The sequence below is a fragment of the Salvelinus alpinus genome, chromosome 6 (genome assembly GCF_045679555.1).
Source record: "Salvelinus alpinus chromosome 6, SLU_Salpinus.1, whole genome shotgun sequence".
Lineage (NCBI taxonomy): Eukaryota > Metazoa > Chordata > Actinopteri > Salmoniformes > Salmonidae > Salvelinus > Salvelinus alpinus.
Window position 1 is genome coordinate 39,693,686 of NC_092091.1, and position 136,067 is coordinate 39,829,752.

General features: G+C 43.4%; 3 protein-coding genes across 7 annotated transcripts; 1 reads left to right on the forward strand and 2 right to left on the reverse strand.

Moving 5' to 3' along the window:
• Positions 1 to 7,755: 7,755 nt before the first annotated feature.
• On the forward strand, positions 7,756 to 103,020 carry LOC139578671 (exocyst complex component 2-like). 3 transcript variants are annotated; one of them, XM_071406595.1, is made up of 30 exons: positions 7,756 to 7,882; positions 30,523 to 30,698; positions 47,225 to 47,401; positions 47,713 to 47,839; positions 54,685 to 54,798; positions 57,084 to 57,208; positions 66,015 to 66,095; positions 67,224 to 67,369; positions 68,094 to 68,175; positions 68,271 to 68,373; positions 70,021 to 70,139; positions 75,819 to 75,938; positions 76,175 to 76,299; positions 76,389 to 76,457; positions 76,632 to 76,789; positions 78,887 to 79,008; positions 79,634 to 79,695; positions 83,094 to 83,174; positions 83,738 to 83,791; positions 84,167 to 84,205; positions 84,330 to 84,371; positions 84,571 to 84,632; positions 84,719 to 84,785; positions 92,247 to 92,363; positions 92,880 to 93,021; positions 97,281 to 97,336; positions 97,911 to 98,033; positions 101,750 to 101,811; positions 102,186 to 102,245; positions 102,440 to 103,020. In XM_071406595.1, the coding sequence occupies exons 2-30, from the start codon at positions 30,581 to 30,583 to the stop codon at positions 102,531 to 102,533; spliced, it is 2,847 nt and encodes a 948-aa protein (XP_071262696.1). In that variant the 5' UTR covers positions 7,756 to 7,882; positions 30,523 to 30,580; the 3' UTR covers positions 102,534 to 103,020. The 3 variants fall into 3 exon arrangements, with proteins under 3 accessions (XP_071262696.1, XP_071262695.1, XP_071262698.1); XM_071406594.1 differs by having other exon boundaries at positions 7,813 to 7,915; XM_071406597.1 differs by lacking the exons at positions 84,167 to 84,205; positions 84,330 to 84,371 and having other exon boundaries at positions 7,813 to 7,915.
• A 1,768-nt stretch (positions 103,021 to 104,788) lies between these two features.
• On the reverse strand, positions 104,789 to 110,341 carry LOC139578672 (interferon regulatory factor 4-like). 3 transcript variants are annotated; one of them, XM_071406600.1, is made up of 9 exons: positions 110,203 to 110,341; positions 109,683 to 109,885; positions 108,615 to 108,801; positions 108,026 to 108,108; positions 107,557 to 107,701; positions 107,189 to 107,290; positions 106,634 to 107,014; positions 105,944 to 106,053; positions 104,789 to 105,678 (listed from the first exon to the last, which is right to left on the reverse strand). In XM_071406600.1, the coding sequence occupies exons 2-9, from the start codon at positions 109,881 to 109,883 to the stop codon at positions 105,496 to 105,498; spliced, it is 1,392 nt and encodes a 463-aa protein (XP_071262701.1). In that variant the 5' UTR covers positions 109,884 to 109,885; positions 110,203 to 110,341; the 3' UTR covers positions 104,789 to 105,495. The 3 variants fall into 3 exon arrangements, with proteins under 3 accessions (XP_071262701.1, XP_071262699.1, XP_071262700.1); XM_071406598.1 differs by having other exon boundaries at positions 108,026 to 108,123; XM_071406599.1 differs by having other exon boundaries at positions 108,026 to 108,123; positions 110,127 to 110,247.
• A 307-nt stretch (positions 110,342 to 110,648) lies between these two features.
• Positions 110,649 to 118,898, reverse strand: LOC139578673 (dual specificity protein phosphatase 22-B-like). Its single transcript, XM_071406601.1, has 7 exons — positions 118,580 to 118,898; positions 118,296 to 118,329; positions 116,466 to 116,548; positions 112,245 to 112,294; positions 112,033 to 112,107; positions 111,775 to 111,946; positions 110,649 to 111,535 (listed from the first exon to the last, which is right to left on the reverse strand). Exons 1-7 carry the CDS (start codon positions 118,598 to 118,600, stop codon positions 111,383 to 111,385), a joined length of 588 nt encoding a protein of 195 aa, XP_071262702.1. The 5' UTR covers positions 118,601 to 118,898; the 3' UTR covers positions 110,649 to 111,382.
• Between the last annotated feature and the right edge of the window lie 17,169 nt (positions 118,899 to 136,067).

Consider the following 136,067-nt stretch of genomic DNA (forward strand, 5'->3'; position numbering starts at 1 on the left):
TTTCTGATGTATCAAATACTTATGTCATGCAATAAAATGCTAATTAATTACTTAAAAATCATACAATGTGATTTTCGGGATTTTTGTTTTAGATTCCGTCTCTCACAGTTGAAGTGTACCTATGATAAAAATTACAGACCTCTACATGCTTTGTAAGTAGGAAAACCTGCAAAATCGGCAGTGTATCAAATACTTGTTCTCCCCACTGTATATAGATATAAACTCAGCAAAAAAAGAAACAGACCTTTTTCAGGACCCTGTCTTTCTAAGATAATTTGTAAAAATACAAATAACTTCACAGATCTTCATTGCAAAGGGTTTAAACACTGTTTCCCATGCTTGTTCAATGAACCATAAACAATTAATGAGCATGCACCTGTGGAACGGTCATTAAGACACTAACAGCTAACAGACGGTAGGCAATTAAGGTCACAGTTATGAAAACTTAGGACACTGAAGAGGCCTTTCTACTGACTCTGAAAAACACCAAAAGAAAGATGCCCAGGGTCCCTGCTCATCTGCGTGAACATGCCTTAGGCATGCTGCAAGGAGGCATGAGGACTGCAGATGTGGACAGGGCAATAAATTGCAATGTCCGTACTGTGAGAAGCCTAAGACAGCGCTACAGGGAGATAGGACGGACAGCTGATCGTCCTCGCAGTGGCAGACCACGTGTAACAACACCTGCACAGGATCGGTACATCTGAACAGCACACCTGTGGGACAGGTACAGGATGGCAACAACAACTGCCCGAGTTACACCAGAAACGCACAATCCCATCATCAGTGCTCAGACTGTCTGCAATAGGCTGAGAGAGGCTGGACTGAGGGCTTGTAGGCCTGTCGTAAGGCAGGTCCTCACCAGACATCACCGGCAACAACGTTGCCTATGGGCACAAACCCACCGTCGCTGGACCAGACAGGACTGGCAAAAAGTGCTCTTCACTGACGAGTCGCGGTTTTGTCTCACGAGGGGTGATGGTCGGATTCGCGTTTATCGTCGAAGGCCTGTACTCTGGAGCGGGATCGATTTGGAGGTGGAGGGTGCGTCATGGTCTGGGGCGGTGTGTCACAGCATTATCGGACTGAGCTTGTTGTCATTGCAGGCAATCTCAACGCTGTGCGTTACAGGGAAGACATCCTCCTCCCTCATGTGGTACCCTTCCTGCAGGCTCATCCTGACATGACCTTCCAGCATGACAATGCCACCAGCCATACTGCTCGTTCTGTACATGATTTCCTGCAAGGCAGGAATGTCAGTGTTCTGCCATGGCCAGCGAAGAGCCCGGATCTCAATCCCATTGAGCACGTCTGGGACCTGTTGGATCGGAGGGTGAGGGCTAAGGCCATTCACCCGAGAAATGTCCAGGTACTTGCTGGTGCCTTGGTGGAAGAGTGGGGTAGCATCTCACAGCAAGAACTGGCAAATCTGGTGCAGTCCATGAGGAGGAGATGCACTGCAGTACTTAATGCAGCTGGTGGCCACACCAGATACTGACTGTTACTTTTGATTTTGACCCCACCTTTGTTCAGGGACACATTATTCCATTTCTGTTGGTCACATGTCTGTTGAACTTGTTCGGTTTATGTCCCAGTTGTTGAATCTTATGTTCATACAAATATTTACACATGTTAAGTTTGCTTAGAATAAATGCAGTTGACAGTGAGAGGACGTTTCTTTTTTTGCTGAGTTTATATATACACACACATACACAGTACCAGTCAAACATTTGGACACACCTACTCATTCCAGTGTTTTTCTTTTTTTAAACTATTTTCTACATTGTAGAATAATAGTGAAGACATTAAAAATATGAAATAATACAAATGGAATCATGTAGTAACCAAAAAAGTGTTTAACAAATCAAAATATATTTTATATTTGAGATTCTTCAAAGTAGCCACCATTTGCCTTGATGACACTCTTGGCATTCTCTCAAGCTTCATGAGGAATGCTTTTCCAACAGTCTTGAAGGAGGTGATTAAAGCTAACCATAATGAGGTTGGAGAACACATGGCAAGGGATCTGAGACCATTCCTCCATACAAAATCTCTCCAGATCCTTCAGATACTGAGCTCGGCTCATCCCACGTGTTCTATGGGGTTGGTCAGGGGACTGGGATGGCCATGGCAAAACCTTGATTCTGTGGTCAGTGAACTATTTTTGTGTTGATTTTGAGGTGTGCTTTGGATTTTTGTCCTGCTGGAAGATCCAAACACGGCCCAGCTTAAGCTTCGTAGCAGAGGCAGTCAGGTTTTGATTTAATATCTGCTGATGAAGTCCATGATACCATATATCCTAACAAGTTGTCCTGGGCCTTTGGAAGAAAAACAGCCCCACAACATCAAAGATCCACCGCCATACTTCACCGTGGGGATGAGCTACTTTTCTGCATGGCTATCTTTCTGTCTACGCCAAACCCACCCCTGGTGGGTGCTTCAGTTTGTTGTTTGATGACAACAAAATGTATTTTATGGCAACCCTGCCAAACAACTTGTGGTTATGTAGGTGGTGTCTGATTGTAGTTTTGGAGACTTTCTGACCCCAAGACCCAACTATCGTCTGCAATTCTCCAGCTGTGATCCTTTTCGCCCACTCTAACCATCCTCCCTCACTGTGCGTGGGGTCAATATAGACACACGTCCTCTTGCAGGCTGATTGTTAACATCTCCAGTTGCTTTAAACTTCTTAATTATTGCCCTGATAGTGGAAAATGTGCATTTTCAACCGTTGAGCTATTTCCTTATAGCCATTTCCTGATTTGTACAGCTCAACAACCTTTTCTCACACATCCTTACTGTAGTCTCAGGTCTTTCCCATAGTGATGGATGACTATGGGAACTTGGCCTATGTGTCATCTCATATTTATACCCCAGTGAAACAGGAAGTCATGGCTTAACACTTAAGTGTTCCTAATCACTCAGGTGAACTTAAAGATGTAAAATATGAATGGGAATATACTTCAGTTAGATTGTACTCATAGGAATTTCTTGGGGTGCCAATAATTGTGGCACACATGTTTCGGGGGAAAATATTTATTTAAAATGTATTTCTTTCAATAATTTTGCTTCAATTAAAAGGTCAGATATTTGTAAATATTTTGAATGAAAGATGAAGAGGATAAACAGCAAAAAAATTTCACAACCTGTTTTGCTCATATTTACCAAGGGTGCCAATATTAGCGGAGGGCAATGTTGACAGGCGTGTGCCTTTCCAAATCATGTCCAATCAATTGAATTTACCACAGGTGGATTCCAATAAAATTGTAGAAACATCTCAATGATGATCAATGGAAACAGGATGCACCTGAGCTCAATTTTGAGTCTCATAGCAAAGGGTCTGAATACTTATGTAAATAAGGTATTTCTGTTATTTTAATACATTTGAAATAAATTCAAAAAAAACTGTTTTGGCTTTGTCATTCTGGGGTATTGTGTGTAGATTTCTGAGGAAAATGTTTTATTTAATCAATTTTAGAATAAGGCTGTAATGTAACAAAATGTGGAAATTGTCAAGGGGTCTGAATACTTTTCCGAAAACACTTTATATATATATTATTTATTTTAAAATGTATTAAAAGTTGTTTTACCCCTCATCAATCTACACACAATACCTCATAATGACAAAGCTAAAACAGTTTAGACGTTTATCCTAATAAAAAATTATAAAAAATAGAAATATCACATTTACAAAAGTATTCAGACCATTTACTCAGTACATTGTTGAAGGACCTTTAGCAGCGATTACAGACTCAAGTCTTCTTAGGTATGACGCTACAAGCGCGGCACTCCTGTATTTGGGGAGTTTCTCCCATTCTTCTCTGCAGATCCTTCCAAGCTCTGATAGGTTGGATGGGGAGCGTCGCTGCACAGATAGTTTCAGGTCTCTCCAGAGATGTTCGATCGGGTTCAAGTCCGGGCTCTGGCTGGGCCGCTCAAGGACATTCAGACACTTTTCCTGAAGCCACTCCTGCGTTGTCTTGGCTGTGTACTTAGGGTCATTGTCCTGTTGGAAGGTGAACCTTTGCCCCCATTCTGAGGTCCCGAGCGCTCTGGAGAATGTTTTCATCAAGGATCTCTCTCTACTTTGCTCCGTTCATCTTTGCCTCAATCCTGACCAGTCTCCCAGTCTCTGCCGCTGACCAACATCCCCACAGCATGATCCTGCCACCACCATGATTCACCGTAGGGATGGTGTCGGGTTTCTTCCAGACGTGACGCTTGGCATTCAGGCCAAAGAGTTCAATCTTGGTTTCATCAGACCTGAGAATCTTGTTTCTCATGTCTGAGAGTCTTTAGGTGCCTTTTGGCAAACTCCAAGCAGGCTGTCATGTGCCTTTTACTGAGGAGTGGCATCTGTCTGGCTATTCTACCATAAAGGCCTGATTGGTGGAGTGTTGCAGAGATGGTTGTCCTTCTGGAAGTTTCTCCCATCTCCACAGAGGAACTCTAGAGCTCTGTCAGAGTTACTATCGGGTTCTTGGTCACCTCCCTGACCAAGGCCCTTCTCCACGGATTGCTCAGTTCGGTGGTTTCAAACGTCTTTCATTTAAGAATGATGAAGGCCACTGTGTTTTGGGGACCTTCAATGCTGCAGACATTTTTGAGCACCCTTCCCCAGATCTGTGCCTCGACACAATCCTGTCTCAGAGCTATATGGACAATTCCTTCGACCTTATGTCTTGGTTTTTGCTCTGACGTGCACTGTCAACTGTGGGACCTTATGTAGACAGGTGTATGCCTTTCCAAATCATGTCCAATCAATTGAATTTACCACAGGTGGACTCAACATCTGAAGGATGATCAATGGAAACAGGATGCACCTGAGCTCAATTTCGAATGGGGTGTAATTGTGTGTAGATAGATTTATTCCAATTTAGAATAAGTCTGTAACATAACAAAATATGGAAAAAGTCAAGGGGTCTGAACACTTTCCAAATGCACTATATATTAGTACCAGTCAAAAGTTTGGACACACCTTCTCATTCAAGTGTTTTTCTTCATTTTTACTATTTTATACATTGTAGAATAATAGTGAAGACATTACAACTATGAAATAACACATATGGAATCATTTAGAAAACAAAAAAAGTGTTAAAAAATCTTCAAAGTAGCCACCATTTGCCTTGATGACAGCTTTGCACACACTCTCTCAACCAGCACACATTCTCTCAACCAGCTTCATGAGGTAGTCACCGGGAATGCAAGTCCATATTATGGCAAGAACAGCTCAAATAAGCAAAAAGAAACGACAGTCCATCATTACTTTAAGACATGAAGGTCAGCCAATATGGAACATTTCAAGAACTTTGAACGTTTCTTCAAGTGCAGTCGCAATAACCATCAAGCACTATGATGAAACTGGCTCTCATGAGGACCGCCACAGGAAAGGAAGACCCAGAGTTACCTCTGCTGCAGAGGCTAAGTTCATTAGAGTTACCAGCCTCAGAAATTGCAGCCTAAATAAATGCTTCACAGAGTTCAAGTAACAGACACATCAACATCAACTGTTAAGAGGAGACTGCGTGAATCAGGCCTTCATGGTCGAATTGCTGCAAAGAAACCACTACTAAAGGACACCAATAATATTAAGAGACTTGCTTGGGCCGAGAAACACGAGCAATGGACATTAGACCGGTGGAAATCTGTCCTTTGGTCTGGAATCCAAATGTGAGATTTTTGGTTCCAACCGCTGTGTCTTTCTGACAAGCAGAGTAGGTGAACGGATGATCTCCGCATGTTTGGTTCCCACTGTGAAGCACGGAGAGGAGGTGTTATGGTGCTTTGCTAGTGACACTGTCAGTTATTTATTTAGAATTCAAGGCACACATAACCAGCATGGCTACCAAAGCATTCTGCAGCGATACGCCATCCCATCTGGGTTGCGCTTAGTGGGACTATCATTTGTTTTTCAACAGGACAATGACCCAACACACCTCCAGGCTGTGTAAGGGCTATTTGGCCAAGAAGGAGAGTGATGGAGTGCTGCATCAGATGATCTAGCCTCCACAATCACCTGACCTCAACTCAATTGAGATAGTTTGGGATGAGTTGGACCGCAGAGTGAAGGAAAAGCAGCCAACAAGTGCTCAGCATATGTGGGAACTCCTTCAAGACTGTTGGAAAAACATTCCAGGTGAAGCTGGTTGAGAGAATGCCAAGCATGTGCAAAGCTGTCATCGAGGCAAAGGGTGGCTACTTTGAAGAATCTCAAATATAAAATATATTTTGATTTGTTTAACACTTTTTTGATTACTACATGATTCCATATGTGTTATTTCATAGTTTATGTCTTCACTATTATTCTACAATGTCGAAAATAGTAAAAATAAAGAACCCTTGAATCAGTAGGTGTGTGCAAACTTTTGACTGGTACTGTATATAGTGAACAAAAATATAAATGCAACATGTAAAGTGCTGGTCCCATTGTTTCATGAGCTGAAATAAAATATTCCAGAAAATGCCCATACGTACAAAAGCTTATTCCTCTAAAATGTGGAGCACAAATTTGTTACATCCCTGTTAGTAAGAATTTATAATTTTCCAAGATAAACCATACACGTGTGGCATATCAAGGAGCTGATTCGACAGCATGATCATTACACAGGTGCGCCTTGTGCTGGGGACAATAAAAGGCCACTCTAAAATGTGCAGTTTTGTCACACAACACAATCCCACAGATGTTTCAAGTTTTGAGGGAGCGTACAATTGCCTGCTGACTGCAGGAATGTCCACCAGAGCTGTTGCCAGAACATTTTATGTTTGTTTCTCTACCATAAGATACCACAATGTCATTTTAGAGAATTTTGCAGTACCTCCAACCGGCCTCACAACCGCAGACCATGTATAACTACTACAGCCCAGGAACTCCACATCCGGCTTCTTCACCTGTGGGACCGTCTGAGGGGGTGCTGAGACGTATTTCTGTCTGTAATAAAGCCCTTTTGTGGGGAAAAAACACATTCTGATTGGCTGGGTCTGGCTCCCCAGTGGGTGGGCCTGGCTCCCAAGTGGACCGTGGGCTTATACCCTCCCAGGCTCACCCATGTCTGCGCCCATGCCCAGTCATGTGACATCAATCGAATAGGGCCTAATGAATTTATTGATATTGGACTGATTCCCTTATAGGAACTGTAACTCTGTAAAATATTTGAAATGGTTGCGTTTATATTTTTGTTCAGTACACACACACACGAGTGTACAAAATATTAGGAACACCTTACTAATATTGATTTGCACCCCCTTTTGCCCTCAGAACAGCCTCAATTCGTCAGGGCATGGTCGTACAAGCTGTCAAAAGCTTTCCATAGGGATTCTGGACTAAGTTGACTCCAATGCTTCCCACAGTTGTGTTAAGTTCTTGATACACATGGGAAACTGTTGAGCGTGAAAAACCCAGCAGCGTTGCGGGGTTGACACGCTCAATCTTGACACACTCAAACCGGTGCGCCTGGCACCTACTACCATCCCCTGTTCAAAGACACAAATATTTTGTCTTGCCCATTCTCCCTCTGAACGGAACACATACACAATCCATGTCTCAAGGCTTAAAAATCCTCTTTAACCTATCTTCTCCCTTTTATCTACTCTGATTGAAGTTGATTTAACAGGTGACATCAATTAGGGATCATAGCATTCACCTGGTCAGTCTACATCATGGATAGAGCAGGTGTTTCTAATGTTTTGTACGCTCAGCAGTACAATGCATTTTAGCTACAGTGTTTTGAGTAACTATCCACACCATACCAAATTGTACTCACTCAACCCAGCTCCTGAGCTGATGGCTCTGATGCTCCGAGGGGGATGCAAAATAGAGTGCGTGATGACATCATCACCGACTGGGCGTTGCAGGAAGTGGCAAACAAAGTTGATTTCTGAAAAGGTTAGCTGGAATTTTTCATTCAACAGCTGCATTGTAAGTTACCCTATGTTATCTATTTATTTGACAAAATGTTGTGACTCAAATATGAAAGCTTTATTTTACCATTGGATTGGAGTCACGGTCTTAGTTCGTCTCACTTTGCACAGATCTCCGATGATTGTTTACATTTCCGTTATCAACGGTTATCAAAGCCCGCTGGCTTGCATGCTACTAACGTTAGTCAGCTAACACAGTTTACAACTTCCAATTTACTGTTCATATCGTTACTATGTATGTTTGTCTGATGGTCTAAGTATGTGTATAAGTAATTATATTGGTCTGGCAGCGAACGCACTTGAGAATTTTTTTTTGTATTAGTTGCGCTAGCTAACTAATGCTAGCGCTGTCTGTGTCAACTGACATGTCCCCCAAAAACAACCTCGCTTGCTCACCTTTCTTGACATGCTCACAGGTATCGCATCAAGGGGTCATTGACCACACAGAATCTACATGCCTACCTGGGACGGTCTTGCCAAAGATAATTACAAATGTAAAAACGATGTGGTCTTGCTTACTGCTTCCCTTGGTTTATTGGATACTACTGTACTGTAGCGCAGGGCTAGGCCTGTGTAAGGCCAGTCTCATGAAATATATACGGTGTTTATATGTGTAAATTTGATTACGCAAATGTATAGGAGTTCTGTAGGATATAATGGAAACCATGGCCTGTCAAACTAATAGCCTTTGTCTCTTTTTTTTTGTTTGATTGATGGTAGCCGACTAAACTCAACTCCACAATGGGCAGTGGTGTAGTGCTATTTTTGTAGGTGAGGGATCGTAATAATACTTTTTTAAAAAGGTAATCAAAGTTTGTACCAACATATTTAGCCAATTGAATAGCCAGCCTATCATTATAGAATATGCATAAAATGCATCCACCAATTGCGATGTCTGCCTATGCCATGTTGTCTAAAGAAAATGTTATATTTCTAATACCCTCAAACACCAAGTTAGGCATTGGTTACCTTATTTCAAAATAGGCCATCATCACTGTCAGTTGTGAATGATAATTCTTCACGTTTTACCGGTGAAACGTCCAAACTGCATCTCCATGCCAATCACTTGATTGATCTCAATCAGTTTCATGGTAATATGCATTTAGATCTTCTTGAATAAGCGCAGATGCTGTTAACAACCGATTAGCCTTAATTGTATATTGTTTTAATCAAAGCATAAATCCTGCCTGGTTGTGCGCTCTGAGTTTTTGCGCATGATCATTTTTTGGGGAATATTCAGCTTAAGCTAGCCATCCTAAAATCTCATTAAAAATGAGGTGTTTTTGGTGTAACAGTAAACTTATAGGCCTATTATGCTAATATTCGGTTATGTTTTGAGGAATGCAAATGAATGATGTGTTCTTGCGAGACATTGATTCAGCTTTGATATAACTTTACTAAACATCACCATTGTGAGAAGTGATAATCTATTTGTAATAATAAGTGATGAGTATGACTATTAGGCGTAGGCAACGGATCTGGATGAGATGTCATTTTAAGCTATTGGCGTGCCCTTCACGGTGCGGAAAGGACAGTGCCAGGATCGCGCAATGATCTTAAAGAAGTTGAACCAACTTGTGGTGCTGAAGGATAGTTCTGCCATTTGGCCAGTTCAGGAACCCAAACAATAATATTCAGTAGGTCTAATAGGCCTACGACTACGTGGTCTAGCTATTTGTAGGTTATAGCCTAATGTAAATACATATACAGTAGCTTAGTATCATTTTTATTTAGAGTAGGCATTGTATTGTGTAGCTTACACGCTGTATCATAAACGTTGATTTGATTAGCTTGAACACATGGTTACAATATACCCTATTACATATTAAAAGAAAACAGAGTGGTGAACTATTAATTCATATAATCTATTTGCATAGATTACACATGCTATTAAATCAATTTACCAAGTATTGAACATAAATCATTACTATGTAGAATAGCAGGAAATTAGTTTTGAAACGTACATAAAATCAAGCTTTTGTTGTGGTGTATTCATGCATCTCAATACACTATAACCTAAATGCTTTAATACCCCCAACTTGGCACAAAGAATTCTTACAATTGCCCACCCTGACACACAAAGCTAGAATGGGCCCTGCGTCTCAACCAGTGGGGAACCGTCAGGGCGCTCTACGCCTAAGGGTAGATGCAAATCTGTATATGTTTTTATATATTGTAATTTTGTTTTCATTGATTTAATATTTTTAGTCCTAATTATTTTTAATCTTAATTAATATCCAAGAGAGAAAAATATCCAATCAGAATTTTTCTTTGGTAGTCTCTTGGTAGAAATAATCTAGCTAGGCTCAATGCTCATTGGCTAGGCCCTCAGACTTTGAATAGAAGGCACCAGCCAACGACATTGACATCAATTAGAGCAGCATTTTGGAATGACAGTAGAATCAACCAATCACAAATTGTCTTCTAATAGGTGGGATAAATGTATGATGCCTAAAGGCCCTCTAGTGGGCCTAAGTATACGTCACTAATTCAGAGCCAATGGCGAGCCTTATCTTGTTTTCTCACGCTTGAGCCTAGCAATGAGTGTATGTAACGATGGCGATGGCAACTGCAGAGAGAGTAATCGAGTAATCGAGGACGATGTGGTGGCTAAATTGTTGGCATTGCCCTTTTCAAGACTAACTTTTAATGAAAAGTTAAATCTTCTACAGGCTGGGAGACCAACTCCAGCACTGCCTGATTTGGTGCAACGAGGAAAGATTTTTGAAAGGCATTTTGAAGTTAATAATTATGAACGCTGTCCGTGGATAACTGGCTGTGAGCTGACAAAAAAGCTTAACTGTTGGAATTGCCTACTCTTCAGCAACCAATAATAGCTCAACCTGGACAACTGTTTTCAATGATTTTGCCTGTTTAAACTTTAGATCACTGGTTGTGTGGTTAAAAACAAAGGTAATAACGTTGCAATTGGAAGTACTGGGTACATGCCATTTTGTGTTGTGGTGCATTTTTTGATTTTTGCGTGCTAGAGATAGAACATCCAATAACAGCACAACTTTTTCTCTCTGACAGCATATACTGTCCGTGGTCTTAAAACAATGTGACTAGTTGTGTAGTTGAATTTATTCCGCCACTATTTGAGTGACTGTTTTGGCAAATATTTCTTTGAAACGAAACCGTATTGTCTTCTAACGTGGTTCCTGCTATTGATATTTGCAACCGTTGTGTACGTGTGCTGCTTCTGTGAGTCGCAGCTGAGGCGTGGCTAAGGACCGTTTGACTCCGTCGTCAAAGAATTGCTCCTCCTACATAGGTCTGCAAAAGAAAGGTCTCAAGTCATGCTCTGTATACACAGGCCTCCGAGTTCTATATGTATGACGTCAGATCGTTCTCCGCAACTGAGGGCCTAGCTCCAATAGTCACGGTTCACCACTGGTCTCAACCAATAGCCAATGTAGGCTAAATATCCCAAGCAAGGCTACAGCCACTTCCAGAGAGGGTTAGGCTCCTTGGGCTTTGCGGTGGCCACTCTGGTTTGGGTGTCCTCGGCAGAACGGTGTCACCTTAACCAAGTGGTCACACGTGGGTTCTGGATTCCATTACGCAGTGCACAGATGTAGCCTATAGTTCTTCATCATTCTCGTTACTGGCAGAGAGAAGACGGAAGAAACCACAATTTACCTACCTCTCGGCATCTATACATATTTATTTGGTTTGTCGTTCTGTTGTATTTCATGTAATTTTTGTGGTAATAAAATTACATTTATTTAGAATTTATCAGAATACATGTTCCAGAAATAGTATTCTCAAATTGGAAAAAGTGAGGGAGCGCTGCTCCTCCGCGCTCCGGCTGCACAACACCTCTGACAATGGGTGCTGGTCTCAGTCACTGCTGTATCCTTCGTAAACTGCTAATGCTCCATTTCTCAGTCCAACTGTGTGTGTGTTTCTGTCTGTTCCCCAAGCCTCCACCCCTACCTGTATGACCACTACAGAAGAATGTGAAATTATCATTATGAAAATGTTTGCTTGTATCAGAACATAGATAGGCTGAGCCCACAATGCACAAGGCATTGGTCTTTTATTATAGACAGTTACTGCAGGATTACGCCCCATCAAAGAGAGAATGGCGCCGGGGGGGGGGGGGGGGGGGGTGACTGCCGTTTTACGGGCTCCTAACCAATTGTGCCATTTTGTGTGTTTTTTTTCTCATTGTTTGTAACTTATTTTGTACATAATGTTGACGCTACCGTCTCTTATGACCGAAAAGAGATTCTGGATGGCAGAACAGCGATTACTCACCTCAAACTGGACAGATTTTTTTCATTAATGAGCCTTGACCTGAAGAATATAATTTTGCCCCCGGACAAGGCCCAAATCCCCGCCATTCGCATGAAGAAAAGGAGATACAGGGGGCGCAGATCAGTGTGCCTTGTGAGAATTTGTCGGCGAGTGGGTAACCCACCTCTACCATCCGTTCTATTGGCCAACGTGCAATTGCTGGAGAATAAACTGGATGACCTCCGGTCGAGACTATCCTACCAATGGGACATAAAAAACTGTAATATCTTATGTTTCACCGAGTTGTGGCTGAACAACGACACGGATAATATACAGTTGGCTGGGTTTTCCGTGCATTGGCAGGACAGAACAGCTACGTCCGGTAAGATGAGAGTGGGGGTGTGTGTCTATTTGTCAATAGCTGGTGTGCAATGTCTAATATTAAGGTAGTCTCGAGGTATTGCTCGCCTGAGGTAGAGTACCTCAAGATAAGTTGTAGACCACACTATCTACCAAGAGTTTTCAGTTATATTTTTCATAGCCGTCTATTTACCACCACAAACCGATTCTGGCACTAAGACTGCACTCAACGAGCTGTATAAGGCCATAAGCGAACAAGAAAATGCTCATCCAGAAGCGACTCTCCTAGTGGCCGAGAACTTTAATGCAAGCAAACTTAAATCCTTTTGACCTAAATTCTACCAGCATGTCACATGTGCAACCAGAGGGGAAAAAAAGTCTAGACCACCTTTACTCCACACACAGAGATGCAAACAAAGCTCTCCCTCAACCTCCATTTGGCAAATCTGACCATAATTCTATCTGCCTGATTCCTGCTTACAAGCAAAAACTATCACAGGAAGTACCAGTGACAATACGGAAGTGGTCAGATGACACAGATGCTACGCCTCCGGACTGTTTTGCTTGCACAGACTGGAATATGTTCTGTGACTCATCCAATGGCATTGAGGCGCTTCATCAATAAGTGCATCGACGATTTCATCCCCACAGTGACCGTACCTATCCCAACCAGTAGCCATGGATTAAAAGGCAACATCCGCACCGAGCTAAAGCCTAGAGCTGCTACTTTCAATGAGCAGGAAACTAATCCGGATGCTTATAAGAAATCCCGCTATGCCCACAGGCGAACCATCAAACAGGCAAAGCGCCAAAACAGGACTAAGATTGAATCCTACTATACAGGCTCTGATGCTCGTCGGATGTGGCAGGGCTTGCAAACTATTACGGACTACAAAGGGAAACCCAGCCGCGAGCTGTCCAGTGACGCGAGGCTACCAGATGGGTTAAATGCAAGTGTCTTCACTGACATTTTCAGTCTCTAATACCTAAGTTTCAAGCAGACCACCATAGTCTCTGTGCCCAAGAAAGTGAAGGTAACCTGCCTAAATGACTACCGCACATGACTACCGCACTGTAGCACTCACGTTGGTAGCCATGAAGTGCTTTGAAAGGCTGGTCATGGCTCACATCAACACCATCATCCCGGAAACCCTAGACCCACTCCACTTCGCATACCGCCCCAACAGATGCACAGATGACACAATCACAATCAAACTCCACACTGCCCTTTCCCACCTGGACAAAAAGAACACCTATGTGAGAATGCTGTTCATTGACTACAGCTTAGCGTTCAATGCCATAGTGCCCACGAAGCTCATCACTAAGCTGAGGACCCTGGGACTAAACACCTCCCTCTGCAACTGGATCCTGGACTTCCTTGCGGGCCGCCCCAGGTGGTAAGGGTAGGCAACAACACGTCTGCCATGCTGATCCTCAACATGCGGGCCCCTCAGGTGCTTGCTTAGTCCCTTCCTGTACGCCTTTTCCCCCTAGGGAGACTGAAATGGTTTGGCATTGGTCCCCAGATCCTCAAAAAGTTCTACAGCTGCACCATCGAGAGCATCCTGACCGGTTTCGTCAGCGCCTGCAATGGCAACTGCTCGTTATCCGACAAGACGCTACAGAGGGTAGTGCGTACGGCCCAGTACGTCACTGGGGCAAAGCTTCCTACCATCCAGGACCTATATACTAGGCAATGTCAGAGGAAGGCACAACAAATTGTCAAACTCCAGTCACCCAAGTCTTAAACTGTTCTCTCTGCTAGCGCACGGCAAGCAGTACTGGAGTGCAAAGTCTAGGTCCAAAAGGCTCCTTAACAGCTTCTTACCCCCAAGCCATAAGACTGCTGAACAATTACTCAAATGGCCACCCGGACTGTTTGCATCTGTACAGTTCTTCCACTAAATTTGTTTTTGTAACATTTTCTTTGGAAATTGTTCAAATTTGTCCTTGTTCATACAGTTTTTTTTATGGTTTGTTAAACTTTTAAATCAAGGGTTTTTGTTTGCCTTACATTTTTAAAGTGAACTGAGTCGAAGCATAATTTTGTTACCATGGAATTGCACTACAGCAGCATATTGCTGATAGAAGGTCAGTGTCTTGAAACTATGCAGATCTTTGTTAGCTTAGTGCTTCAGTCTCCTTGGATACATTTTTTTAAAATCTAAATGAGACTTTGCAATAGCCTACATTTTGTGTAAGCTTCTTGTATGTTTTTTTAAATCTTTGATATCATCAAACTGATGTAGGCCTAAGGTGTTGCAGATAGGCAAGCACTGTCTTAATTTATAATGTTTTGTGTCAGGTCAGTGTTGAGGGGGTCATGTTATTGGTAGAGGAACATTACCCCTACTGTGTTACCCTCAGAGGTGAAAGGTCAGAGCATAGACGTTGTTGATGTGTGTGTGTCCTCAAATACTGCACACTGGTGTGCTGTTTCAGATGGAGCAGTGGGCAAGGAGAGAGAGACTGAACAGGCAGCTTTGAACCTTTCTTCTCTACAGCTTAAGGTATCACACACTTAATGAAACTTAAGCCCTGTGCTGTTATCACACCTAGGAATACAGTATGTTAAACAACAACTGGAAAATGAAGACTAACAGTAATATAGGTACTTCTCAGTGTTTCCCCTCTCTGTGCTTTATTAAAGGATCTGTTATTCTTGCATTTTGTGTATGCCCTTATGGAATAATCACATGATTGTCAACCAACGCAGAGTAAATAGCCTACTATGCGACACGACTCTGCGTGGCTGGCTATGTGAAACACGCAAAAGGAAATAAATCAATGTGTAAGAAAACAATAATTAGGCTAAGTTGTGGATTTCGACTCATCGTTACCACTTAGGCCTACATTTAATGGGATGTGCAAATTCACAAGCATCATGCTCTCTCCCTCTGTGTAAAAAGAATTACTAATTGACAGCGACGAGGGATCTGTATATAATGAAAAAATGCTATTGTCTCTGTCCTAACGATGGGAGTCGTTGTCCCAAAGGCGGGAAGGCAGTTGACAGGTTTAAATCCAAAATAAGCTCATAGAAACGCATTGGGCTTATTTTGGATTTTTGCTTTAATTCGCTCACTGTCATCACTCACTTTGACTGACAGGCGCCTATTCCATCAATAGATCACTAGAAGATGCATATTATTCATTCTAGCAGGAGAAGGCTTGACGGACTAGCAATTTGAAACTTTTTAAAGGAAAAGTAGTGAAATAGAAAATGTAGCTGACTTAAAATGATTCAGGAACCTCCTGATTAGCCGACAGCCGGCTTTATTGGAAAACACTGGCTATGACTAATGTTTTTTAACATTTTTTATCAACCTTGGTTGATTGCACTGACTGTAAGTTGCTAAGGACAAGAGCGCCTACTAAATTACCAACATTTCTATGTGAAAAATGAAAACTTGCAAAGAACACTGGGTAATATGCCGCAGCATGGGTAATTCCAGTAATGTACTATAAATTAGATTACAGTAACATTTTTGGTACTGTAAAATGTATTATCCTAAAATGGATTACAGTAGCTGTACCATGAAATACATTTCAGTAACTTGCTGGCCAATTGCTGCCAGTAAATTGCTGTACATTTTACAGGAAATATTTTCGTGTGGGTGTGCAAGCCTATATCAATAAGGCCTACTGTATTATTTTGAGGGATTCTTTGTGATTGACACACAGCATATCACAGGAAATTAGTGCTAAGCTGTCGCTGAGCCTCTTTCTGGTTGGAGCCTTGAAGACCCCTTGCCTCACCCCTGACTTCCACCCATCTCCCTGCGGGGGACACAGGGCTGTTTCCTGCCCCCTCTCTGGCTCTAATTGAAAATGTTGGGTGGCCCGGCCGGCCCCTGGTTGTTTGTTTTGGTGGAATGCAGTGGCGGGTTATATTTTTGTGGCACTTTCTCATCAGTGGTTTCTGCTTTAAGGAAGGGTTTCCCAAACTCGGTCCTGCAGAGGATACCGGTACCGAGTCAATGTGCGGGGGTACAGGTTAGTCAAGGTAATTTGTACATGTAGGTAGGGGTAAAGTGACTATGCATAGATAATAAACAGCGAGTAGCAGCAGTGTAAAAACAAAGGGGAGTGAGTGTCAATGTAAATAGTCCGGGTGGACATTTGATCAGTTGTTCAACAGTCTTATGGCTTGGTGGTAGAAGCTGTTAAGGAGCCTTTTGCACCTAGACTTGGTGCTCTGGTACAGCTTGCCACTATGGTACCGCTTGCGCTAGCAGAGAGAACAGTCTATGACTTGGGTGACTGGAGTCTTTGACAATTTTTTGGGCCTTCCTCTGACACTGCCTGGTATAGAGGTCCTGGATGGCAGGAAGCTTGGCCCATGTGACGTACTGGGCTGTACGCACTACCCTCTGTAGTGCCTTGCGGTCGGAGGCCGAGCAGTTGCCATACCAGGCAGTGATGCAACCAGTCAGGATGCTCTCGATGGTGCAGCTGTATATTTTTTGAGGATCTGAGGGCCCATGAATTGGAGTGGGTCTAGGGTTTCTGGGATGATGGTGTTTATGTGAGCCATGACCAGCTTTTCAAAGCATTTCATGGTGGCTACCGACGGTAGTAATTTAGGCAGGTTACCTTCGCTTTCTTGGGCACAGGGACTATGGTGGTCTGATTGAAACATGTAGGTATTACAGACTCGGTCTGGAAAAAAATGTAATTGAAGACACTTGCCATTTGGTCCACGCATGCTCTGAGTACACATCCTGGTAATCGGTCCCTAGTCCTTATTCTCACGCTCATCATGAGCCATGTTTTTGTATGTAAATATTAGTTACTGTACTTGTGACACGGCATTACCAAGGTTTAAACCCTGACTCCCCGTGGAATCTCATTCTATGGCTGTCTGTCTCCACATCCTAAGCTCTCTATAAACATCAGCCTGCATTCATGCGCCCACATTTCAAATTCGGTTTATTTAGCCAGGATTCTGAGAGGAGAAGTTAGATCTTAAAAGTCCAATTTGAGACCAACAAACAGAGAACCGGCCAAAGGACAACAAACGGGAGAAGAGAGTGAGACAGAGGGGATAGAGAGAACTAAACCCGGATGCCGGACCCCTTATTGCTCCATTCTGGTCCTCTCCTGGACCTTTTCACTGTACTGTGTTGGGATTGGTTACTCTCTTACTGTCCTGTATTGGAGTTGGCTGAGAAGTGCTGACTGGCCAACGGATTTGACGAATGTCTGTCTGCCAAAAACATGAATACCACTGCAATTTTTTAATTTGATCTTTATTTAACTAGGCAAGTCAGTTAAGATCAAATTCTTATTTACAATGATGGCCTAGGAACAGTGGGTTAACTGCCTTGTTCAGGGGCAGAACGTCAATTTTTTTTTACCTTGTCAGCTCAGGGATTCGATCTGGGAATACATACAAAACTAAAAGCTCTCCCTTTCCACCCAGTCTTCTCTGACCATCACAACCTCTCAGCTTGACAACCACTCTGCTTCTGTTTACATGTTGGTCACCGATACAGTAAAAATAGGTGGGGGTGTGGATCAGAAAACCAGTCAGTATCTGGTGTGACCACCATTTGACTCATGTAGCGGGACACTTCTCCTTCGCATACAGTTGATCAGGCTGTTGTTTGTGGCCTATGCAATGTTGTCCCACTACTCGTCAATGGCTGTGCGGCGGTACTGGATATTGGCGGGAACTGGAACACGCTGTCATACACGTCGATCCAGAGCATCCCAAACATGTTCAATGGGTGACATACTATCTAATGAATATGCAGGCCATGGAAGAACTGGGACATTTTCAGCTTCCAGGAATTGTGTACAGATCCTTGTGACATGGGGCCATGCTGAAACATGAAGTGATGGCATGACAATGGGCTTCAGGATTTCTTCATGATATATCTGTGCATTCAAATGCCATCCATAAAATGCAATTGTGTTCATTATCCGTAGCTTATGCCTGCCTTTTAGGGTTGCACATTTTGGGGAATATTCAGAGGTGGAACATTTCCATGGGAATATATGGGAATTAACGGGAATATATGCAAATGAATATTAATACCATTTTAAATGTAGATTTTTTTTGCATTGGATATATATCTACCATATCATATGGAGACTGAAACATAAACATTTTACCTTATCATAAGTAGACATAATTGCAAATGATTAAAACCTTCCAATAGAAATCAAACCAATTTAGTTATGAATTGAACTTTAATTAAATGATTTGACTCTTCACATGGGATGATTTCACTGAACAACAAAATAAAGGGAATATTAAATGATCCATCGCATCTCCCAAAAACGTTTTCAACAAACATCTGTAAAATGATAGTCTAGAAACTAAAGCTTTGGTTGTCTTCCTCTCGGGCTTCCATGTCTTCTCCCTGGACCTCCTCAATGTCCACCTCTTGAACATCAGACTGAGGCCTCATCTTCACTGTCACTTTCCAACCTTGTTGAGGATGGCTCGTTGTACGGCTCAAAAAGCCAAAAATTTGCCCGGATGGCCACCAATTTTTGTATTGGTCAGCCTGTTGCGTGCTTTGGTGTGTGTGTGTTCCCAAACAAGGACCAGTTACGCTCTGAGACGGCTGATGTTGGTGGGATTTGGAGGATGATGGAGGCAACAGGGCAAAGAGCCTCAGATCCACAAAGTCCCTTCCACCAGGTGGCTGATGACATTTTTTACATTTTAGTCATTTAGCAGACGCTCTTATCCAGAGCGACTTACAGTAGAGTGCATACATTTTTATTATTATATATTTTTTTTTTTACATACTGAGACAAGGATATCCCTACCGGCCAAACCCTCCCTACCGGCCAAACCCTCCCTAACCCGGACGACGCTATGCCAATTGTGCGTCGCCCCACGGATCTCCCGGTTGCGGCCGGCTGCGACAGAGCCTGGGCGCGAACCCAGCCCAGCCTGGGCGCGAACCCAAAGACTCTGGTGGCGCAGCTAGCACTGAGATGCAGTGCCCTAGACCACTGCGCCACCCGGGAGATGAGATATATTGGTACGACTTTAGATCTCCGTCCCAAAGCCCTTGCTTGGAAGTGTACTTCGCCAGACTGCCAAGAACCTTGCCCTCATTCAGGCCAAGGTGACGAGACACAGTAGTGATGACACCATAGGCCTTGTTGATCTCTGTGTAACAGTTTAACTTTACGTCCGTCCCCTCGCCCCGACCCGGGCGCGAGCCAGGTACCCTCTGCACACATCAACAACAGTCACCCACGAAGCATCGTTACCCATCGCTCCACAAAAGCCGCGGCCCTTGCAGAGCAAGGGGAACCACTACTTCAAGGTCTCAAAGCGAGTGACGTAACCGATTGATACGCTATTAGCGCGCACCACTGCTAACTAGCTAACCATTTCACATCCGTTACATCTGCACCAGACAGGATGCTCTTGCCAGCATACTTGGGGTCCAACATTTACGCTGCGGCGTGTATGGGCTTCAGGCAGAAAGTCTTCATGCTTTTTGATGTATTTCAGAACTGCAGTTTCCTCTGCTTGGAGCAACAGTGAAGTGGGCAGGGCAGTACGGATTTATTTTCTTACATCTGCAAGCAGAGTCTGAACATCAGACAGGATGGCATTGTCTCCCTCAGTCCATGCAATGGCTACTGCTATAGGTTTCAGGAGTTTCAGGCTGCTTACCACTCTCCCAAAATACATCATGCAGGAGGATCATCTTGATGGTGCTGTCCATATTGGCAGACTGTGACATGGCCATTTCTTGGAGAGACTCCTTCCCCTCCAGGAGACTGTCAAACATGATGACAACACCACCCCAACGGGTGTTGCTGGGCAGCTTCAATGTGGTGCTCCTATTCTTCTCACTTTGCTTGGTGAGGTAGATTGCTGCTATAACTTGATGACCCTTCACATATCTAACAATTTCCTTGGCTCTCTTGTAGAGTGTTTCCATTGTTTTCAGTGCCATGATGTCCTTGAGGAGCAGATTCAATGTATGAGCAGCACAGCCAATGAGTGTGATGTGAGGGTAGGACTCCACTTTAGACCAAGCAGCCTTCATGTTCGCAGCATTGTCTGTCCCCAATGCAAATACCTTCTATGGTCCAAGGTCATTGATGACTGCCTTCAGCTCATCTGCAATGTAGAGACTGGTGTGTCTGTTGTCCCTTATGTCTGTGCTCTTGTAGAATACTGATGGGGGTTGGAGATGATGTAGTTAATTATTCCTTGCCCACGAACATTCGACCACCCATCAGATGATGATTGCAATTCAGTCTGCTTTCTCTCTGATTTGCTTGACCTTCACTTGAACTCTGTTGAACCCTGCATCCAGCAAATGAGTAGATAAAGCATGTCTGGCTTAGTTAAATGAAGGTTAAATTAAAACATGTTAAAAAAAACATGGGACCAACACTTTACATGTTGACTTTATATTTTTGTTCAGTGTAAATAAAATGTGACCGACTGGCTCGATTTGGTCTTATTAGCAACATTTGAAATGGTGTTTTTTACATTGGATAAAAGTAGAGACTCAGAGCTAGAAAATGTTATATCATACACTGCAGTTGAGGAACAATGGGAAAGTAATTCGGTATTGAAAGTTGATTAACTTGTAACCGCTCTTTAGAAAAATGGCCCTTGAATGTTTTGGTACACCTACTGGAGAGCTCTTCTTTGTCTACACCCATTCAGCATCCTTCACCACCTCTTAAGCCTTAGCCCCACCCATCTCTTTAAGGATTCACATGTGAGGCCAGGTGTTTAACAAAGTGAGTACGGTATTGTACTTAACAACCAAAGATTTCAAGACCTAAAGCCTGATTTATACTACGTCTATCGACATGTCTGTAGACAGTTATCGCTGTGACATCATGTACATTCTATTGTCATCCGACATCAAACTTGTCGTTATGAAAAAGTATAAACACAAAAACGACAGGCTACATCACATCAGCAGCCTGGTGCCCAAGAATAGCATAACGGGTGTATTTTAACACCAAAACACTTTAAAAATGAATTTAGTATATGTCAATCCAGCAAACCAGGCAACTAAAAGTTATTTTCTAAATAATGTTTTAGTTTGTTTCTAGCTTGTTAGTTAGCTAGCTGACTAGCCAGTTCAAATAATGACCATGTCATAAGCTGACACTGTCTTAACTTGAACTAATTTGTATTCATTATTACAGAAAAATAAACTCACAATATTATTATTTACAAGTTAATGGTGAGCTAATTACAGAAAATAGCTTATGGTTGTGTGAAAGCAGGGCACTCTACCGCAGAATTTTAGAACTTGGATACTGTCTCGTAGGCCTTATGTTATATCCTAATATGACTTTGGTGCAGGTCATGTTCTTCACATTCCCGTCTCTGGTAAATACACACTATATTAAAATCAAAGTTTATTTGTCACATGCACAGGATATACAAGGTGTAAATGGTACAGTGAAATGGTTACTTGCATAGTGGAGTCTTTTGTTTAGACATGTAGCTAGCTAGCTAGCTAGCTAGCTAAACAATGAACCATAATCCCAACTCATGATGTTACTACCATATATGAATCTGCTGGTAGCTAAAACTAACCAACTAGGTTCAATGTTAGCTAACTAGCCAGCTAGCTAGCAAGCATTAGGCTATAACTAGCCATGCAAATAGCTCTGAGATACGAATAATATTCCTACACAGATCATACACGTAACTTTAGCTAGCTAGCTAACAGCACGCTTTAACTTGCAATAAAAACGACTTTCTGACAAAATTAGAAATGTATAGTTTCTGAAAATGTAGCTAGCTAGAATCTCTTACCCGAATACATAGATGAACACTTCTTCCTCTCTGTCATGGATGCCATGGTTGACCTTAGTTTTGAAGATGTAACCCAGATACAGCTGTTTTAGGCAACAGTCTTTTGTGTGGTCTCTTTTCGACTCCCTCCGCATATTTGCAATCAAACACCAGCATTTTCTCCTTAGCTGTCATGCTCTGCTTCCACCGGACATTCCACTGATTTCAAAACTCCAGAAAGTGGAGAGCGTCTTTCAAAAAAAACGCGTTAGAAATGATTGCCTATAGATACTGAGCAGCTTATGTTGTAGACAGACGTGTGCTACATGGCAGACCAATCCGAACTCATCTCTCGGCATGTCCAGCCCATCCATTATCTCAGCCAATCATGGATAGCGGGAAGGTTGCTCTCTTTTTCCGTGGCTAAACTAACTAGGCTCGTAATTTAAAGCTTGTATTTACAGATGGCATACAAGTTTGTTATTAAGGCACCTGAAAGTTCACATGTTCCAGATGGCATTTCTGCCCAAAAAAACATTCAAATGCCTCTCCTGTGAAGTAGTGACGTGCGACATACGCCTAGTTTCCTGAAACGAGTAACAAATGTTCCAATGTATTAGCCTAGTTCAGTCTTCTGAACTTTAATTGATCACATTTACTTTTCCTTTAATGCACAAATCCGACAGAGTGTAGCCTAACTGATGCTCTCTGTTAAACTATTGGCAGCATTCTCTCTGTCCCCTGCCAGTCTGCAACTGAGAGTCAGTTCAAAGCAGTCTGTATGAGTTCTGGTGTGAGTTTGGAGTGAGGAATGGTTTCTTAAAATCGCTGGTCTGTCAGATCAGAGATCAGGGCCAGTCATACCAGGGCCGTGATGTTTGGCCAGCTCTGTGTATTCAGACTGAGGGTGCTCTTTGATGGAATCTGGTGTTTGTTTAATGTTGGGGGCTGACTGGAGTGTTAGTGTGGGGTACTGGGAGAGGCTTAGTGGTAGCAGCACTGATGGGGTGGCAGTGTGGGGGGCAGACGGATATGTCTGAAAGGGTCCCTTTGTGCCCCTAGCCCAGACCATAACACATAACACACACACACTCAACCTAACCCCCTCTCACCTGTCAATCACTCCCACATGGGGAGCTGAGAAGAAGAGAACAAGCATAGAGCTCAGACCAGAGCAAAGGCGACCTCTACACTACCCAGTATCTGGCTCAGAATGAGCAGGACAGTTATGTGTGTAACGTGAGCGACTATCAGGATTTATTTTGGGGATTTGTTTGTAAACAGCCCAGTACTGTCTCCAGCAGGGATATCCCCCTGAGAGCCAAGGGGATGCCTCTCTGACCCTCCTCCACCCTCTCAAACCCCCCTCTACGCCACAGGTCCTTCTCACAGTGACTCATTCCTTCTGTAGCAGGAGGGGGGACTCATGCTGGAAGTTGTAAGTCCGAAAGTTTAGGAATAGATGACCTAAATAAACAACTTCAGGGCTACATTTGGGAGCAGTAAGTACAGTCACCCCCTTTTCGTGTCCAACTTGTAAGTCGCTCTGGATAAGAGCGTCTGCTAAATGACTTAAATGTAAATGTAAATGTGTGAATACTCCCCCTCCCCCCTCTATCCAGTGCATTAGCCTAAACAGCAGGGGAAAATCAGCCAAACCCATAAAACCCACACTGCACCCTACAGGCTCTCAGAGGGGGGCTAATATGACAGACTGATTATCAGTCACACTGCCTTGGAAGTTGTGGGAACATAAGTTTTTGGTTTCCCTTTGGTTCTGGGAACGAAGCCATACGTTTCCTGAACGGTAAAACTGAATGTTCTTTAAACGTTATGACAACGGAAATGAAAATTTGCCTGTTCTGGGAGCCTACATTTTTTGGGGGGTTGCAGGGAGGTTCTGAGAACGTTTTACTGGGATTTCCTGAAAGTTTTCCAGGGAGGCGTTATTAACATTTTGAGAACGGAATCAAGCAATCATTAAGATCAAGTATGGCAAATTAGTGGGTGCGGCCAACACACCTGAACACACTTAGGAAGATAGAGTTTTGTTGACGCTGAGAATGGAATGGAAACATTCTTCGAAAGTTACAAAAAATGTTTCTTGTGGTTTTTATGGAAAGTTTTCTTAATGTTCTAAAACATGACTTTAAATAGAAATTCCCACAGAAGAATGTTGTTTCTTAACGTTCTCAGAACAATTTGAGAACATTACTTTAAATAGAACATTGAGGAAACCTGTAGGAAATGTTATGCTGAAATTCCAATAAAGAAACATATGGTTCTCAGAACATTATGTGCTATCTGGGTAGCTTCCATATGCCTCTTTCTGAAACAGAACAGTGTCCTGGCATTGTGAGTGTGGGGTATATATTGTTTAAAGTGTGCTGTAGTAAATGTCCTAGGGCCTAGGCTTATTTGATTTTCATCTGTTATAGTATAAATATACAGTATACTTCCTAATGAAGCAAGCTATTCCTCATATTCAGCCCATTCTACAGCTGTGTTTAAAATGGCACCCAACTTCCTATAGGCTAGTGCACAACTATAGGCCTCTGGTTAAAATATATTAGGAATAGGGTGCCATTTGGAACGCAAGGCTACAGTTTTGCCTAGCCAGAGAGCTCCTTTCTCCCTGAGCCTGTCAGCTCTGGTCCTATTGCTCAGTCCTAGGCTCTGAGGTGACAGAGTTACCAAATAGAGGAGGGGCAGTCACTTTGTTTATAAGTCCCTCTCCAAGTAAAATAAACCTGCCATTTTAGCCCAATTAGAACATAAGCAGGAAGGGAGGAAGCGAGGGAGAAAGGGAGGGAGAGAATGCTTAAGCACTAGTCATGTGGCCAATGAGTAGGCAGATGTTTGATAAACAACACAGGATTTAACAACAAGAATGATCAGAAGAAACTGACAGAGAGAACGATAGAGTGCCATTTACAGTACCAGTCAGACGTTTAGATACACCTACTCATTCAAGGGTTTTTCTTTATTTTTACCATTGTCTACATTGTAGAATAATAGTGAAGACATCAACACTTTGAAATAACACATATAGAATCATGTAGTAACCAAAAAAGTGTTAAACAAATCAAAATATATTTTATATTCTTCAAAGTAACCACCCTTTGCCTTGATGACAGCTTTGCACACTCTTAGCATTCTCTCAACCAGCGTCACCTGGAATGCTTTTCCAACAGTCTTGACGGAGTTCCCACATATGCTGAGCACTTGTTGGCTGCTTTTCCTTCACTCTGCGGTCCAACTCATCCCTAACCAACTCAATTGGGTTGAGGTCAGGTGATCTAATGCAGCACTCAAATAGCCCTTACACAGCCTGGAGGTGTGTGGGGTCATTGTCCTGTTGGAAAAACAATTGATAGTCCCACTGAGTACAGACCAGATGGGATGGCGTATCACTGCAGAACGCTGTGGTAGCCATGCTGGTTAAGTGTGCCTTGAATTCTAAATAAATCACAGACTGTGTCACCAGCAAAGCACCCCACACCATCACAACACCCACCATGCTTCACGTTGGGAACCACACATGCGGAGATCATCCGTTCACCTACTCTGCGTCTCACAAAGACTCGGCGGTTGGAACCAAAAATCTCAAATTTGGACTTCCACAGATTTCCACAATGCCTTTCTTAAAATCAATACACAATATTTTTAAACCTGCATATTTAGTTAATATTGCCTGCTAACATGAATTTCTTTGTGTCACTTCTCTTGCAACAGAGTCAGGGTATATTCAGCAGTTTGGGCCGCCTGGCTCGTTGCGAACTGTGTGAAGACTATTTCTTCCTAACAAAGACAGCCAACTTCACCAAACGGGGGATGATTTAACAAAAGCGCATTTGTTGCACGACTGTACCTAACCATAAACATTAATGCCTTTCTTAAAATCAATACACAGAAGTATATATTTTTAAACCTGCATATTTAGCTAAAAGAAATCCAGGTTAGCAGGCAATATTAACCAGGCGAAATTGTGTCACTTCTCTTGCGTTCATTGTACGCAGAGTCAGGGTATATGCAACAGTTTGGGCCGCCTGGCTCGTTGCGAGCTAATTTGCCAGAATTTTACGTAATTATGACATAACATTGAAGGTTGTGCAATGTAACAGGAATATTTAGACTTATGGATGCCACCCGTTAGATAAAATACGGAACGGTTCCGTATTTCACTGAAAGAATAAATGTTTTGTTTTCGAGATGATAGTTTCCGGATTCGACCATATTAATGACCTACGGCTCGTATTTCTGTGTGTTATTATGTTATAATTAAGTCTATGATTTGATAGAGCAGTCTGACTGAGCGATGGTAGGCACCAGCAGGCTCGTAAGCATTCATTCAAACAGCACTTTCGTGCGTTTTGCCAGCAGCTCTGCTGTTTATGACTTCAAGCCTATCAACTCCCGAGATTAGGCTGGTGTAACCGATGTGAAATGGCTAGCTAGTTAGAGGGGTGTGCGCTAATAGCGTTTCAAACATCACTTGCTCTGAGACTTGGAGGAGTAGTTCCCCTTGCTCTGCATGGGTAACGCTGCTTCGAGGGTGGCTGTTGTCGATGTGTTCCTCGTTCGAGCCCAGGTAGGAGCGAGGAGAGGGACGGAAGCTATACTGTTACACTGGCAATACTAAAGTGCCTATAAGAACATTCAATTGTCAAAGATATTTAAAAAAAAAATACAAATCGTATAGAGAGAAATAGTCCTATAATAACTACAACCTTAAACTTCTTACCTGGGAATATTGAAGACTCATGTTAAAAGGAACCACCAGCTTTCATATGTTCTCATGTTCTGAGCAAGGAACTTAAACGTTATTTTTCTTACATGGCACATATTGCACTTTTACTTTCCAACACTTTGTTTTTGCATTATTTAAACCAAATTGAAAATGTTTCATTATTTATTTCAGGCTAAATTGATTTTATTTTTGTATTATATTAAGTTAAAATAAGTGTTCATTCAGTATTGTTGTAATTGTCATTATTACAAATACATTTTAAAAAATCGTCCGATTTAATCGGCATCGGCGTTGAAAAATCATAATCAATCGACCTCTACTCTAGAGTGATGAATCGCGCTTCACCATCTGGCAGTCCGACGGACAAATCTGGATTTGGCAGATGCCAGGAGAACACTTCCTGCCCCAATACAAAGTGCCATATATAACATTTGGTGGAGGAGGAATAATGGTCTGGGGACGTTTTTCATGGTTCGGACTAGACCCCTTACTTCCAGTGAAGGGTGTGTGTGTTACAGAACGGAGGGGTTTGGGCTGTGTTCCCATGTCCATGCATGGCCCCCAGAGTAAAGTAAACACAGCAGCTCTTTTCTCATCCCAGCCGTCAACAGGCTCTCCCCAGGCCCGAGCCAGAGACCACACACCCAGACCACACATATATATATATATACACACACACACACACACACACACACACACACTACCCAGACTGCTCCGCAGCACAGATCCCTCCACATGCTCTCTCACATACACACAGACCACACAGCGCCAGCTCGGCCCCTCGCACGCAACCGAGCAGAGCTGTCGTTCTGTCCAGCCTCTGTGTGTGTGTGTGTGTGTGTGTGTGTGTGTGTGTGTGTGTGTGTGTGTGTGTGTGTGTGTGTGTGTGTGTGTGTGTGTGTGTGTGTGTGTGTGTGTGTGTGTGTGTGTGTGTGTGTGTGTGTGTGTGTGTGTGTGTGTGTGTGTGTGTGTGTCTCTCTTCACATGTATTCCCAAGACAGGGATATAAACACTCCTGTTGAGGTAACACAACAGTCGTAGACATTTTATGCAGAAGAAGACACACTCACCCTTATATTCCCCCTCCACTCCAACTCCCACCCTAAACATATAGGCTAGATGAATGACAGATGAGGGGCTTGTTTAAGGCCTGTTAACCTCTTATCTTCTCCATGTCAGATGCCCCTGCCCCTAGATTTCCTCTGACAAGCACAAGACAGCGGGGGTTATGCTACATGAGTTACATCCCCTTTGAGTCAAGGGTGTGTGCTTAGTCCCCTCCTGGACTCCGTGTTCACCCATGACTGTGTGGCCGCGCATGACTCCAACACCATCATCAAGTTTGCTGACGACATGACAGTGGTAGGACTGATCACGGACTACGATGAGGCAGCCTATAGCAAGGTCAGAGACCTGGCAGTGTGGACCAGGGCAACAGCATCTCCTTCAATGTCAGCAAGACCAAGGAGATGATTGTGGACTACATCGACGGGGGCCGTAGTTGAGTGGGTTGACAGAGTTTGAAGAATTTTTTACAATCCAGGTGTGCAAAGCTCTTCGAGACTTAACCATAAAGACTCGCAGCTGCCAAAGGTGATTCTATCGTGTATTGACTCAGGGGTGTGAGTACTTATGTACTGTACAATAAATTAGATATTTCTGTATTTCATTTTCAATAAATTTGCTACAATTTCTAAAAACGTGTTTTCACTTAGTCGTTATGGCAGGGTTTCCCAAACTCGGTTCTCTGGACCACATGGGGTGCACGTTTTTTTGTTTTGCCCTATCACTACACAGATGATTCAAATAATCAACTAATCATCCGGGTTTGATCATTTGAATCAGCTGTGTAGTGTTAGGGCAAAAACTTAAATGTGCACCCCTTGGGGCCCCGAGGACTGAGTTTGGGAAACAATGCATTATGGGGTAAAGTGTGTAGATGGGTGAGAAAAAAAAATCGGGCTTTAAAACAGCAACATGTGGAATAAGTCAAGGGGTATGAATACTTTCTGAAGGCACTGTATATGTCCATCTCGGAAGGACACTGCTTTTCAGAGTATTGCTCTGTCTTAGTTCACTCCCTAACCTCAACCACGTTGGTCAATAATCAATTAAATGCTCAGAATGATTGGCTACTTAGATTTATGCTAATTTTTTTTTGTACCCAAAAAGCTTTAACATGGGGACACAGATATGTGATCCACTACTTTAACTTTCTGAAGGCACTTCAATTACCAAGTACCCCTGCACATCGACTTGGTACTGGTACTTCCTGTATACAGCCATGTTATTCTTACTCATTATTGTTATTCATATTCACTGTGTATTTATTCCTTGTGTCACTATTTATCTAAAAGAAAATCCGTCTTTTTCTTTTCATCTTCAACTCTGCATTGTTGGAAAAGGACGCGTAAGCATTTCACTATTTGTCTACACCTGTTTTTTACGAAGCATGTGACAAATATTCCTATTCTTTATTTGAGTTTACAGACCCCCATCTCTTTACGCAACAAGCTCTTAATTAAACTTATATAAAGTGTATAGAAAGATTTGTTCAACAAGTCTACACGTATGCTCTGAGATGATGTTGCCACAAATCTGCTGCGTCACCCATGGTGCTGCGTCACCCATGGTTCCCTGGTTGCTTGTCTGCTCTGTTCCATGTGAATTCCTGCCTTGTTTGTGGGGAACGTGTTTTGGATATAGTGTTTGCAAAGCAGTTAGGTTTTTCAACCGGACCTGGCAGCAATTTATTGCCACATGTGTTAGCGAAAAATGAAAAAACACCCTCATACTGGCTTTTTAGATATTCTCACATCCATTCATAACACATCTATGCCGTTTTCTATCCCGTTTTCCTCTATCCTTCCTCCCTCCCGCTTTCCTCCTTTTGATAGGCTTAGGCTAATAGTTGCACATTTCTTTCAGAATTGTATCTGGCCTGTGTAATTTCTCTTCCACATTGGCATATCGTCTACACAGGTGATTGGCGTTTTACTGTCTATGTTCTCCCTCATCATTACATACACATTACACGTACCTCCTCTAGGTGTTAGGCTAGGCCTAGCTATACAGTCTCATACACACATTGAGTAGGTTATGTGGAATCGATGAGGGAGAGCACGTTTATTTATCCTTCTCTCCGAGGTTTACATTCTTCCTTTCCTCCCCCTTTTTCTCTCTCTCTGTCTGGTCTCGGACTCGGAGCTCCTACCCTCCCCCTTTTTCTCTCTCTTGTCTGGTCTCAGACTCGGAGCTCCTACCAGCACCTTCATGTCCTCCTGTGTGTGTAGAAGTTGTAGCCTTCCTACTTAAACTCTTAGAAACCTTTTTTAGATGTATTAAATGTCTTATAATAATACATTTATAAAGACATGTATGTTTATAAAAAGTAATAATGCATTGTAACTGTACATTACAACTGTCTGTCTCTCCTCGTCTCCGTGTTAATAACCAGTATTGTGTGTCCTCCTCCCGCTGCCCCTTGGCATGTTCACAGGTTGCTGACTGATTCTTCCTGTGTTCCTGCACACGTGTGACGATCAGCGTGACCTACCATGTCTCGTGTCCGCCAGCCCCCCCTGGTCACGGGCATCTCGCCCAATGAGGGCACCTCATGGACCAAGGTCACCATCCGAGGAGAGAACCTGGGCACGGGTCCCGCTGACCTCGTTGGTACGACACACACATGTATACATGAAAGCACAAACTTGCATAGACATTTAGTGTGTCTATCAAGCTGTATATGTTTCCTCCTCTTTCTAACTATCTTTTGATGCGCCACAATCAGCAAATCCGCTATATGCGCAGGGGCTGGGTGCTGATAGGAGAAAATCTTTGAAGGTCTATAGGGTGCGTGTGTCCACTGCACTTCACCTCTGGCCTTAATATTGCTACAGTAGATCGGAGGAGTGAGGTGAAAATGTTTTGGCTCTCGTAGCAAAAACAAAAAGTAACATCCCATATTTGGGTACATTTTGGTTTCAAACTTAACGACCATGGAGAACCAGATGACTTGGACTAACCTGTTTGCAGACACCAATAAATGTCTCAAAATACAACACTGCCCCTTTAAGACAAAAAAAAAAGCTCTTTACCTGACTCGCTTTTCAAAGCAATTTCAAGGAAACGTACATGTTTTGTGCTCTTGTAGGAAGCAATCAGTCCCCTATTGCTGACTAAAAATGATCTATAACTGGGCTAATAACTAGTTAAATAGCAAAGAACATGAACAAAATGTGCACACGTGGCTACATGCAGCTCTTGCTTTGATCTCAAAACAAGCTCATCTACTCACAACCGCAGCTGTAAACACAGTCCAGTTCAAAGTAAATGGCACATATCCATATATGGCAATGATCTATTTGAATATAAGCCTACTGCAGCTCTGATTGGTTATGCCACACCGGTCTGTGTTGAGTCTTGTGCAATAGAATCCTACTCCGATGCGTTCTGCCTACAACAAAATCTCTTGCATAGTTTGTTTTGTTTCTGTATGTTGCATTGAAAGTGGCTAATATTGCGTTGATTCAATCACAATTGCCACAGTAAAGGGTAACATTGATAGTGTTAACTAACAGGTACGCTGCATGGCAGTCTGAGGCTACTGCACGCAGCTTAGAGGGAACATTGGTCAAATTTAAATATGAGTCTTTACATGTGCCTGACAGTGAAACTGGAAACTGAAATCCCGCTGATAAGAAACAACCTACATGCCGGAATCCCACACAGCCGACAACCTGGCGAAAGCCCTGCAATCGGGATGGCTAGACTGGGCCCTTGATGAAAATAAACTGTATTGTATCACCACAGACAACTGGGACAACATTGTGGCTGCAGTGAGGCAACTAAACTGGCCCTGGCTAAATTGCTTTGGCCACAATCTCCATCAAATTTTATTTGTCACATACACATGGTTAGCAGATGTTAATGCGAGTGTAGCGAAATGCTTATGCTTCTAGTTCCGACAATGCAGTAATAACCAACAAGTAATCTAACCTAACAATTCCACAACTACTACCTTATACACACAAGTGTAAAGGGATAAAGAATATGTACATAAAGAATAATGAATGAGTGATGGTACAGAACGGCATAGGCAAGATGCAGTAGATGGTATAGAGTACAGTATATACATATGAGATGAGTAATGTAGGGTATGTAAACATAAAGTGGCATAGTTTAAAGTGGCTAGTGATACATGTATTACATAAAGATGGCAAGATGCAGTAGATGATATAGAGTACAGTATATACATATACATATGAGATGAGTAATATAGGGTATGTAAACATTATATTAAGTGGCATTGTTTAAAGTGGCTAGTGGTACATTTTTACATAATTTCCATCAATTCCCATTATTAAAGTGGCTGGAGTTGAGTCAGTATGTTGGCAGCGGCCACTAAATGTTAGTGGTGGCTGTTTAACAGTCTGATGGCCTTGAGATAGAAGCTGTTTTTCAGTCTCTCTGTCCCTGCTTTGATGCACCTGTACTGACCTCGCCTTCTGGATGATAACGGGGTGAACAGGCAGTGGCTTGGGTGGTTGTTGTCCTTGATGATCTTTATGGCCTTCCTGTGACATCGGGTGGTGTAGGTGTCCTGGAGGGCAGGTAGTTTGCCCCCGGTGATGCGTTGTGCAGACCTCACTACCCTCTGGAGAGCCTTACGGTTGTGGGCGGAGCAGTTGCCGTACCAGGCGGTGATACAGCCCGACAGGATGCTCTCGATTGTGCATCTGTAGAAGTTTGTGAGTGCTTTTGGTGACAAGCCGAATTTCTTCAGCCTCCTGAGGTTGAAGAGGCGCTGCTGCGCCTTCTTCACAACGCTGTCTGTGTTGGTGGACCAATTCAGTTTGTCCGTGATGTGTACACCGAGGAACTTAAAACTTTCCACCTTCTCCACTACTGTCCCGTCGATGTGGATAGGGGGGTGCTCCCTCTGCTGTTTCCTGAAGTCCACAATCATCTCCTTTGTTTTGTTGACGTTGAGTGTGAGGTTATTTTCCTGACACCACACTCCGAGGGCCCTCACCTCCTCCCTGTAGGCCGTCTCGTCGTTGTTGGTAATCAAGCCTACCACTGTAGTGTCGTCCGCAAACTTGATGATTGAGTTGGAGGCGTGCATGGCCACGCAGTCGTGGGTGAACAGGGAGTACAGGAGAGGGCTCAGAACGCACCCTTGTGGGGCCCCAGTGTTGAGGATCAGCAGGGTGGAGATGTTGTTACCTACCCTCACCACCTGGGGGCGGCCCGTCAGGAAGTCCAGGACCCAGTTGCACAGGGCGGGGTCGAGACCCAGGGTCTCGAGCTTGATGACGAGTTTGGAGGGTACTATGGTGTTAAATGCTGAGCTGTAGTCGATGAACAGCATTCTCACATACAGTGGGGAGAACAAGTATTTGATACACTGCCGATTTTGCAGGTTTTCCTACTTACAAAGCATGTAGAGGTCTGTAATTTTTATCATAGGTACACTTCAACTATGAGAGACGGAATCTAAAACAAAAATCCAGAAAATCACATTGTATGATTTTTAAGTAATTAATTTGCATTTTATTGCATGACATAAGTATTTGATACATCAGAAAAGCAGAACTTAATATTTGGTACAGAAACCTTTGTTTGCAATTACAGAGATCATACGTTTCCTGTAGTTCTTGACTAGGTTTGCACACACTGCAGCAGGGATTTTGGCCCACTCCTCCCTACAGATCTTCTCCAGATCCTTCAGGTTTCGGGGCTGTCGCTGGGCAATACGGACTTTCAGCTCCCTCCAAAGATTTTCTATTGGGTTCAGGTCTGGAGACTGGCTAGGCCACTCCAGGACCTTGAGATGCTTCTTACGGAGCCACTCCTTAGTTGCCATGGCTGTGTGCTTCGTGTCGTTGTCATGCTGGAAGACCCAGCCACGACCCATCTTCAATGCTCTTACTGAGGGAAGGAGGTTGTTGGCCAAGATCTCGCGATACATGGCCCCATCCATCCTCCCCTCAATACGGTGCAGTCGTCCTGTCCCCTTTGCAGAAAAGCATCCCCAAAGAATGATGTTTCCACCTCCATGCTTCACGGTTGGGATGGTGTTCTTGGGGTTGTAGTCATACTTCTTCTTCCTCCAAACACGGCGAGTGGAGTTAGACCAAAAAGCTATATTTTTGTCTCATCAGACCACATGACCTTCTCCCATTCCTCCTCTGGATCATCCAGATGGTCATTGGCAAACTTCAGACGGGCCTGGACATGCACTGGCTTAAGCAGGGGGACCTTGCGTGCGCTGCAGGATTTTAATCCATGACGGCGTAGTGTGTTACTAATGGTTTTCTTTGAGACTGTGGTCCCAGCTCTCTTCAGGTCATTGACCAGGTCCTGCCGTGTAGTTCTGGGCTGATCCCTCACCTTCCTCATGATCATTGATGCCCCACAAGGTGAAATCTTGCATGGAGCCCCAGACCGAGGGTGATTGACCGTCATCTTGAACTTCTTCCATTTTCTAATAATTGCGCCAACAGTTGTTTCCTTCTCACCAAGCTGCTTGCCTATTGTCCTGTAGCCCATCCCAGCCTTGTGCAGGTCTACAATTTTATCCCTGATGTCCTTACACAGCTCTCTGGTCTTGGCCATTGTGGAGAGGTTGGAATCTGTTTGATTGAGTGTGTGGACAGGTGTCTTTTATACAGGTAACGAGTTCAAACAGGTGCAGTTAATACAGGTAATGAGTGGAGAACAGGAGGGCATCTTAAAGAAAAACTAACAGGTCTGTGAGAGCCGGAATTCTTACTGGTTGGTAGGTGATCAAATACTTATGTCATGCAATAAAATGCAAATTAATTACTTAAAAATCATACAATGTGATTTTCTGGATTTTTGTTTTAGATTCCGTCTCTCACAGTTGAAGTGTACCTATGATAAAAATGACAGACCTCTACATGCTTTGTAAGTAGGAAAACCTGCAAAATCGGCAGTGTATCAAATACTTGTTCTCCCCACTGTAGGTATTCCTCTTGTCCAGATGGGTTAGGGCAGTGTGCAGTGTGGTTGCGATTGCGTCGTCTGTGGACCTATTGGGTCATAAGCAAATTGGAGTGGGTCTAGGGTGTCCGGTAGGGTGGAGGTGATATGGTCCTTGGCTAGTCTCTCAAAGCACTTCATGATGACGGAAGTGAGTGCTACGGGGCGGTAGTCATTTAGCTCAGTTACCTTAGCTTTCTTGGGAACAGGAACAATGGTGGCCCTCTTGAAGCATGTGGGAACAGCAGACTGGGATAAGGATTGATTGAATATGTCCGTAAACACACCAGCCAGCTGGTCTGCGCATGCTCTGAGGACGCGGCTGGGAATGCCGTCTGGGCCTGCAGCCTTGCGAGGGTTAACACGTTTAAATGTTTTACTCACCTCGGCTGCAGTGAAGGAGAGCCCGCAGGTTTTGGTAGCGGGCCGTGTCAGTGGCACTGTATTGTCCTCAAAGCGAGCAAAAAAGTTATTTAGCCTGTCTGGGCGCAAGACATCCTGGTCCGCGACGGGGCTGGTTTTCTTTTTGTAATCCGTGATTGACTGTAGACCCTGCCACATACCTCTTGTGTCTGAGCTGTTGAATTGCGACTACTTTGTCTCTATACTGGGACTTAGCTTGTTTGATTGCCTTGCGGAGAGAATAGCTACACTGTTTGTATTCGGTCATGTTTCCGGTCACCTTGCCCTGGTTAAAAGCAGTGGTTCGCGCTTTCAGTTTCACGCGAATGCTGCCGTCAATCCACGGTTTCTGGTTTGGGAATGTTTTAATCGTTGCTGTGGGTACGACATCGTCAATGCACTTTCTAATGAACTCGCTCACCGAATCAGCGTATTCGTCAATATTGTTGTTGGACGCAATGCGGAACATATTCCAATCCGCGTGATCGAAGCAGTCTTGAAGCGTGGAATCAGATTGGTCGGACCAGCGTTGAACAGACCTGAGCGAGGGAGCTTGTTGTTTTCGTTTCTGTTTGTAGGCTGGAAGCAACAAAATGGAGTCGTGGTCAGCTTTTCCGAAAGGAGGGCGGGGGAGGGCCTTATATGCGTTGCGGAAGTTAGTATAACAATGATCCAAGGTTTTACCAGCCCTGGTAGCACAATCGATATGCTGATAGAATTTAGGGAGTTTTGTTTTCAGATTAGCCTTGTTAAAATCCCTAGCTACGATGAATGCAGCCTCAGGGTGTGTGGTTTCCAGTTTACAAAGAGTCAGATAAAGTTCGTTCAGGGCCATCGATGTGTCTGCTTGGGGGGGAATATATACGGCTGTGATTATAATCGAAGAGAATTCCCTTGGTAGATAATGCGGTCAACATTTGATTGTGAGGAATTCTAGATCAGGTGAACAGAATGACTTGAGTTCCTGTATGTTGTTATGATCACACCACGTCTCGTTAATCATAAGGCATACACCCCCGCCCCTCTTCTTACCAGAAAGATGTATGTTTCTGTCTGCGCGATGCGTGAAGAAACCAGCTGGCTGCACCGACTCCGTTAGCGTCTCTTGAGTGAGCCATGTTTCCGTGAAGCAGAGAACGTTACAATCTCTGATGTCTCTCTGGAATGTTACCCTTGCTCGGATTTCATCAACCTTATTGTCAAGACGACATTGGCGAGTAGTATGCTACGGAGTGGAGCGCGATGTGCCCTTCTCCGAAGCCTGACCAGGAGACCGCTACGTATGCCCCTTTTACGGCGTCGCATAGGGTCGCCGGCTGGGATCAGATCCATTGTATTGGGTGGAAGGCAAAACACTGGATCCGTTTCGGGAAAGTCATATTCCTGGTTGTAACGATGGTGAGTTGACGTTGCTCTTATATTCAGTAGTTCCTCCCGACTGTATGTAATGAAACCTAAGATTACCTGGGGTACCAATGTAAGGAATAACACATAAAAAAACAAAATACTGCATATTTTCCAAGGAACGCGAAGCGAGGCGGCCATCTCGGTCACCAACGGCGTGAACAGCAAAAGCGCACGCACAGGCCGGGCTCTAGGCCTATGTAGAACCCTGGTGGGCACTTTTTGCAGATCTGGCAAAAAAAGAGGGCCCTACTGAAGGCTGAGATGGAGCTGAACCTCCCAAATCACAGCCTCATTCTGGTGAGAAATGAGCCTATTTGATGTTTAAAGAATAAGCTATGCCAGGGATAGGCAACTGGCGGGTCCCACTTTTGAAGGCCCTAGGAACACAACAACAATTTTTTTTTTTATATACAGTGGGGAGAACAAGTATTTGATACACTGCCGATTTTGCAGGTTTTCCTACTTACAAAGCATGTAGAGGTCTGTAATTTTTATCATAGGTACACTTCAACTATGAGAGACGGAATCTAAAACAAAAATCCAGAAAATCACATTGTATGATTTTTAAGTAATTAATTTGCATTTTATTGCATGACATAAGTATTTGATACATCAGAAAAGCAGAACTTAATATTTGGTACAGAAACCTTTGTTTGCAATTACAGAGATCATACGTTTCCTGTAGTTCTTGACTAGGTTTGCACACACTGCAGCAGGGATTTTGGCCCACTCCTCCCTACAGATCTTCTCCAGATCCTTCAGGTTTCGGGGCTGTCGCTGGGCAATACGGACTTTCAGCTCCCTCCAAAGATTTTCTATTGGGTTCAGGTCTGGAGACTGGCTAGGCCACTCCAGGACCTTGAGATGCTTCTTACGGAGCCACTCCTTAGTTGCCATGGCTGTGTGCTTCGTGTCGTTGTCATGCTGGAAGACCCAGCCACGACCCATCTTCAATGCTCTTACTGAGGGAAGGAGGTTGTTGGCCAAGATCTCGCGATACATGGCCCCATCCATCCTCCCCTCAATACGGTGCAGTCGTCCTGTCCCCTTTGCAGAAAAGCATCCCCAAAGAATGATGTTTCCACCTCCATGCTTCACGGTTGGGATGGTGTTCTTGGGGTTGTAGTCATACTTCTTCTTCCTCCAAACACGGCGAGTGGAGTTTAGACCAAAAAGCTCTATTTTTGTCTCATCAGACCACATGACCTTCTCCCATTCCTCCTCTGGATCATCCAGATGGTCATTGGCAAACTTCAGACAGGCCTGGACATGCACTGGCTTAAGCAGGGGGACCTTGCGTGCGCTGCAGGATTTTAATCCATGACGGCGTAGTGTGTTACTAATGGTTTTCTTTGAGACTGTGGTCCCAGCTCTCTTCAGGTCATTGACCAGGTCCTGCCGTGTAGTTCTGGGCTGATCCCTCACCTTCCTCATGATCATTGATGCCCCACGAGGTGAAATCTTGCATGGAGCCCCAGACCGAGGGTGATTGACCGTCATCTTGAACTTCTTCCATTTTCTAATAATTGCGCCAACAGTTGTTTCCTTCTCACCAAGCTGCTTGCCTATTGTCCTGTAGCCCATCCCAGCCTTGTGCAGGTCTACAATTTTATCCCTGATGTCCTTACACAGCTCTCTGGTCTTGGCCATTGTGGAGAGGTTGGAATCTGTTTGATTGTGTGTGGACAGGTGTCTTTTATACAGGTAACGAGTTCAAACAGGTGCAGTTAATACAGGTAATGAGTGGAGAACAGGAGGGCTTCTTAAAGAAAAACTAACAGGTCTGTGAGAGCCGGAATTCTTACTGGTTGGTAGGTGATCAAATACTTATGTCATGCAATAAAATACAAATTAATTACTTAAAAATCATACAATGTGATTTTCTGGATTTTTGTTTTAGATTCCGTCTCTCACAGTTGAAGTGTACCTATGATAAACATTACAGACCTCTACATGCTTTGTAAGTAGGAAAACCTGCAAAATCGGCAGTGTATCAAATACTTGTTCTCCCCACTGTATATATATACACTGCTCAAAAAAATAAAGGGAACACTTAAACAACACAATGTAACTCCAAGTCAATCACACTTCTGTGAAATCAAACTGTCCACTTAGGAAGCAACACTGATTGACAATAAATTTCACATGCTGTTGTGCAAATGGAATAGACAAAAGGTGGAAATTATAGGCAATTAGCAAGACACCCCCAATAAAGGAGTGGTTCTGCAGGTGGTGACCACAGACCACTTCTCAGTTCCTATGCTTCCTGGCTGATGTTTTGGTCACTTTTGAATGCTGGCAGTGCTTTCACTCTAGTGGTAGCATGAGACGGAGTCTACAACCCGCACAAGTGGCTCAGGTAGTGCAGCTCATCCAGGATGGCACATCAATGCGAGCTGTAGCAAGAAGGTTTGCTGTGTCTGTCAGCGTAGTGTCCAGAGCATGGAGGCGCTACCAGGAGACAGGCCAGTACATCAGGAGACATGGAGGAGGCCGTTGGAGGGCAACAACCCAGCAGCAGGACCGCTACCTCCGCCTTTGTGCAAGGAGGAGCAGGAGGAGCACTGCCAGAGCCCTGCAAAATGACCTCCAGCAGGCCACAAATTGGCATGTGTCTGCTCAAACGGTCAGAAACAGACTCCATGAGGGTGGTATGAGGGCCCGACGTCCACAGGTGGGGGTTGTGCTTACAGCCCAACACCGTGCAGGACGTTTGGCATTTGCCAGAGAACACCAAGATTGGCAAATTCGCCACTGGCGCCCTGTGCTCTTCACAGATGAAAGCAGGTTCACACTGAGCACATGTGACAGAGTCTGGAGACGCCGTGGAGAACGTTCTGCTGCCTGCAACATCCTCCAGCATGACTGGTTTGGCGGTGGGTCAGTCGTGGTGTGGGGTGGCATTTCTTTGGGGGGCCGCACAGCCCTCCATGTGCTCGCCAGAGGTAGCCTGACTGCCATTAGGTACCGAGATGAGATCCTCAGACCCCTTGTGAGACCATATGCTGGTGCGGTTGGCCCTGGGTTCCTCCTAATGCAAGACAATGCTAGACCTCATGTGGCTGGAGTGTGTCAGCAGTTCCTGCAAGAGGAAGGCATTGATGCTATGGACTGGCCCGCCCGTTCCCCAGACCTGAATCCAATTGAGCACATCTGGGACATCATCTCTCGCTCCATCCACCAACGTCACGTTGCACCACAGACTGTCCAGGAGTTGGCGGATGCTTTAGTCCAGGTCTGGGAGGAGATCCCTCAGGAGACCATCCGCCACCTCATCAGGAGCATGCCCAGGCGTTGTAGGGAGGCCACACACACTACTGAGCCTCATTTTGACTTGTTTTAAGGACATTACATCAAAGTTGGATCAGCCTGTAGTGTGGTTTTCCACTTTAATTTTGAGTGTGACTCCAAATCCAGACCTCCATGGGTTGATAAATTTGATTTCCATTGATAATTCTTGTGTGATTTTGTTGTCAGCACATTCAACTATGTAAAGAAAAAAGTATTTAATAAGAATATTTCATTCATTCAGATCTAGGATGTGTTATTTTAGTGTTCCCTTTATTTTTTTGAGCAGTGTATATTAACAGTTGAAGTCTGAAGTGTACATACACCTTAGCCAAATACATTTAAACTCCGTTTTTCACAATTCCTGACATTTAATCCTAGTAAAAATTCCCTGTCTTAGGTCAGTTAGGAACACCATTTTATTTTAAGAATGTGAAATGTCAGAATAATGGAGTGATTTATTTCAGCTTTTATTTCTTTCATCACATTCCCAGTGGGTCAGAAGTTTACATACACTCAATTAGTATTTGGTAGCATTGCCTTTAAATTGTTTAACTTGGGTCAAACGTTTCCTTGCTGAGCGGCCTTTCAGGTTATTTCGATATAGGACTTGTTTTTCTGTGGATATAGATACTTTTGTACCTGTTTCCTCCAGCATCTTCACAAGGTCCTTTGCTGTTGTTCTGGGATTGATTTGCACTTTTCGACCCAAAGTACGTTCATCTCTAGACAGAACGCGTTTCCTTTCTGAGCGGTATGAAGGCTGCGTGGTCCCATGGTGTTTATACTTGCGTACTATTGTATGTACTGATGAACGTGGTACCTTCAGGCATTTGGGAATTGCTCCCAAGGATGAACCAGACTTGTGGAGGTCTACAAATTTTTTTCTGAGATCTTTGCTTGTTTTTGATTTTCCCATGATGGCAAGCAAAGAGGCACTGAGTTTGAAGGTAGGCCTTGAAATACATCCACAGGTACACCTCCAATTGACTCAAATGATGTCAATTAGCCTATCAGAAGCTTCTAAAGCCATGACATCATTTTCTGTAATTTTCCAAGCTGTTTAAAGACACAGTCAACTTAGTGTATGTAATCTTCTGACCCACTGGAATTGTGATACAGTGAATTATAAATGAAATAATCTGTCTGTAAACAATTGTTGGAAAAATTCCTTGTGTCATGCATAAAGTCGATGTCCTAATCGACTTGCCAAAACTATAGTTTGTTAGCAAGAAATGTGTGGAGTGGTTGAAAAACGAGTTTTAATGACTCCAACCTAAGTGTATGTAAACTTCCGACTTCAACTGTGTGTGTGTATGTATATATATATATATATATATATATATATATATATATACAGTGGGGAGAACAAGTATTTGATACACTGACAATTTTGCAGGTTTTCCTACTTACAAAGCATGTAGAGGTCTGTAATTTTTATCATAGGTACACTTCAACTGTGAGAGAAGGAATCTAAAACAAAAATCCAGAAAATCACATTGTATGATTTTTAAGTAATTAATTTGCATTTTAAGGCATGACATAAGTATTTGATACATCAGAAAAGCAGAACTGAATATTTGGTACAGAAACCTTAGTTTGCAATTACAGAGATCATACGTTTCCTGTAGTTCTTGACCAGGTTTGCACACACTGCAGCAGGGATTTTGGCCCACTCCTCCATACAGACCTTCTCCAGATCCTTCAGGTTTCGGGGCTGTCGCTGGGCAATACGGACTTTCGGCTCCCTCCAAAGATTTTCTATTGGGTTCAGGTCTGGAGACTGGCTAGGCCACTCCAGGACCTTGAGATGCTTCTTACGGAGCCACTCCTTAGTTGCCCTGGCTGTGTGTTTCGGGTCGTTGTCATGCTGGAAGACCCAGCCACGACCCATCTTCAATGCTCTTACTGAGGGAAGGAGGTTGTTGGTCAAGATCTCGCGATACATGGCCCCATCCATCCTCCCCTCAATACGGTGCAGTCGTCCTGTCCCCTTTGCAGAAAAGCATCCCCAAAGAATGATGTTTCCACCTCCATGCTTCACGGTTGGGATGGTGTTCTTGGGGTTGTACTCATCCTTCTATTCCTCCAAACACGGCGAGTGGAGTTTAGAGCAAAAGGCTCTATTTTTGTCTCATCAGACCACATGACCTTCTCCCATTCCTCCTCTGGATCATCCAGATGGTCATTGGCAAACTTCAGACGGGCCTGGACATGCGCTGGCTTGAGCAGGGGGACCTTGCGTGCGCTGCAGGATTTTAATCCATGACGGCGTAGTGTGTTACTAATGGTTTTCTTTGAGACTGTGGTCCCAGCTCTCTTCAGGTCATTGACCAGGTCCTGCCGTGTAGTTCTGGGCTGATCCCTCACATTCCTCATGATCATTGATGCCCCACGAGGTGAGATCTTGCATGGAGCCCCAGACCGAGGGTGATTGACCGTCATCTTGAACTTCTTCCATTTTCTAATAATTGTGCCAACAGTTGTTGCCTTCTCACCAAGCTGCTTGGCTATTGTCCTGTAGCCCATCCCAGCCTTGTACAGGTCTACAATTTATCCCTGATGTCCTTACACAGCTCTCTGGTCTTGGCCATTGTGGAGAGGTTGGAGTCTGTTTGATTGAGTGTGTGGACAGGTGTCTTTTATACAGGTAACGAGTTCAAACAGGTGCAGTTAATACAGGTAATGAGTGGAGAACAGGAGGGCTTCTTAAAGAAAAACTAACAGGTCTGTGAGAGCCGGAATTCTTACTGGTTGGTAGGTGATCAAATACTTATGTCATGCAATAAAATGCAAATTAATTACTTAAAAATCATACAATGTGATTTTCTGGATTTTTGTTTTAGATTCCGTCTCTCACAGTTGAAGTGTACCTATGATAAAAATGACAGACCTCTACATGCTTTGTAAGTAGGAAAACCTGCAAAATCGGCAGTGTATCAAATACTTGTTCTCCCCACTGTATATATATATATATATATATATATATATATATATATTTATTATTATTATTATTTCACCTTTATTTAACCAGGTAGGCCAGTTGAGAACAAGTTCTTATTTACAACTGCGACCTGGCCAAGATAAAGCAAAGCAGTGCGACACAAACAACAATTCACAAACAAGACACAAACAAATCCGCAACCTTTGGGGGGATTTGTAAGTTAGTCGAGCAGCCAGCTATCTAATTGAAGTAATAATGGTTGAATTACTGCCCTGGTGCCCCCGTTGATATTTTTTGTCAGTCTCACTCATATATTATAATCTGCAACCAGCAAATTTTCCTCTCCGTCCAATGGCAAAATGAGTAGAATTGCATGAAATGAGTTATAAAATTGCAAAATCTTCTCTCTGCCACATGGCAAAACGTGTAGAATTGCAGCAAACTTGCTTTAAAACTGGACATTTTCTTTCCGCTCCATGGCAAAATGTGTAGAATTGCAGCAAACCTGCTTTAAACTGCTAAAAAAAAATATATGTTTCTGTGCTGTCAAGAAGGGGGTTCCTAAAATGTTTTTTTCGCAATGTGATGGGGGGGGGGGGGGGGTTTGCCATGTGAGTACGCAGACGCACGAGCATCTGTGGCCCCTCATGATGAGTTCAGATTTTGTGTCCCCCACCCCAGCAAAGTTGCCCATCCCTGAGCTATGCTATGTTAAATTATTGTTCACGTAGAATTATGTTATTCAGATGCACTGAATACATTTTTTTTTTCTCCAAACATAAGCTAATTTCATTGTGAAAATACAATTGGCTTATAGTAATGCAACATTGAATCATTCAATGTTGCATTACCGTAGGCCCATTGTTTTTTAATAACGAAAATTTGCCTGTTTGTTTTATTCTTCCAATCAAATGTTTTCTTCCAAGGCATTGTTTAACTAGGTGGGGAACCAAACCAAAAATGGTAGAGCGGGTTTTGGAGCAAGCACCAGCCATTGATCGAGTCCTGGTCTCGCATCGTAAACATAATCACCTCATCCTAAAAGGCAGGATAAAGACATCTTGCCATCTGTCCAAGCAGCACTGAAACCTGTGGCTGACTTCACTGATGTTCTCATGTTCTCACGTTACGTTCTGTCTCGTCAGTGGAGCCTGTGTTCCAGTTACTGAGGGGAGATCTGCTCATGCCGGCCTCTCCAACGACCTAACACAAAGCCTCAAAAGGAAGATGTCCAGAAGATGTTCTCGAGGACAAGTACCGCCTACCGGAAATAAAATGGCTTTTATCCTTGTCTTCCCTCCTCGACCCAAGATACAAAGGGGATGATTTGAACGAGATGAGAGATGCACTCTTCAAAGAGCTTGTGGAAGCAGGGGGCGACGGAGCCGGGGGTGGTGGTGCTACTGCTGCTATTGCAACTGAGGGAGATGATGACTCGAATGATGGTGCGAGTGCGCCACCGTCTGCCAAGAAAAGGAATTTAGGGGATCTCCTCCAGAAGCGAAGGGTCCAAAACACTGCCCCTGTACCCCTCAGAGTCCGTGCAGACACCGAACCTACTAACTACCTGCAGGAACAGCGTGACCCAACAGATAATCAGATAACAGATAATCCCCTGACCTGGTGGTGAGAGAACCAGACTCGCTATCCATTGATGTCGAAGCTGGCGCGCAGATGCATGTGTATTTGCGCCAGGAGCACCGCATCAGAGCGAATATTCAGCACTGTGGGGATACATTGTTAACCCTGTCGGCTTGTGCCTCAAGCCGGACAAAGTCAATATGCATAGTTTGCATTTTACAAGCTGTCGCCGTTTGCTATAAAATAGCAAAACATTTTATTCTATATCTATTTAATTATTTTTGTTTTATGTCCCTATAGATATACTGTTAATATTTGCTCTTACCTATTTATGTTGCTGTTGTTAGTGGTCATTTATGGTAGAAGCGCTAGCCTATGGCACTTCAGTAGACAAAAAAGTTTGTGTAGACTTTCTATAATACAATGCAGGTTTTTATTGATTTTATGTTAAATAAATGTCTCTTAAAAAAGAAGGTTGGGTGTCTGTGTGTCTGACAATTAATTAATTATTCAAGAGCAAGATAGTTAGGCCCATATCCGCTAATGTTGTGCTGATAACTGTGCACATATGACATGCCAACCAAGACACCTGAAATTCGATGACCATCACAGCACTAACTCTGTTATTTAGATGTGACTTCCAACAGTCAAATCACTTCCTCGAAGATTAGCCAGTGTGTGTATTCATTGGTGCGGTTGTTTTTGATGCATACAATTATTCTGTTTGTTTATGTGAATGTTCTCACTGGTATTTGATGATATGTGTGTGTGTGTGTGTGTGTGTTAGACAGAGTGTATGATAGAGAATGTGTAAGTAAGTCTGTGTGCAGTAGAGTTTATGCCGTTATGACCCGTCCGCGGTTGGACTCAGTAACTAATTTACCCAGAGCCTGGCTAGAGCCTTACTAGCCTACAGTCTACCACAGAACTCACTGGACCAGTCAGCGATGGTCAGGCTCTGCTTACATTACACGGACTGTTTGTTGATGTGTATCAAATGTAATGGTGTTCATGACTTTATGAAGTGGAAAACACATTTTTATGAATCTAGATTAAATTACTTTTTGTTTCGTTTAACCGAATGAATTTAAAACACCCAAGATAACGAGTTTTAATCAACATTGGTTAAGTGAAAAAATAAATACTATAACATTTTGGAACATCATTTAACTAAATGTGTACATTTAAAATGTGATTTTATATACTAAATAAAATTGTTAGATATCTGAATCATATTGAATTGGATGCCTTTGGCAGAGATTTTTCTGCCATTGTAATCCTTGGGCAGGCCACCTAAGCATGTAAAAATAGAATAATATTGTTTTAAATACATTTTCGGCATGGAAAAACTTTAACTAAAACCAGATATAAACTATGTATGAAAGATAATAGACCTATATATTTCTTTATAGTCTTTGAGAACTAAAAATCACCAAAATGAAAGCTAGGGAGTATTGAAAATTCCAAAAGCAATGAATTTAGCAGTATTGATTTTGTTATGTTTGTGCGTATGAACACATATTTAGCCATGGCAAAATGCATAGAATTGCATAAAATTTGTCTTAAAACGGCAAAATGTTGTCTCAGCTCTATGGTAAAATGTGTAGAATAAAAACACAACACCTTTTTTTTTAAACTAAACATCTGTGGCCACAATTTTTACTTTGCAAAAGAGTAACGCTAGTGAAACAAAAATAATCTCCACTACCCCATGTCTTGTTGCTGCATTTTATGGACATAATGTATTTCAATATACATTTATTTTAATAGAAATGTCCAACTTTTTTATATTGTCAAAATGTCACCAATTAGAATATGCCTAGAATTTCAGTGTGTTATTTTCAAGAATTAAAATCAAGACGCCCGCAAATGGAAGACATGGCCTCACACATACTGCTGTGGACTTGGCAGGCGGAGTCCTGGCCAATCATTTGGATCTATTTCTGACCACTAATGTCCCCATAGCCTAGAATTAGCCTTTTAATGTATATGTTAGATAGCAAATAAAATTGTGTTTTGTGTATATGTACAGTACAGAGGCAGGAAATGTGCTTTAATTTAATGGCCATATTATTATTCAGTTTGTTTCAAGGGTTATTTTTGTATCATCTCTCACAGGCTTTTATGATGTTTGATTACACATGTCCGACACTGTCGAGTTCCATCTAGTCAGATAAATCAGAGGAAGTGGTTTTGCTCTTTCTCGCTGTCTCTCGCTCTCTCTTTATTCCAGTGTTCACACTGACAAGGAGAAGGGTCAGATAGAGAGTGTAAAAGTACAGTAAATAGATATTTATTGAGCCACTTAGCATTGAAGTGACAGCACTCTGTGTGGACAGAATGATGAAGCTGTGAGAGACTCATGTCAGGGCCACCCACAGGACTGACTGGACCTGGCCTGAACTTTGACCCCAAATGACAGGTTTATTAAACTGCTGTTTGTGTCAATGTATCATGCCTTTTCTCTCAGTGTGTCTCTTATGTTATTACTTGGTTGTTTGTCCTGTTGCTGTTAGCTCGCCTATATATTTGATTAGCCTCACTTCTCTCTCTTTCTGCTTCTCTCTCTCAGGTCTGTCCATATGTGGTCACAACTGCTTGCTGACGGCTGAGTGGATGTCGGCCAGTAAGATAGTGTGTCGTGTGGGCCCAGCCAAAGACGATAAGGGAGAGATCATCGTCACCACCAAGTCAGGAGGCCACGGCACCTCCACCGTCTCCTTCAAACTGCTCAAGGCTGAGAAGATCGGTAAGATACTCCTTCTGCCCTCGGCGACCACGGCAGTTCTAATTTAAGTCTACAAACACATCTCTCTTTGTCAATCATCAGAGGAACTCTAGAACGACTACTCCGTTGCACAAGAACAGACAATCTGCCTCAGTTTTTCCAAGCTCAGGCTACTAGGAAATAGAGTATGGAAACACACCACAAACCCATACTCTATTGTCCTGTGTTGCTTTACAAACTGTATAGTAGCTCTGTCAGGTACTATAATTGAGTGTGTGTGATCTGGGCTGTCCTCTCAGCGATGATGTGTTTCCTGTGTGTCTGTGCTGTAGGTATCCTGGACCAGTCTGCTGTGTGGGTGGATGAGATGAACTATTACGACATGAGAACCGACCGCTACAAAGGCATCTCCCCCCTCTCCCTACGACCCAGCAATCCGCTAGGCATCGACTTTGACAAGTAGGGACACACACACACATACATACATACACACACATGCTTAAGTCATTGAGTCTAACAAACAAACAATCCCCATGTGGAGATGTTTGAAATGTTATGCCAACACAGCAATGGCTACAACTGGCTTTAACCGCTGCACAAAGGCACTGGAAACACCATAATTGTGTTTAAAGGAGAGGGAAAGAAAGAAGAGAGGAATGAGTTGAAACGAAAGAGTTGAAAATAAAGATTGCAAGCCACTACACATGGCCTGAAAGGAAGGAGAAAGAAGAGAGGAAAAAGTGGAGTAGAAAGATTGCAAGCCACCACACATGGCCATAGCAGGCAGGTCGTATGGTGTGGCTTCTGCCTCCCACGCGACTGGCAGGGAATGCACAGTCTGTAATGTCATGTTTAGTTTGTATAGTTTAGTTCTGGTATATCTGTGCTCTAGGCCCTCTGATGTTTGTTTGGTTTAGAGGGGCCAGGGGATCCAGGTGGCAAGTGATCGCTCGTGGACAGGGAGGAGAGCCCCTGACTGGGCTGCAAACCCTCCATGTTATAACCGCATAGTACAGTAAACGCACCCGAAAATGGCCACACGCACACATACACAGTGCACAATACACAAACACATCACATTAATGAATGTAGCCAATTGAGTTTTATATCTCGAGATTTTAGAGTATTCTGAAAATATTTTTAACAAGGGGGGCATTGAGTTTTCAATCTTAGTCAGGTACAGTACCAGTAAAAATGTTGGACACACCTACTCATTCAAGGGTTTTTCTTTATTTTTTTACTATTTTCTACATTGTAGAATAATAGTGAATACATTCAAAACTATGAAATAACACATATGGAATCATGTAGTAACCAAAAAAGTGTTAAACAAATCAACATATATTTGAGATTCTTCAAAGTAGCCACCCTTTGCCTTGATGACAGCTTTGCACACTCTTGCCATTCTCTCAACCAGCTTCACCTGGAAGGCTTTTCCAACAGTCTTGAAGGAGTTCCCACATATGCTGAGCACTTGTTGGCTGCTTTTCCTTCAATCTGCTGTCCAACTCATCCCAAACCATCTCAATTGGGTTGAGGTTGGGTGATTTGTGCAGGCCAGGTGATCTGATGCAGCACTCTATCACTCTCTTTCTTGGTCAAATAGCCCTTACACAGCCTGGAGGTGTGTTGGGGCATTGTCCTGTTGGAAAAACAAATGATAGTCTCACTAAGCATAGACCAGATGGGATGGCATATCGCTGCAAAATGCTGTGGTAGCCATGCTGGTTAAGAGTGCCTTGAATTCTAAATAAATCACTGACAGTGTCCCCAGCGAAGCACCCCCACACCATCACACCACCACCTCCATGCTTCACAGTGGGAACCACACATGCGGAGATCATCCGTTCACCTACTTTGCGTCTCACAAAGACACGGCGGTTGAAACCAAAAATATCACATTTTTGATGAAGAGGCGACTCCGGGAATGCTTGCCTTCTATGCAGAGTTGCAAAGAAAAAGCCATATCTCAGACTGGCCAATAAAAATAAAATATTAAGATGGGCAAAAGAACACAGATACTGGACAGAGGAACTCTGCCTAGAAGGCCAGCATCCCGGAGTCGCCTCTTCACTGCTGACTTTGAAACTGGTATTTTGCGGGTACTATTTAATGAAGCTGCCAGTTGAGGACTTGTGAGAGATGTCTGTTTCTCAAACTAGACACTAATGTACTTGTCCTCTTGCTCAGTTGTGCACCGGGGCCTCCCACTCCTCTTTCTATTCTGGTTAGAGCCAGTTTGCGCTGTTCTGTGAAGGGAGTAGGACACAGCGTTGTATGAGATCTTCAGTTTCTTGACAATTTCTTGCATGGAATGGCCTTCATTTCTCAGAACAAGAATAGACTGACGAGTTTCAGAAGAAAGGTCTTTGTTTCTGGCCATTTTGAGCCTGTGATCGAACCCACATGCTGATGCTCCAGATACTCAACTAGTCTAAAGAAGGCCAGTTTTATTGCTTCTTTAATCAGAACAACAGTTTTTGCTAAATGGTTTTCTAATGATCAATTAGCTAATCCAAATTTATAATTTTAAAAGGCTAACACAACGTGCCATTGGGACACAGGAGTGATGGTTGCTGATAATGAGCCTCTGTATGCCTATGTAGATATTCCATAAAGATTCAGCCGTTTCCAGCTACAATAGTCATTTACAACATTAGCAATGTCTACACTTTATTTCTGATCAATTTTATGTTATTTTAATGGACAAAAAAATAGCTTTTCTTTAAAAAACAAGGACATTTCTAAGTGACACCAAACTTTTGAACGGGTGTGTATATGCAAATAAAAGTGTTAATCTCCCTAAGTCTGAGGGTGGTTTAAAACTTCCAGACCTGGAATTGTATCAACTCGCCACCAAAGGCTTTTACTTGTGACATTTTTGGGACGGCAGGTAGCCTAGTGGTTAGAGTGTTGGCCAGTAACCGAAAGGTTGCTAGATCGAATCCCCGAGCTGACAAGGTAAAAATCTGTCGTTCTGCCCCTGAACAAGGCAGTTAACCCAATGTTCCTAGGCCGTCATTGTAAATAAGAATTTGTTCTTAACTGAGTTAAATAAAGGTTAAATCATTTATTTTTTTTAAATATTGTTTAATGCACTAAAGTGGAAAAATGGGTGCATATTGAAGATGCGCATGCACTTCCCCAGAATCTTTTAATGTGTCTATTTTCATAGCATTAAGCTAAGAACATTAACAACTTCATAGTTAAGAACAGTATAACAAAATGGAAGACAATTAAACGCATTCTACAAGTACCAATAATTCACCATATTCCCCTATGGAACAATCCTTGGAAAGCTTTTCAGAATTCACCGATATATTAGCCCACATGTAAAACTAAAGGCATAGAAACTGTAAATGGCTTGGTAATAGGAAATGCCATTATTTCCATTACAAAATAAAAAAGCCATTTTGGACTGACTAATGTAGACATTTTCAAATACATGCAAATTAAAAGTTTTTATATCACAAAATGTTGATTTTAAGTCTTAGACATCAGAGCAATGTTGAGGGAATCCTATTTGAGTCAGAAAAGGGTATAACTATAATAAGTAAGATATACAAAACCTTGCAGAGAGAGCCTATCCAACTGACAATCTATTAGAAAAAATATATAAACTATTGGAACCAAGACTTAAAAATAACTGATATTGGCACATGATGGAGGGTGTGCTGGAACATAACTAAGGAAATTACAGTTAACAAAAATTTACGCTTAATCCAGTATAAACAAATGTATATTTATTATACAAGAGACAAAATTCACAAATTTTACAGTACAACTGCGGAGTCGTATTAAGTGTGATTCAATAATTCATGCCTTCTGGGAGTGCTATAAATTCAAAAAGTAATGGGTGGACTTAGAAAGTTGGCTGTCAGAAGTTTTACAATGTAAATGAATCTTTAGCCTGTCTATCTGCATACTTCAAGACATGGCATATGAGGGTGCGTTGAGATACCAAACGGGTTGGACCATACTTTTCTTGTCAATCATTTTGAAAAATGTTTACTTAACTGGAAATCAAATTATCCTCCAATGTTAAGAACGTGGAAGAATCAAATGCATTATTATTTCAATATTGAAAAGGTGTGGGTGACAGAGGAAAAGCAGAATAGCTCAATTTGAGGCCATATGGCATAGTCTTACAATCACTGGAGATGGATGCAGTAGGAACATGTGGGTTTGGGCAGCTTTGGTATCGTTGATGTTTGGGTCTGTCTTTTTTTCTTTTGTCTATATGATTATATTGTTTGAAAAAGTTTTTTTTTTTAAAGGAAGTCCTCTTGTTGGTCTGCGAAACACTTCCTGGTGATGTCATCAACGTGTTCCTTTTTATTTTGGTCCGCATGCTACAGAGTAACAAACGCCGTCCTAGCACCGTCCAAGCCGCGATGCTCGAGTGATCATTTCCGGAGTCAGGACTGTAACTGCTTATTTTGAGTTAGCCTACTGAACTTGAGCAGAGTTTCTCTCAGCGTATACGTATGTGCTTCCTGTCCGTCTGTGTAGAGCAGAGCAACAGAGCCGATGCATGTTAAAGCAGGCTTTGATACTTTGCCAGGTTTGGAGGTGAGGGAATAACTGAACAGACTGAGAAAGTTCTCTTTTACTCTCTCTCAATCTCTCTCTCTGTTTCTCTCTCACTGTCTTTCGAGATACATATGTACAGTTGAAGTCGGAAGTTTACATACACCTTAGCCAAATACATTTAAACTCAGTTCTTCACAATTCCTGACATTTAATCCTAGTAAAAATTCCCTGTCTTAGGTCAGTTAGGATCACCACTTTATTTTAAGAATGTGAAATGTCAGAATAATAGTAGAGAATTATTTATTTCTGCTTTTATTTCTTTCATCACGTTCCCAGTGGGTCAGAAGTTTACATACACTCAATTAGTATTTGGTAGCATTGCCTTTAAATTGTTTAACTTGGGTCAAACGTTTTGGGTAGCCTTCCACAAGCTTCCCACAATAAGTTGGGTGAAATTTGGCCAATTCCTCCTGCCAGATCTGGTGTAACTGAGTCAGGTTTGTAGGCCTCCTTGCTCGCACACACTTTTTCATTTCTGCCCACAAATTTTCTATAGGATTGAGGTCAGGGCTTTGTGATGGCCACTTCAATACCTTGACTTTGTTGTCCTTAAGCCATTTTGCCACAACTTTGGAAGAATGCTTGGGGTCATTGTCCATTTGGAAGACCCATTTGCAACTAAGCTTTAACTTCCTGACTGATGTCTTGAGATGTTGCTTCAATATATCCACACAATTTTCCTCCCTCATGATGTCATCTATTTTGTGAAGTGCACCAGTCCCTCCTGCAGCGAAGCACCACCACAACATGATGCTGCCACCCCCGTGCTTCACGGTTGGGATGGTGTTCTTCGGCTTGCAAGCCTCCCCCTTTTTCCTCCAAACATAACGATGGTCATTATGGCCAAACAGTTCTATTTTTGTTTCATCAGACCAGAGGACACTTCTCCAAAAAGTATGATCTTTGTCCTCATATGCACTTGCAAACCATAGGCTGGCTTTTCTATGGCGGTTTTGGATCAGTGGCTTCTTCCTTGCTGTGCGGCCTTTCAGGTTACGTCAATATAGGACTCATTTTACTGTGGATATAAATACTTTTGTACCTGTTTCCTCCAGCATCTTCACAGGGTCCTTTGCTGTTGTTCTGGGATTGATTTGCACTTTTCACACCACAGTACGTTCATCTCTAGGAGACAGAACGCGCCTCCTTCCTGAGCGGTATGATGGCTGCGTGGTCTCATGGTGTTTATACTTGCATACTATTGTTTGTACAGATGAACGTGGTACCTTCAGGCATTTGGAAATTGCTCCCAAGGATGAACCAGACTTGTGGAGGTGATTTGATGATTTCTTTTGATTTTCCCATGATGCCAAGCAGAGGCACTGAGTTTGAAGGTGGGCCTTGAAATACATCCACAGGTACACCTCCAATTGACTCAAATTATGTCAATTAGCCTATCAGAAGCTTCTAAAGCCATGACATAATTTCCTGTAATTTTGCAAGCTGTTTAAAAGCACAGTCAATTTAGAGTATGTAAACTTCTGACCCACTGGAATTGTGATACAGTGAAATAAACTGTTTGTAAACAATTGTTGGAAAAATTGCTTGTGTCATGCATAAAGTAGATGTCCTAATCGACTTGCCAAAACTATAGTTTGTCAACAAGAAAATTGTGGAGTGGTTGAAAAACAAGTTTTAATGACTCCAACCTAAGTGTGTGTAAACTTCCGACTTCAACTGTATAAATGTAATATGCCACATAGCAGACGCTTTGTAAAGCGCCAAACAGTGCGGTGAGTACATTTTTATTAAGTGTGTACATGGTCTAGGAAGTCAGTCCACAACCTGTGCATTGCTAGCCAAACACTCTTGCCAACTGAGCCACACCGTTACCAGAAGCAGCACGAGCACTTTGAGACGGAATGGTTTCGAGAGGTTAATTGACATTAACCTTTCATGGTGATCAAACTTGCAGTTTCACCCTCCCCCTCTTTCTCCCACTTCTTTCCCATGACAACCCATCTTTACCGATCGGCACTGAGATAATTCTGCTCTGTGGCGTGTGTGTGTGTGCTTGTGTTGTGCATGTGTGTGTATTTATCCCCTCGGGGCTCAGTGTGTTCCAGTACAGTAGAGGCTGGGTGGGCGGTGGGTTTCATTTTAGAGTTTAGTTTGTGTAGCCCACGGGTCATTACCACAGATCAAACCTTCCTAACAACTTCTGGGTCCTCCAGGGGCGCCCAGGCGTCACACACTGCTCTTCCCATGCCCAGGCCTTCCTCTTTGGGCACGGCCTGGCCTCACGCTGACCCCGCTGGAGGACTTTATACCAACACGTCAAGTTTCCTTTCACCTTATTACATTATAGAATGAAGTCCTTGTTGTTTTGTATAATGTAACTGGTGAATGTTCTTTCTTATTTGAGTAACTATGTGCAGTTGTAAGCGTTCCCTCTAATTCAGTGTTGGTGTAGATTGTTCAAGCTCCAACTTTATTGTCAAAGAGGGAAATGGGTTTTGCAGCATAATAATACATGCCTTTTAGCACACACTTAACTGAAAGTGACTTACAGTCATGCATGCATGCATACATCCATTTTACATATTGGTGGCCCTGAGATTCAAACCCCACAATCCTGACATTGCAAGCACCATGCTCTACCAACTGAGCCATACAGGGACCACAGCATGATCATACATAGGAGACATAAAACATACATTTGAATAGGGTTTCCTTAGTAATCTCTTGTATGTGTGTGTTTTCTCCCCCAGGGGTAAGGTCCCTCTGAAAGATCTGGAGGCATTGTTTCCAGGTGTGAGTGGAGAGTTCACCAGCGAGAACTTCTCAGCTACTTGGTACCTTATCGAGAACCACTCGGTCACCAGGTAGGTCGGACCAACCAATTATTTTTTTTACGGCCTCTGGGTCTAAGAGACACAGCCAATCAGACAGCACTCCTTCCCAACTACAGCGCCTTCAGAAAGTATTCACACGTCTTGACTTTTTCCACATTTTTGTTGTGTTAAAAGTGGATTGAATTGTCTTTTATTTTTTATTTTTTGATCTACCCTAAATACTCAAATGTCAAAGTGCAAGAATATATTTTTAATTATAAGATTAATGACAAAACACTATCTTGATTAGATACAGTAAGTTTTCAACACCCTGAATCAATAATCACCTTTGGGTAAGTCTCTAAGAGCTTTGCACACCTGGATTGTAATATATTTGCCCATTATTATTATTTTTTAAACTTTTCGAGCTCTGTCAAGTTGGTTGTTGATCATTGCTAGACAGCCATTTTCAAGTCTTGCCATAGATTTGCAAGCTGATTTAAGTCAAAACTGCAACTAGAACACGTCGTCGTCTTGGTTAGCAACTCCAGTGAAAGATTTGGCTGTGAGTTTTAGGTTATTGTCCTGCTGAAAGGTGAATTTGTCTCCCAGTGTCTGACGGGAAGCAGACTGAAACAAGTCCAGGTTCTAGGATTTTGCCTGTGCTTAATTCTGTTCTGTTTCTTTTTGTCCTAAAAAAAACCTCTCTAATCCTTTGCCGATGACGAGCATATCCATAACATGAAGAGTGGGAGTCAGTGAAGTGTTGTGTTGGATTTGCCCCAAACATAATGCTTTGTATTCAGGACAGGAAGTTCATTTCTTTGCCACATTTTTTGCAGTATTACTTTAGTGCCTAATTGCAAAGTTATTGAATGTTTTGGAATATTTGTTCTGTACAGACTTCCATATTTGGACTCTGTCATTTAGGTTAGTATTGTAGAGTAGCTACAATGTTTTTGATTCAACCTCAGTGTTCTCCTATCCCAGCCATTACACTCTAACGGTTTTAAAATCACCATTGCTCGGTTTTATTCCTCTCTGGCAACTGAGTTAGGAAGGACGACTGGGTGTATTGATACACCAACCAAAACGTAATTAATAACTTCACCATGCTCAAAGGGATATTCAGTGTCTGCCTTTTTAAAAATTGTACCCATCAACCAATAGGTGCCCTTCTTTGCGAGGCATTGGAAAACCTCCCTTATCTTTGTGGTTGAATTTGTGCTTGAAATTCAATACTCGACTGAGGGTCCTTACAGATAATTGTATGTGTGGGGTACAGCGATGGTGTAATCATTCAAAAATGTTATTAACCACTAATATTGCACATTAGGTCCATGCAACTTATTATGTGACTTGTTAAACAAATCTTTACTCCTGAATATATTTGGGCTTGCCATAACAAAGGAGTTGAATACTTATTGACTCAGGACATTTCAGCTTTAAATGTTTTATTATTTGTAAACATTTCTAAAATCAAAATTCCACTTTGACATTGTGGGGTATTCTGTGTACACCAGGGACACAAAATGTACATTTTAAATTCAGCCTGTAACACAAAAAAAAAAAAATTTTAAGTCCAGGGGTGTGAATACTTTCTGAAGGCACTGTAACTTCTTTATGAACGTCAGCCCAAACAACCAAACTACTAGTCACAAACATACACATGAATCCTAGATGTTTTCTTTGTCAGCAGCATAGTTCAACTTTTGAAACTATTGCTGTGACTTGAGACGAGAACCTTTTTAATGTTGTCTTTTACATGGTTCTCAGCCCTTCCAATCTATCCCCTAACCCAGAGACAGATTTAGTCTGGAAACAAATACAATCTACCTCCATTCCTTCTTGATCTTTGACCCAACAAGAAAACGTTGGACATGTGAAGGAAGTGTCCTTTCTCTTGTTGAACTCTAACCCCTGGTCTTTGTCATATTAGGACAGTGTTTGTCAGCCTGTCTGTCAGGTTATTATTAGTCTCTCCTGGTTTCCTTTCCGTCATGGTTCCCCTCCAACTAACCCCAGTCTAACGGTTGGATCCTGCCGAGTCCTGACTAGCTACTGCAGAACTTCAGGGTCCGTTGGGTTGTTTTTGGTTGACAGGGCATGTGTTTCTTCCTCCAGAGGAAACCTCCATTCACTCCCAGGAGACACACACACACACACACACACACACACACACACACACACACCCTCCTGCGGACACGCAAGCTCACACTCACTCAGGCACGGCGCACATGCACTCTGTTCCACACACACAAAAGAATACGCACACACAACTCCTCTGACTGATGGTACCCCCCCCCCCCCCCCTCTTTCTCTCTCCCCCCTCTCAGTTTCGACCAGTTGCGTATGGCAGCCAGTAACCTGAAGAAGCAGGCCACAAAGAAGAATGAGGGCAGTCTGGCCTATGTGAAGGGAGGCCTCAGCACCTTCTTCGAGGCTCAGGATGCTCTCGCAGGTAAGATACAGTACACCAATACTACACAGAGAGCGTATGGTACACCACTACTATGCAGAGAGTGTGTGGTACACAGTACGCCACTACTATGCAGAGAGTGTGTGGTACACAGTACGCCACTACTACGCAGAGAGTGTGTGGTACACAGTACGCCACTACTACGCAGAGAGTGTGTGGTACACAGTACGCCACTACTACGCAGAGAGTGTGTGGTACACAGTACGCCACTACTACGCAGAGAGTGTGTGGTACACAGTACGCCACTACTACGCAGAGAGCGTGTGGTACACAGTACGCCACTACTACGCAGAGAGCGTGTGGTACACAGTACGCCACTACTACGCAGAGAGCGTGTGGTACACAGTACGCCACTACTACGCAGAGAGCGTGTGGTACACAGTACGCCACTACTACGCAGAGAGCGTGTGGTACACAGTACGCCACTACTACGCAGAGAGCGTGTGGTACACAGTACGCCACTACTACGCAGAGAGCGTGTGGTACACAGTACGCCACTACTACGCAGAGAGCGTGTGGTACACAGTACGCCACTACTACGCAGAGAGCGTGTGGTACACAGTACGCCACTACTACGCAGAGAGTGTGTGGTACACAGTACGCCACTACTACGCAGAGAGTGTGTGGTACACAGTACGCCACTACTACACAGAGAGTGTGTGGTACACAGTACGCCACTACTACACAGAGAGTGTGTGGTACACAGTACGCCACTACTACACAGAGAGTGTGTGGTACACATCGTACGTGTGTTATTACACCGAGAGAGATGTTAACACTGTTAAGATATTGAATGTAAAATTGTTACAGGGTTGACGGAACTTGGCTCTCATGATGCAGGTAAGAGTTTGTCAGGCTCGTGGTGTATTGCGGTGTGTGTAAGACTAAGCCAGGTATGGTTCGGGATAAGGTTAGTAGTCTTTTGCAGTGGGCATGTAATCTAATGACTGAGTTAACACCCAACCATTTCTCAGAACTCTGGTGTGAGCGTGTGTGTGAGCGTGTGTATCATCACACGGCCGTGCGGTGTGGTCTAGCAGTGGTTGATTACAGTGGAGTGGTGCTCTGTGCTTCAGTGTACTGCAGTACGGCTAGCCAACCACATCACGCCTAATTCACTTTCATTAAAACCACGTCAGCTCTCAACTGTCAATCACACTACTTTCACGGTAGCAGGCACAGGCAGGGCCATGAGGCAATCTGTACTGCTGCTCTGCTGCGTCCTTATAGACAGCAGGTAGCCTAGTGGTTAGAGCGTTGGGCCAGTAAACCGTAAGGTTGCTAGATCAATTTCCCGAGCTGACAAGGTAAAAATCTGTCCTTCTGCCCCTGGACAAGGCAGTGAACCCACTGTTCATAGGCCATCATTGTAAATAAGAATTTGCTCTTAACTGACTTGCCTGGTTAAGTAAATGTTAAAATAATACATGTGAAAAAAGAACCTTAGAGTGTAGTGTGCTGATTTGCATTACACAAATTATAATTGTAATTGTACACACTTACATTTGCCTCTCACTATACACACAAACACACGTACGGAACATGCACATACTGGACAGACACGTTTACTAATGCACACGTATACTGACCCCCCACCCCACACACACATAGCCTTTATGATCCACTCTGTGAAACCTCTGAGGTAACATTGTGACTGCTGTCGCTCTGCCAGTTAGTTCAGTGAAATCAATTGTTCAACTGTATCATTCATATTTTTGTCTGTTTACTCTTATTTCCCCTCATAACCACTCAGTTACTTCCCCTTACTATTTATATGCCTCTGTCATGATTATTATTGCTTTCCTAATGTAATGTTTGTGCCCCGGTAGGAGCGCGGGGGGGTCCGAGGCAATGTTTTCATTGTTGGCAACTGAATCTAAATAAATGGAGCAGGGCCACACAATGCAGGCAAGAGTAATCGGGATGATAACGGTCCTAACGTGACCGAGGGGAACAATACAGACCCTTTCTCACGTTCACTATACTAATCATGCCCAATATGAACCCAATGGGAAGCACAAGTCCTCAGTGACCCAGGAAGTAGTGCTCGTTGATGGACTCCAATGACCTGTGAGTCAGGAAGCAATGGACCATAAGATGAAAGTCAATTGACCTTTGACATTAGGATGTACTTCACTGTACAGGTTTGAGAGGTATATTCTGACTCATTACAGTATTTAGTCCTCTGATTATGGCTGTTTTTAGAAGGATGCTTCTCAGAGGCCCTGTTTTGCTTGGTTATAAAGAATATCTGAGTGCTAGCCCAGCATATGGTAAGGGTAAGCTATAGTAATGTGCCAGAGCCAGACGGCTCTAGGCGGCTCCAGCAGTCGCTCATTGCCAGGCCCAGTTAGCACAGATGTCTGTGTAACTGTGAATCCTTTCTTTGTCTCTCTCTCTCTCTCTCTCTCTCTCTCTCTGTCTCTGTTTGGCAGGTCGTCTCAGTTGTAGTCATTCCAAATTAGCTACTCCTTAGGTGTTGCTGTACAAATTGAAAGGAAATAAAAAATTACGCGTGTGTGTTTGCATGCGGGCGAGTGTGTGCACGTGTGTGTGTGTGTGTGCTCTGTGGTCAGAATGTATTGCATTAAAAGTGGCACGGTACTAATTGCTGTTTAGCCTGTGGTGCTTCCAGCTCACTCAATCACCGTTTTAATGCCTTTACTTTTTGTCTCCTCAGTTTATTTTCTCTTCTGCCTGCATGTGAGAATTTTATTTATGGCTATCGTAAAAGCCTGATGTTTTATTGATAAGAGCGAGTAGGGGACTGGGGATCGCAGTGTGGAAATGAGGAAGGAATGTCTCTGCGTGGGCCAAATCTGGAAAATTTAAATGAGTTCTGTTCAACAACAAAATGGTTCAAACAAGTGTTGTGTTTTGAGAATCCATGGGTTTCTTCTCTTTCTCCTGTTCTCTTTCTTGGCTTTCTCTCTCTTGTCCCGCCCTCTCCGATCCTCAATCTCACCTCATTCGTCTCCTCCAACAGAAACCGAGACGTGTATGACCACGGATGTCTCAGTAATAATGGCCTTTGTGTTTCCCTGCTGGGCTTCAACACAGTTTAGCACCAGCCGCTAAATGGCTAACCTCACCCTCATCCCAAAGCACATTTATATTACAACCTCATAACACCCTTATTACACTGTTCCCCTTCACTGTTTGACTGACGCTTGTACCTGCAGGGTACATGTCTGCATTGAGGGGTTACATGAGGTCGCAGAGGTCAAATGACCTTGAAGTCTGGGGTCACCCATCCAGTGGGCCAGGAGCTGGGTAAAAAAGAAAGTGAAGGAACAGTTCTCTTAACCTTTTGTGACCCAGACAGCTTGGTGAAAGGCATGGGGGTTCATAGTCATGCTAGGGGGCTGTTTGGTTAGGCTGATCCCCTGACAAATTGAACCATGTTCCACATGGGTCTTCTGACTACCTGGCTAACAGAATGATAGAGAGGCAGGGTTTTTTGGGGGGTGGGGGGCTCTGAAAAATGTACACATTTTAAGTTTTTTATTGTTGTGTGAAAAGGAAGTGGCCCTGCAATACAGGAAACAGACTACCGCTACCGTGTTCCAAAATCCAAGATTTCCCAGGGCCGTATTCCCAACGCTCCGAACCTCCGACTCGTCTACAGCAGTCGGGAGTCAAAACATCTCCAGCTTTAGAATCAGTGGGTTCCAGGAAGCTGAGTGGGGCTGCCTGCGTCTCTTCCTCCGCTGCTCTGTGTGTGTGTGTGTGTGTTTGTTTTATCCGGCGCCTGACGGGGTGTTTAGGTTAGCCGTGACGTCATAGCCACGGCAGCGAGAGTGCGTGACAGACGGAGAGGACTCACAGCTGGCAAGGGGGCACAGGGTTCTCTGCGGAGACGAGAACCAGAACCCTCAGGCTGTGTGTGTGCAATGCATGTGCGTACTCACTCATCAGTCCTGTCCCCCTATAGATATGTCTACAGAATCAGGCCAGAATCCTTTATAACTGTGTTGTTTAGACCGTACAAAGACTTATTGTAGACTTCTCTCTTCTCTACTCTATCCTTTTCAGAGCAGAGGCAGATGGCATTCTTCTTCCATAAAACCTCTGGTCTCCCTGTTTCTGCTTATAGGCTAAGTCTATGGTTCCTGCCCTGGTTCTCTGAATGTCCTCTACCAGACCATGGGACTGGTGTTCTAGCCATTATACTTGCTGTGGTGGTCCAGTGATGCTTGTGCCGATTAGGCAGCCATGATATGATGGCATGTTTGATATAGTGCATTCGGAAAGTATTCAGACCCCTTGACATTGTTTATGTTACAGCCTTATTCTAAAATGTATTAAATTGTATTTTTTTCCCTCATCAATCTACACACAATACCCCATAATGACAAAGCAGAAACAGTTTTTTCGAAATTTGTGCAAATATATATATATATTATTTTATGTTCAGACCCTTTACTCAGTACTTTGTTGAATCACCTTTGGGAGCGATTACAGCCTCGAGTCTTCTTGGGTATGACGCTACATGCTTGGCACACCTGTATTTGAGAAGTTTCTCCCATTCTTCTCTGCAGATCCTCTCAAGCTCTGTCAGGTTGGATGGGGAGCGTTGCTGCACAGCCATTTTCAGGTCTCTCCAGAGATGTTCGATTGGGTTCAAGTCAGGGCTCTGGCTGGGCCACTCATGCACATTCAGAGACTTGTCCCGAAGCCACTCCTGCTTTGTCTTGGCTGTGTGCTTAGAGTCCTGTTGGAAGGTGAACCTTCGCCCCATTCTGAAGAGCAGGTTTTCATCAAGGATCTCTGTACGGCCGCTGAAAAACATGCCCACAGCATGATTCTGCCACCACCACGCTTCACGGGAGGGATTGTGCCAGGTTTCCTCCAGACATGACGTTTGGCATTCAGACCAAAGAGTTCAATCTTGGTTTCATCAAACCAGAGAATCTCTTGTTTCTCATGGTCAGAGTCCTTTAAGTGCCTTTTGGCAAACTCCAAGCGGGCTGTCATTTGCCATTTACTGAGGAGTGGCTTCCGTCTGGCCACTCTACCATAAAGGCCTGATTGGTGGAGTGCTGCAGAGATGGTTGTTTTTCTGGAAGGTTCTCCCATCTCCTCAGAGGAACTCTAGAGCTCTGTCAGAGTGAACATCGGGTTCTTGGTCAACTCCCTGATCAATGCCCTCCTCCCCCCCATTGCTCAGTTTGGCCGGGAGGCTAGCTCTAGGAAGAGTCTTTCATGCCTGCCCCCGCTCCCCGGCGCTCGAGGGGCCCATCATTACGCACACCTGTTGCCATCGTTACACGCATCAGCGCTTCATTGGACTCACCTGGACTATTACTTTATTGATTGCCTCCCCTATATCTGTCACTTCCTCCGTTTCTTCTCCGTGTCTACATTAATGTCGTTTTGTTCCCCTTGTCCAGACGCTAAATACGCTGTATTTAATACATTTTAGAATAAGGCTGTAATATTACAAAATGTGGAAAAGGTCAAGGGGTCTGAATACTTTCCAAAGGCACTATAAGTGAGGTTCAGGAATACCTCAGCCTCTCTCTGCTCCCGTCTGTCAGAAGGAACATACCCACATTTATTTACAGAACTGTCTCTCCTCCTCTTTTTCCTTCCCTCTTTCCTTCCCCCCTCCTTCTCTTTCCCTTGTCAATTTCTCTCATCTCGTCCGCTCACCCTCCCCCTTTCGACCCTCTCTCCCCCTCTTCCGTCCTCTATCCCTGTTCTATCAATAAACCCACACTGCCCCTCTCAGCACCCAGCTGCCTAACTACAGCCACAATGTATTTGTTCATGTGAGCAGCCCTGACGCGCGCTCTCTCTTCTCTCTCTGTCCCCCTCACTTACTTCTCTCTCTGCCTACCCTACTCTCTCCCTCTCTGAAATGAATATCTTTCTGGTCCACATGTTCAGATCTATTCTGACCTCCATCTCCATTTCCTCTCGTCCTCTCACCTTTTACATCCTCTGCCTTGCATCTACTTCTCCTTGCCTTACCTCACCAGCACTATGTCCTACTCAGTGTTGATATTGGAATGTGCACCCTGCAGATCTTTCTTTCTTCATTAGCCTTGTATAGTAAAGCTGACACTAGCAGCATCCCTCTCAGCAGTAGAAATAGTGCTCTCCAGTCTTTCAGCTATCCTCACCCAAGTATTATTCCTCCAAATGATAAAACATTAGAATTTGCAAATTTCCTCCGGACTCTGTCTTTGGGTGCAGAGTGTGTACTGTCTATGCTCCATTTGGAACCGTCTTTCTCCTAGAATAGATTAGTTTCCAGTTGGGGTCTCCAAAACAACTTTGATAGTAGGGAAAATACTCATTTGGAGTGGATTTTGGGTGGTACTGCTGATTCGGTCAAGCCAGGTCAGGTGTATTGATGCAGTACAGTTATTGTGGTGACCGGGTCAGGTCAGTGGTTGGCGTGGGAAAGCTTGAGAGGGAGGTGTGGTCAGAGTCTGACAATAGTGTCTGTAGATGGAGGGTCACGCAGGTTACCTCTCATCTACCACTGGGGCAGAGAGGCTGTTTATTGTTTTACCTTTGGTTCCTTAAATTGAAAATGTTCCAGAATCTCAGAATTAAGCATGTTAGAGTGCCTCTGCTGCTCAATCTGTCTGATTTGTTATTATAGAACACACAGAGATCTTAAAATAACTCTTTCTCTGTATTTCTGTCTTGTTGAGTATTTCTCTATCCCCGATTATGTGCCTCTTTAATTCAGCTATTTTTCACTGTGTATATTTTTTTACATTTTTATTTTTAAATTTAACCTTTGTTTCGAGTAGGAGTCATGCTGATACAAAGGTCTCTTTTTCTCAGATGAGCCCTGCATACACATCAGTACCAGGCCTGTCAAAGTTAACGTGTTAATAACGCGTCAATGCGTGACATTTTTTTATGCGTAAAACATTTTTAAGCCCTTATTCGCACCCCTGTTTCGTCACCACACAGACCATTTGAAGCGTAACAAACAACACGCTCTTTGCAGTGTGCACTCGGTCTTGGTAGCGCTGTCTGTCTCTATTGTGGTGCTTAATAAACATCCACTATGCACTCAGCTTTGACCAACAGTTTTGAAGGAAAACTTACAGAAAGTTCAACCATAAACACATTCCTAGGCGTTTCTATAGATAACAGAAAAAAACGGAATTGGCACAGCATTAGCTAGTTAGTTATGCTAATGTTAGCTAGCTAGCTAACCAAAATAATGTTTACAATGCCATGGCTGAATTCGTCTTCATTCAACTAACTTAATCAACAAACTACATCATACCTAAAAACACTTTATTCTAAACGTAAAAATGTTAGCATGACTCGCATGGAATGTAAATCACAATTATCAGCCAAAAAGCCGATTCCAACGGACTTTATTCAATTAGCTAACTAACCCTGCTTTTAAGAGGCCGAAAAGCTGTTGCATACTGTTTTGTTTCAGCAATGGTATGAGAAAAGACCACCAAATTCAGTTTCATCAACTGCCCAAGTACAAGGTTAGGCGGACATCATTGTTTCACGCTTGATGATGATGTGAAGTTGTGGGCTACGGTTACTCTATACATGTATGTGTGTTCAAACACTTAATCCGCGGTAAATCGCTTTGTATAAAGCTTGCTAGTTCGCTTGTAGTAATGACTAGTGAGCTGTATCTGTCCAAATAACAGCTATAATATTCTTCTGCATTTGGATATTTATGCAAACTTGGAGATTCCACCAACTAGGTGTAGATATCACCATAGGCTACTTTGTTTTGGTCCATTTGGTAGGGTTGTGTCCCTAGTTAGTCCCCGGAAAGTTGAAAGGACATATAGACCAAACAACTCTAGACCGTTCAAGAGTAGGCAAAGACTGGAAGTAGTTACGCGACATATCTCAGACAAGCGAATTAGATTGAGATTTAATTTCTCTCGCTAACATCAGCTAACCGGCGAAAAAGCTATGGGGAAACAAACAGTGACGTAAGTATAAGTGTTAGCAGATCGGGTAATAAATTCGTGGCAGAGTAAGTATCATACAAGTAATTTGTTGTTGTGACAGCCAAAGTATTTTAATAACGACACTTGATGCTGCTGAAAAAGTTTATTGAAACTACAAAAAAAGTGTCAGTAGTTTGTTTAGGATGACGCCAAAGTTAGGCTAATTACATGGGAGTAACGGGAGTACCCTACTCTGGGGTGTGGTCACGTTAAGCCACGCCTTGCCGTATGTATCTATTCTAGTATTAACAGTTTGTGACTAGTGCACGTTGAAGAACATGGATAAGTAGCCTAGGCTCGATCTAATAGCTGTATGATATTTACATGAACTCAGATTTGGCTAATCTGTGGAATTCATGACATTGTTGGACAGGTTTAAAAGCTGTTTGTTCTTTGTAGCCATAGAGACAGTTCTTTTTTTGTGTGTTGTCAACCCTCCAATTAGAAATTGAGAGAACACTTATTTAGAATGCCTAAAGCTTTAAGTGTGTGTGTGTGTCTGGCCCAACGCTCTTAACCACTAGGCTACCCTGCCACCCCTATTCCACAGGTAAATCTACTTTTCATTTCTTTGCGTCTTACTTAACTCTGAGATCTCCAGAGTTAGCCATCCCTGAGACCGTGTCTGGTATGTCCTACGTCTATAAGTTAACAATGAAGTAAGGTACAATGGAAGTTAATGCATGCAGGGCTTTATAATAAAAAAAAAAAGAGAGCGCAATGCATCGATTTACGAGATTTCTAAGAGGGCCAGCCTACTTTGATTGAACTGAGCCGTTATCATCACAATCTTTCACATAATTGAATAAAACTGTATTGTTCTGTTGCAGCTATACACCAGAGGTTGGAGTCAGACGGGACAGAGAGGGTGGAGGGCTCCATGACACAACGCCTGGAGAATGTCCTCAACAGTAAGCATCTTTCATCCATCTATACAGCTATCTGTTCATTCATCCAAATTTCCATCCATTCATTTATCCATCCATCCATCCATCCATCCTTCTATCCATCCATCCTTCTATCCATGTACGAATGATCATCTATCAACCCATCCATCAACCAATCCATCATCCATCTGCATTTCTATCTTTCTACTTCTTGCTATTATCATGTAGTGTGAGCTGAGCGCAGACATCATCCCAGGTGCCATTGGTTAATATCCTCTTTCCACTTCTGTCTTTATTGGAAGTTCAATTACTAGGACGTTTCTTTACAAGCTCACACACACACTCTCTCATACACACACCACGCCGCGTGTGTTCGTTCTTCCCTGTCTGGAGAGTAGATCTTCCAGCCGGATCCTCTGTCCGCCCCTCTCATCTCATACATGATAATGCGTCTCCTACCTATCATGGAGGGTGAATAAACGGAAAGGTTTCCTCCGGGTTGAAGGTTAATAAACGCTGCTTTCATCCCCACAGCGCCTCGACCCAAGACCCCTGTCTTCTTCCCATACACCCCCTTAACCTCCACCCCACCCGCCCGTCAAACCCTCAACCCATCAGCTAATCACAAACAGCCCCTCGAAGTATCAAACACATGACATCTCGTCAGTCAGAGCATAGAGTCGGGAGCGAAGTGTTTTAAATCTCAATGTTTTTCCTTTTGAGATTTGGTGGGGTTGGCGGACGCCTGGCTTCTTTTTTTCTGATTTAAATTAGCGAGTCCTTGTTTTTTCTTTTTTTGCCTCCACTTCCGAGGCCACCCAAGAAGCCGGAGAGTACTAATGGCCCAGAGAGAAAAAGAGGGACTAGAGTAAGAGAGAGCTGTCACACTCCTTGACTCTTTTTCCACCCCTCTAAGTTCAGATAATATAACACACACATGCCATCACCACAGAGGAAAACCAGGTTCTTTATGTCAGAGAGATATGTATTAATAGTGAAATAAAAAAATGTATCCTTTTAACTTTTTCTTGATGTCTGTAGTACTCACCCTCTCTCTCTCACGCTCGCTCTTTCTCTCCATCTCTCTCCCTTCTCCCCTCTTCTCTCTATTTTCTCCCTTTTATTCCCCTCCCCCCACTCCCTCCACCCCAGGAGCCAGTGATACAGCAGACACTCTGTTCCAGGAGGTGTTGGGGCGGAAGGATAAAGCTGACTCAACGCGGAACGCCCTCAACGTCCTGCAGCGCTTCAAGTTCCTCTTCAACCTACCGCTCAACATCGAACGCAACATACAGAAGGTATACACTGAGTGTACAAAACATTAAGAACACTTTCCTAATGTTGAGTTGCACCCCCCCCTTTTGCCCTCAGAACAGTCTCAATTCATCAGGGCATGGACTCTACAAGGTTTCGTAAGCGTTCCACAGGGATGCTGGCCCATGTTGACTCCAATGCTTCCCACAGTTTTGCCATGTTGGCTGGATGTCCTTTGGGTGGTGGACCATTCTTGATACACAGGGGAAACTGTTGAGCGTGAAAAACCCTGCAGCGTTGCAGTTCTTGACACACTCAAACCAGTACGCCTGGCACCTACTACCATACCCTGTTCAAAGACACCCTCTGAATGGCACACATACCCAATCCACGTCTCAAGGCTTAAAAATCCTTGTCTCCTCCCCTTCATCTACACTGATGGAAGTGGATTTAACAAGTGACATTAATAAGGGACCATGGCTTTCACCTGGATTCACCTGGTCAGTCTATGGTCATGGAACACACGCACAGCATGCACACCTCAACCTGTTGCTCAAACTCCAGCCCGGCATCCAGAAGGTGGTGCTAGAGAAGCTAGAATGCCAAAGTGTCGTGTTCATGTCCAGTGCACTGTACACACAAGTGTCTCCACGTATGAAATAAACCCCTGTCAAATAAAATATCAATAAACATTTATTTTTTTTAATGAACCATTTGTGATATTGTTGTCTGTGAGCTGTCTTGAGAATTGTATGTGTTCTCCTTCAGGGAGATTATGACGTGGTGATCAATGACTATGAGAAAGCCAAGTCTCTGTTCAGCAACACGGAGGTCTCGGTCTTTAAAAAAGGTAGGGTGAACTGAGCTTCTTGGAAGAGGGGTGATGTCCAGTTTACTGTGCTGTCAACAAGAGTAATGACAATGGTCTCTCCTGTCTGTGTGTAGTGTATGCCGAGGTGGAGACGAGGATCGGGGCTCTTAGGAGTCTGCTCCTGGACAAGCTACTGGAGACACCTTCAACCCTGCATGACCAGAAGAGATACATACGGTCTCACTATGTTTACACATACTGCACTGTAGAGGGTTAGATGTCACGCAGTGCAAAATTAGTAATGTCTTTATGGTTTTAGTGTATTACATTTCCCATATTCGTTCTGTTCTCTGTTCTTACTTTCTGTCTCTGGCTCATTGTTTGCCTCATCTTTAGGGCTGGCACGTTAATTTTATAATCGTGTAACGGACCGTGTTACCATGGATACGGACTCAACCGCACGCCGGCTGCAGCCATCTTCAGTGAGCTGTTTGTTCCACAACACAAAACCCTAAAACTGCGTCCTCTCTAGACATTTTTAGAATTTTGTGTTGTGGAGCAAACAGCGGACTGAAGACGGCTACCATTTCCGTGGTAACATGGACTCTTTACAGCGCGATGAAACGTGGTTGCTTATTGTTTCAGCAAGGGGTTGTAGCAAACAAGTCTTCATTTTATTTATGTTTTTTTTTACGTTATGACGGTTATTTTATTTTCCTGACGGTCTTCCCCCGTAACTCTACGGTGACCGCGGTCATTGGGCAGAAAATGTACTTTTAAAATAAATCTTTCTTCATGTCTTGTTCTTTCTCCTCTCTCTCACTTTCTCTTTCTCGCTCACTTCCCTGTCTCTCTCTATCCTTGTTCCTCTTTTCCCCTTGGTCTTGTTCTCATTCTCCCTCTTTCTCCCCCTTTCCCTACATCCTGCATAGTTGTGGTCTTGGCTGGTTTATTATTGCTCAGACTGACTCGTCAGAACGAGAGAGTGCAGCTCTAGACCACAGCAGCCATCTTTCATCCTCCTACATTACATTATAGCTAGCTAGCTTTAAACGCCCACCATACCCCCAGTTTACCTTACACACGTTAAGGGGACTAGCAGGCTGTATTGGGGGTGAACTAGCTGGTTGGCTGCCTGGGGGGCTGTGGAGGGTAGGCTAAACCAGACCTGGGTTTTTACATAACATTTACATTTTAGTAATTTAGCTGTGGCGTTACCGGTGACGCGCTTCCAATTTCTGACTCGTCCTCTCTGTCCCAACTGACACGGGAACGTCTACAGACGTGTTAAGCTGGCGCATTGGTACAATGTCTACAGAGAAGAACCACATATCACAGTAAAATGGTTCCATGTATGTTATTTTAAATACTGTGCTTGATTGAACTTGCCTGGTCAAATTTAACCAATAGAATATTCCCCAAAGTGTATACCAAAATCCGTACATCTGGTACTCTAGGCAATGAAATGTCCAAAGTATTTGGAAATACTGCTTGAACCCAGATCTTGTGGGGGCATACTGTAGAGGCTGGCTGGCTAGGGGTTCAGAGGGATCTCCTGTAATGAGGAGCAAATTAGTCTGGTCTGCCTGCTATGTGATGAAGCCAGCCCAGAGCCACAGTCAGTGACTCAGACTCATTTGTGATGATCCCACAGAGTACCGAGTGCAGCTGTACAGGGAATGTACTGGGGAAGAGGACTGTGGGTATGGGATGATGCTTTTGGGGAGGAAGTTAGGCTGAGGGAGATGGACGGCACAGGGTTTAGATTTTAACGGGTGTCATACTGAAGTGCTGTTTACACCCATTTCTCACCTGAGTGTGTCAGTATCACCTGTGAAGTGCTGTGCCCACATTTTCACCCTTGCCTGTGTGTGTTCCTTCCAGGTACCTGTCTGACCTGCATGCATCAGGGGACCCTGCCTGGCAGTGTATCTCCGCCCAGCACAAGTGGATCCTCGGACTCATGCAGAACTGCAAGGAGGAGTTTATCAATTGCCAGAGAGGTGAGTTAAACACACACACACGTTATATCTATGTATACATGCACGCACACACACACACACACACACACACAGATTCACACACGCACGGAAGATAGAAAGAAAAGCCCCCCGTTTTGCAATTTGTCAGACTGGTTAGGTTGCCATTTGTCAACACGCTCCCTCCTGTCATCTCTCTCGGTGTTGGACTTGGGTTTCAGGGCCCGACATGTTACACTACACACACACACACACACACTAGGCTGCACAGATGGATTGGAACAATTAACCCGAATGAAGCTGTTTCTCTGTTAAATCAGTACCAGGAATAATGTGAATGCGAAACTGTCTGCTCAGGATGAGCAGTAGAGACCCATGCTCACACATATGCACAGACACGCACACACAAATGTACATATCACCCCCCCCCCCCAAAAAAATGCTAGCCACCCCTGTTATTAAGAACACCTGCTCTTTCCATGACAGACTGACCAGTTGAATCCAGGTGAAATCTATGATCCCTAAGTGATGTCACTTGTTAAATCCACTTCCAAATCCAATGTAGATGAAGGGGTGGAGACAGGTTAAAGAAGGACTTTTAAGCCTTGAGACAATTGAGACATGATTGCGTTTGTGTGCCATTCAAAGGATGAATGGGCAAGACACAATATTTAAGTGCCTTTAAATGGGGTATGTTAGCAGGTGCCAGACGCACCGGTTTGTGTCAAGAACTGCAATGCTGCTGGGTTTTTCACGCTCAAAAGTTTGTGTATCAAGAATGGTCCAGCACCCAAAGGACATCCAGCCAACTTGACACAACTGTGGGAAGCATTGGAGTCAACATGGGGCAGCAACTCAATATTAGGAAGGTGTTCTTAATGTTTTGTACACTCTGTGTCTATATATAAGGGTGTGCATAGACAATATGGACATTATTGTTCTAGTTATATAGGATGAGCCATGACTAGAATACAGTATATACAGTGGGGAGAACAAGTATTTGATACACTCCCGATTTTGCAGGTTTTCCTACTTACAAAGGATGTAGAGGTCTGTAATTTTTTATCATAGGTACACTTCAACTGTGAGAGACGGAATCCAAAACAAAAATCCAGAAAATCACATTGTATGATTTTTAAGTAATTAATTTGCATTTTGTTGCATTGCACTGCCACAGGTGATTCTAACATGTATTGACTCAAGGAGTTGAATACTTCTGAATATTAACATTACATGCTATTTTGTGTATAAAAGTATGTGGACACCTGCTCGTCAAACATCTCATTACAAAATCATGGCCATTCTTATGGAGTTGGCCCCCCTTTGCTGCTATAACAGCCTCCAATCTTCTGGGAAGGCTTTCCATTAGATGTTGGTGGACCATTTCTGCGGGGACTTGCTTCTATTCAGCCACAAGCATTAGTGAGGTCGGGCACTGATGTTGGGCGATTAGGCCTGGCTCGCAGTCAGAGTTCCAATTCATCCAAAGGTGTTTGGTGGGGTTGAGGTCAAGGCCCTGTGCAGGCCAGTCAAGTTCTTCCACACTGATTTTGACAAACCATTTCTGTATGGACCTCGCTTTGTGCACAGGGGCATTATCATCCTGAAACTATTGCCACAAAGTTGGAAGCACAGAATTGTTTAGAATGTCATTGTATGGTGTAGCATTAAGATTTCCCTTCACTGGAACTAAGGGGCCTAGCTCGAACCATGCAAAACAGCCCAAGACCATTATTCCTCCTTCACCAAACTTTACAGTTAGCACTATGCATTGGGGCAGGTAACGTTCTCCTGGCATCCGCCAAATCCAGATTCGTCAGTTGGACTGCCAGATGGTGAAGCGTGATTCATCACTCCAGAGAATGCGTTTCTACTGCTCCAGAGTCCATTGGCGGCGAGCTTTACACCACTCCGGCCGACGCTTGACATTGCTCATGGTGATCTTAGGCTTGCAGACAGAACACTGCGTGGGTGGTGGCTGTCGTATGTAGTGGAGTCAGAGTATAAACAGGGCTAATGCTAAGGGTAACAGTGGTTTCCGGGGCTCCGTGAGTATGGGGGGTTATTGTGCTCTCTGTAATGCTCTTCACCTTGAGCTACAGAGCTGCATCACTCATCTCTGGGATCGAGTTAGTTACACATCGCTACAGACATGGACACTTGGACACAGCTGTCAGACAGCTGTTAGCCTATACGGAGACAGGAAGTCAAGTGTCTGTCTGTGAATTTAGTTAGGGCTCGGAGTGCATAGGCCTACTGTATGTAAGGTGAGTCTGTAATTCAGTACATGGATGACACCAGTCACTCAGATGCACTTATGGCATTATTTAAAGAAATCATTGAATATCAAATGCACACACATGCACACACTCAGCAGCAGCAGCTGTCTCCTGTCCCCTGTCTTGTGAGCTCAGCCACTCTACGCACCTGGCAGCCATTTACACTCCTAGACCACATCCCCGCTTCCCTCAGCCCCCCCCCCCCCACACCAAACCCAAAACCAGTGCTTACCAAAAGCATCCCTCAACAGCAGCACCCACTGCCCCAATCCCACCAAGACCACATCCACCTAGCTACACCTGAGGCCAGTATCTCTCAAACCTTTCCTCCACCAGCCCCACTCACTCCTCACATCAATCATCGTCATTAAATAAAGGTTACATATTTTTTTTATTTAATCATCAAACACACACACACACACACACTAATTATTATCCAGTGTTGTAGCTAGCAGAATGGACCTTGAGACCTATTGTCAGAGTCACGCGTGACAAGGCAAGCCTATAGCTCTTCGATTTATTGGTAACTGTTGTAGTTTTCCTCTCATGTCTGGAATGTTCCAGAACGTGAAGGATCGGAAGCTCATTCTAGTGTGTTGTTATGACTCTAATAATTACCTGTGAAAATACCCTAAAATGTGTTCTCCTTTCGTTTGAAACCCAATTAATCACATTTTTGTGTGTGGTTGGTTGGTTTGTAGCGTAGCAGCGAGCAGGGCAGCACTAGCAGTCAGTTGCTTCTGTATGTCTAAAAGCTCCCATTTTATTTGTCTGTTATCTCAATCGATTTCTGCCCAATTCAATTACAAACTGTGTTGCTTTTAGTTCCTGAACAATACACACCCCGCCAACGAGAAATACAATTAGCAGCAATTGTGTTTGTAGGAAAATAACGTTGTCAATCAGTGAATGATTAGAAGGCCAGGACACACTGACTGGTGCAGATCTTCACTGTGCAGTCTTAGGGTATTTATTAGGCAGTGTTAGGGTATTAAGAAAAAACATGAAGGGGCAATTTCAAACTCGCCTGAATCTCTGTATTCATATCAACAGCCTGGTAATTCTGTCATTTGAACAGCTCAATGTAAATAAAAGATAAGAAAACATGGACAAGAAGGAGAGAGAGAAAGCAGCTCCATATACTAAAAGCTCGTCGAACATCTCATTCTAAAATCATGGTCATTAATATGGAGTTTGTCCCCCTTTGCTGCTATAACAGCCTCCCCTCTTCTGGGATGGCTTTCCACTAGATGTTGCACCATTGCTGCTGGGACTTGCTTCCATTTAGCCACAAGCATTAGTGAGGTCGGGCACTGATGTTGGACGATTAGGCCTGGCTCGCAGTCGTCGTTCCAATTCATCCCAAAGGTGTTAGATGGGGTTGAGGTCAGGGCTCTGTGCAGGCCAGTCAAGTTCTTCCACACCGATCTGAAGCGTGATTCATCACTCCAGAGAACGCATTTCCACTGCTCCAGAGACCAATGGCAGCGAGCTTTACACCATTCCAACGTCACTTGGCATTGTGCATGGTGGTCTTAGGCTTGTGTGCTGCTGCCCGGCCATGGAAACCCATTTCATGAAGCTCCTGACGAACAGTTCTTGTGCTGACGTTGCTTCCAGAGGAGTTTAGATCTCGGTAGTGAGTGGCAACCGAGGACAGATGATTTTTACGCACTACATGCTTCAGCACACGGCGGTCCCCTTCAGTGAGCTTGTGTGGCCTACCACTTCGCAGCTGAGCCGTTGTTGCTCCTCGACTTTTCCACTTCACAATAACAGCACTTACAGTTGACCGGGACAGCTGTAGCAGGGCTGACATTTGACAAACTGACTTGTTGGAAAGGGGCATCCTATGACGGTGCCACTTTGAAAGTCAATGAGCTTTTCAGTAAGGCCATTCTACTTCCAATGTTTGACTATGAGGATTGCATGGCTGTGTGCTCGATTTTATACACCTGTTAGCAACGGGCTGAAATAGCCGAATCCACTCATTTGAAGGGGTACACATACTTTTGTGTGTATATATAGTGTATGTAGAATGTGTTAGTCCTTTACAGGATCACTGGATATGTATCTTGTGTGTGTGTGTGTGTGTGTGTGTGTGTTTAGACAGAAAGCAGTGTGTGTGTGGTCGGGGTTGCGACCCAGTGGGGAACAGGAAGTCGTGCGACCTGCAGGGTAGAGAAGGAAGTGAGCTGCACCGCGCTGACAGAAGACACACAGGGTCTTCAACACACACACACACACACACACACACATACACAGACATGCATACACACACTCACAGAAGGAATTAACTTTCTAATCTTACACATTAAACACACAACACACAAGATACTTTGTAACACACTCTGTGTATGGCCGTACCCTATAAACACAGACACACACTCTGCACATATGGAGCTGCTTTCTCTCTCATTCTTGTCCATGTTTTCCTATCTTTCTTTTTATAGAGAGAAGGATGAGAGCTGCTGCTGTTGATCCAGGTGTCGGGTGAACCCTTTCCCATGGTGTTCTGTGTGTGTGTGTGTGTGTGTCTGTGTGTGTATGCCTAAATATGTACTTCCAAACATATGTGTTTCTTCTTACTGTGCGTCTATATATGCATGTGTTTGAAAAACCGTGTCTGGTCTGTCTGACTCACCTTGTAGACTTTCCTCACATTTGGAGATGGAAAGGTTTGATCTGCTGTACAGTAAGCCTGCTGCCCAAGCAGTCTGGGGGTTTCACCAAAGCTCATAGACCGCAACATACACAAGAGAATGAGTTTGTGACTCACTGTGTGTGAGTGTGTGTGTGTCATATGTTCTGGATTCTTCTCAATGCGTTTACAATAAGGATCTGTAGGCGTGCTATTTAAGCTCTAGCGGTGTTGTTGTATTAGTGCTTTACCCTGAGTTTCTATCATAGTCTTATCAGTGCAGGTTTCATTTTCATTTACATTTACATTTAAGTCATTTAGCAGACGCTCTTGCAGGACCACTATAGCTCTCTATCACCATCTAGTGGAGAGCAGTGAGCGGCCTGATCAGGCCAGAGTAATCTGACTCAGATCCGCACAGACATCACTGTGCCCAGTGTGGCCCGGCTAAACCCAGTTCACCTCTGCCCTGTACAAACCCACTGCCCTCTCTTCAGCTCCCCTTTGCTTGCTTCTCCTCTCCTCATCCTCCCCCTTTACTTTTCTCTTTCACCCTGAAACAACGGGGCATTCTGTTACTGGCCAGGGGAGAGGTGGTTCAGAAGACAAATAAAGAACGGAGGAGAGGAGCAAGGGAGGGATTGTTTGGTGTGAAAGCCTGCTGAGATTATTGAGGAATGTGGAGTTATTATGAAAAAGGTTTATTTAATCTCTCAAGTATGTGTTCCTGTGGGTTTATTTCTCTTTTCTCTCTCCCCCTCTCCTTCTATCTCTCTATCTCAGTGAGCTTGGGGGCCATAGCCCTGGATCTAGAGGGGGACCCTCGCCCATCGGCTTTCAGTAGGATCAGGGACACAGCTCCTCTGAATAAGGGGGGCATCTTGCATACCCCTCGCCACAGCAGTGAGTAACCCTACTATATTACAGTACAGTATAACCATATACACTCTACCAGACATTTTCAACCTGGGAGTTTTTAAAGGGTTGTGGACATGTTTCCCCCAAAAACATCAGCACTGTGTACATTTGTAAAGTTTAATTGTGAACTATTCTATATTTTTATGTACAACACTATATTACTCAGCTACTTTCGCTTGTCTGTCTATAACCGGTCTGTCTCCTGTCTGTGTGTGTTGCAGCCTGGCATTATGAGACACCCCAGCAGGTGCAGTTTGTGGAGAAGCTCTCGGACGTGGTGATTGGCCAGTTGCCCAACTTCTGGAAGCTCTGGATCTCCTACGTCAACGGCAGCCTCTTCAGCGAGGTACATAAAACAGATAGTGATTGGGTGTCATGAATGTAATGATCCAACACAGCATATTTTCACTGTTGTCAAACGTGTGCTTTTATCAGACTGGAGAGAAATCTGGCCAGGTTGAAAAGTCAAAGAAGAATGCCAGGCAGAGACAGAACGACTTTAAGGTGAGTTGTGTTGGATATACTTTTAGATGCACTTTTTACAACCATAAGAATGCCCTCTCATCAGTGTCTACAGTTTTCAGAGCTAAAGCAAAATGGGCAGTGCCTTGTAATGGGTCCAAAGTGGTACTGTTGTATTGTTTTTGGACTCTAGTCTGTTTCTGTGTGTCTGTATAGAAAATGATAGAGGAGGTGACTCATCGCTTGGTGAAGCTGGTGAGAGGTGCTCTGCTCCCCTCCACCCTGACAGAGCTGGAGCTGAGATTGTACGGTGGCTGGGAGAATAAGACTGAGCTCACTGGACCCTGGCTCACTCAGGTCATACACACCGTCAGGTATGGACATGTCACTGTAGTGCAGGGTTCCCCAACTGGCGGCCTGCGCACTGAATTTGGCTCGTGGGTGGTTTTATTTGGCCCCACAAATTCTCTTGAGAATTATTATTTTTTATTGTTGGACATAAGACTCTAAAAACAGCAGGAAATGAGCTCCAAGTGATTTTAATTTTGGAAATCTGTTCCAAAGTATTCCCACGCATATTAGAGAAACACAGTTGAAGTCAGAAGTTTACATACACCTATATTTTTATATATATATATAAACTCAGTTCTTCACAATTCCTGACATTTAATCCAGTTAGGATCACCACTTTATTTTAAGAATGTGAAATGTCAGAATAATAGCAGAGAGAATGATTTATTTCAGCTTTTATTTCTTTCATCACATTCTCAGTGGGTCAGAAGTTTACATACACTCAATTAGTATTTGGTAGAATTGCCTTTAAATTGTTTAACTTGTGTCAAATGTTTTGGGTAGCCTTCCACAAGCTTCCCACATTGTTGGGTGAATTTTGGCCCATTCCTCCTGACAGAGCTGGTGTAACTGAGTCAGGTTTGTAGGCCTCCTTGCGTGCAAACACTTTTTCAGTTCTGCCCACAAAAGTTTGTATAGGCTTGAGGTCAGGGCTTTGTGATGGCCACTTCAATACCTTGACTTTGTTGTCCTTAAGCCATTTTGCCACAACTTTGGAAGTATGCTTAGGGTCATTGTCCATTTGGAAGAACCATTTGCGACCAAGCTTTAACTTCCTGACTGATGTCTTGAGATGTTGCTTCAATATATCCACATAATTTTCCACCCTCATGATGCCATCTATTTTGTGAAGTGCACCAGTCACTCCTGCAGCAAAGTACCCCCACAACATGATGCTGCCACCCCTGTGCTTCACGGTTGGGATGGTGTTCTTCGGCTTGCAAGCCTCCCCCTTTTTCCTCCAAACATAACAATGGTCATTTTGGCCAAACAGTTAAATTTTTGTTTCATCAGACCAGAGGACATTTCTCTAAAAAGTACGATCTTTGTCCCCATGTGCAGTTGCAAACCGTAGTCTGGCTTTTTTATGGCGGTTTGGGGGCAGTGTCGTCTTCCTTGCTGAGCGGCCTTTCAGGTTATGTCGATATAGGACTTGTTTTACTGTGGATATAGATACTTTTGTACCTGTTTCCTCCAGCATCTTCACAAGCTCCTATGCTGTTGTTCTGGGATTGATTTGCACTTTTCGCACCAAAGTACGTTCATCTCTAGGAGACAGAACGTGTCTCCTTCCAGAGCGGTATGACGGCTGCGTGGTCCCATGGTGTTTATACTTGCGTACTATTGTTTGTACAGATGAACGTGGTACCTTCAGATGTTTGGAAATTGCTCCCAAGGATGAACCAGACCTGTGGAGGTCTACAATTTCTTTTCTGAGGTCTTGGCTGATTTCTTTTGATTTTCCCATGATGTCAAGCAGAGTTGTTGGAAAAATTCCTTGTGTCATGCATGAAGTAGATGTCCTAACCAACTTGCCAAAACTATAGTTTGTTAACAAGAAATTTGTGGAGTGGTTGAAAAACGAGTTTTAATGACTCCAACCTAAGTGTATGTAAACTTCCAACTTCAACTGTTTATACAAATGTAAGCAAGGTTTGAATTGATTATGTTTTAGTCAAATATTGTATCTGTTTTGCATTCTTGCGGTCAATTTGCAGTTTGCAGTCTACAAATGATTAGTAATTATGTTTCACCCCCCCAACCGTCCACTCAAGATAAAATCGTCCCACGGCTGAATCTAATTGATGATCCCTGATGTAGTGTGTGTGTGTGTGTGTGTGTGTGTGTGTGTGTGTGTGTGTGTGTGTGTGTGTGTGTGTGTGTGTGTGTGTGTGTGTGTGTGTGTGTGTGTGTGTGTGTGTGTGTGTGTGTGTGTGTGTGTGTGTGTGTGTGTGTGTGTGTGTGTGTGTGTGTGTGTGTCAATGAAGGTATACCCCATATTCCTGACCCCCAATCCCTCCTCCACTTTCCCCCTCTCACTCTCTCTCTCTATTTCCTGCCTTCTATTTTTCCCTAATTTCTTACCCTCCTCTCTCCCCTCTTTTCTCCCACGTCTTCAGAATAATTTTTGAGGCTCTGGTAGCTCTCGAGATCCCCAATGATCTACTGCAGGTGATCCAGGATCTATTGTTGGAGCTGAGACACCACTGTCTACTGGTCACCCTGCACCACACCGCAGAGGGTGAGGAAAGGGAGGATGGAGATGTGGGAGGGAGGGAAGAGAGTGAATGAGGGGGGGATCTACTGTTGGAGCTGAGACACCACTGTTGACTGGTCACCCTGCACCACACCACAGAGTGGAAGTGAGGGAGGGAGGGACTGAGAAGGGGGATCTACTGTCGGAGCTGAGACATCAAATTCTACAGGTCATCCTACCCTCTGCACCCTGGAGAGAGGGGGAGGAGGAAGGATAGAGATGTAGCGAGGTTGGGGGATAGGGGAGAGGAGAAATGGAAGGGGTGAGTTATGTGAGGTTAGAGAAAGTGTTTGTGTTCAGTGAAAGGCGGTTTGTGGTTAACAAGTTTGGTTGTTCTGACAGTGGTCCTAGTTCTATAGAACATCTGGGTTGATAGTAACAACTAAAAGTGGTTTTGAAAGGTAGTTATACACTAGTTTAGAGGGTCATTTCACTTTCTACTGCAGTCTTCCACCAAACAACTCTCACAGTCCTATTTAAAATGTAATGTGAACTGGTCATGACCATTCAGTTGTTAGCCCTCTACTACCTAGTAGATCAAAAATAATGTAAAGAGTGCACACATTTGTAGCGTCTACCATCATTCATGTTTTTGTATGTGCTTTGTCAGATGTCAAAAGGGTTGCAGAGAAAGAGGACTGGGTCGTAGACAATGAAGGAATCACCAGCCTGGTAAAGCTATAGTTACTATAATATCCACTCCACTTAGTGATATATCATGATTTATTATGGTAAGATACAGTATGATATCAAATATGACGTGGTGTAATCTACAGTGCATTCGCAAAGTATTTTGTCCCCCTTGACTTTTTCCACATTTTGTTACATTGCAGTCTTATTCTAAAATATATACACTACCGTTCAAAAGTTCGGGGTCACTTAGAAATGTCCTTGTTTTTGAAAGAAAGGCACTTTTTTTTTGTCCATTAACATAACATCAAATTGATCAGAAATACAGTGTAGTCATTGTCAATGTTGTAAATGACTATTGTAGCTCGAAACGGCTGATTTTTTATGGAATATCTACATAGTCGTACAGAGGCCCATTATCAGCAACCATCACTGTGTTCCAATGGCACGTTGTGTTAGCTAATCCTAGTTTATCATTTTAAAAGGCAAATTGATCGTTAAGAAAAACGTTTTGCAATTAGGTTAGCACAGCTGAGAAATGTTGTTCTGATTAAAGAAGCAATAAAACTGGCCTTCTTTAGACTAGTTGAGTATCTGAAGCATCAGCATTTGTGGGTTCGATTATAGGCTCAAAATGGCCAGAAACAAATAACTTTCTTCTGAAACTCGTCAGTCTATTTTTGTTCTGAGAAATTAAGGCTATTCCATGTGAGAAATTTCCAACAAACTGAAGATCTCGTACGACGCTGTGTACTACTACCTTCACAGAACAGCGCAAACTGGCTCTAGCCTGAATAGAAAGAGGAGTGGGAGGCCCTGGTGCACAACTGAGCTAGAGGACAAGTTCAGTAGAGTGTCTAGTTTGAGAAACAGACGCCTCACAAGTCCTCAACTGGCAGCTTCATTAAATAGTACCCGCAAAACACCAGTCTCAATGTCAACAGTGAAGAGGCGACTCTGGGATGCTGGCCTTCTAGGCAGAGTTGCAAAGAAAAAGCCATATCTCAGACTGGCCAATAAAAAGAAAAGATTAAGATGGGCAAAAGAATACAGACACTGGACAGAGGAAGATTGGAAAAAAGTGTTATGGACAGACAAATCTAAGTTTGAGGTGTTCAAATCACAAAGAAGAACATTCGTGAGATGCTGAAAAAATTAAAAGATGCTGGAGGAGTGCTTGACGCCATCTGTCAAGCATGGTGGAGTTAATGTGATGGTCTGGGAGTGCTTTGGTGGTGGTAAAGTGGGAGATTTGTACAGGATAAAAGGGATCTTGAAGAAGGAAGGCTATCACTCCATTTTGCAATGCCTTGACATACCCGGTGGACATGGCTTAATTGGAATCAATTTCCTCCTACAACAGGACAATGACCTAAAGCACAGCTCCAAACTATGCAAGAACTTTTTAGGGAAGAAGCAGTCAGCTGGTATTCTGTCTATAATGGAGTGGCCAGCACAGTCACCGGATCTCAACCCTATTGAGCTGTTGTGGGAGCAGCTTGACCGTATGGTACGTAAGAAGTGCCCATCAAGCCAATCCAACTTGTGGGAGGTGCTTCAGGAAGATTGGGGGGAAATCTCTTCAGATTACCTCAACAAATTGACAACTAAAATGTCGAAGGACTGCAAGGCTGTAATTGCTGCAAATGGAGGATTCTTTGACAAAAGCAGAGTTTGAAGGACACAATTATTATTTCAATTCAAAATCATTATTTATAACCTTGTCAACGTCTTGACTATATTTCTTATTCATTTTGCAACTCATTTCATGTATGTTTTCATGAAAAACATTTCTAAGTGAACCCAAACTTTTGAACGGTAGTGTATGTGTGTATGTATATATATATATTTCTCTCATCAATCTGCACACAATACCCCATATTGACAAAGCATTTAGACCATTTACTCAGTACATTGTTGAAGCACCTTTGGCAGCGATTACAGCCTTGATTCTTCTTGGGTATGACGCTACAAGCTTGTCACACCTGTATTTGGGGAGTTTCTCCCATTCTTCTCACCAGATCCTCTCAAGCTCTGTCAGGTTGGATGGGGAGCGTCGCTGCACAGCTATTTTCAGCTTTATCCAGAGATGTTCGATCGAGTTCAAGTTCGGTCTCAGGCTGGGCCTCTCATGGACATTTATAGACTTGTCCCGACGCCACTTCTATGTTTTCTTAGCTGTGTGCTTAGGGTTGTTGTCCTGTTTGAAGGTGAACCTTTGCCCCAGTCTGAGGTCCTCAGCGCTCTGGAGCAGGTTTTCATCAAGGATCTACCTGTACTTTGTTCTGTTCATCATTCCCTTGATCCTGACTAGTCTCCCAGTCCTTGCGACTGAAAACATCCCCACTGCGTGATGCTGCCACCACCATGCTTCACCGTAGGGATGGTGCCAGGTTTCCGCCAGACGTGACGCTTGGCATTCAGGCCAAAGAGTTCAATCTTGGTTTCATCAGACCACAGAATCTTTTTTCTCATGGTCTGAGAGTCTTTAGGTGCCTTTTGGCAAACTCCAAGCAGACTGTTGTGTCTTTTACTGAGGAGTGGCTTCCGTCTGGCCACTCTACCATAAAGGCCTGATTGGTAGAATGCTGCAGCGATGGTTGTCCTGAAAGGTTCTCCCATCTCCACAAAGGAACTTTAGAGCTCTGTAAGAGTGACCATCGGGAAGAGCTGCTCTAGGAAGAGTCTTGGTGGTTCCAAACTTCTTCCATTTAAGAATGATGGAGGCCACTGTGTTCTTGGGGACCTTCAATGCTGCGGAAATGTTTTGGTACCCTTCCCCAGATCTTTGCCTCCAGTCAATCCTGTCTTGGAGCTCTACAGACTTTCTTCGACCTCATGGCTTGCTTTTTGCTCTGAAAGGAAAGGGAAAGGGGGTTACCTTGTCAGTTGTACAACTGAATGCCTTCAACTGAAATGTGTCTTCCGCATTTAACCCAACCCCTCTGAACCAGAGAGGTGCGGGGGGCTGCCTTTATCGACATCCACGTCTTTGGCGCCTGGGGAACAGTGGGTTAACTGACATGCACTTTCAAGTGTGGGACCTTATATAGACAGGTGTGTGCCTTTCCAAATCATGTCCAATCAATTGAATTTACCACAGACTCCAATTACGTTGTAGAAACATCTCAAGGGTGATCAATGGGAACAGGATGCACCTGAGCTCAATTTCGCGTCTCATAGCAAAGTGTCTGAATACTTATGTAAATAAGGTATTTTAATTGTTTTATTTTTAATACATTTGCAAACATTTCTAAAAAACAGTTTTGCTTTGTCTTTATGGGGTATTGTGTGTAGTGAAAAAAATGTAGTGTAGTGAAAAAAATATAATTGTATCAGTTTTAGAATAAGGCTGTAACGTAACAAAATGTGGAAAATGTCAAGGGTTCTGAATACTTTCTGAATACACTATATGTATTCGATCTGTGTGTTGTGAGCAGCCGGCCCAGTTTGAGCAGTGCATGGTGCAAATGCTGCAGTCACTCAAAGAACCCATGGAGACCAAACCTGGGGAGGTCAATGTAAGGAACCCACACACATTACACTATCACAGAATCTCATTCATCTATGTGAACTACAGGTAACTGCCAAAATTAGGGAAATGCCAACATAAAGTGTCTCAACGGGGTGTTGGTCCAACACGAGCCACCAGATCAGCTTCACTGCACCTTGGCATAGATTCTCAGGCTTCGCTCCATAATCTCCTTTAAGTGTTCAATTCGGTTGAGATTTGGTGAATGAGACACACACACACACACCCTTTAAACCCCCTATGCTCCTTTGAGACCCCTCTTTCAGTCACTGAGATTTCTTCTAGCCATGGTAGCCAAAATAATGGGCAACTGGACATTTGTATACATGACCCCTAAGCATGATGGGATATTAATTGCTTAATTAATTGACAAACCACACCTGTGTGGATGCACCTGCTTTCAATATGCGTTGTATCCCTCATTTACTCAAGTGTTTCCTTTATTTTGGTAGTTACCTGGATATGTTGTTGAATTGGACCACGTTACAGTGTGATAGCTGTTTTATGCGGCTGAGTGTCCTGTCTCACCTTGCTCTCCTCTCCTGTCTTCAGATCCTCCAGTTGGATCAGGACCAGGCCTCAGAGCTCTGTGTGGACATCATAAAGGTACTGTACAGTCACTACAGACTAGGTTTTACAGTATATTTTACCACAATAATACGGAGTAGAGATTCATATTACAGCATCGTTCAACATAGGAATCCCTTCAATTTACTGGTAGTTTAGCATGAAGGTACAGTGTGACTGTCACTAGAGAATAAGTTTACTGTATATTTCACTCTGTCTACACTGAAGGGACTCCTACAGGTCACAGGTCGTCTATAGGCTACAATGCAGATGTCCGGTAGGAATTTAGGGACAGTTTCCAGGATACAGATTAAAACTAGTCCTGGACTTTCAATGGAGAATCTCCACTGAGATTAGTCTATCTATGTCCGCGAAACTGGCCCTTAGATTATTGTAGACTTTTTACCTTTGTAGGATGAAGGGGCCAGGAAGCTCTGTGAGAGGATCATGAAGGTAGGGTACAAAGTAGAGTCAAGGAGTACATCATATTTCACCATACTAGTAGTTTACTGTAGGTCTTCAGTGCACAAATTTGGTTAACATTCAGTAGACATGTAGATTGTTACTTTCCGAGCAGGTTCGAGAGCAAGTGGAAAAGCTCTGGAAGAACATCAATAAGGTATGGTACAGAGTAGATAAGAGACTAGGATTACACTCATATTACACCAAAGGAATCACTACAAATTTTAGGTAGTTTTACTGTAGGTTTACAGTGCAATCCATTCACCCCATTCAGAATATAGTACGCTGTTACTGTTGTCTAGGTGTGTCTGAGTAACTGATCTGTATATGTGACTGACCTGTAACACCTATTCCAGGTGTTCATCAACTGCCTGGAGCAGCTGAGCACTAAAACAGACAGAGACATCGACACCTCACAGTGAGTACAGGCAGGGACTTTACTTCCAGTGTCCTTTTGTGTGTCTGCATTAGTGTGTTTTTAAACTCTTCCGTGTGTGTTCTCAGTATGTCCGTGGACCTGGCCTCTCCAAACTTGTTCAGTGGCATTCAGGAGGACTTCTGTCCAACACTGGTACGAAAATCTTATTTTTCTCATTCTGAGACTATAGGCCTCAATCTCACTCTACAGGATTACCAATGTCAGTAAGCGTTCTCAGTGAGGGTTATTTCTCGCTCTCTATCTCTCGTACAATCTCACCCCACTACACACACACACAAACAAACAAAACACACACGCATATGTATCTCCTTCACTGGCATACCAAACCACTCTGTGTTATGATGCTGTTTCCTGGTTGTGGACAGGATGCAGGCACAACCTTATTTCCTGTAAATACTATATGTTGAGATGAGAGTGAATGGCATGGGTGTCATGTGGGGGGGGGGGGGGGGGGGGGTGATGACAGAGGAGTGTGTGTGTGTGGGGGGTGTTTCTGGTAAAGGGAAATAGAGCAGGGGGCAGACGGGGTTTCCCCTAATCTCTAGCAGGGGTGAGATGGTGAGTCTGACAGCCAGGCTGTCAGAGTTTATTTATGAGCACCAACGCTTTATAAATAGTACATAAACCATTGTAAAGGATTAATTGCATGAAGAAATATTCATGGTAATATACTTTTTTTTTTTTTTTTTTGATTATTTAACTAGGCAAGTCAGTTAAGAACAAATTCTTATTTACAATGACGGGTCACTGGGGAACAGTGGGTTAACTGCCTTGTTCAGCTCGGGGATTCGATCCAGCAACCTTTCAGTTCCTGGCCCAACGCTCTAACCGCTAGGCTACCTGCCGCGCAGAGCAAAACAAAACAAAAATATAAACGCAAAATGCAAGTGAATCAGTCACTTGAAATGAATTTATTAGCCCCTAATCTATGGATTTCACATGACTGAGCAGGGGCGCAGCCATTGGTGTGCCTAGGAGTGAATAGGCCCACCCACTGGGGAGCCAGGCCCAGCCAATCAGAATGGGTTTTTCCCCTCAAGGGCTTTATTACAGTCCAAAATACTCCTCAGAAACCGGATGTGGACGTCCTGAGCCAGCCGTAGTTACACGTGGTCTGTGGTTGTGAGGCCGGTTGGATGTACTGCCAAATTCTCTGAAATTATGTTGGAGGCAGCTTATGATAGAGAAATTAACCAACTCTGATGGACATTCCTACAGTCAGCATGCCAAATGCACTCTGTGGCATTGTGTTGTGTGACAAACCTGCACATGTTAGTGGCCTTTTATTGTCCACAGACACTGGACAGGATCTCTGCCTAGAACGCTAGCATCCCGGAGTCGCCTCTTCACTGTTGACGTTGAGTCTGGTGTCCAGTCTCAACGCTTTGCTCACACAAAGCCCCGGAAATAGTATTGGTTGCACTGCACAAAGTTTTCATGGGCCTTGTTTTGTGTGCACCTGCCGCAGGTGTCACATAATCTCTCGGAAGCGGTTGCGTGGCATGGTCTCTCTGAAGAAGTCCACACCATACCTATCAGACCAAAATAACTCCACATCCATGCTCTTACCGCCGTGTGCCCCACGGACATACCAGAGTGCAATAAATGCTTTGATTTTTTTTTTTTTTTGATCCATAGACATGTCCCACATACTGTTTATTTTTCTGTGCGCATGAGCAACAGTACAACCTTTGATGTGCTACATCATCTGCATGCCACATAAACTCATCACTCTTTTCTACCCAAACCGTGCCATCCCTCCCAGACTCCTGTCTCATGGTGACAGTTGGGATCACCGTCTCAGTTGGCTCTGTTCTGGTTTTTCCGCGGCGAGACTCAGGCATCGGAGACGGAGGCTCGAAGTCAACATCAGAGTCAGATGGAGACTCTTCATCAGCAATGTCGATTTTCAAGCTCCATATCCGTTCCTCTATCCGACTCCAACTCATCTCGTCTGTCAGTGCGTCCATTCGTTTGGTTCGGCTTGCCATTCTGAACTACGCACCTTCTATGTTACACTCAGTGTCTGATTTGACTCTCCGATGGGAAATTATATACAATTTCCAGCCTTTCATAATACAATAACTGGACAGCCCACAATTCATCATCATTACACTATTGTTCTAAATTCAATCATCCTCTTCACCGTCATTATTCAGATAAATCTACTTGAATCACCCTCCTCATCATTCAGTTCATTGAAGTCACATGCACCATTATCAGTTTCTATTTGGTTTCTATTGCCCATTCATCCATTGATGACAGAATAGCATATTTAAATGTTACTAGTATTTGCTTAGTAGCCACAGCAATGCTGCCACACGAGTGGTCGTGTGCTGAATACATGGACAGCATGGATATTCTTGGAAAAAGTGACATTTGTAAATAGAGCTGCACCTCTTGAATTTGAGAGTTATTTGACAAAGGTACGTGTCATAGAAGCTGCAGAATATGCTCTTTATGATACTATATAAATCAAAATGTTTTACTTGCATGTAACTCTGATGGAGGTGTTTGAGAGAGGTCCCTAATTAAACTTTTATCTTTACGTTTTTAGATGCCGCTGTTAGTTTTTCTGTTGATGTATCGGTTGGTTATATTCTTTTAATCACTTTTTATGGTACCATGAGCAAGACCAACCCGAAGAGAACTGCTACAACCAACACATCGTCGAAGGCCGAACCAACTACTCAAACACCGAAAATGTCTGCCACGGCCAGCCCTGATGCAGAGTCGGAGGCCTTGTCTATGACCACGCTTGAAGCTGAGCTAGCTGAACAAATAAGTAGCCTAAAAGAGGATATGGCTTCTGTCATCAGCACTTCGCTGACACCTCTCCAAACTTCCGATGATGCCTTTTGAGAAACAGTCAACAGTTTTGGGCAACGCCTCACTACACTAGAAGGTTTCTCCACTGACAACACCAAGCATATTGCCGAGCTAGGGGCAGCTGTCTCGCATATGAAAACAGCCAACACGGCTCTACTTTCCTCGGTAGATTCGTTGGAGAATTATACCAGAAGGGAAAATATCTGGATCGTTGAGACTAGAGTCAACCCTGTGAAATTTATCTCCGACATGCTGGTAGTAGTGATGGGAAATGGTGTATTTGACAAGCCGCCGGAGCGCAACCGAACACACAAATCCCTCGCCCCCAAACCCAGCTCAGGGGAGCGGCCTAGGGCAATCATAGCCCACTTTCATCATTACCAAGATTAGGAACGTGCAATGCGCTGGGCGAGGGAGCAAAATTCCGTGGCCAAGATATATGATTCTACCTGGACCTGTGTGCCAACCTCGTGAAGCTGAATTCAAGGACATCATAACCTGTCTCTACAAGAAGGGGTCAAGTTTCAGCTCCTCAACTTTTCATGTCTTTTACGAGGGAGAGACCCTTATTTTTGACACACTTGCATTCAAAATGCAATGCTAAGGCAAGAGGAACAGCAATACTTATTCAAAAACTTTCACACCTTTTTGTTTTGCTTGTAAATGTTTATGCTCCCAATTGGGATGATGATTTTTTTTTTTTAACAAACTTATTTCTTTGCTGCCCAATCTCAACTCTAACACTATTTCATTTTTGGAGGTGACTTGAATTGTGTGATCCAATTCAAGTCGTTCAAACCCTAGAGCATTTTCTCCCTCAAATGTCCAGCGCTTCGTCTACATTTATCAGACTGGCAGGATGTGTAGATCCATGGAGATTCCTTTTTTCCAAAAACAAGGAATTGTCTTTATTTTCACATTTGCACCACTCCTATTCTACAATAGACTACTTTTTCGTAGATCAAGCCCTTCTCCCATCTGTAAAGAAAGTAGAGTACTCTGCCGTTGTTGTTAGTGACCATGCTCCTCTGTCACTCGACCTCTCATTCTCATTGAACTATACATATCGCCCCCCCATGGAGACTTATCTCATCTTTACTTTCATTCTGCACCATTCTATCGAATGCAATTGATGTCTTTATTGAGGCAAATAAAACAGATTCGATCTCTGTCTACACTTTGGGAAACACTTAAAGTTGTTCTTAGAGGATAAACAATGTCCTATTCCTCTCTTCTCAATAAACCACGGAAAATTCAACAACAGCAACTGATCGACGCCATTCTGAAGTTAGACCAACAATACTCCACATTTCCATCACCAGAACGTCATAAAGAAAGGCTGAGTCTTCAAACTCAGTACAATTTACCATCCACTGATAAGGCTGAGCAGCAGCTACTTCACGCACGCGGTTTTGTTTACGAGCATGGAGAAAGGGATGGTCGACTTCTAGCTTATCACCTCAAGTTCAAATCTGCCTCACAGCTGATCCCTCAAATTCCTCGGGTGTTTTAACAGTTAGTCCCACTGAAATCTTTCAAAACATTTCAAAACATTTTATTCAGACCTTTAAACATCAGAATCACCTGAAAACAATTCAATTATGAATGATTTTCTTGACAATTTGGAAATTCCTACCAGAGTAGTACAGAGAAGAGAGAGGAAATTTATCAACTTTTGCAGTTAGAGGAGATTTTTTATTCAATTACAGCAATGCAAAGTGGGAAATCCCCTGGCCCAGATGGCTACCCAATCGAATTCTACAAGTTTTCTGCCAACCTGGCGCCTCTCCGGCTGGAAATGTTCGAAAACACCCAGGACCATGGTGTTTTACCCCAAACCATGACAGAGGCGTCGATCACACTTTTGTTAAAACCCGGCAAAGGTGCGTCTAAGTGTGGTTCATACATCCCTTTTAAATGCAGATGTTTAAATATTTCCGAAATTGCTCTCGAATAGAGTCCACTATGACATACGACATATCAACGGATCAGACAGGGTTTATTAACAGTTGCCATCCCTTTTCTAACATGCAACATTGGCTTAATGTGATACACTTTCCTGCATCTTCGGATGTTACTGAAGTAATTATCTCTTTAGATGCGGAGAAGGCATTTGACAAGGTAGAATGGTAATATTTATTCTCTCTACTGGGAAAATTTGGCTTTGGTGCGAACCTCATTTCCTGGGTCCGACTGTTGTACTCATCACCCAAGGCATCAGTACCTACCAACAAACTTTGTAAACAGTATTTCCCATTATCAAGGGCCACACGCCAAGGATATCCATTGTCCCCTCTGTTACTTGCCCTGGAAATATAACCCCTTTCTATTATGCTAAAGAACACACCCTTAATACATGGTATCTACAGATGGGGACTAGAACACAAAGTTTCCTTGTATTCAGATTACTTGCTTTTATATATCTCAGACCCCGAAGAGTGTGTCCCTGATATAGTGGACCTACTGTGTGGGTTTGGTGTGTTTTCAGGTTATAAATTGAATTCAAAAAATAAAATTTTAAGTTTTCCTATTAATGAATTAGCTTTACACATCCCACGAGACACTATTCCATTTCGTATGTCCAAGTCTGGCTTTAAATATTTAGGGATCAATATCACCCGTACCTCGTCTTTCCTCCATGATGAGAACTTTATCCCCCTGATTAGCACACTTAAACTGGGCTTTCAGAGATGGAGTATTCTCCATTTTACTTTAGCTGGTTAAGTGAATTGTATTAAGAGGGAATGTATTGCCCAAATTTCAGTATTTGTTCCAATGTCTCCCTCGCTTTCTTCACAAGTCTTTAATATTTTTTTAAATGGGGCAGTCGGAATCCAAGAATACGTAAAGCATTCCTCCAGAGAGATATTACACATGGAGGACTAGCCCTTCCTAACTTTATGTATTATTACTAGGCAGCGAAATATACAAAAGCTTGTTTACTGGCTTCGCACCATAGAAACTGACTGGTGTCAAACAGAAGCCAACTACTCTTTCCCTTCCTCTGTCAGCTTTAGTTACCTCCAATCTTCCTCTTTTAGCTTCGCGCTACACATCCAGTCCAATTGTTGTCAATACTCAATGTTTTACTCAATTCCGTCAACGTTTTAAATTCTGTGATTTCTCTATTCAAGGTCATTTATGTAATAATCAACTCTTCTTTCCAGGCAAATTCAGCTTTTACGCTGTGGCAGAGGAATGGCTTTACTAAGTTTAATTACCTTTATATTGATGGCACCTTTGCCAATTTTGATGACGTTTCTATCAAATTGAATCTACCCCATTCAAGTTTATTTAGGTATTTCCAAATCCGGCAGTTTATTTGCAATCAAAGCCTCGGCTTTCCAATTCTATCACCCGGATTGAGTTTGGATGCCCTTTTGAAAACACCTTTTCAACTAAAGGGACTCATCTCCCATATTCTTTAGATAATCGTTCATGTCCCTTGATAACCCGTCACTTAATAAAATCTGATCTGAGTGGGGACTTGGTGGAGAGATCTCTGACAAAGTCTGGAATAGTGCCTTACTTAGGGTAAATGGAAGCTCCTCTTAATCAGCCTTATACAGTTTAAGGTACTTCACTGTATCCATTTCAGTAAGGCCAGATTGTTCAAATTCTACCCAAACGTTGAAGGTACATGTGACCGGTGTAAAAGCTCCTTGGCGGACTTGACTCACATGTTCTGGTCCTGTCCCCATCTGGTAGGCTATTGGTCCACTATATTTTAAAACCCTTTCTGAAGCATTTGATAGAGTTGCAGCCTAGTACAGAAATGTGTATTTTTGGAGTACCAAACAACAATCCTTCCCTGACCAATAGACGGCTAGATGCCTTTGCCTCTCTGTTGACCCGCAGAAGGAGTTTATTGGACTGTAAAATCTATAAATCCACCTTTAGCTTCTCTTTGGCTCAAATATTTGATGCTGTTCCTAAAATTAGAAAAAAATGAAGTATACCATTCGAGGGTCAACCAACTCATTTTACTCCACCTGGGACCCGACGATATCCTATTTTGACTCCAAGCACTTCCTCCAGATTAGTACTCTTGGCCTCACCCCCACTCCTTGAGGTTATTGTCCAATTATTGGCTGCTGATTTAAATAGGCATAACACAAACTCATCATTACACTATTGTCTTTCTAAGTTAAATCAACTGCTTCACCCCCCCTTATCATTCAGTTAGGCCTAATTTAAATTTGATTGTGAAGTAAGGTGCACAATTATCGCCCATTCACCCATTTGTCATTCAGTGAGGAGAGAGAGACTCTTTAGCACCTGACTGGGTACCAACGTCCTACAGCACATTGTCTTGGCGGGTTAAGTTGGGAATAGGTGTGGAAACAAATGGTTAAAAGGCTCTAAATACTTTTCTGTTTGTGATTTCAAAATTCTGACAAATGAGCAGTGTAAAATACAAACATTTAGGAAAAGTCAGGGAAGGAGCAGGACATTGATTTTGTCAATAAAAAAATTGTGGCTGTTGGCCTATGACGGTTCTTGTGTTAAGAGTGAACCCTACCTGTTACACTAATCATGTCAGTGAGGTAGCTGTTATCATTGAACTTGTATCAGAGGGAAACCCGGAGTGTGTAGTATGCAGTAAACCATGATATCAGTCAATTCCAGTAAAACAGGGTTGGAGTCAGTGATGAGATTACTGGCAGATAGATGTTCAGAGACCACTCAATATGACAAATCCAATGTTCTGACCTTAAAATTCGGTGTGTGTTTGTGTGTGTGCTTGCGCGTGCATGTGTGTAGGAGCAGCGTCTGCTGATCATCCTCAGTAACTGTCAGTACCTGGAGAAACACACCTTCCTTAATCTGGCTGAACACTTTGAGAAACACGGATTCACCGGAACTGAGAAGATCACACGGGTGAGTAGAGAGGACACACACACACGCACAACCTTGGGAAGCTGCAACTTTAGCCTTCTGTGTGTCAGAAACAACAAACAGTTAACTGGCCCCTTAGATATTTTGGTGTTTTTAGTTTTTGCTGTTCTGTGAAGACGAATGTTTGTCGCCAAAGATATGATGAGAAAGAAGTTTGTTTCAGGGCAGAGCAATTACTCTCACTTTCTCTTTAAACACTTAAATGTCAGATCTCTGAGTCAGTCTCTTTCTCTCTCTCACATATTGGTTGGACCTTCCCGTAAAGACAGCTGAGCGGCCTGTAGCAATTGGTTCAAAGCCACTCATGGCAGTTTAGTGGGTTTTTGAGCCCTTGTTTTTGCCTTGGGAACTATATTGTAACTATAAGACTATCGATAATGTTACTGTAAAAGCACTTTGTGACAACTGCTGATTTCTAACTACATTTTTTTAAATCTGCTCCCGGGTTAGTGTCTGTGTAGCTGTGTTAATTAGGTTTGTCTCTGCCTCTGTTTCCAGGTGACTGTACATGCGGTGAAGGAGCTGGATGAGAGTTTGTTTGATGCCTACATCGAGAGGAAGTCTGATCCCATCGTAGGGTCCCTGGAACCAGGCATCTATGCTGGACACTTCGACTGGAGGGACTGCAGTACACCCACAGGTATACACACACACAGATCTATGCTGTCTACTTCAATTGGAGGGACTGCACACCTTAATCGCAGGACATTATGCGCTATGGCCAGGATTCAAACAAACACAGATTAACGACCTCTGCACTGTGATAGACTTTTAAAATGCAATTTCCCAAATGTTTTCAGAGATTGCCTTCGCAATGTTGAGTTCCTGCGCCAAGCCACAGGTGTGACAGAGAGAGGGGGTTTACCCATAATAACCCCTGACCTAGAGTGCCTTCTGAAAATATTCAGACCCCTTGACTTTTTCCACATTTTGTTACATTACAGCCTTATTCTAAAATGTATAAAATACATTTTAAAAATCCTCAGCAATCTACACAAAATACCCCATAATTACAAAGTGAAAACGTATTTATTTTTGCAAATGTATTAAAAATTGAAAAACATAAATACCTTATTTACGTAAGTATTCAGACCCGTTGCTATGCGACTTGAAATTGAGTTCAGGTGGATCCTGTTTCCATTGATCATCCTTGAGATGTTTCTACATCTTGATTGGAGTCCACCTGTGGTCAATTCAATTGATTGGACATGTTTTGGAAAGGAACACACCTGTCTATATAAGGTCCCACAGTTGACAGTGCATGTCAGAGCAAAAACCAAGCCATGAGGTTGAAGGAATTGTCTGTAGTGCTCCGAGACATGGTTGTGTCGAGGGGCAGATCTGGAGAATGGAACCAAAACGTTTCTGCAGCATTAAAGGTCCCCAAAAACACAGTGGCCTCCATCATTCTTAAATGGAAGAAGTTTGGAACCACCAAGACTCTTCCTAGAGCTTGCTGCCCGGCAAAACTGAGCAATCAGGGGAGAAGGGCCTTGGTCAGGGAGGTGACCAAGAACCTGATGGTCACTGACAGAGCTCTAGAGTTCCTCAGTGGAGATGGGAGAACCTTCCAGAAGGACAACCATCTCTGCAGCACTCCACCAATCAGGCCTTTGTGGTAGAGTGGCCAGACGGAAGCCACTCTTCAGTAAAAGGCACATGACAGCCCGCTTGGAGTTTGCCAAAAGGCACCTAAAGACTCTCAGACCATGATTCTCTGGTCTGATGGTCTGATGAAACCAAGATCGAAATCTTAGGCCTGAATGCCAAGCGTCACATCTGGATTCAACCTGGCACCATCCCTACAGTCAAGCCTGGTGGTGGCAGCATCATGCTGTGGAGATATTTTTCAGAGGTAGTGACTGGGAGACTAGTCAGGATTGAGGGAAAGATGAACGGAGCGATGTATAGAGAGATCCTAGATGAAAACCTGCTCCAGAGCGCTCAGGACCTCAGACTTGGCGAGGGTTCACCTTCCAACAGGACAACGACCCTAAGCACACAGCGAAGACAACGCAGGAGTGGCTTCGGAACAAGTCTCTGAATGTCCTTGAATGGCCCAGCCAAAGCCCAGACTTGAACCAAATCGAACATCTCTGGAGAGACCTGATAATGGCTGTGCAGCGACGCTCCCCATCCACCCTGACAGCTTGAGAGGATCCGCAGAGAAGAATGGGAGAAACTTCCCAAATACAGGTGTGCCAAGCTTGTACCGTCATACCCAAGAAGACTCGGTGGTAATCGCTGCCAAAGGTGCTTCAGCAAAGTACTAAGGAAAAGGTCTGAATACTTGTGTAAATGGGTTATTTCTGGGGGATTTTTAAATATAAATTAGCAGAAATTTATAAAAACCTGTTTTTGCTTTGTCATTATGGGGAATTCTGTGTAGATTGAGGAGGAAATTATTTAATCAAGGGGTCTGAATACTTTTTGAAGGCACTGTATGTAGTCTTTTGGCTTACCTCCAAATATCCTAAACCTGACCACTGTCAGGGGAATTCAGGGGACTGTCTGAGCAGCCCTGTGTGTGTTTTGTGGTTTATATGTATGTCATATGTGGAGTACATACTGTAATGTCTCTGTGTGTCTGTTTGAAGTGTTACTGTAAACAGTGCTTGGATGCACTTAGCCAGGGGTTCAAATATGAGTCTACTCTATGGGCTTGATGTCTACCCTTTGTATATTTTTCCTGTCTCTCTCTCTCTCTCTCATTTTCTCTCTTAAGAAGTTGTTTGTTTTTGTGGGCGGGGGAGCTCCTTGTGTGTGTCATCTGCACAGTGCAGGAAATGTCAAACATTGAATTCTCAGTGAATCTTCGTTCCATACACACACTATCTAAATTGATCTGATATAAGTAGTGACATGAACAATATATCATTATGGTCTGTGGTTTTGGGTGTGTGTGCAAAAGTCCATGCACACACAAACACACATGCACACGGATGTGCAGTGAGACCAGGTGAAACTTGGTGGTTTACGTACCTTACGGAACAGGAAGTTAATCGGTGTGTGTGTTTGACATAACCCCACTCCCCCACCTCCAAAATGCTCCAAGGAGTGAAAGTGTGTGTGTTCTGCTAATAGTGAAACAGGAACATTTGGGCTTAATAACCACAACTATAAGGAATAGGATATGATACTTTCACTGACTTAGCGTCTATATGTGTGTGTGATTAGTGTGGGCATGCTGCTAACCATTACCCGCGGAAACAGAGCAAGACAACTTTCACTGGTTTTGGTCTTATGTTTTCTCGTGGTATTACTCTCACAGCGCCCCTTGGAAGTATTAACCTAACCTAAAGTACCAGACACCAGCATACAACTCTTCTATTGTCTTTTCAACATGGCTTGTTAGTGGTGACTATATTTATACATTCATCCACCATTCCCCAGAGTGAATATGGGTCTATAAACCACTTTCTCATTCGAAAGACCAGGGTCATTTTTCGGACAGATCTAACAAAATGTTCAATTTAAGTGCTGACGGTAGCGCAATAGGTTCAGGGCTATGTCAGAACTATTTTTGCTATTTTCACATCCAGAATTATGGCCGCCGTTGCTGGCTGTGGCGCCAAAGTGCTGGGTTTTGATGAATAAACAAGTTGTGGGTGTGTCGAGACTTGGCCCTTCACTGGCCAATGAGAATGTGCTCCATAGCTAAATACGTGGTTGCTTCAAGTTGTGCATTTTATGTATTGCATTGTCATCAACTCCAATTCCTTTGCTAAATACGGTAACTTGAACCTGTTTGCAGTCCACATTGTTCTAAGTAATTGCATGGCTTCAATATGGAAATATACACGTGAGTGTACAAAACATTATGCTCTTTCCATGACTGACCAGTTGAATCCAGGTGAAAGCTATGATCCCTTAATGATGTCACTTGTTTAGGGCTGTCCCCGACAAAAAAATAATCTTGGTCGGCCAAAAGTCGTCTGTTATTTCGACTAATCAATTGGTAAAAATGTTTAAATGTGTATTGTTCCATATATAGACAAACCCTATGTGTTTTTAATAAAATCAACTACAGTTTAAGTCAGGAAGTTTACATACATTTACGTTGGAGTCATTAAAACTCGTTTTTCAACCACTCCACAGATTTCTTGTTAAACTATAGTTTTGGCAAGTCGGTTAGGACATCTACTTTGTGCATCACACAAGTAATTTTTCCAACAATTGTTTACAGACAGATTATTTCACTTATAATTCACTGTATCACAATTCCATCATTTCTCACTGTGTGCATATAATATGAAAACAATGCAGACTATGGAGGGTGTTACACACATCCAAACTTTTCACAGTAACTGCACAAAGAACCAATATAAAGAAAAAAGGAGAATGCCCACTCACCGTTATACTGCTGCCAAATATAATTTTATCAACATAATCATAACCATCTAACAGATCAGATGACAATCACACTTCTCCAGAAGTTACATTGCATGCGCACCACGGACGATCTCACAATAAAGCCAGGACAGTGAATCATTCTAATAAGTTTGGTAAAAAAATACAAAAAAAGCAAGCTGTTTTGTTTTAAACAGCAACAACAATAAATACATGTGCATTTTAATGATATCATAAAATTGCCAGGATAAAAAGTCACAACGCTGGTATAAGACCGGTAAATGACCAATCCTTGCTCAACAGAAAGTAGCAGAACGCTGGCTTTAGTAGGCCGAAATTGCAAATGAATGTGTGTTTGACACTAGTGCCGCCTTAACGGCAGACAGAAACTCCAAGCTTGACACAACTATTGTTCCACACCCACTCCATTTTAGTCAGGTCTTATAGTAAAAGAAAACGTGTCAGTGTTTGGTCTGGGATCATTTTCATTTGATCAGGTTTGGGTGTTGGACTGGGTTTTGATGTCATTGTGAAACTACTCTCCTACAGGTGTGAGGAACTATCTGAAAGAAGCCTTGGTGAACATCATCACTGTCCATGCAGAGGTAATTCTTGTACTCAAAGGCATGCACAACTAAAATGACTATCTTTTTTTTGGTATTTTACTTTTTCTCCCCATATTTCGTTCTTGTCTCATCACTGCAACTCCCCAACGGGCTCGGGAGAGGCGAAGGTGGAGTCATGTGTGCTCCGAAACATGACCCGCCTAACCGCGCTCTTTAACACCCGCCAGCTTAACCCGGAAGCCAGCCGCACCAATGTGTCGGAGGAAACACAGTTCAACTGGCGACCAGGGTCAGCCTGCTGGGACCCAGCCCGCCACAAGGAGTCACTAGGGAGAGATGAGCCAAGTAAAACCAAACCCTCCCCTAAGCCGGACGACACTGGGCCAATTGTGCGCTGTCCTATGGGACTCCCGGCCACGGCTGGTTGTGGCACAGCCCGGGAATGAACTCGGGTCTGTAGTAACGCCTCTAGCACTACGATGCAGTGCCTTAGACCACTGCTCTTCTGTACAATGACTAGAACCTCTCACCGTTACTTACATTAAATCAGTAGACTTACATAATTCATTGAATCAGTGGACACCTTCAATCTACCCCTTTCTCTCTTTTGTAGGTCTTTACAGTGTCTAAGGACCTAGTTCCCAGGGTTTTGACTAGAATCATTGAGGGTGTGGCGGAAGAGATAAGTCGCCTGATGCAGTGTGTCTCCTCCTTCAGCAAGAACGGAGCCATACAGGTACACACACACTTTCAGTTTGTCTCTCGATTAAGTCAAATGGGCGGGGATTTACCCTCTTACTGACCACAGTAACCCCCAACTACCTCTTCCAAACCAGCTGTACTACCTACTTGTCACACCCTGATCTGTTTCACATGTCTTGTGCTTGTCTCCACCCCCCACCACCAGGTGTCTCCTATTATCCCCATTATCCCCTGTGTATTCATACCTGCGTTTTATGTTTGTCTGTTGCCAGTATGTTTTGTCTTGTCAGGTCTTACCAGTGTGTTTTCTTCCCGGATCTGACCTTTCTGCCTGTCCTGACCCTGAGCATGCCTGCCGTTCTGTGCCTGTATGACCTTGCCTTAGATTACGAACTGCCTGCCCACGACCGGCCCATTACCTGCCTCTTAGTACGATACGCAGAATATTTATTATACAATCTGCCTCCTGTGTCTGCATCTGGGGCATATCCTGAGTTGTGGTAGTACGAACTGGCCATGACTGACCCAGCAGACTCGGACCAGCTCTGCAACGCTGTCTTCTCCCAAGGAGCTACCATTGGAAGACATGAGGAGTTCCTTCAAAGGCTTATGGAAAGACTCCAGACCATTGCAGAACACAATGACCATGCTTTCAATGCATTACTGGAGCTATTCCGCTGATTATCTGCCAGGCAGCAAGCCACTACCATAAGGATCGATGGGCGACTACGGGGACGCAGTAGGTAAAGGTCTGATCCCGGGCACCCGTCCACGGTATTCCCCTCGCCTCCGAAGAACCCCGGAAATCCTCGACGCTTGCATTCCCAAGAGAATCCAATATCACCCGAGTTCCCTCAGAAATCATTGAGGACTGTTGACTCGCCTCCTACGGCGCCCATGCAACTGGACAGGGCTAGATTGTCCCCTGAGGAAAGTTTACGCAGACTGAGCTCTAAAAGCTGTGTGTATTGTGGAATTTCAGGACATTACATATCCACCTGTCCAGTTAAAAGCCCCGGCTCATCAGTAGGTACGAATACGCTGGTGGGCCATACAGGGAGTCTCCCAGCTCCCATTACTCATACTCCTCTCCGTGCTATCCTGTTGTGGGGTGACCGGTTTAAATCTCTCCAGGTACTCGTGGACTCTAGGGCCGACGAGATCTTTATAGACACTACCCTGGTGTCGGAGCTGGGTATCTCCACACAACTCCTCTCCATTCCCATGGACGCCAGAGCACTGGATGGACGCTTTATTGGCATGGTTACCCACGGTACTATTCCTATTAACCTGCGAGTGTCAGGGAATCACATTGAGTCCATGAGATTCCTGCTCATTGAATCTCCTCATGCAGCCATGGTTTTGGGATTGCCGTGGCTCCAGAGGCACACCCCCTGATCGACTGGGCTACGGGTTCTATCCTGGGTTGGAGCCCGTTCTGCCATGTGCATTGCCTCAAGGCAGCGCAGCTCGCCCCTGGACGTCCTCCTACGGCATGGGTAAAGCCTTGGATCTCTCCGTAGTTCCCGTGGAGTATCAGGACCTCTGGGTGGTTTTCAACAAGGCACGTGCCACATCTCTTCCACCGCATCAACCTTATGACTGCGCCATTGACCTCCTCTCTGGCACTACACAGCCTTGGGGCGGCTTTATTCCCTGTCTGGCCTGTAGACCAAGACCATGGAAGGGTACATTGAGAACTCTCTGGGAGCAGGGTTCATTCGCCTTAATGACGTCTCGGTAAAGAACCGTTACCCGCTACCACTCCTCTCCTCGGCTTTCGAGCCTGTCCAGGGGGAGACCGTATTCTCGAAGTTGGACCTTCGGAACGCCTACCATCTGGTTCGGATTTGGGAAGGAGACGAATGGAAGACAGACTTTAACACAGCTAGTGGGCACTACGAGTATCTGGTTATGCCATTCGGACTGACCAACGCTTCCACAGTGTTCCAGGCTCTGGTCAATGATGTGCTCCGTGACATGTTGAACTGGTTCGTGTTTGTCTACCTTGACAAAATCCTTGTCTATTCCCATTCGGTTCAGGAGTGTGTTCTCTACGTCCAAGTCCTCCAGCACCTCCTGGAGAACTAGTTGTTTGTCAAGGCGAAGAAGTGTGAATTTCATCGCTCCACCATCTCCTTTTTGGGATACGTCATCGCTGCCGGGAACATTTAGATTGATCTGGACAAGGTGAGAGCGGTGGTGGAGTGGCCCCAACCCACATCCAAAGTGAAGGTTCAACGTTTCCTTGGATTTGCACATTTCTACCGCCACTTCATCCGGGACTACAGTACCCTGGCTTCCACCTCTCTGCACTCACCTCACCCAAGGTTCCATTCACGTGGTCCCCAGCTGCTGACTGGGCATTTCTGGATCTTAAACATCGGTTCACAACAGCCCCCATCTTAATCCATCCGGACCCGTCCCGTCAGTTCGTAGTGGAGGTTGACGCCTCGGACGTTGGAGTGAGGGCCGTCCTGTCCCAGCGTTCTTCCCAGGACCAAAAGCTGCATCCCTGCGCTTTCCTTTCCCATCGTCTTAATCACCCAGGGTCAGATTAAGATTCCGCGGCAAGCTCCGGCCGGCCTCCTTCAACCACTCCCTGTTCCTCATCGCCCCTGGTCCCATATATCCTGAACTTTGTCACTGGTCTTCCTCCGTCTGATGGCAACACCACCGGTGGTGGATCGGTTTTCCAAAGCCGCCCATTTAATCCCCCTTCCCAAGTTACCCTCAGCCAAGGAGACGGCCCAACTCATGGTACAGCACGTCTTCCAAATCCATGGACTTCCGGTCGACATAGTCTCGGATCGTGGTCTTCAGTTCTCGTCACGATTCTGGAAGGCTTTCTGCACCCTCATTGGGTCGTCGGCCAGCCAGTCCTCCTGGTTTCATCCTCAATCTAGCGGCCAGTCGAAGCGTGCCCATCAGGACCTGGAGACGACTCTTCGGTGCCTCATCTCGGCCAACCCCACCCACCTGGAGCCAACAACTTGTGTGGGTGGAGTACGCCCAGAACACCCTTCCCTGCTCGGCCACTGGTCTCTTGTGCTCCGTGGGTTATCAGCCCCGGCTCTTCCCTGATCAAGAGGAAGGTCAACATACCCTCGGCTCAGATGTTTGTCCGCCGCTGTCGGCATACCTGGAAGAGGTATAGCTGGCACCGGACCCCGGCTACCCGCTATCGTCTCAGGATGAGGGTATGGCTCTACACTCGGGATCTGCCCCTCCGGTGGAGTCCTGTAATCTTTCCTCCCGCTTTATCGGCCCTTTCCCCATCTCTAAAGTCCTTAGCCCCACTGCTGTTCGTCTTCTGTTGCCCCGCACCCTCTGTATACATCCCACTTTCCATGTGTCTAGGATTAAACCTCTGTCTCACTGCCCTGTGTCTCCTGTTCCCGTTTCTCTTGCTCTCAAGTTTGTTTTTCTAGTCTTCCCGGATCTGACCTTTCTGCCTGTCCTGACCCTGAGCCTGGCTGCCATTCTGTCCCTGTTTGACCCTGCCTTGAATTACGAACCACTGCCTGCCCTCGACCTGCCCTTTTGTATAATAAATATTCTGAGTATCGAACTATTCGCCTCCTGTGTCTGCATCTGGGTCATATCCTGACTCGTGAAACTACTATATACTGCTCACTCTAGCGCCTGAAATGTTGATACTTTAAGTACCCTAAGTATATCCGTATATGCTTTTATCCATTCCTTTCTTTCTCTTTATCCTCTTTCATCCCGCTCTTTCTCTCTCTGCAGGCCCGTTTGGAGATAGATTCTCTGAGAGATGCTGTAGCCTCCTACCTGTCATCTGAGAGCCAGTAAGGCCCATAGAACCCTCATTGACACTGTACTGCAGTACACCACTACACACCTGTTTACCACACGTACACATACACTACACTTCCATACACTGTGCATACTATACAAATGTACATGAATTAGAGCGATTATACATTACTCTCACTTTCATTCCTGTAAATCACATTCATCTTCTAGTCATCATCACCTGGTGGTATATGGAAAAGGAAGCGAAAGCAGAACTTTACCGGCAATCCAACTAGTTTAATCAGGTTCTGTGACTTAATATGAGTCTGTCTTTGTGTTATGGTATGTCTCTCTCTCCTTCTGTGTGTGTGTAGTATAATTTGTTGGTGTGTGTGGTGTAGTGTTAACTGTGTGTATCTTGTTTCAGCGCCAGCTTCAAGCAGGCTCTGGAGGTCCTTCCCCAGCTACACAATGGGGCAGACAAAAAGTAAGTCATTCATCGAGGTCATATTTGGAGCAGACAAAAAAAGGAAGTCATTCGTCAAGGTTCAAGCTGGCACTAGAACAAGATTCATGATGTAAAATTATAATCTGCACAGTACTGCGGGGGATGATTCTACCTCTTATTTTCACTCTGTCTATGTCTCTTGTTGTCTTCTCTCTCCCTCTCTCTCTCTCTAGGTTACTGGAGGAGCTGCTGAATACGTTTAAGAGCAGTATGCAGCTCCAGCTCACCTGTTTCCAGCCCTCTAATGTCCAGCCTGTCAAGAGATGAGTCTGTACAACGTCTCTTCGACATTACTATAATGGCACTATAGTATCTCTATCAAATATGTGCAATGCCTATTTACTTGCACTGATAAACTCTTGTAGCTTTTTTTGTTAAATTGTTATAAGATCTAGAATGGAAACTTGCACACTAGTCTTTTTCACGCTAATCTCATTTTTAGTCTTAGATATGTACACTCATTTTCTGAGTTAATCTCACAGTTAATCTGGGCAGCCCCTCTAGTGTGGAATCATGCTAATTATGCTATTGTTAGATGGCAACTCATCTAGAAATCAGCATCTAGTCCCTTGTAGGCAAGCTAGGTCATGCTAGCCTGGTGTTCGAGACACGACTGTCTCTCTTCTACTGAGAAATGAGTCAACATATGTGGTCCCTGATTTCTGTATGTTCATAAAGAAACTGCACATGGCCATTATAATGCTCTGTCCTCTTATTACCGTCTCAATTGCCAAATAAAGACATATTTACATTATTTCTGTTCTTGTAACAGCCACATTTGTGACAGTGAAAGAGAGAGCATATAGTCATCTCTGTCCCATAGACGGTAAGGCCTCAGCCGTTCAACAGTACGTTAGTAGCCAAAACAGTCACCTCAGGCGGTTGTTGTACTGACAGCTCATGTCTGGCACACTAGAGTCTGGGGTAGGGCCGGTTAGGGTATTGGTAGGGCGGGGTGGGGTGGGGAGTGGTCTATGTTAACTCCTTAGTTGCTGGCTATAAAAATGTTGCACAGAGATTCGGTTGTAGGTGTGAGGAGTTAGCCATAACTGAACTGCGATGGATGGTTGCGGTTTTGAAGTGTGTGGTCGTATGTCAGACGTAGTAGACGAAGGCTGCCACACCCATGACTCGTGAGCTGAGTGGTGGGATTGTCACAGGGCGCGTCCCTAGAACCGGCACTGTGGGATTTTATCACAAAATATTGTAACATTTTACACACGTTCATGACTGATTATGAAAACATCACTCATTACGAGACAACTCAACACAAAACATGATGAGGACTTGAATAACCTACCAGAAATCAACTAGCTCCAACCAAAAATGCTAATAAAAGATCATGAGATTGAAATGTTTTACAACAACATGTAAGTTTTAGTTTTTTATTATTATTAGACAATAATTTGCCATATTATTCTTGGTACTAAATATTGTTTTTTTGGGGGGTGGTCGGGGACACTTGAAAAGGGGATTTCGTCCTGCTAAATTTTGTATAAGTAAATGTTCTCATCGACAAAACAAACCCAAAAACGTGCCAATGTTCTTATTGCTTTTTTTTAGATAAGTCAAACCTCAAATGTCTTAATGTGGGCTACATTATCAGCAGCAGCAGCCCATTTTTTCTACGGCCAGGCAGGGGGAAAGTCATTGAGACGGGGTGTTTTGATTGTCTGTTCTAAACTTAGCTCTGTCTCTGTAGTGTCCACCCACGGATTCATTCACAACAGCAGTAGGTTCAAAGCCCTCAGGTCTCATCCTTCTTCCACCGGTAGACTGTTTACAGCAACAGAGAGGTGAGGAGGGGAGTTTTACACCGCACTTCTGTTCCATTCAGGACGCCGCAGGTCGAGAGGACCAGGCCTATCAATCAAAACATGTTTACATTGATCTCATTCTCTGAAATAGGTGTTATTGACACTGGCAGTAGGTAGCGGGATTTTTGTAGGTAGATGGAGTGGAAAGTGTCAGGCAAACCAGTTGGTTATCTGTGTTGGTTATTATCAAAAATCTGTTCATTTGCCATTGTATGTTTTCTCATTTATTTAAGTTGGCTGCATGTGTGCACATATTTGTGTGATTACATTGGCAGCCATTTCTCCTCCATAAGGAATTACAATGTGGTATCAAGTGGCGTCATCAGCCTTGTTTACGTTATCAGACCGTGGATAAGTAACCACACAGATGTGTCACTCATTCTGGGGTTTTCACTATTCTTCCATGGAAGTTAAAATGTTGTTTGGCATGTCAAAGGCACCCCAGGAAACAGTTCTAAACCCTCTTCAGTTCTATGCCTCTCTGGGACGGAAAGAGTGGCCGACCTCTTCCTCCTCCCCTGGTGATGTCATCACCCATTGTTTATGACCGCGTTCTCCTGCGAGTGTGTTTGATTAACCAGCATCATCCTGCATCTGAACCAGGCTTCCTGTACACACACACAAAGAATGTCACTTCTCACAAATCCCTTATCTAACATGAGCCCTCTTTCTATTCATTTGATGTATGTCTCAAAACATGCAACGTTTTTGCCTGAAACATTTTAATTCTTCAATTACAAAACATTCCCAATGTATGACACAGTGAGCCAATCCAAAGGTTCGGCATGCTAGTACGTGTTTCAGTGTGGTCGAATCTCAGTGGTGGTCTTTGGTCATCTCTGAACTGCAGTATTTGTGATTGAGAAAATGTGATGCGATACACTAGAAGTAACAGGTCAAATGTATTTACAGAAGAAAGCATGTCAACATCAGTATGGCCATACTACACACGCTCATACAATAAAATGCAGATACAAAAACACACACACGACTCTAGAGCATGTCGATACAATCACTACAGCTGTCAGTTCTGTTGTCACAAAGTGGACCTTGCAGAACGGCGGTCAAGTTTGAGTCTTTAAGGCCAAAGGATGGCTCCCTGAGAGTAGTTGAAATACAGTTTGATCCATAAGAATTTGGGGTGTTGACTCCCTTACAACACACATCTATACAGCATACAACTATCTGTTAGTCTCTTCAGTGGTCCCAGTATATGTTCCTCCATGGCCTGGTTAAGTTCAGTTTGGCTTGGATTGACATAGTTCTGCTTCAGCTTTGATGGAAATGTGTGATCCAGAGTACAGTGTGACGACTCTCTCCTCGGCTCCCCAGGCTTTCATGTCTCTCCCTCTCTTCTCCTCTCCCCATGTCCTGCACCGCAGTCTGACTGTGATCAGAGATGGTCAGATTAGTCAGTCCTGCAGGGTGTTGCTATGGTGATGTGTGACGACCCTCTGGTAGTCCTCGGTTACGGAAGGGGTCATGCTGTGTTCCGTGACTCCAGGGAGAGGGAGGTCGTAGCTGCGGTAGTAGTGTCCGCTGGGCTGCTGGTGCTGGGTGTAGTACAGGAGCTGCCTGGCAAACATGGGTTCCACCTGCAGGAGTGGAGGGGAACAGCAGGGATTACTACTGGTGTCACTGAGAGGTGGTGGTAAGGGGGTGAGATAGAAGGGGGACTGTACTATAAGTGCTATGTATGAGTGTGGGTGTTACAAGGAATCAAACTGATATTTTGTGAGAGATCGATGGAGGTTACGGGGTATATAGAGGGCCAGGATTAGGTGATGGGGTGTGAGTAAAGTAGAGAGGGGCATTGAAGACAGGTAGAGGTCATGTTGATGTTAGGGGATGGTTATATACCTGTACAGTGAGGGTCCTCTGTCTCTGGGGATCCAGACACTCGTCTCCGAAGCTCAGCAGCACCTGGAGACGTGGAGGTGGCCGACAGTGGAGGGCATAGCCCTGCAACTCTGGTAGACGGAGAGAAATCGAGGTTAATAGGGTCTAGATGGTTAGGTACAGAGGAGCGGCGTGGAGGGAATAACCCTGCAGCTCTGAGATACCAGGAGGGAGAGAGAGGGGTGGTAGAGAAAATTGATTGTAGCTCTGAGAGACGGAAGTAGAGAGGGATTAAATCTAGAGGATAGGGTTGGGTAGAGACGTTTGCAAGGAGGGGACATTGGGTCGATAAAGGGTTAATTTAATTTTGGCCAAAGGGAATTCCTATGAACTGGTGTGGTGACTTTAGAAGTCATGTGACTGGGTGGAAAGTCCTGTGTCTATATGCAAATTATACCAATCAGGCTGAACACATCTGTGGTAGGGCAAGGTGGGCGGGGATGAGGTCACATAACTGTGTGTAATGTCCTATTCTTAAAAGTGTGTGGTGGGGAGTATGGAGGCAATCTCAACATAATATTTACAGGAAAGGAGGACGTGTCTGCTTCCTGGCCACGACCAGGAAACAGCATGACAACAGTGTGTGGTTTAGTTTGCCAGTGAATGAGATGCGTGCATGTGTGCGCCTGCTTGCAGTTTACGTTAACTTACCTGTGAGGTAGTCCTGTGTGTGCAGTAGTTTACAGGTGTGTTCTCTCTCCAGCTTGTTGGGTTTGTCTACGTAGGATGATAACCCTCCCTCCCAGAACACTCTCTCCTGGCACAGCCGCCGGGCGTAGAGGCCATCTGGGGCCATCCACAGTAGCACGCCCCTCTCCAGGGTACAACCAGGGGGGCTGGGAGGACACTCCTCCCCCCTCCCCAGGGCTGGGAGGCTGTCCAGGGGTAGGGGTACCAGGTCTGGACCCACAGTGGGGGAATAAAGCTTTTGGTCTGGGGAGCAGGGAGCGATGCGACAGCCCTCTGGACTGGAGGTGGTCACCTCCCTCCACAGAGAGTCCCGGTAAAACACTGACACATGTAACCGCATATCTGGGGTGGAGGAAGAAGCACAGGTAAGAGAAACAGCATAAAAATCAGAGTATTTAGCTAACTCTTGGAATACAGTATCAATTTGCCTTAAATATAATGCGCAATTACGTGGACTAAAATCAAAATATTATTTGTAAGTCCAATTTGAAGTAAATAAGCGTGTGTATACTGTACCTGAGAGTGCCTCTGCTGATCTCATGCTGGTGTCCAGTGTGAAGGGGGAGGGCTGGGCGTCAGTAGCGCTGTAGGTGTAGAAGGACCCTGTGATCTGGTACCCTGCAAACGCAGAGAGACAGGACCTCAATAAAGGCACGTAATTCCAACACACCAGAAAAGCATACACGCAAACATCATGAGCCTGAATCGACGATCACACATTGAGGTCAATGGAAGACTTACGCAAAAAAGTGAGTTATTTGAGATGTCAAGTTAGGGTTTAGGCTCATGAGAGCTCTGCATAACTACAGATACATAACAGCTGCACAGCCTACATTAGATTCTATCACACAAGTAAAAAATATATGCTGTGTTATTAGGCCTACCGTTGTCCATGCTGGGCCCCTGGGCCCAGGATAGGCTGCGTGAGGGGTAGGGGCACTGGGCATAGGGCAGCTCAGGAAGAGAGGCCTGCTCTGGAAGATAGTCCTTCATCCAGCCTCGCTCTGTACTGGGCATGTACCCAGACATCTATAGAGAAAGAGATATCTGTCAGTCAAACAATCACCTCTACACACGGAACCAACTAAGATTCATAATATGAATGGAAGAGGAAGTATCACTAAGACTGGGCTCATGTGATATTGTGCGCTAATCACTCAATGTGCGTACTAGTGTGTCTGTGTGCGTTCATGCCTGAAAGGGTGGGTTCTGAGTCCCTCGTCATGTGATGTTGATGACACACTCGCCAGTCCATGCAGCTGTTCTCTTCACTCTCTCACTCACTAACACATACAGACACACACGCCACAAACAAAACCGCTAAGAGGTGAGTTTACAGATGACCATAATTACCTGTGGCTGCAGGGCGGGGTATGAGGGTAGCATGGGGTAACTCAGAGGACTCAGGGGGCTGCCACCATCCTCCTGTTTGGATCCTGATAGCAAGAAATCTGTTACACAGGAGTAATAATTTAAACACACACCACATGAGTAATCACACACAGACATTTCAACGCACTCTTAAATTATGAGAGGGTAGATAGTAGTTTAATTACACATGAATAATCAAGACTTTATCATAAAGGTTCATAACGAATATGAAGTAGACAGAGAGAGCAAATGGATGAAACTACAGTCTTGTGGTTTGGCAGCCTGATTTTCCAGTATACTGAAATGTTTCTATTGTTTCTATTATTTGCACATAAGTCACTGGCCCCTATCAAAACCTGCTGGGGCATTCAGTGTGTGGGTGCCATCTGCGTTTCCTTCTGATAGTGGTGCATATAACAAAAACATGTATATATGAAAGCTGATTCAATAACTCTCTATAGGTTTTTCCACAAATTTCATCATTTGAATTCATTATAAACTGCAACGTAAAATTACAGCATGATTCCTAGGCCACTATATTTAAAGTAAATGCAAAATAAATTAAACTGACGCTTCTTGGCGCACTCCGGGATGATCCGGTAGACTTTGTAAGGGTCTGAGATGTCCAGCTGACTTCGCTGCACGAGCTCCTCGAAGTCGTTACTTTTGTTGAGCGCGCACCGCAGGCGCGTCTTCCACGTTGGCGGGTCCAGTTTGTCGATGCCCTCCCGAAACTTGCCTTTAAACAGCGCCCAAGCCTGCAGAAAAGTCACAGAAAACGAAGTCGTCAGACACGGGTAACGAATCACCGGTGCAGTTGTGCATGAGTTGGTACATCCTAAACCCTATGCGTAATGGATTTGGCACCTCAACCTGCCCAAAGCTTAGTTGTAGTTAGTAGTTGTAGCAGTAGCTTTTATTCGTTGTAGGCCTAGTAGTTGTAAAACAACTTTATTATGCTGTTAATTAAAGTTTTTTTGTTTTATTATTATTATTTCATTGTTATTATTACAAGACAGTAGTTGCTATATTATTCTTGTTACTAAGTATCACTTGAAAACGAGATGCTACCGCTACAGCTAAGTCTGTTATCTAACCTGTTGCCTAGTAGTCACTTTAACCCTACTTATATGTACATAGCTACCTCAATTATCTCGTACCTCTGCACATCGACTCGGTACTGGTACTTCCTGTATATAGGCATGTTATTTTTACTCGTTATTGTGCATTTATTCCTCGTGTCACTATTTCTATTTGTTATATCTTTATTTTAACTCTGTGTTGTTGGGAAATGACCCATAAGTAAGCATTTCACTGTTAATCTACACCTGTTGTTTACGAAGCATGTTACAAATAACATTTGATTTGATTCAAGTTATTTTATCCTGCACAATTTCAAATAAATAAAAGGCACGTTCTTAACTCATCACTAGTCTAATTGTACTGTGTGTGGCTCCGTGTGTGGCTCCTTGTGTGGCTCAAATGTATGCACTCACTACTGTAAGTAGCTCTGAAGAAGAGTGTCTGCTAAAATATTTAAAATGTAATAGCCTACACATCTCTCGCACATGCAGTGCGTAGATGCAGAATATTGGAGACATTCATTTGAATGAAGGCCCCATACCATACAGTAGCCTACCTTGAAGAGAGCGGCATCCTCGTCCCGGTTGTAGTCCTGCTTGCCCGCGTGCTTCCATGGTATCCTGAAGATGCTCTTGTCTTCGTTCTCCCAGACCAGGCCCGGGTACTTCCCGGTATCCACCTGCTCGATTAGCCACGAGCGGAGCTTTCCGTTCCCACAGCTCACCGTAGACATCCCGTAGTCCGACTCAGGGTTCATCTCTAGCCAAGATCATGGACATGGTCAGGACAGTATAGGCTATATTGGTAAATATTATAGGTACTAAGATATTTTGAATACAAATTATCCATAACACATTAATTTGCCTAAAAATATCTGCAAAAATGTTATTGCTTGAGTTTCTTGTGTCAAATTGCTTGCGTATACCAGACTTGCATACCAATTATGTAAATTGAATTCAAATAATTTAAGAATAGGCTACATTCACTTTTGAACACTTACTTGCATGTAAACGTGTTTTTTTGCTGCAGGTAGCCTATATATTTAAGCGGGAGCAGAGCAAATGTCCTTGACTTACCGCTGAAACTCGAAACCCCTTTGAGTTTTGAAATCAATCAGTCTCGAAAGATCATAATGCAGCGTGACAACTCAATTTAAATCAGTTGTAGATGGAGGCGGGGCGAAATGAAGTCAAGCGTGGATGCTGGGCTGTTCGCGTCTGTGAAACTTCATGCTGCGCATGCCTCCCGTAAGCAGCAGGGGAAACCCTCGCGAACGTCAGTCGCAGAAAAAGACACCCGCAACGCTGGAAAGTGAGACAATCTGTTCACCAGTCGAGAGCAAAGCAATTCTTTGAAATGATATAAACCAATGATATAGGCTAATTCTACATCCTGTCACGGAAAGCCTAAGCCTATATTATATTATAACATCTGTCTCCAGTAGGCTATACATGTAGGCTATAAATGAATAGAAGTCTATCAATCGAAATCCAACTTTCAAATAAAGACCCAACAAACTTAATCAGAGACCAATTTTTTAATTAGTAGCCTATGTAATCATTATAATTCCTAAAGTCATAGGCTAATTATCATTGTGATAAAGAAGATTGCCTAGTGGGGATAAAATGAAAATGTGGCTGTGCTTGGTGATATAGGCTAACTTCAACCACCTCCGTATGCATGGAAACAGTCGACACATTTTAAGTACTTTTTTATATGTCATGGTCAAGAATAATCCATCAAAATCTCTGTCGGTCTACAAAGATACAGTGCTGCGTTTCACATAACTTTTAGGCCTATGAATATACAGAGATGTATTCCTCGTATTAGGCTAAACACAAAGCACACACACAAACCCACACACGTCACACTCTCAGAGGGGGAGGGAGTGTGTATGGACAGGAGTGGGGGAGATGATAGAAGTTCGAGGTTTACTCTCTCTCTCTCTGTGTGTGTGTGATGTAGGCTTGTAATGTATCTTTCCTGGGCGTTCAGATTGACTGCTCTTGCATGTTGCTGTGACTGTTAGGGGAGAGCAAGAACCCAGTCGCACACAGGGACCACTGAGAAACCCCCTCATGACAACCTGTACATTTTTTGTAATCAACATTTTCCAGTTGGTCTAACCTACAGTTGGTTGAACTGAATAAGAAACTCAGTCCCACCAATATATATTGAAGTCAGAAACAGTGATTGGCTGGCCATTGAGTGAGTGACAGCTGTCTGGCGTGGGCTGAGCAGGCAGGAGACATGGGGTCATGTGTTGCTGGTGGCTAGCTGAGCTGCCGTTGCCGTGGCCGTTGCTATGGACTCACGGATGGCCTGAGACTTCTGCCACAGAAGGGCTCTGATCTCCTCTTCATCATTAAAATGGTTCTCCTTATACCTGTCCTTAAACCATTCCCTATACTGAGGACAGAGAAGGAGACCGGAGAGAGTGTCAGAAGAGTGGGAGAGTTGAGAGGAGGAGAGAGTCATAAGAGAGGGAAAGATGAGAGGGAGCAGAAAAAGAGATTGATGGAGAGAGTAGAGAACTTGTGTGATAGCGATTGTGAGAGAAAGATAAATAGATAAGAGGAGGAGGAGAGAGAGAAAGGCAATACTCAGTGGGTTAAGAAAAGAGAGAGAGAAAGAAGACTGTCACTGACCTGTGCCACCTCTAGATTCTCAAAGTCCTCTAGCTGCCTTAAGAACCCCACGTTAGGTCCAGCACACGGCCGTACCACCCTCACCGCAGCTAACGACTCCACCCAGCCCCGCCCAGTAACTGTCATGATGTACACCACCACCAACGTAACACTACGAGACACACCTGCCACACTGGGAACACATCAGTCAATCAATTACATCAATTAGAATGTCATCAAAACATTCAATCAAATATCAATACATTTAAAAATGCTCACCAGTGGACCAGGCAGCCTTTCCCTTTGAGTCTGGACTCGTGGATGAAAATGATGCTGTCCTTAAAAAACGGGGTCCTGAAGACAGATATAAAGCTTGGACTAGGACTGCAGTTTGAGCTAATAAACGAACATTTAGGGGCTATAAAGTCACGTAACGTTCATCATTTGTTAATTAACCACGGACACGTGCACACACAAACACAGACACTTACAGGTTTTGTTTGGAGGCATCAGCAGCAGGGATGCAGAGGTATTTCATCTCCTGTGGAAGAGGACAACTGGAGCTGAACAACAAGTCAACAACATATAAAACATTGACATACCCAATTGGACATTTGACATTATGCATTTGGGTCCATAAACATTGTGTCATAATGCAGTATGCCAACATACTATATCTAGTGATGAGGCTCTTTATCACTTCAGTTTGAACTCTGTGGTGTTGGGGGTCTTCTGCTCTCTTCCTCTTTCAGGTCCTAACAAGGGACAAACCCCATGCAGTAGCGCATCATGACAATACAGATTTACTCTCTCTATGTGCATGCATGCGTGTGTGTGTGTGTGTGTGGTGGATGTGCACCTGACAGCTGATGGTGAACCATGGCCTCAGCGGGCAGAAACGAACCGTCCCGTTATGACTGCACCTCCGCAAAAAAAAACTCTGCGATATAGAGAGCCACGGTAGTCCTCCAACTGGACAGGTCAGACAGACAGCCGCACCCCCCCCCGATAGACAGTAGAACACGGGTAGGAGTAGTCCGAAATCTAATGTTCTAATAAACTCATCTCAACTGGTCATCCAAATAATGAGTCATCACAATCAGCATAGCTACCCACAATACAACACTGTCAAGATCAATCGTCATCATAGCGATTTGTCATGACCACAATTTACCACACAACTCTAACCAAAACTGTGTGCAACGAATTAGATTTAGAAAAATACACCGCAATTAATACATAGAATATTAATCCTGAGAAGCATTACCAATTTCTGCTAAAATTGCCCATGTCAACTTCACCAGGTTGTTAACTAACCTCTTCCCTCTCCAAAACCACAGAGCCATCTTTGCAGAAATCAATCAGTATAACCATACAAGTTGACTGTTGGGTATGCAAATTGACCCTCCATCTGGCTTGCCATTAGTCTGCAAAGAGCTGAGTCATAGAGGCTTGCTAAACAGTTGATCAGTTGATTTACCGGTAGAATGATAACGCATTCTCTAGTAGTGTGACGACTTGCCGAGGCGTTTCAGCTGCATGGCCTTCGACAGGGAGTACTCCCTGGCCTCCCTGAAACTTTGTTTCCATTGAACATGCCATACAAATAAAGGAATTTTAATTAATTATATGAAGAGTGCCTTGGTCGTCCTTTCTTTTTGATAACCAATTTAACCCTTTTATCAAAGAGCACCTTCTGTCTACCAAAATCTACTATTGTGTATCTTAATACTGTGATAGAAGTTGCCATTCTCTCTTCAGCATAATAATAGTGAAAGCACACTACTGTACACACAACAACTAACTGAGATGCTGTCACAGACTGATAAAGTGTAAAGAGATTGATACATGGTTTTCAGGCTGGCTTTAAATGAGAAAATATTAAAGTTCAGAGACAATACTTGTGTGTGTGTGTTTGTTCACAAATATGGTGTATTTAGTATTTTATTGCTTTTCAGTGCAACTGAAACAGCTGCAGTCAACAGCACTGAAGGAAAACTAGTTGATAACCGCACAGCTCATTTTAGCATTCTCAGTTTGAGGTTTGTCCTCTCCCCATCTGTACTTATCTCACACAAACACACCTTTCCCACTCTCTCATATAGAAACATATTTGAACATCCGAATGAAGCCCTATCTGAAAACCCAGATAAACATTTAATACAGTCGTGAAGAGGGCACGACAAAGCCTATTCCCCAAAGGAAACTAAAAAGATTTGTCACGGGTCCTCAGATCCTCAAAAGAGCTGCAACGTTGTGAACATCCTGACTGGTTGCATCACTGCCTGGTACGGCAACTGCTCGGCCTCTGACCGCAAGGCACTACAGAGGGTAGTATGTACGGCCCAGTACATCACTGGGGCTAAGCTGCCTGCCATCCAGGACCTCTACACCAGGCGGAATCAGAGGAAGGCCCTAAAAATGGTCAAAGACCCCAGCCACCCCAGTCATCGACTGTTCTCTCTACTACCACATGGCGAGCGATACCGGAGTGCCAAGTCTAGGACCAAAGGCTTCTCAACAGTTTTTACCCCCAAGCCATAAGACTCCTGAACAGGTAATCAAACAGCTACCCGGACTATTTGCGTGCTTTTTCAAATCATGTGTTGCAAAATGCGAGCTCCCACAGAAATTGCTGTGGTTCCAATTTATTTAGTGTAGTATAAGCTTCTGTCTTAAGCATCATAAATAATGCCTTAGGTTCAGTTTTTTTAAATAGTGAACTTGAAAGCAAAAAAAGTGTGGTAACTTTACAAGGATTATCCACATGCGTTTCGAAGTTCATTGCCTTTACTTGCAAACGACAAAATAGAGGGGTACAGCCATGTAACAAAGGTTGAAAACAGGAGAGCGATACACCCAACTCAACATGAGGTAGTGTCCCGTTAATACTGTGCCAACTCTGGGTGATGACATCACAGGAGGGTAAAGGTCACGGTCAACACCAATGTCCATAATAACCATGCTCCCATGAATAGTAATAATACTTTACTGCAGTTAAGTCCACCACCTATTCAGTAGGAATTATTTATATAGTGTCCACACTATAACAAAAAGGAAGCATGGTGTAAGATACAAACCTGCTATTCCAACTGATTATAGTTTACTAAATCCAACAATTTACTGCTGCGCCAAGATGTTATAATGAACACAACAGAGAAAAAATACCTCTATCTGATAATCACATGATACTATTTATTGCTGACCAGTAGATGTCACTAATGTGCATTACGACCAGATAATGAAGCTTTGAATAATTTACCGTTTTTAGGCAGAATTTGGTGAAAGCGCCGAAGCCTATAGAAAGCCTTGGTTTCCCATCACTACGTGTAAGCGTCTTCCTCTGATTTCAAGGTTGCATGTTCAAGTACAGCGAGAGAAAGTTGTTTTTTATTTTTATTTTATTATATTTTTGTTTTAAGCCTATCCCGAACCTTAACCCTTACACGAACCATTCGGAGTTAATGACTAACCTTAAGAATTATGAGTTTCTGCGTAAACTTAACCTTAAACACTTCGAAATTTGACATTTGGAACAACTTCGAAATCTGACGTTTCCGAAACATGGATGAACGTCTCATTCTGACGTGAGACTTTTAAAGCTTGTAGGAATATAAGGTTTCAATAATGTCATCAGAAAAGGCAGAAATCTAGTTAAGACATTCAGCTGCTAAATGATGCCTGCATGCCTACATTTTGATAAAAAAAAGTGTAGAATAATTTAAACTCACCAACATCCAGTATCAAATAAACATTTCTGCAACTCCACCTTGAGTTGCATAACATGAGGTACACTCTTTAAAAAAAAGATGCTATCTAGAACCTAAAAGGGTTATTTGGCTGTCCCCATAGGATAACCCTTTGAAGAACCCCTTTTGGTTCCAGGTAGAACACTTTCCACAGGGTTCTACCTGGAACAAAAAAGGCTTCTCCTATGTGGACAGCCAAAGAACCCTTTTGGAACCCTTTTTCTCTGAGTGAAGAACCCCATTGTCTTGTGGGTGATACCAGAAGTCTAATACTTTCCATATACCAATTGAAAATGGGGATAGGAAAGTTTGACTTTCAATACAACTTCAGTTTTCTATTTCAGGAGTCGTAACAGAGAAGTGTGAATTGGTGACATAATGAACATCGTATGAGTATTTGACTCAGTACACAGCAAAAAGTACTTATGGGTATTTTCTTTTCATCCACAACTATCTGAGAACCATTATTATACAGGCATTGAGGCGTAGAACCTTTGACTAGACAACACTGTTTACAAAACACACAGCCTAATATAGAAAGAACAGAACACTTTCCAACTGTCACAATGTAATGATTATATCAAGTTCAGCCCTTATATTGCTATTGGCGATATGACTGTGATCAAGTGGGATTAACTGGGTGTTAGTTATTCAAGATCAAGCATAGCCTCCCAAGGTTATGATATAAGTAGAGTAGGATCAAAAATGATCTATACTTATCGTTCCATTCAACTACTGCAACCAGATATCATTCCATACTAATATAACAAGGCAGGCAGTAGACTGATTGGTCAGGTTATACTGCTGAGCCCAATATCACACAGGTCGTAACTCTAAGGGCTGGTTCCCTGGACACAGATAAAGCATAGTCCTGGACTAATATACAATTTCAATGGAGAATCTCCATCTCCAATCCAGGTATAGGCTTAATCTGTGTCAGGGGTGGGCAAGGCATAGTCTCACCTCTAGAATGGGGGCAGCGGTGTCATGGATGGAAAGGATGTGGGTGATATTGTGCTTCGCCAACAGCTCCTTGTCCCGCGCATCTGAGAATAAAAAACATAATAATATAATATGTAATTTAGGATATGCTTTTATCCAAACCGATTTACAGTACAGTGAGTGCTAACATTTTAAGTTTACTGTATGTACACGATCTCTGCAGGAATCGAACCCACGACCCTGGAGTTGCTAGCGCCACACACTTACCAGCTGATAAAAATCACGTAGGCCCTGTCCTCAAATTACAAAGACCTTTGGCACCCCTGTCCTAAATAAAGAGTTTTCTGCTCAACAACAACAACCAACTCCCCAAGGATCTCCAAGCAAATAAACTCTCACAAACAGGTTTTTCTTCATTTGAACTGAAAGAAAAACCGGAAAAGCAATGTTTCTAAAAGAGCACAAAAGCAAGAAACAGTAAATCTTCTAATCAAATTCTGTCTTTAAAAGGAAGCTAAAGGTTGCCGAGGGCATGTTTTCTCACGCTGGGTTGGTTTACTGAATGGTGAGGTGATATACATATGGACTAGAAAGGACTCTGAGGAAATTAGGCCCAAGCCTGATTATGAAATGACGTCCAACCCAAACGGTGCACAGTGTAGGAGTCAGTAAATTGATGATGGCTGGTGTTATCTATTATATAATAACAATCATCAAATCAATTATTTAGAGCAAAAAAGCACACACACACACACACACATTCAGTGGGGTCCACAATTATTGACACCCTTGATCAAAATGAGCAATAATGAATTTATAAAATAAATAATTCAAATACTGAGCTGTACTGTATGCTAAAAAAAAGGGAAATTATGTTATTTTATACTAATACTAATTGCTTAGAGAAAGAGATTTTGTTTAACAAGTAATACTTTTTTTCAAAAAGGTAGGGGTAAAAAGTATTGACACCCCTAAAGATTCTTATAAGTAAGTAGTCAGAAGTTAAGTATTTGGTCCCATATTCCTTGCACACAACGACTACATCAAGCATGTGACTCTACAAACTTGTTGGATGCATTTGTGGTTCATTTTGGTTGTGTTTCAGATAATTTTGTTCCCAATAGAAAAATGGTAAATAATGTATTGTGTCATTTTGGAGTCACTTATATTCTAAATAAGAATATCATTTGTTTCTACATTAATGTGGATGTTACCACGGTTACGGATAATCCTCAATGAATCGTGAATAATACGGAGTGAGAAAGTTACAGAGGGTTAAAGATCATAGCCCCAAGACATGCTATGACCTCTCCCTCTCACCATTACCAATAACAGGGGAGGTTAGCATGTCTTGGGGGTATGATCTTTGACCCTCTCTCACTCATTATTATTAACGATTCATTCAGGATTATCTGTAATCATGGTAGCATCCACATTATTGTAGAAGTGTTTAGGAACATATTCTATTCTTATTTACAATAAAAGTGACTGAACATTTCACAATACATGATTTACCATTTATTTCTATTAAGAAAATAATCTAAAACACAAACAAAATGAACTGCAAATGCCTTTTTCATCTTTATCAAAGGTATCAACAATTCCGGACCCCACTGTATATGCTTATTACACAAGCACACACTCTTATTAAATAAAGACACCCTCATAACTGTGCTTTAGTGGATCTGTGTAAAGATCTGGAGAACTGAACAGCAGGTGTGGGACACCCACTGCTACACACATGCCACACACACACACACACACACACACACACACACACACACACACACACACACACACACACACACACACACACACACACACACACACACTGTAAGGGAATTACTTTACCTTTGAAGTTTCCCAGATAGAGATCAGGCAGCACCTACATGGTGAAATACATGTTTATTCTCGAATTATTCTGTATAGCTTATAATAATAATATTTATATTTATATTATTTATAATAATAAAGAGCCCGCTAATTGTGGCCTATTTACTGCAGTCTATCTTTGAGCCATTGTATTTAACTGAATTTCGATAGCTTAACCTTTCTCACAATCAAAAGCAGATGATGTCATTCCGAGAAAGCCTCGGACACACACGTGCTCCAATTGACATAATTATTACCGCTACCTTGTTTATTCCATTCCCCATGTCCTGGGAAGAAAATATCCCTCTGCCAGAGGCTTCAATCTAATGCTTAAATGTCTTATTCAAAATAGATAGCATAGTAGTCTGAACAGCCTGTTTGAAATGTAGCCAATATTTTCGGGATAATTTATCTCCCAAAAGCAGGTAGCTGGTGACAAGCCCTCTCAACAGGCAGATAGTAGTCTTTCCTTTTGTGTAGTTTTCAGGTCATTCGATCTTCTCCTGTTCCTAACTCATTATCTATTTAATGAGACCTTGGAAGTTCTGATAGAGTGTGCGTGGCACCGGGTTTGCCCGTTGTGGTTATGGCTGCAGACAGTCCATTAATCTAACTGTTGGTCATTAATAATGACGCAATATGACCTTAACCCTGCTATGTGACTGTTTTGGTATGTGGCCATCCCGTGGCCACTGCTCTCTGGGGCTAAATATATGTCTCAGTGGAGTGAAGTTGAGATAGACAGAGAGATCCAGGGGGCAGAGGAGGCAAGCCCATAGCCCATACCTACAATAGCCTTCATAACCCACAGAGCCCCAATAATCCATCTCTCAGTTGCTCTGAACTTTTAACCGTCTGCTCACCACAAAGCAAATTCTCCAGTGCTAAATCAACACTGACAATTTTCAATTTGACACTTGGCCAGTGTCTATACAGGTCCACACTTTTGAGTGTTAATATTTGTGTTGTGGAGAAAATTACCAGGCTGGATACAGGAGTGCAGTTTGGTTTAGAAAAAAACCTCTCGTGCTCTACAGCCCACCCCAATTGTGCGCATGTGCATTACCGATTAGGTGTCGTAACATAACACTGCCGTAATACATTACCGCTTAGTAACAGCATAGTAACTAATATAAACAGCTATACACTACCGGTCAAAAGTTTTAGAACCCCTACTCATTCAAGGGAGGCCATGTAGTGTAGATCACCGATACTACAGTGAGTATTTCTCCTTTGGCAAGATAATCCATCCATCTGACAGGTGTGACATGTCAAGAAGCTGATTAAACATCATGATCATTACACAGGTGCATCTTGTACTGGGGGCAATAAAAGGCCACTCTAAAATGTGCAGTTGGCATGCTGGGAGCAAGCAATTGGCATGCTGATTGCAAGAATGTCCACCAAAACTGTTGCCAGAGAATGTAATGTTAATTTCTCTACCATAAGCCGCCTCCAATGTCATTTTAAGACCACGTGTAACCACGTCAGCCCAGGACCTCCACATCCGGCTTCTTCACCTGTGAGATGGTCTGAGATAAGCCACCTGGACAGCTAATGAAACGGTGGGTTTGCACAACCAAAGAATTTCTGCACAAACTGTCAGAAACCGTTTCACAGAAGCTCATCTGCATGCTCAACATCCTCACATAATAGTATTTTCTTTATTGACACATGCTTCTATGTCACATTTACAAAGACATCTGAAGTGGTAGCCAATATGTTCAAACATTGATAGACCAATTAAAAACCTAGACCAATTAAACTGGTACAACACTTTCACTCACAGGTGGCCAAAAATAACTAATTCAAAGCCACGCCCCGACTAAGCCATGCATCCAATATCATTTCCCAGTGTGACTTGCCTTTTTGAGTAATTTGTAACGTTACCACCCATGACTGCATTTGTTAGTGACCAATACAAATCGATTCAAATCAAATTTTATTTGTAACATGCGCTGAATATAACAGGTGTAGTAGACCTTAATGTGAAATTCGTACTTATAAGCCCTTAACCAACAATGCAGTTTAAAGAAAAATAAGAGTTGAGAAAATATTTACTAAATTAACTAAAGTAAAACAATTATTGAGTAACAATAAAATAACAATAACGAGGATATATACAGGGGGTACCAGTACCGAGTCAATGTGCAGGGATACAGGTTAGTCAAGGTAATTGAGGTAATACACTGCTCAAAAAAATAAAGGGAACACTAAAATAACACATCCTAGATCTGAATGAATGAAATATTCTTATTAAATACTTTTTTCTTTACATAGTTGAATGTGCTGACAACAAAATCACACAAAAATTATCAATGGAAATCAAATTTATCAACCCATGGTCTGGATTTGGAGTCACACTCAAAATTAAAGTGGAAAACCACACTACAGGCTGATCCAACTTTGATGTAATGTCCTTAAAACAAGTCAAAATGAGGCACAGTAGTGTGTGTGGCCTCCACGTGCCTGTATGACCTCCCTACAACGCCTGGGCATGCTCCTGATGAGGTGGCAGATGGTCTCCTGAGGGATCTCCTCCCAGACCTGGACTAAAGCATCCGCCAACTCCTGGACAGTCTGTGGTGCAACGTGGCGTTGGTGGATGGAGCGAGACATGATGTCCCAGATGTGCTGAATTGGATGCAGGTCTGGGGAACGGGCGGGCCAGTCCATAGCATCAATGCCTTCCTCTTGCAGGAACTGCTGACACACTCAAGCCACGAGCCACGAGCCAAGCCATAGGTCTAGCATTGTCTTGCATTAGGAGGAACCCAGGGCCAACCGCACCAGCATATGGTCTCACAAGGGGTCTGAGGATCTCATCTCGGTACCTAATGGCAGTCAGGCTACCTCTGGCGAGCACATGGAGGGCTGTGCGGCCCCCCAAAGAAATGCCACCCCACACCATGACTGACCCACCGCCAAACCGGTCATGCTGGAGGATGTTGCAGGCAGCAGAACGTTCTCCACGGCGTCTCCAGACTGTCACGTCTGTCACATGTGCTCAGTGTGAACCTGCTTTCATCTGTGAAGAGCACAGGGCGCCAGTGGCGAATTTGCCAATCTTGGTTTTCTCTGGCAAATGCCAAACGTCCTGCACGGTGTTGGGCTGTAAGCACAACCCCCACCTGTGGACGTCGGTCCCTCATACCACCCTCATGGAGTCTGTTTCTGACCGTTTGAGCAGACACTGCTCTGGCAGTGCTCCCCCTGCTCCCCCTTGCACAAAGGCGGAGGTAGCGGTCCTGCTGCTGGGTTGTTGCCCTCCTACGGCCTCCTCCACGTCTCCTGATGTACTGGCCAGTCTCCTGGTAGCGCCTCCATGCTCTGGACACTACGCTGACAGACACAGCAAACCTTCTTGCCACAGCTCGCATTGATGTGCCATCCTGGATGAGCTGCACTACCTGGGCCACTTGTGTGGGTTGTAGACTCCGTCTCATGCTACCACTAGAGTGAAAGCACCGCCAGCATTCAAAAGTGACCAAAACATCAGCCAGGAAGCATAGGAACTGAGAAGTGGTCTGTGGTCACCACCTGCAGAACCACTCCTTTATTGGGGGTGTCTTGCTAATTGCCTATAATTTCCACCTGTTGTCTATTCCATTTGCACAACAGCATGTGAAATTTATTGTCAATCAGTGTTGCTTCCTAAGTGGACAGTTTGATTTCACAGAAGTGTGATTGACTTGGAGTTACATTGGGTTGTTTAAGTGTTCCCTTAATTTTTTTGAGCAGGGGGTAAAATGACTATGCACTTTGTTGAATTTGTTAATTCTCTATCCTGTGGACTTCACCAAATTAGTTATTACTGTTGTTGAATGTTATCATTACACGTAAACTGATTATGACAATACATTACATATATCATGAGGCTTTACTTTGATGGCCAAGATTTACCCTAACACAGTGGTGTTAGGAACCTCCTGGGTTACGTGCCACATAAGGCCAGCAAGTCTGATTATGCTGGTTTACAACATGATGTGTAATTCCTATTGCAATCCAGCCAAAGTTAGGACATCCAACAGTTCTAATTTTTATACACCCACAACCTGCATTCTGAATGTCTATCATTAGGAGCAGTGATGAAGAATACTACCTAAACCATTTAAACTAGAACAACCATTTCAGTAACAGGTGCAATAAATCTAACTAACTGATTGAATTAGTTTAGAAAAGTGTATGTTATTTATCTTTGTGTAACATAAGATTAATCAATCAATCAATGTACAGGCAAAAACACAAATATTAAAAACAATCCTAAAAAAATCTAGCTGCAGTAGAGCATGCTGGGAATTATGATAATGATGGTGAAACAATGTGGTTTTCATGGTCCACAGAGTAAAACTGACCCAATCACACCCTCACACTCAACACTGATTATTAACATCAACACTAGGGGTTATTTTACACAACTGATTGTTAATTCCACTGTTAGATAGTTAATTTAAATCCTGAATCAACACTGACACAAACACAGGCCAATTTGCTGTGCAGGTACACGCATTTGCAGTAGGTGTACAACCGCACTAGGTCTATAAATTAAAGAAAGTAAAACATTTTCGGACGTCCAGTAGGCCCCATGGTTTGGGCACAATTCTGTTTCTCACAAAAATGGACTATAAAGTTTTAATTCATTATATTCTGTTCTATTCTATATTCTTCTGCTGCTGTTGTCATTGTGGTAGGTTATTCTATTAAATGCTTTTATTCATTACAATAACCTTTGACGTTAATATTGTTTCACCTCCACTGTTCTGTGATGCATTTTTAGCAGAGCTTTGTGTCTAGTGTGTTCATGTGTGTGGTTTGTGTGTACAGCATGAGATGGCACGCAGCTGAGAGGAGAGGCATTTACAATAAAAGAGAAGTTTCATGAAGAGAAACATTCATAGAGATATGACGGATGTGTGGGTGTATGGTACAATGGTACTTGGGGGTGAATAACTCATGCACAGTGCAGACGTATGTATACCTACACTGGTGAAAGTAAGGGGGGGTGGAGAGGGGGTTGGACACAGTAATGAGGGAGGTCATGGAGGTAACTGTTCGAATCAACCTAAAAAAAATAACTTCAACTGGTTACAAGTAAATTAGTTAGGTTCTCTCAATTGAACAAAAACTACATTTGTTTGAAACCAATATATGATTCAATGCCAACTGTTATTTGATTATTTCAACACTCAACTTACTTATCCTCTTTGGTTAAATCTAATGAATTACAAATACAAACACATTTTTCATTTAATTACAACTAATCTTGTTTTAAGTTAACTTTGTACTATGGAATGACCTATCTAAATTTCCTCAATTCAGTAAGAAGCAATTATAAACACTGACGGTCAAAAGTTTTAGAACACCCACTCATTCAAGGGTTTTTCTTTATTTTTACAATTTTCTACATTGTAGAATAATAGTGAAGACATCAAAACTATGAAATAAGATATATGGAATCATGTAGTAACCAAAAAAGTGTAAAACAAATCTAAATATATTTTATATTTGAGATTCTTCAAATAGCCACCCTTTGCCTTGATGACAGCTTTGCATACTCTTGGCATTCTCTCAACCAGCTTCATGATGTAGTCACCTGGAATGCATTTCAATTAACAGGTGTGCCTTCTTAAAAGTTAATTTGTGGAATTTCTTTCCTTCTTAATGTGTTTGAGCCAATCAGTTGTGTTGTGACAAGGTAGGGGGGTATAGAGAAGATAGCCTTATTTGGTAAAAGACCAAGTCCATATTATGGCAAGAACAGCTCAAATAAGCAAAGAGAAACAACAGTCCATCATTACACTAAGACATGAGGGTCAGTCAATACAGACATTTCAAAAACGTTGAATGTTTCTTCAAGTGCAGTCACAAAAACCATAGAGCGCTATGATGAAACTGGCTCTCAGAGGACCGCCACAGGAATGGAAGAGTGATGAATGAGTGTTCTAAAACTTTTGATCGGTATTGTACATTCCTTGCACAATGAGAAATACATTTTGTTCAATGTGAAATAATGTTTCTAAACTTACTCTTCACCTTTACATTAAGCAACCATAACTCCATAAATAAGCAACGACTGTCTAAACACAAAAACCCTATCAGGATCATTATATTCACATGCAATTATGCAAGTATTACAATAGATGGTTAAAGTGTAAAGATGTCAGTGGATAACAAATACAACAGACCACATTAACTAGAATGACATTCATTTTCACAGGTGGGAGAAGAAAAAAAATTGGGAAGCCAGGCCCCCAATAAGCCACGCCTACAACTATTCTGATAGACTGCCACTGCTACATTGCCCCCACCTCTGTTCAATGTACTTGTGCATGAGGTGTTGAAAGCAATTTAGAAGCGTTCTTTACATTTTTTAAATCAAATTGATAGGGCAGATTCCTTATTTAATTTCAGACAAATTTAATAGAATAGGTTCAACAAACCGAAGCACAATATTCAATTTTCCATATCAGTAAAAGCACCTCAGATGAACAACAGCACCATCCCACATTGTACAGTGTGAGGAGGCAGAAGAGGGTAGTGGGTTCATAAGATTTGAGGAAATGATTCTGAAACAAGGAAGAGGGGGCATTTTCTCTAAGAGTTGGAGGGGAATGGAGAACGGAGGTAAATGTCCCACCTAGGAGTGTGTTTCAATAAAGCTAAAAATAAATGTAGGCTACAGAAAAGCATGTGAGAGAGGACTGTACAACAGGCCTATAGGCTACTCGTATTAGAAAATCAAACCTGCCATAATTAGAAATGAATTAATAAATAAATGCACACTTAAATCAGTAAATGAGCAAGGAAATACAAAACTACTGACCAAAATGCATGCATTTTTCTCTCATGCAGTATATATTTGTATTAAATGATTGATCTACTATCATCAAACGTCTGTGGGTGGTATCTAACACACCATTGGTTGGTTTGTCCTAAAAGTAAACAATTGAACTACACACACAAATCAAATCAAATGTATTTATATAGCCCTTTTTACATCAGCAGATGTTACAATACTTTCGGAGATCACTGTAGCTACAGTAGCCCAGTTCCTCTGGCAGGTTGTACGGCTGCAAGTGATAACAGAGTGTCCTGGTGCAGCACACCATAGATAATCACCCTTTGGGCAATCATAATCATACCATTTTTCAACTGGTCGTTCAGTACAGTACCGTTTCCGTTTAATTAAACATTGAACACCGTTCTGTCCTACTGAATGCACCCCAGGCAAATCCAAATTCAGCAGAGCGCCGTGACATTGATCAAGCAATTGTGTGTTAGATACAGTATCACCCACATACGTTTTCTTGACAACCCTTATTGTCATTTTGGATGAAACAAAGTAAAAATAAATAAATTAAGAAATAATATAAATAAATAAAATGAATGAAAGTGGGAATAATTACTCTATTTATGTGTGCATTTATTTATTCATTTATTTGTAATTATGGCAGGTTTGATCCTCCATAGTATGAAGGCCAAGTATTGAAGATGCATTTGACAGTAATTTGTGGAGCTTAGACTAACATTTACCAGTAATGGTAAAGTTAATTCAAAACTATTTAATCTTTTACATATTTTCATGTTATTTCAAAATAATTTTTCAAAATAAATGTTTATTTTATTAACATAGTTTATTTGCTCAATTGCAGTAGAATTCAATTATATTGTAATTACATGTTAGGCTAATTTGAGCTAGTGAAAGATTCACCTCCGTACTTTCGACAAAACGCACACTTGTGTCGAAGGTGTCGCGGGAACTTCAAGCTATTAATTCAACAAAACAAACTTTACTTTAATAATTTTGAGTCAAGTGAAAACCGTCCGAAGTGATTTAGAAACTTTTTTGAAAATTGCTTGTTATTGTGGGGGAGAGGACTTTGCTATACAGTTAGCAAAAAAAGTTGTGCATGGTCCAGCTCTACTGGTAATTAAAATGCGGTGTTAGTGTCAGTAAATATGATGTCCATTCTACAGTAGCTAGCTAGCTAACTATTTGCAAATATTGCAGTGTTCTACGTTCGTGGTTAGCAGTTCAATACCTAGAATAGTCTATGGCACCAACACAGCTGTCATGCTTGTTGTCTGGCTATCAGTGCAGTTTCGTTTAGGGACAAGAGATGATGCTGTTCACTCATCTCAGGCTTCAGTTGCGGTCTATGACAAGTAATAACAATTTAATTTGTGATACTTCTATATGTCATATATTTCCACTTAAAATACATATGAATTGTCAGTAGTATACATCAAGTAGATACCTGTCTAATTGTTGTTCCTTTAATGTTTGTTACCGGTGTTGTGTGGGTTAAATGTTCTGTTAAGCTGTGTGTGTTCTTATTACAGGAAGTGCTCAGACTTACTTTGGGCCGCAGCTGAAGACTGTTATAGTTTTTTTCTGATTGCTTAGGCACTGTCTTTGAAGCTATAGGCTATTATTGCAAAACTCTACACACAAACCAGAAAACCTTACACCAAACCAGCAAAACATTATACATCTCTTGCAAAAGCAAACAATTCTTGCAAAACTCTTCAAACTCTTTTAGAAAATTGTGTTTTTGCATCAATACAGTACACACAAACCATTTGAATAAGCACACAAAGCACCAACTACGCACTGATGGTATAAATGAAAAACACTTGTGGCTTTTTCTTTTTCTGTGTGCAGGGTATAGCAGTTTGCAAGTTTTGTCATACATGAGGTAAACACACATACACACAGGTATCCAAATGTGTAAAGTATGGATGTGTATTCCGAACATAACACACTATCAATACAAATAAGGGGGGAAAGTTTCTTGTTTTTTTCAAAATGTTCTAACACTTCTCAAACAACAAAAGTGCAGAAGAAGAAAACAAAAACATTTGTGCTAAAAGAAAAAGAACAGACTAAAATGAGGCTACATCTCGCCTTCTTCAAGAACGGAGAGTATGGGGGAGATTGAGTGCGATGAAAAGTGGCTGACTTGTGAACCAATTGCGGACCACAGCAGCCCGGTGGAAACTAACATTGTCTCAGATGATAATGTACCCGGGCTGCTCTGGCCCCTGGTCATTAGGGATTAGTCTGTTGTGGAGGGTGTCCAGAAATGTGATAATGTGTGCAGTGTCGTATGGGCCTAGGATTGCATGATGGTAAGGATGCCATTTTGTCTAATAGCCGCACACATTGTTATGTTGCTGTAACAGTTCAACTTTAGTCCGTCCCCTCGCCCATACCCGGGCGCGAACCAGGGACCCTCTGCACACATCAACAACAGTTCAACCACATCAACCACCATATGTGAATTGATTGCCCCTCATCTATCTTCAGAGTTCGTTCTGTTAGGTGACCTAAACTGGGATATGCTTAACACCCCAGCAGTCCTACAATCTAAGCTAGATGCCCTCAATCTCACACAAATTATCAAGAAACCCACCAGGTACAACCCTCAATCCGTAAACATGGGCACTCTCATAGATATTATCCTGACCAACTTGCCCTCGAAATACACCTCTGCTGTTTTCAATCAGGATCTCAGCGATCACTGCCTCATTGCCTGCATCCGCTATGGGTCTGCGGTCAAACGACCACCCCTCATCACTGTCAAACGCTCCCTAAAACACTTCTGTGAGCAGGCCTTTCTAATCGACCTGGCCCGGGTATCCTGGAAGGATATTGACCAAATCCCGTCAGTCGAGGATGCCTGGTCGTTCTTTAAAAGTGCTTTCCTCACCATCTTAAATAAGCATGCCCCTTTCAAAAAATGTAGAACTAAGAACAGATATAGCCCTTGGTTCACTCCAGACCTGACTGCCCTTGACCAGCACTAAAACATCCTGTGGCGGACGGCAATTGGATCGAATAGTCCCCGCGATATGCAACTGTTCAGGGAAGTCAGGAACCAATACACGCAGTCAGTCAGGAAAGCAAAGGCTAGCTTTTTCAAACAGAAATTTGCATCCTGTAGCTCTAACTCCAAAAAGTTTTGGGACACTGTAAAGTCCATGGAGAACAAGAGCACCTCCTCCCAGCAGCCCACTGCACTGAGGCTAGGTAACACAGTCACCACCGATAAATCCATGATAATCTAACATTTCAATAAGCATTTCTCTACGGCAGGCCATGCTTTCCTCCTGGCTACCCCAACCCCGGCCAACAGCTCCGCACCCCTCGCAGCTTCTTGCCCAAGCCTCCCCAGCTTCTCCTTCACCCAAATCCAGATAGCAGATGTTCTGAAAGAGCTGCAAAACCTGGACCCGTACAAATCAGCTGGGCTAGACAATCTGGACCCTCTCTTTCTAAAATAATCCACCGCCATTGTTGCAACCCCTATTACCAGTCTGTTCAACCTCTCTTTCATATCGTCCGAGATCCCTAAAGATTGGAAAGTTGCCGCGGTCATCCCCCTCTTCAAAGGGGGAGACACTCTAGACCCAAACTGTTATAGACCTATATCCATCCTGCCCTGCCTTTCTAAAGTCTTCGAAAGCCAAGTTAATAAACAGATCACTGACCATTTCGAATTCCACCGTACCTTCTCTGCTGTGCAATCCGGTTTCCGAGCTAGTCACAGGTGCACATCAGCCACGCTCAAGGTCCTAAACGATATCATAACCACCATTGATAAAAGACAGTACTGTGCAGCCGTCTTCATCAACCTGGCCAAGGCTTTCGACTCTGTCAATCACCGTATTCTTATCAGCAGACTCAATAGCCTTGGTTTCTCAAATGACTGCCCCGCCTGGTTCACCAACTACTTCGCAGACAGAGTTCAATGTGTCAAATCGGAGGGCCTGTTGTCTGGACATCTGGCAGCCTCTATGGGTGTACCACAGGGTTCAATTCTCTGGCCGACTCTTTTCTCTGTATATATCAACGATGTCGCTCTTGCTGCGGGTGATTCCCTGATCCACCTCTACGCAGACGACACCATTCTGTATACATCTGGCCCTTCTTTGGACACTGTGTTAACTAACCTCCAAACAAGCTTCAATGCCATACAACACTCCTTCCGTGGCCTCCAACTGCTCTTAAACGCTAGTAAAACCAAATGCATGCTTTTCAACCGTTCGCTGCCCGCACCCGCCTGCCCGACTAGCATCGCTACTCTGGACGGTTCTGACCTAGAATATGTGGACAACTACAAATACCTAGGTGTCTGGTTAGACTGTAAACTCTCCTTCCAGACTCATATCAAATATCTCCAATCCAAAATCAGATTTAGAATCGGCTTTCTATTTCGCAACAAAGCCTCCTTCACTCACGCCACCAAACTTACCCTAGTAAAACTGACTATCCTACCGATCCTCGACTTCGGCGATGTCATCTACAAAATAGCTTCCAACACTCTACTTAGCAAACTGGATGCAGTCTATCACAGTGCCATCCGTTTTGTTACCAAAGCCCCTTATACCACCCACCACTGCGACCTGTATGCTCTAGTCAGCTGGCGCTTGCTACATATTCGTCGCCAGACCCACTGGCTCCAGGTCATCTATAAGTCTATGCTAGGTAAAGCTCCGCCTTATCTCAGCTCACTGGTCACGATTACAACACCCACCCGTATCACACGCTCCAGCAGGTATATCTCACTGGTCATCCCCAAAGCCAACACCTCCTTTGGCCGCCTTTCCTTCCAGTTCTCTGCTGCCAGTGACTGGAACGAATTGTAAAAATTGCTGAAGCTAGAGACTTATATTTCCCTCACTAACTTTAAACATCAGCTATCTGAGCAGCTAACCGATCGCTGCAGCTGTACATAGTCCATCTGTAAATAACCCACCCAATCTACCTACCTCAACACCATATTGTTTTTATTTACTTTTCTGCTCTTTTGCACACCAGTATCGCTACTTGCACATCATCATCTGCTCATCTATCACTCCAGTGTTAATCTGCTAAATTGTAATTACTTTGCTACTATGGCCTATTTATTGCCTTACCTCCTAATGCCATTTTCACACACTGTATATAGACTTTCTTGTTTTTCTATTGTGTTATTGACTGTACGCTTGTTTATTCCATGTATATCTCTGTGTTGTTGTTTGTGTCGCACTGCTTTAAAAAAAATCTTGGCCAGATCGCAGTTGTAAATGAGAACTTGTTCTCAACTAGCTTACCTGGTTAAATAAAGGTGAAAAAAAAAATTTCAATTAAAAATTTAAAATGCTGCTTTAGGTTTCGCATCTGGTGGAAGCTTTTCACGCAATCGCTGTAGAGATACGCTGGAGGCTCCTCTCCTTCCTCTCCTGTCATCTCTGTGTGTACCCTCATATGGCTGAGCATGTTGCCTTCGTAATTGAAGCGTTTGTTACATTCAACACACCTGTATGATTCCTTACCTGTGTGAATTCTCTCATGCTTTTCTAAATCGCTTGAATAGACATAGCATTTTCCGCAGACGTCACACCTCTACGGCTGCCCCCGTGTGGATCCTCACGTGGTCTGTCAGTCTAGTGTTGTGGAGGAAGCATTTGCCACATTCATGACAACAGTAGAGTTTCCACATTGTGTGTATCTTCATGTGCGTTTCCAGGCCTCCATTAAGGGTGAAGTTTTTGTCGCATTCTTTGTAGCTGTATGGTATCTCGCCAGTGTGGATTTGCTGGTGGTGTTTTAAATCACAGTCTGATATAAAGCATTTCTCACATGGAGGGCACTTGAATGATCTCTCCCGTATGAGTGTGCATATGCCATATTAAGTCTGATTTCCTGCTGAAACTTTGGCTTCAATCGTTGCACCCATATGGTTTCTTTCTATTGTGAGTTTTTAGGTTTTGTCTTCGACCTGATTTTAAGGTGACTTTTTTTCTCCACACATAGGGCACTGAATTCGTTGCCCTGTGTGACTCCTCATGTGCTCTTTTAGTGTTGCCTTCAGAGTGTAGCTTTTTCCACATTCCTTGCAGCTGTATGTATGGCTTCTCTCCGGTATGAATTAACTGATGGCGTTTTTCATCTTTCTGAGGCATCTTTTTCGTCAAAGAAGTTCATGAATTTATCACTGCTGAAGTGAAAGCCATCCTCTCTTCGGGAATGCTGCTTTTTAGTTACCTTTGCGACAGTATCAAAAATAAATTTGGGATTGTTCTTATTTTCCTCAATTAAGTTGGAAAAATAGGATGATCGAGCAGCAGTGAGGGCTCTTCGATACTGCACTTCGATACTGAACAAGCTCTTCACGTTCAATCGTTGCCTGTTCAGGTATGCGAACTCCCCCTCAGAGTTCAACATCTTCCTGCACAAGGCAATTCCAGACGCAGCCACCAGGGGGATGATAATCTATGTGGACGACGTTCTCATAAGGAGTGAGACTTGGTCACATCACCTCAACGAGATGGACCATGATTTTACCCAACTCAGGGCAGCAGGAGCTAAGTTGGCCATCATGAAAGGACAATGGTGCAGGACAAAGGTAAACTACGTTGGACTTCTGATGGGTGCTGAGGGCATCCTGCCACAGTCTAATAGAATCCAAGCAGTCTGCAACATCAAAACACTTACAAACCTTCATGAGGTGCGCAGTTTCTTGGGAGTATGTAATTACTCCCGTCAATTGATCGATAACAATGTCGACTTGTCGAAGCCTTTGACACATCTTCTTCAGAAAGACACGCCGTTCGTTTGGGATGCCACTCACGACGAAGCTGTAACTTTTTTGAAAAACCTTCTTTGTGAGGCACCCTGCCTGGTATACCTCAACAAAGACAAGATGTTCTTTTTGGAAGTCGGTTTCTCAGAGCACTGCCTTAGTGCTGGGTTGTACCAACAATACAACCAAGACAGACATGGGGTTGCTTACGCAAGCAAAACACTCAACCCTGCCGAACACAAGTACTCAGACTGTGGAAAAGCGCTGCTGTCGACAGTCTGGGCGGTCAAGCACTTTACCAGTTATGTCGGCGGACAAAAGGTGATCAAAGAAACATGTCACCAGCTGGTAACTTTTCTGAAAAGCCAACAAATCTGTGAAGGTTCTGTACACAACAGCAGAATAGCGGCTTGGCTTATGATGCTGCAGAGCCATGATGTGGTAGTCAACTACGCAAAAGCAAATAACCTGCCTTTGGGCGGGGCTTTGGCAGTGTGATGACGATGAAACCGAATTTGCACCACCCCTGTGTAATGTAAATCCGCCGTTGCCTTCGAACCATCACTACTTCAAACAGAATGTGTGTCTTGGCATGCCGATGGCATTTGTGGATGTTCTTACCGTCATCTAGACCACTTGCAAGCTGGTGTGGGATTGGTATGGCACAACGACATTCCATGCAAACCTCTTCAATTTCAGTTAGGCAACAAGACCAGCTTGTTCGCAGAAGTTGCTGGCATACTTATCACACTGCAAACGGCGGTGAAACACGATTTTCATCACTATAAATCTGCACCGACTTAAACTACGCCAGAGTCACCTTCTTATGCCACTTGGTGTTTTGGAAACAAAAGCACACGACTACTTCAAGAGGCAAAGTAGTGAAAAACACAGAGCTAATTCTAGCTTGTGATGACCTCATAACCAAACACGACATAGAGGTGTATTGGAAGAAAGTCAAGGGACACTCCAAATCACCTGGTCGTAACAAACTTGCCAACGACCATGCCGACAGCATGGCGAAATCTGGCGCAATTCACTGCACCCCTTGGATGTTCGATGCTCGAGACGCAATGATCACCGAGGTGCCCATGGTGTCTGCGGTAACGCATAGCCATGTAGCACCGTGGGAAACATCTTCGCACGAACATAATGTGTTGCTAACTCATTCTTTCCTGAAAGGTGAACTGGTAGCAATGCAACACCAAGATGAGTCCCACGCCACTTTGATGGCTTTCTTGTCCGATCCTGTCAATCACCCAATGTCCGAACTGGCTTTGGCAAGCTCACACGACTTGCATTCGCTGTACGGAACTAAACAGCACCTCACACTTGTAGATTACCTCCTGGTTTATGTTTCAGAAACCAACGCCACACAAAGGTGGGTGGTTCCTAAAACACAGAGGGGGATATTGACAGCTCATGCCCAAAATGAGCCATGTGGAGGCCATAGGGGGGTCAAGGCTACATGTGAAATATTGTGACAGGTGGCCCACTGGCCTCACATGGAACAAGACGTGGCACAATCTGTGAAGGGGTGTCTAGTTTACTGCCAGTTTCAATCCTCCAAGCCACTTCACAGAGCACAGAGCATCATTGCGTCTTACCCCTGGAGCTCGATCCAGATCGACTGGGTTGGCCCAGTTGCTAGGTCGGCAAGAGGCAAATAGTATATCCTCACAGTGACTTGCGCATTCACCAAGTGGGTGGAGTGCCTGCCCGCAACCAATGACACAGCGGAAACCACATTTTCAGTCATTTCGGCCTGCCAGGAGAAACTGTGGACAGCGACAGAGGAACCCACTTTTCGGAAGCTGTAATGACCGAACTGTGGCGGCTCCTGCGAGTCAGAGTTAACCTCCACATCGTGTACCACCCTAGGAGCTCCGGGCAGGGTAGAAAGGAGCACCCAGACAATCATCAGAATCCTGAGGAAATATGTGGCAGCCAACCACAAGGATTAGGATGTCAAACTCCCACTGGTACTGGTGGCGATCAGAGCCACAGGCAACAGGTCTACGGGAATAACACCATTCGAGATGATGACGGGCCAACAAATGATACTTCCACTGCATCTCCTGTACCAACAGGGACATGTCGCCGCAGCCACCGCCTACACGACTCATCGATACGTGACGGACTTGTGAACCCACATCCAGACTACCTTTGCGCACACTTAAGGAAAGTAGGAAAGAAGTGCAGAAGGTGACACGACCCATTACGACAAAAAGGCCTCACACCACATGTTCGAGGTTGGGGATAAGGTGTGGTACTACATATACACCAAACCCGTGGGCGTCACGACAAAGTTCCTGCCCCACTGGACGGGGCCACACGAGATTTTGGTGAAACTGTCACCTGTAGCGTATCAAATCAGAATCAGCCAAGGTCGACAAAACAACACATTCAAGTGGGTCCACAGGAACCAAATAAAGTTGTACACTCCTCCCCATGGGAATAGAAGGGGTGCAAGCCAGCACCGAATAGATAGAAACAGAGGTACTAAGACAATTCTTAAGTATCCTCAGCTGATCCGTTCAAGGAGATCAATAAGTTGCACCTTACCTTCTCTTCCCAGGTACAAGATATACGTTCGAAATAGGGAAATCAGCAACATTTGTTGTGTCATAACATTTTCGTTTACAAAAACCAAACCACAGAAATAATCAAACAATATCTCTAATTAAGCGTTTTTGTAGGATGGAGTTTCTTTGGCTGATCCTGACACTGCGCCCTCGTCAAAACCAACCCAGCGGATGTACTCACGGGCGGACCCCCTACGGGAATCGTTCTCCGCGATAATCTAGGACTCCTTATAACCAACTGCAGAGTACACACACAGAGGGTGTATTTTTACTGACGCTGCCGGCTGTTGAACTGGAGAATATCTATAGATTGAAAATAGTTCTAAATTTAGGATTTTGGCATGACAGCACCCATGTGAAAATTGCCACACCCCCAGTCCTAGCTTTTCAGGAACACAATGGGGGGTGGATGTGGGGGTTTTATGACACCTCACTCGATCATAAACCATAGGCAGCAGACGAGTCCTTTTGGTGCCTAGTTTGGGTGATCGGAATGTCTGTGTGTCTTATGAAGAGTTTACTGCCCAAGAACTTCAACATCAAACAATGGACGTCGGGACAATATATTTCATCCTCCGAATGTTGGTAATTATGAGAAATGGAATGTGAAAGATTATTGTCTATTTTGTGAGGTCATTAAAAGTTAAGTTATAACAGAAACATTGTAACTTGAAGGGTTTTCGCAATGTGTATATCATGTTTACATAATATCCAGGATAAAGAGAATGTTTTTCTGATGATAACACTGTGATTTTAGTTCTCTGACGAGATCATAGTAAATTGTGATACCTTGCCTCGTAACTAGACACACCTCAGGGAACCCAGAGAGCATGTCAGTGTGATGTAAATGCCCCCTTTTTAGTTAAGAATTAACATATCAGACTAGAAGGGCCACAAGCTGCAGCTGAGGTCTATGATTAGTCACGACCCCGAAATGCAACACAAGGTTGACGAAGACAAAGGAACCTCTTAACAATCAATGCTATGGTTGAGTAGCTGTACTGTATCTAAGAAGGTGAATTTAAGCAGAGCCATCTGGTTATTCTCTTCAAATCATCGTTTGTCTACACGACTTTCATCACCACTCTGGGATCATCGACACGTCTGATTAGCCGTCCTCAGGAGACCACTCTTCCAGAACGAGTGCAAGTAAACAGACAACTAAGAAGGACAGTGTGACATCTTGAGGACAATCAGAGACTTACACCCGAGAACGGAGGAGAGGGCCATCTAAAGAACAAGGCCTCCGTGGAACCCTTATCACCAAGCGTAACCCGGCCCACGAAGGGCCCAACAGAGATATCCGATGAAGGCCTTCAACACGTAAATACATGCATTACTTCTTACCCATAATAGCGGCAATTCAGGGCAGGTTATTAGGGGTAAACTAAGCTTAGTTACAAATGTATCCAAGTGTTATTTCTCTTTCTCTCTCTCTTTAAATCTCCATCTTGTGTAACCAGTGTCATATTGTATTAGTCCGCTAGCGACTTGACATCAAAGAATTGTTACCGGAACCAGAAGAGAGCCGTGAGTTGAAGTGATTTAGTTATAAAAGATTCCCGTGGAAGTTTGACATAAGAGTAGACGCTGTT

Coding starts and splice junctions, on each gene's coding strand:
- LOC139578672 (XM_071406598.1), bottom strand. CDS start 109,883: ATGAACCCTGAGTCGGACTACGGGATGTCTACGGTGAGCTGTGGGAAC. Junction 108,802..109,682: donor AGGATGCCGCTCTCTTCAAG/GTAGGCTACTGT, acceptor ACTTTTCTGCAG/GCTTGGGCGCTGTTTAAAGG. Junction 107,702..108,025: donor ACCCCGCCCTGCAGCCACAG/GTAATTATGGTC, acceptor CTTTCTCTATAG/ATGTCTGGGTACATGCCCAG.
- LOC139578673 (XM_071406601.1), bottom strand. CDS start 118,600: ATGGGGAATGGAATAAACAAG. Junction 112,295..116,465: donor CCGCTGCCCCCATTCTAGAG/GTGAGACTATGC, acceptor CCTCTTCCACAG/GAGATGAAATACCTCTGCAT. Junction 111,947..112,032: donor AAAGGCTGCCTGGTCCACTG/GTGAGCATTTTT, acceptor ATGTGTTCCCAG/TGTGGCAGGTGTGTCTCGTA.
- LOC139578671 (XM_071406595.1), top strand. CDS start 30,581: ATGTCTCGTGTCCGCCAGCCCCCCCTGGTCACGGGCATCTCGCCCAAT. Junction 68,176..68,270: donor GGTCTCGGTCTTTAAAAAAG/GTAGGGTGAACT, acceptor GTCTGTGTGTAG/TGTATGCCGAGGTGGAGACG. Junction 98,034..101,749: donor GCAAGAACGGAGCCATACAG/GTACACACACAC, acceptor CTCTCTCTGCAG/GCCCGTTTGGAGATAGATTC.